This window comes from Onychostruthus taczanowskii, unplaced genomic scaffold (genome assembly GCF_017590055.1).
Source record: "Onychostruthus taczanowskii isolate IOZ18803 unplaced genomic scaffold, ASM1759005v1 scaffold97, whole genome shotgun sequence".
Taxonomy (NCBI): domain Eukaryota; kingdom Metazoa; phylum Chordata; class Aves; order Passeriformes; family Passeridae; genus Onychostruthus; species Onychostruthus taczanowskii.
Window position 1 is genome coordinate 1,990,233 of NW_024507768.1, and position 116,989 is coordinate 2,107,221.

The 116,989-nt window shown below is 56.0% G+C and overlaps 6 protein-coding genes and 1 long non-coding RNA gene across 7 annotated transcripts; 4 read left to right on the plus strand and 3 right to left on the minus strand.

The window, feature by feature from the left end:
- Positions 1-6,442: 6,442 nt before the first annotated feature.
- Positions 6,443-9,767, minus strand: LOC121347959 (green-sensitive opsin). Its single transcript, XM_041427021.1, has 5 exons — positions 9,334-9,767; positions 7,530-7,698; positions 7,091-7,256; positions 6,747-6,986; positions 6,443-6,596 (listed from the first exon to the last, which is right to left on the minus strand). Exons 1-5 carry the CDS (start codon positions 9,692-9,694, stop codon positions 6,465-6,467), a joined length of 1,068 nt encoding a protein of 355 aa, XP_041282955.1. The 5' UTR covers positions 9,695-9,767; the 3' UTR covers positions 6,443-6,464.
- A 14,985-nt stretch (positions 9,768-24,752) lies between these two features.
- LOC121348006 (promotilin-like) lies at positions 24,753-29,277 on the plus strand. Its single transcript, XM_041427123.1, has 4 exons — positions 24,753-25,877; positions 27,088-27,210; positions 28,288-28,390; positions 29,142-29,277. The coding sequence occupies exons 1-4, from the start codon at positions 25,761-25,763 to the stop codon at positions 29,147-29,149; spliced, it is 351 nt and encodes a 116-aa protein (XP_041283057.1). The 5' UTR covers positions 24,753-25,760; the 3' UTR covers positions 29,150-29,277.
- LOC121348007 lies at positions 25,751-28,298 on the minus strand. Its single transcript, XR_005954307.1, has 3 exons — positions 28,254-28,298; positions 26,075-26,247; positions 25,751-25,886 (listed from the first exon to the last, which is right to left on the minus strand). It is a non-coding gene; the product is annotated as an uncharacterized LOC121348007 (long non-coding RNA).
- A 4,668-nt stretch (positions 29,278-33,945) lies between the features above and the next one.
- LEMD2 (LEM domain nuclear envelope protein 2) lies at positions 33,946-45,996 on the plus strand. The gene is made up of 9 exons (XM_041427097.1): positions 33,946-35,393; positions 36,527-36,567; positions 37,676-37,751; positions 38,953-39,029; positions 39,676-39,755; positions 41,569-41,714; positions 42,677-42,778; positions 42,859-42,961; positions 44,064-45,996. The coding sequence occupies exons 1-9, from the start codon at positions 33,989-33,991 to the stop codon at positions 44,212-44,214; spliced, it is 2,181 nt and encodes a 726-aa protein (XP_041283031.1). The 5' UTR covers positions 33,946-33,988; the 3' UTR covers positions 44,215-45,996.
- Positions 45,997-47,458: 1,462 nt separating this feature from the next.
- Positions 47,459-60,301, plus strand: IP6K3 (inositol hexakisphosphate kinase 3). The gene is made up of 6 exons (XM_041427066.1): positions 47,459-47,958; positions 51,344-51,685; positions 55,341-55,521; positions 56,499-56,671; positions 57,299-57,474; positions 58,861-60,301. The coding sequence occupies exons 1-6, from the start codon at positions 47,862-47,864 to the stop codon at positions 59,311-59,313; spliced, it is 1,422 nt and encodes a 473-aa protein (XP_041283000.1). The 5' UTR covers positions 47,459-47,861; the 3' UTR covers positions 59,314-60,301.
- Positions 60,302-62,373: 2,072 nt separating this feature from the next.
- LOC121347940 (ubiquinol-cytochrome-c reductase complex assembly factor 2) lies at positions 62,374-66,480 on the plus strand. The gene is made up of 4 exons (XM_041426998.1): positions 62,374-62,549; positions 65,153-65,227; positions 65,535-65,604; positions 66,302-66,480. Exons 1-4 carry the CDS (start codon positions 62,412-62,414, stop codon positions 66,394-66,396), a joined length of 378 nt encoding a protein of 125 aa, XP_041282932.1. The 5' UTR covers positions 62,374-62,411; the 3' UTR covers positions 66,397-66,480.
- Positions 66,481-66,614: 134 nt separating this feature from the next.
- ITPR3 (inositol 1,4,5-trisphosphate receptor type 3) lies at positions 66,615-105,819 on the minus strand. The gene is made up of 58 exons (XM_041426999.1): positions 105,372-105,819; positions 99,815-99,885; positions 96,563-96,684; positions 93,568-93,654; positions 92,730-92,888; positions 92,519-92,617; positions 92,346-92,429; positions 91,160-91,306; positions 90,979-91,074; positions 89,949-89,999; positions 89,361-89,503; positions 89,166-89,265; positions 88,731-88,891; positions 87,936-88,077; positions 87,572-87,733; positions 87,305-87,477; positions 87,099-87,218; positions 86,532-86,714; positions 86,196-86,447; positions 85,781-85,925; positions 85,503-85,650; positions 85,013-85,209; positions 84,755-84,884; positions 84,445-84,502; positions 84,107-84,272; positions 83,801-83,965; positions 83,549-83,617; positions 83,069-83,194; positions 82,817-82,939; positions 82,454-82,654; positions 81,811-82,062; positions 81,599-81,724; positions 81,194-81,319; positions 80,974-81,094; positions 80,123-80,307; positions 79,867-80,015; positions 79,587-79,695; positions 79,369-79,459; positions 78,989-79,158; positions 78,368-78,542; positions 78,102-78,286; positions 77,602-77,802; positions 77,171-77,281; positions 76,738-76,833; positions 76,485-76,586; positions 76,166-76,252; positions 75,489-75,599; positions 74,869-75,061; positions 73,958-74,083; positions 73,347-73,519; positions 73,090-73,254; positions 72,410-72,602; positions 71,954-72,049; positions 71,477-71,601; positions 71,106-71,271; positions 70,084-70,244; positions 68,590-68,751; positions 66,615-68,310 (listed from the first exon to the last, which is right to left on the minus strand). Exons 1-58 carry the CDS (start codon positions 105,458-105,460, stop codon positions 68,242-68,244), a joined length of 7,995 nt encoding a protein of 2,664 aa, XP_041282933.1. The 5' UTR covers positions 105,461-105,819; the 3' UTR covers positions 66,615-68,241.
- Between the last annotated feature and the right edge of the window lie 11,170 nt (positions 105,820-116,989).

The window sequence follows — 116,989 nt, forward strand, 5'->3', positions numbered from 1 at the left end:
AAACATGTTTTTTTTGGATATTGATTCATCCCCACAGCCCTCCAGACTTCTTGGAAATGATGAGGGGTGACATTGCCTGTGTTGGTATCATCCCGTGGAAATCCTGTGTCCGTGCTGGAGCAAATTCCAGCATCTGGAGAGTGTCCCAGGATTGTGGCACCAGCAGGACACATGGTCATGGCATGGGACACCTCTGAACCTGACCTGTGGCCCTGCTGTCCCCAGACCCACTGGGGAGAGGTGTCCCAGAGCCTGCAGGACCCATCTGCTCCATCCCACATTCCCACTGGGATGTGAGGCTCGTCCCTCCCACCTGACGCTGCCTGGGCAGCCCCCAGCAGCCTGGCTGTTCCTTTGCCGTGGAGCAGCTTTATTGCATTGATTCCTCACTCGGTTCCTGTGACAGCCAGGACCTGTCACATCCCGGCTGCCGCAAGGAGCAGGCTCTGCTGCCCTCTACCTCCGCTGGATCCGCGGGGCTGCGGGGCTGGGGGGGGCTCGGGGTTCTGGGGAGCCCAAAACATCCCAAGCCAGGGCTGGAAGGTGCTGGGAGCTCGCAGCAGGAGCACTTGGAGTCTGTTCTCCAACTTCTGCTCCGTGCTCTCCCTCCAGCAGCAGCCCTGGACTCCTCGCTGGGAATGGCGCCCTGATCCCTGGGGAGGAGGGAAGGAGGTGGAAAATCGCCTTGGCACCACATTTCATCGAGGTTCTGCTGCCAAAACTTGGTGTCCCTGCAGCTCAGCCCCCGAGGGCAGCAGGCAGTGCTGGTGTGGGGCAGCATCGGCATCCTGTGAGACCAGCCTGTGCCCGAGCCCTGCGAGGCCAGGCCACCTCCCTGCTGGCACCTTCCTGCTTCCCTCCCCGCTCCCGGGACATCCTTCCCTTTGGAGGGGCGGGGCAGCCCTGCACATCTGCATGGCACAGCTGGCAGGGCACATCTGGACGGGATATTCCCCCAAAACCCCTGGCTGTGCTGATCCCATGGCAGCAGGGCTGGCATGTCCTGGTCCTTCCCTCCTGGAACATCCCAGTCCTTCCCTCCTGGAACATCCTGAGCCTTTCCTCCTGGAACATCCCTGTCCTTCCCTCCTGGGACATCCCAATCCTTCCCTCCTGGGACATCCCTGTCCTTCCCTCCTGGAACATCCCCGTCCTTCCCTCCTGGGACATCCTGAGCCTTTCCTCCTGGGACATCCCTGTTGTTCCTTCCTGCCTCATCCCTGTCCTTCCCTCCTGGGACATCCCTCTCCTTCCCTTGCTGGGACATCCCTGTCATTCCCTTCCCAGGCCATCCCCTCCCACTTTTTTGGGCTCAGTTCGTAGTTTTGTGTCCCTCCCCCTCCGAAACCCCCGCTCCCACTGATGTTCTCTAGCCCTTAAAGAATATTTAACCAGCTGGTAAATTATTTATCCCTCGGAGGTTCCGTGCGCTCGGGGCAGCTCGGGGCCCTCCTGGAGAATTAACGAGAGCCATAAATCAAAGCGACTTCGGAGGAATTTCCCATTCCCGGGCTGGGCCCCCAAATGCCACTCGCAGGGAGGGAGCCGGGCGCTGCCACTTGCTGCTGCTGCTTGTTTAGGAGCTTGTTAAATGCAGAAGTTAAATAGACTCCAGGAAGCAGATGAGACACAGCAATAGCCGGCTAAGGGGGAAATTGGGTGGCTGCCACCTCCTAATGCTCCTTTTGAAGGTGTTTTTTTGTTTTTTGTGGTTTTTTTTGTTTTTTTTTTTTTTTTTTTTTTTTTTCCCCGGCTTTGCAAAGCGCTGCATCAATCCGGCTCTGGGGGAGGAGGAGCCGAGGCTGCGGCGCTGTGCCCGGGGGATGGGGACAGTGGCACTGGCAGGGCTGCATCGGGCTGTGCTGGGGGTGGCAGAGGGGACACTGGTGCCCCAGGGGGTGTAAAAGGCCGGTGGCTTTTGCCTGTTGTCCTTCAGATGGGGTGGGCTGGGGATGGAGGGGGTCTCTGCATCCCACTGGGATGCTCGGGCTGCTCCTGCGCTGCTCAGGGGTCTCCTGGCCAAGGGACAGTGACACATCCTGTCCTGGGTGTCCTGAGAGCCCCAGGCATGGATTTGGATGAGAATGAGGCCCAGGGAGGAGGAATCCAGCACAGATCCCAGCTGTGACAGCTTTCCCTCCACCACCAAACCCTTCTGCTCCCCCTGCACCCTCTGGCTGAGATTTTAGCAGGGTTTTTATTCCCACCCTTCAGGAATGCCAGGCTCACCCCGAGGGGCACAGAGGTGTCTGGGACAAGCCCTGGGAATGGTGGGACCCCTCCTCCCCCTGGGACCAGGACAGGGTGTCCACAGAGGGGCCAGACAAACCCCAGCTCCCTTTTGGTAATAAATGAATTAATTTATCTCCCTGTGGGATGATGTGAAGCTGCAGCCAGACCCCCGAGGTGGGAGCTTCACCCCTCCCATGCTGCTGCCAGCCTGCCTGAGCCCTGCTGCTGATTCCCCACGGAAATGTGAATTTTGGTTTATCACGTCTGCCTGGCGGGCAGCAGGAGCTGCACAGTGAGCCGGAGGAAAGCACAAGGTAATAGAGGTATTTATTAAAGCAGGGAGGAAATTTATATGCTATTCCTGCTTTTTCAGCTCTCAGTCATCGCCGAGGGGAGAGGAGGAGTGGGCAGCCTGTGCAGGAAATCACCAGGAGTCTGTTTTCTGCCCATTTGTCAGTCTGATGAACAAGAAAAATACGGGCAGGCTGGGTGAAGGAGAAATGGAGAGTGTGGAGCACGCTGCTGCACGGCCAGGAGCAGCCCCAGGTGCTCGGGGAACCTCCCTGGATCCATCTGGAGCTGGGGGGATTGTGGCACCAAGGGCTTGGGGTCCCTGAGGCTCCCTGGGTGGGGAGGGGGAGATGGGAGAGGGGGTGTGGGGAGGAGGAAAGAGATCTGGAGGGGATGGGATGGAGGAAAAAAGGGATTCTGGTAAGGACAGGCTGGAGGAGAAAAGGGGCTCTGGAAGGGAAAGTCTGAGGAGAAAAAGGGTTCTGGAGAGGATGGGATGGAGGAAAAAAAGGGGTTCTGGAAAGGACAGGCTGGAAGAGAAAAGGGGGATGGGATGGGATGGGAGGGGATGGGATGGGATGGGATGGGATGGGATGGGATGGGATTGGATGGAGGAGAAAAGAGCTCTGGAAGGGAAAGTCTGGAGGATAAAAGGGGTTCTGGAGAGGATGGATCAGAAGAGAAAAGGGCTGTGGAAAGGACAGGCTGGAGGAGACAAGGGGTTCTAGTGGGGCTGGGCTGGAGCAGGGCCCTGGCCGTGGGGTGAGGTCGATCCCAGTGTCCAAAGCCATCACCCCAGTCCCTGCAGCCCCCTTGGCAGGGCCCTCCCAGCTGCTGGAGCACTGGAGCATTCAGCATCTCCCAGAGAGGAGCACTGGGGAGTGCAAACCCACCGAGAATTAAGTGCTAATAATTCCCTCCTTTCATTTGCAGTTATCCACCTACATGTGAGAGGCTGGGATTTTGCTGACACTTTCTGGCTGGGAATTGAATGCTGCCTGAATCATCCAGCCAGGGCCATTTGTTCATAAAAAGTAAGGAATTGCTGTTTGAATCCTTTTATTGCTGCTAACGTGACACAGGCAGCCGTGAAGGATTCGGGCTGGGGATGTGACACAAAGTGACACAAATTTGGGGACTCCTGAAGCCTCCTGGGTGGGAGGCAAGCACTGCCTGGGTCTCCCTGGGCTGCTGGGGCTGTGCAAGGTGCCCCTGGCACTGTCAGGGGCAATCCTGGCTTTTCCCAAGCTCTAGTTCCAGCAATTTTTCCCTTGAGGAGCAGCTTTTCCCCCTGGCAGCAGGTCTGGGCGCCCCAGAGAGGGATCTGGCCCCCCCAGCCCTGTGTGTGATGGCACAGAGGGAAGGAGGGAGTGTTTGAGGGCTTTAATCTTCTTGTTCCCAGAGCTGCTGGAGTGGCTGGACAAGGAGATGTTGTTCCTTTGGCAGAGACAAATGAGCAGAGCCAGACCCTCTGGCATGGAGCTGCTCCTTCTGCACTGATGGGATAAAAATGTCCTGGGAGAAATGCAGGCAGTGCCATTCCAGCCTGGAGAGATCAGCCCTGGGCAGGATGAGGGTTGTGGGGAACAGCACCGGGCCAGGAGCCTGATTTGTCCCTTTTTTTGGGGTTCTGTCTGTGCCCAGGGCTGTGGGGCAAAGACCTAGAACACCTCATTGAGATTTTCCCCTCATCCCTGTGGATGCTCCAAATCAGGACGTTATTAACTCCAAGCTGCTTTTCCCTGAGTGCTGCTTGCACAAACGAGAACTGATTTAAAATGAATTGAGCCAATTACTGCAGTTTTCCTAAAGCAGCTGACAGCAGTGCTGGGATGAGGAGGAACAGTCCCAGCTGCAGAAGGATGGGAGTCAGACACTGAAATGCCCTTTGGGCCCGAGATTCCAGCTGTCTGCATTCCCTGGATGAGTCTGGCTGCTCTCCTCAGTTTGCATCTGAATTTGGGTGGCAGCAGTGCCAGGCCAGCAGTGCTGGAGCAGCTGGTGGTGCCTGCCCTGAGTGGGTGATGCCAGGATGGTCTCTGCTGGTTGCAAATGCAGTGCCTGGGTAAATCCATGTATTTATGGAAAAGTGGAAGGAAAGGGGGAATTTTCAAGGGGAGCTGCTTTTCTGTTGGGCTGGGTGAGGTTTGGGTTTTTGGGTATGGCTGCTCCTCCCCTGCCCGCATGGTTTGAAGAAATCAGTTCTGAGTTGGGTAAGGGGCTTTGTAGGGAAGGAAAAAAAGCTCCTGGGATGGGCAGAGTGGTCTTGAATCATTCAGCACAGCAGGAGTGCTGTGGGAGCTGCTCCAGGGCAATCCTGGCCAGGAGCCCTGAATTTGGGTGGGTGCAGAGACAAGAGGGTGCCTGGAGAGCTGGGGCTCATCCTTCCCCTCCCAGGCCTGGTGTTTTGGGGCAAAAAGTGCCTCCAACCCCTGCCTTCCCATGGCAGGGATCAGTCTGAGACTTCCTGCTGGTTTTGATGGCTTTGGACCCAAAAAGGAGGAAAAACACTGGAGAGGGGAGGTGTGAGCTGAGCAGGGAGGGGAGGAGGGCAAGGTTCTGCCACTGGGATCCCTCTCCATCCGCTCCTGAATGAATTCACTGACACAGGGAACAATTTTTCCCTGATTCTGCCAATTCTGCCACAACGCTGTCTGGAAGGGCCACGCAGGAAGGGGAACCTGAACTCTGTGAGAAGCTCTCAGCTGAAGCTTTATTTAAGGCTACATGGGGAAATCTTAAATATTAAAGCACAAAAACCCCGGGCTGGGCAGCGAGGGCTGTGCCCTGTGTGTCTCTTTTTGCCTCTAAACACCTTTGGTGCTCCAGCTAATGGGGCTGTCACCTTGTGGGGATGGTGTCACCCACAGATCTCCCTTCCCATGGCTTTTGGGACAGCTGCAGGCTTGTGTCTCCAAGAGCAGCATCGTGTTCCCCCAGCTGGCCACCAGCATCTTGTCCCCACAGCCCAAGAGAAAGGACAAGGACTGAGACAGTGTCTTGTCCCCACAGCCCAAGAGAAAGGACAAGGACTGAGCATCTGTATTTTCTCTGTGCTGCTTCTGTTTATTTCTTATTTTTTTTTAATCCCTACTCCTTGACTGCAGACGTCCTTGTGCTGACATGAGATTATTTATTTATAAAATATGTACAGGAAAGCGCTCGGGTCCCGGCCCCACCCTCCAAGGGTGGCCGTGCCTGTCCAGCCAGAGCAGAGGTGGAAGGGGAATTTCTCTGCTTTGGAGTGGGGAAGAGGAGGAGAAAGGAAAGGGCTGAGAGGGATAGAGATTTCAAAGGACGTGAGCAAATATTTACAGGTTCCAAGACAAAAAAAATGTATCTACAGTGTTGTCTTGGGGATAGAGGGAGCCGGGCTGGAAGCAGAGCCCGCTCGTGGCTCCGTTTGTTCTATTGATTTATAGAGGCTGCAGGAATCGATTCCTGGTGGGAATCCCAGCGGGAGCGTGGCTCCGGAGAGCCCCAGGCTCAGGCCATGGTGAGGGGCAGGTGGGGCCACCCCAGCCACGGGGTCCTGCTCCTGGGGCTTTGCCAGAATATTTAGATTTTTGCAAATGAGGCCTGGATGCTCCTGGACGCTCCCAGGAGCCCAGGGAGCGGCATTCAGGCAGGAAAAGTTTGGGGTCCCCATCAACTGCAGCTGTTTGAACTCGATGGGGACAGGCAGGGACAGTCCCCCAGAGGTGACGTGCTCCTGGGAGCTGGGCCACAGCCCTGGGCTCCCCAGGCTCGGAGTGGCAGAGCTCAGAGTGCCACGTGTGGGTCCCCGTGGATGTGTGGGGTGGGGTCTGCACAGCTACGGCAGGAGGGGCACAGCTAAATTCCCCTGCAGGGGAGGGGGCCGGGGCACGAGGGAATGGCTGTGGGGCGTCTGTCTGGGTCCCCGAGCTCGGCAGGTCACCCCAGTTCAAACTGTCCATGCTCTATGCAGGTGATACTTGGCTGGAGGAGACGGAGGAGACCTCGGTCTTGCTCTGGGATACGGTGGAGGAGGTTTCTTCATCCCCAAAGGGGTTCTTGCCGCAGCAGATCGTGGTGATCATGCAGTTACGGAACTGGGGAGGGGACAGAAATGACAATGGTGGCACTGGGGGATAGTAGGGACGTGCTACAGGACCAGGAGTCCCCGGACTGAGATCCTTCTGGGAAGGAGCAACGTGCCCGTGGAGCCCCCAGCCGTGCTGCCCAGCCCCAGGGCGTCTCACCTGTTTGTTCATGAGCACGTAGATGATGGGGTTGTAGAGGGAGGAGCTCTTGGAGAAGAAGGCAGGCACTGCCATCAGCGTGGCCGTGAAGTCGGCGCCCTTGTTGGTGAAGATCCAGAACGCCACCACGGCGTAGGGCGTCCAGGCCAGCATGAAGCCCAGCACCATGAGGATCACCATCCGCGTCACCTCCTTCTCTGCCTTCTGGGTCGTGGCTGATTCCTGCTGCTGGGCAGCTGCCTGTGCACACAGGGGGGGTGAGGGGCTGCTCTCCCTGCCTAACCCACGTCCCCCATCCTGCCCAAGCCACCCCCCTGTCCCCATCAGTCCCCTCCGGCCGTTACCTCGCGGACTTTGCAAACGAGGCGCCCGTAGGAGAAGAAGATGATGACGACGGGGATGATGAAGTGGATGATGAACATGTAGAGCACGTAGGACTCGTTGTGGAAGTCGGGGTTGTGGGTGTAGTAGTCGGGCCCACAGGAGCACTGCATCCCCTCTGGGATGTACCTGGCAGGGAGAAAGGTCGGAATCTGCTCCGGGACCCACCTTGGGGGCAACAGGGATGGAATTCCCTGAGGATGGGGGACGCTGGAAGGGTGGTACACGTGGTTTGGGTGCACTCGAGCACGCAGTGTCCCCTTGTTGTGACACTCCCTCCCTCCCACAGGAATGGGACATTCATTTCCCTCCTCCGAGGCCAAGCACTTCCCTGCCGGGAGCCACCTGCTCTCCCTGCAGGAATGGAGGGATCCGGGAGCTGCTGGGGATCCCGGGGCTCACCTGGACCAGCCGAAGAGCGGCGGGGCGGCGCAGGAAACGGCCATGACCCAGGTGAAAGCGATGCCCATGATGGCGTGGCTGGCGGAGAAGCGGAAGTTGCCCATGGGCTTGCAGATGACAATGTAGCGCTCGATGGCCAGGACAACCAGGGACCACAGGGCGACCTGGCCTGCGGGGAGGAGAGGGAGAGCCCACGGAGTGGTCAGGGCCCCTCTGGGCTCCACCTTCCCTTGGTGCTTCCAGAGGAGAGCAGAGGGAGGTGGGGATCACCGTGGGATAAGCAGCATCCTGCTAGAAAACTGGGAATCCTCCACCCATAATGTGCAGAAGCTCTGGGAGCCGAGGGGATGCTGGGAGTGGAAGGGTTTAATAAATTAAGAATCAAGGGAGTGAATCCCACCAGGGCGTGGGGAAGCACAATTCCTGGCAATGCTGCCAGATGCCTCCAAACCTGTTGATTCCTTTAAATGTGCATTTCACGAGCCTTCTGCTGGCGCTGGATCAGGGGAGGTGCGGGGAGGGGGGACTGTGTGGGTGGGAAACGTGCACATGTATTTATGAGGGATAATTAAACTTCAGGGGATTTGGGAGCATTTAGTCGGTGCTGTAAGCCTGCTAATGCCCCCAGCTGTGATAAGCTGCTGATAACGACACCCTGTGCTGGGATTCGCTGGGGACCTGCTGCTCACACAGCCGCTGCTTCCCAGCCAACTTCCTTCCCTGGGAACAGGAGCCTCCTCCTCCTCCTCTGGGAGGTACAAACATTGGAAAGGCAAAATAATGCTGCCCAAGGCTCACTGAGCAGGGATGGAGCAGACTTTGGGATCTTCCCACCCCAAAACCAAGCCTTTCCTCGCTCCTTGGCTTGGATCAGGACATTCAGCTGTGCCTTTGCCAGAATATCCATATTTTTAAAATGTGTATTTCCAGAGCAGCATCTTTGTGGGAAGTGGCACTGTTTAGGAGAAGGAAAGCAAAGCCCCTGTGGTGGCTCTGGGTCTCTCCAACAAGGCCTGGTGGCTGTCAGATCCATCACGAGGTGTGGCGTGGGCAGGGCTGGCTGTGTGGGCTCTGGCTGCTGAGTGAATTCTCCCTGTTTTTCTGCAGGGCAAAGTGTTGGCAGCACTCGTGTGTGTCCCTGAGAAACGCCTCAAGGAAAATCCCAAGGGCAAAAATCTGGTGCATCTGAGACAGAGCTGAGCCATCCTTGAGGAACCTGGGAACCAACCTAGATCCTCCTCACCTTTCTTTTGTCCCTGGATAAGCTCTGAGCCCTCTCGTCTCTCCACACCTCTAGCTCTTCTGTGGAGTTCCCTCCCTGAGGGATTTCTCTTCTCCTTCTAAACCCTCCACTTCCCCAAAAAGGGAAGCCCTTGGGCAAAGGAATAATCATGGAATCGTGAAGGTTAGGAAAAGACCTCTAAGGTGATCAAGTCCAAGCCTGTTCTTGGTCCGAGCTGCTTGGCATTGATTCGGGAACACGCTGTGGTCATCCCTGGTGGGTCTCTGGTAACCACCTTGGCATCACAACCGCCAGTGACCATCAGGGCCAGGTGACCCCAGGTTGGATCCTACAAACAAGGATCCCTTCCCAGGCTTCCTTTCCCTCCCACCATGCCACGGAGGCTCCTTGCTACCAAGGTCAAACACGCAGAAATCTCTTTTCCTCCCCCATTTTAAGTGCAGCGCGAGCCCCACACAAAGGGGAACGAGGCTTCACATCCCAACAGTGCCATGAAGGGACGGAACCAGACTCCCAAAGCCCTGCAGAAGGAAGCCCCAAGCCCCCATTCCCATGCCTTACCTCCCAGCGTGGCAAAGAATCCCTCCACGGCGCAGCCGGTGGGGCCGAACACGAAGTAGCCGTTCCAGGCGGTGTAGAAGGTGACGGTGAAACCAAAGCAGGCCATGCACAGGTCAGCCACCGCCAGGTTGACCAGGATGTAGTTGAGGGGCTGCCGGAGCTTCTTGTGCTTGAAGGTGACCAGGAGGGTGAGGAAGTTGATGGGGAAGCCGGTGGAGATGAGGAAGAAGATGTAGCAGCACACGAGGCGGTATTTCCAGGGCTCGGCCAGGTAGTACTGCGGGTACTCGAAGGGGCTCCGCACCACCCCCGTCTTGTTGGACATAGGCACGTAAAAATTGATCCCCTCCGTCCCGTTCATCCTGCCCTCGCTACGGGAGCTGCTCTGCCGGAGGGGTTTTCTGCAACGAATTGCGTTCCGACCCTGATTAATAAAAAAAGGGAAGCCCCACCCCCTCCCAACGCGGAAAGTGCGCAGTGAGAGGGTTCCCCCCCAAACTAAAAAATTAATGAATTACAAGGAGCAGCAGAAGTTGAGGGGATGGAGGTGGTGCCCTGCCCTGCGCCGCGCCGGGGGCTGGCGGTGCCGCGCCCCTGGGTGGTTTTATACCCTCCGGCCTCCTCGAGGGAGGGGGGAGGCTGACGAGGGGCTCGGCTAACTTTGTATGACAAGGGCAACGGGATTGAGAGGGGTTGATGGTTTAAGCACCCTCTAAGCAGCCAGTTGGCCCCAAAACCTGCATTAAAGCGTATTAATTGCCATTAAGTGTTTAATGTTGTTTAAGGTGTTGGGGGCAGGAAGGGATGGGGTGGGGAGCGCTTGGGAAGAGGGGCAAAGGTGGGAGGAGCAGTGGGGAGTTTGGGAGTGGCCGACGCGAAAATGGGCTGTTCTGGGGTCCACAGTGTGTCACAGGTTTGGGGTGTCCCTGGGTGGCTGAAGGACTCTGTGAGACCACTTGGGGACTGGGGAGTGGCCAGCTCTGCCCCACTGACCTTGGGGAGGTCACTGGGGGAAGACTGGACTGAGCTTTGCGGGTCTGAGCTGTTGGCTGGGCTCTGTTTCAGGTGCCTGGCTCAGTGTGGGGACTGCTGGGGTCTGCATCCCAAATCCAGGCTCTGCTGACACAGCCAAGGGCCTGGAGCTGGGCAAAGGTAGGAGGGGAAGCCACTTCCCATCCCAAAGGTACTGCAGTTGGTAATTTTTTTGGTAAATGTAGCATTTTGGGGCAAGGCTCTTGGCTGCCTGACCCTGATCACACCCCTGGTTGTGCCACAGGGCAAAGGAGAGCAAAGGTGTCCTGAACTCCCTGCAGAGAGTGTGGAGAGACCAGCACAGCCTGGAAAAGGGAAAAGCTCCCTTCCATCCCTCTCCCTTTCTCTATGGGAGAGCCAGAGGGATGGAAGGGAGCTTTTCCCAGGCTCTCAGCACGGAGTGTGAGATCCCCATCCCAGCACACACGAGCCTGGGAAACCATTCCCAGCAGGGCCAGTGCCAATGCTCCATCTCATCCAAGTTCTGCTTCCCCATTTCTTCCTTCTGGGTCATGGGTGCTCCTTCTCCAGGGGACCTGCCTAAGGCGCCTTAGGGAAGCTCTGCCATTAATCCTGGGGATGTGGGGCGTTAAGGGAGCTGATCGGATAACGAGGTAAGCTGGGCCTCCTCCTCCTCAAGGCAGGCCCTATGGAAAAAGTCTCCGTTGTCCCGTGGGATGAATGAGGTCTCCTGCACGCCTGGAGCGTCTCCGAGCTGGAGGCTGGGAGCGGAAGGCTAAAGGGGTGTTGGCATGGATGGTGTCCTAATTCCTGATCCAGTGGGTGCAGAAGTAGGACGTGGTGCAGGGAAGTGGGTCAGGCCAGCCTCAGGTGCCCCGGGATGAGGGCTCCCCACGGGATGGATGTGCCTCTTGGAATCGTCACACCATGAAACCATCAGGAACCACATTCCTGGTCCAGGTCTTGCTTGAGGGGATGAGGGGAAAGTGGAGGAGTCCCATGGCCCTGCTTCTCACAGAGCTTTCCCTGGAGGAATTTCCTGCCTCTCCTGGCCATAGTCAGGCTCCAGATGTACAACAATTTGGCACATTGTTGCAGAATGAGATGAATATCAAAGGGGATCCCAGAAATTCTAATCCACAAAACCAGCTGTGCATCCATCTCAATTCCAGTGTGCACCTCCCAGCTCCCATGGGAGAAAGCAACTCCCTCCAGCTCCAGTATTTCACTGGTGGCCCACCTTCAAAAGAGAATGCAAATCTTCAGCTTCAAGATTTCACTTCAAAAAACATTTAGGCCTCGCTGCCAGTGCTAGCAGCATCCTAAAGTTTTGGTGATTCTCCAAGGCTTTGCATGTGGACACAGGTACCCCATGGGACAGTTAATTGTCACCTCCCATCCCTTCCTGACACCACTTTGGGGTGTCCTGCCCTCTTCTAAAGTCAAGAGTGGTGCAAAGGAAACTGTGGGGGGAAGAGGGACATGAGTCTCGGTGCTGGGGGAACACGCAGCTGCACTTTTTGGGAGATGGACCTTTCCTTCCCTCCAGCTCCAATATTTCACTGTGGTGGCCCATCTTCAAAAGATAAAGCAAGTCTTCAGCTCCAAGATTTCACTTCAAAAACATTTAGGCCTCGCTGACAGTGCTAGCAGCATCCCAAAGTTCTGGTGCTTCTCCAAGGCTTTGCATGTGGACACAGGTACCCCATGGGAAAGTCAACTGTCACATCCCATCCCTTCCTGACACCACTTTGGGGTGTCCTGCCCTCTTCTAAAGTCAAGAGTGGTGCAAAGGAAGCTGTGGGGGGAAGAGGGACATGAATCTCCATGCTGGGGGAACACGCAGCTGCACTTTTTGGGAGATGGACCTTTCCTGGCTCAGAAGACCTTCTCCACTCACCCTGGGAGCTGAATGTGGAGGAGATTTGGGTTTACGGGTGGTCCCCAGACCCCTTTCAAAGAGATAACTGGACTGAGAGGGTTTCAACCAACCTGGACCAGGTCCTTCCCCTTTTTCAGGAGCTGCCTGTGGAGCAGGTAAGCCTGAGGCACCTGTGCTTTGTAAGAGGGCTGTCCCCTCCCAGCTGTCCTCACGGACCTGTCCCCTGGGGTCACTGCCCCGAGGCCGGTGGATTTAGAGCTCCGGGCAGGTCAGCACAGCCGGAGCAATGGCCAAGGCCTTGAGTAAACCCAGAGCAGGGAAATGACACCGCTGAGGGTGGCTGGTCCCTCCAGGACGTGTCCTGAATGCAACCTCAGCTCCTGCTGCAGCCCTGTCACAGAGATGGCTTTAATTTGCTGTCTCTTAGCAGGGAAAGTTTATGAGCTGCTCTCTCTCCAGGAGAGCTCCCGGTTGTTTTCTGTGCTGACTTTACAACAACAGCAAATTCCAGGCCCTGCCTAATGCGGGAGGAGAGCTTTGCTGCTCTGTGTTTGTCCTCAAGAAAAGGCTTTTCTTGCCCCTTGCAGGTTTTCCTGCTTTGAGCTGGGATTGTCTTTCGCTCGTTGTTTGTCGGCGCGCGGCGTGACGGGGCCCTGAGCTGCTCTGGGCTTTCATGTCCTGTGTAAAGCAAGGGATGATAATTATAATCAAATAACCGGCTTGCACAGAGCCGACACGCCTGGTTCACAGGGATCAGTGACAGGCAGAGCTCACACAGGGGAGGGGGGCTCCTGGAGCCCTTTGCGGTGCTCATCCCCAGCCCTGCTGGGCACAGGAACCACAGGAGCCACTTGCCCAGGGGCACCCAGGGAACACCTGGCAGAGCAAGGTGGAGGGAAATGCAAGAGCACAACAAATCAGTCATGAAGGGAACATCTGTGCTGAGCTCCTGGTGCCGGGCTGACGCACAGCCCCGTGAACCCCGGCTGTGAGCGCAACTCCGACTGCACGGCTGAGCTCACTCCTGTGCTTCTGGCTGGTTTTATAAGCAGTGCTGCCCTGAATCTCCCTCCCGTGGGGGCTCATTCCTCCCCAGTGGGCAGGAAAAGAGGGAGGAATGTGCCTCTGGGTGCCCTGGGAAGACCCCATTTCCCGTATCACATAGCAGCCACCCAGGGCCGCAGCACTGAGCCGCTTAGGCCGGGCTTGTGAGCTCCTTCGCCAGGAAAGGGGTTAAGGCAAGATAAAGCCACACCGTTATAGAGACCATATGGAGGGGAAGAAAACCCTTTATCCTGTAATTGGATTCGCTCTGTGCTGGAGGTGAGGCTGAGTGGAGCTGACAGGCCGTGATGGGCGAGGCGCTGCCAGCCGCCCGTCCAAAGCAGGATGTGTGTGCACAAACTTGTAGATCAATCCATTAGAGTGGATCAAATAGATTTAAATGGGTGGCAGGGAGAAGGAGGACACTGATGTATTTACAATTGGGTTTGCTAGGCCGGCCCTCCCCCAGCAGGGATTACCTGGCCATGGCTGGTGGCTCTGTGGCCGTGCGCTGGGCACCCACCCAGGACAGGGGCTGGGGGTGCACGGGGAGGTGACTTTGCTTTTGTCCCAAAAAATAAGAGTGCACAGCAGGCTGTCTTTTGTCTTTCATGCACAAAATTTGGGCAGGAAGGACCCCAGCTCCCATTTTCCATGCAGGTTCTCCATCTCCATCCTGCTCAGGCTGTTCCCCCAAGCCATAAAGCAGCTGGGATGTGGGGAGAGGTCTCCCACACCAACCTCTTCTCCTGGTATTCGCACGCTCTGTCAGCTCCCAGCCTTTTCCTCCCGCTGCTGATCCAGGTGATGTCTCTCCAAGCGCTGCAGGATTTCCTTGGAGAGACAGGCACTCTTTGGGCCCTGTCATTTCCCTGCCAAGGAGCTGAGCAATCCCGGCTCAGCTGCGAGCCTGCTTCGCTCCGTGTGATGCTGTCAACACTTCTCCCTCGGTGACAACGCGGGGCTGTGGCAGAGTGGGCAGGTGTGCAAGACATTCCCCATGACCCTGCAGCGAGGAGGGGGGGGCAAAGATGGCAGATCCTGGCACAGCTGGCAGATCCTGGCAAAGCTGGCAGATCCCAGCAGCTCCAGCAGATCCCAGCACAGCTGGCAGATCCTGGCAAAGCTGGCAGATCTCAGCAAAGCTGGCAGATCCCATCAGCTCCGGCAGATCCTGGCACAGCTGGCAGATCTCATCAGCTCCGCAGATCCCGGCAAAGCCGGCAGATCCAGCAAAGCTGGCAGATCCCACCAGCTCTGGCAGATCTCATCAGCTCCGGCAGATCCCAGCAGCTCCCAGCAGATCCTGGCAGCTCTGGCAGATCCCAGCAGCTCCCAGCAGATCCCAGCAGCTCCCAGCAGATCCCAGCAGCTCTGGCAGCTCCTGGCAGCTCTGGCAGAGTTCCCGTGGCTGTGCCCATAGCAAGTAGTGCTCTGCCAGGGGTGACAGCAAAAACACCGCTCTGATCTCCCTGCCTGGCAAACTGGAACAAGTCAGGATTTTGGTCTGGTTTCTGGGCTCTCTGAGGGGTTGACAGGGGTTACCATGGGAGTTATCAGGGATCTGTGTCCAGCTCTCCTCCTTTGCCTGACATGGGGCAGGTGCTTGACTGCAAAGTCAGAGAGGCAAAGGAAAGGCTTTTCCCAAATTCCTGAGGGATGCACAGGCACAGCACCCCCCCCAGCCCTGCAGTGTCCAGTGTCCACTTGAGGCTGGTTGAGCAGCCAGGAAAGGGGGTTCAGGCACACAGAAATAATCCAGCTCTTTTCTTTTTAATTTGTAAATCTCATTTGAAGTGGAATCCTGTTACTCCCGAGGGCCTTGTTGTGACTGCTCATGGGCTTCCACAGTGATGCTGTGAACGTGCTGCTTCGTTTTGTCATAACTGGGTCAATTTTTTTTTTTTTTCTTTCTAATACAAGCCCTTAGTTTTCTCAGTGGAAGTCTGGAGTCTGCTGTGACACGGGCAGCTGGGTTATAATCTTATGGGAATCAGCATGGAGGAAATTTGGGGGTTGCCTGCTTGTTTCCTCTTTCCAGCAAGGCTGTTCCCTGCTGCCTGGTTGGGCTGGCTCCTCACTCCAACATCCCCAGGAACAGCAAAACTGGTGTCCCAGCTCCCAGAAGAACCACATCCTGGCAGTGTTTCTCCCTCAGCCAGGTGCAGAGCCCCATTCCTGCCTCCTGCCCCATTCCAAGGCTCCAACTCCTCTCGGTGGTGGCCGCATGTCCTGCACCATGATATTCATTCTTGCTGTCCCTGCTTTAAAGCCTTTTAGGGATTTGCTCCAGACCAAATGTGTCCATCCTCTCCCTGTGCCCTTCATCCTGTAATTGGATTAATTTCCTCCATCCAGCCCAGGCCTGGCTGCTCCCCATCCCTTTATGTAACAGCTCTGGCTCCGACTGCACCACTCTGGGCTTGACCCACAGCCACTGACAGCAGTGCAGGGTTTGCTGCATGTTGAATCCCATACTGGCCCTTTTTTGGGCAATCTGCTCCCTATTCCCTCTCCTGTGGGATGTGGGCTCTCTCCAGGCTCTGTGTGGCTCGTGCTGCAGCTCCATCCCAGCAGGATCCCTCCGAGCACATGCAGCTCCTGCTCCAGGGAGCCATAAACCCAACAGCCCCGTGCAGGGGAGCACAGACAGGGTTGTCTGGAGAAATGATGCATTTCCCCACCCCTTTCATTAATATTTATTCTCCTTAATTCCCAATCTTTACTGTTTAGCCCTCTAAAGCCTTTGTGGTTGAGAGGTTTTCGCTGAGGTTGCTATTCCACGCCTAAGCAAAATATCCACGGATTAAACGGGCATTTTATCAAAAGTGAGCCCTGTGCTGGGATCAGGCCTGGCTGCACAGGCCCCGAGGCTCTGCAGATCTTTCTGCTGCTGTCACAATTTTCCATTCTGTTTTTCCCATATCCCAGCTGGGATGGATGTGCTGCAGTTCTTCTCCCCAGTCTCTCCTGGGATTCCTCACCCAGGAGCTCATTGACCTGCCACATGAGTCTCTTTTTCACCCTGAAGCCATCCAACTCTGCCTCCTTGTTCCTCCCAGGATGAATTGGTGCCTTGAGAGCCAGAACCCTTCTCCTCTGTGGCAGATAAATGGCCACTGATTGCTGAGAGGTGCTGGGATGAACAGGGAGACTCCAGTGAGAGCACCAATAAATCCTGGGAATCTGGCATCATCCAGTCTTGGGAAATCTGCTGGCAGCTGGCACTGCTGAGCACAACCATGCTGGACCCCTTCTGTCCCCCCTCTTCTTTCTTTCCATCCTTTAATTCTCCACACAATTGTTTTCCCTGCTCTTCTTTCCCTCTCTTTTTGTCCCTCCTCTTCTTTCCCCGCAATTGTTTTTCCTGCCCTTCTTTCCCTCCTTTCTTCATTTTCCTCTTCTTCTTCCTTCTGCTTGTTTCCCCTGCTCTTCTTTCCCTCTCTTTTTGTCCCTCCTCTTCTTTCCCCGCAATTGTTTTTCCTGCCCTTCTTTCCCTCCTTTCTTCATTTTCCTCTTCTTCTTCCTTCTGCTTGTTTCCCCTGCTCTTCTTTCCCTCTCTTTTTGTCCCTCCTCTTCTTTCCCCGCAATTGTTTTTCCTGCCCTTCTTTCCCTCCTTTCTTCATTTTCCTCTTCTTCTTCCTTCTGCTTGTTTCCCCTGCTCTTCTTTCCCTCTCTTTTTGTCCCTCCTCTTCTTTCCCCGCAATTGTTTTTCCTGCCCTTCTTTCCCTCCTTTCTTCATTTTCCTCTTCTTCTTCCTTCTGCTTGTTTCCCCTGCTCTTCTTTCCCTCTCTTTTTGTCCCTCCTCTTCTTTCCCCGCAATTGTTTTTCCTGCCCTTCTTTCCCTCCTTTCTTCATTTTCCTCTTCTTCTTCCTTCTGCTTGTTTCCCCTGCTCTTCTTTCCCTCTCTTTTTGTCCCTCCTCTTCTTTCCCCGCAATTGTTTTTCCTGCCCTTCTTTCCCTCCTTTCTTCATTTTCCTCTTCTTCTTCCTTCTGCTTGTTTCCCCTGCTCTTCTTTCCCTCTCTTTTTGTCCCTCCTCTTCTTTCCCCGCAATTGTTTTTCCTGCCCTTCTTTCCCTCCTTTCTTCATTTTCCTCTTCTTCTTCCTTCTGCTTGTTTCCCCTGCTCTTCTTTCCCTCTCTTTTTGTCCCTCCTCTTCTTTCCCCGCAATTGTTTTTCCTGCCCTTCTTTCCCTCCTTTCTTCATTTTCCTCTTCTTCTTCCTTCTGCTTGTTTCCCCTGCTCTTCTTTCCCTCTCTTTTTGTCCCTCCTCTTCTTTCCCCGCAATTGTTTTTCCTGCCCTTCTTTCCCTCCTTTCTTCATTTTCCTCTTCTTCTTCCTTCTGCTTGTTTCCCCTGCTCTTCTTTCCCTCTCTTTTTGTCCCTCCTCTTCTTTCCCCGCAATTGTTTTTCCTGCCCTTCTTTCCCTCCTTTCTTCATTTTCCTCTTCTTCTTCCTTCTGCTTGTTTCCCCTGCTCTTCTTTCCCTCTCTTTTTGTCCCTCCTCTTCTTTCCCCGCAATTGTTTTTCCTGCCCTTCTTTCCCTCCTTTCTTCATTTTCCTCTTCTTCTTCCTTCTGCTTGTTTCCCCTGCTCTTCTTTCCCTCTCTTTTTGTCCCTCCTCTTCTTTCCCCGCAATTGTTTTTCCTGCCCTTCTTTCCCTCCTTTCTTCATTTTCCTCTTCTTCTTCCTTCTGCTTGTTTCCCCTGCTCTTCTTTCCCTCTCTTTTTGTCCCTCCTCTTCTTTCCCCGCAATTGTTTTTCCTGCCCTTCTTTCCCTCCTTTCTTCATTTTCCTCTTCTTCTTCCTTCTGCTTGTTTCCCCTGCTCTTCTTTCCCTCTCTTTTTGTCCCTCCTCTTCTTTCCCCGCAATTGTTTTTCCTGCCCTTCTTTCCCTCCTTTCTTCATTTTCCTCTTCTTCTTCCTTCTGCTAGCTCCCAGCAGATCCCAGCAGATCCTGGCAGCTCTGGCAGATCCCAGCAGCTCCCAGCAGATCCCAGCAGCTCCCAGCAGATCCTGGCAGCTCTGGCAGATCCCAGCAGCTCCCGGCAGATCCCAGCAGCTCTGGCAGCTCCCGGCAGAGCTCCCGTGGCTGTGCCCATAGCAAGTAGTGCTCTGCCAGGGGTGACAGCAAAAACACCGCTCTGATCTCCCTGCCTGGCAAACTGGAACAAGTCAGGATTTTGGTCTGGTTTCTGGGCTCTCTGAGGGGTTGACAGGGGTTACCATGGGAGTTATCAGGGATCTGTGTCCAGCTCTCCTCCTTTGCCTGACATGGGGCAGGTGCTTGACTGCAAAGTCAGAGAGGCAAAGGAAAGGCTTTTCCCAAATTCCTGAGGGATGCACAGGCACAGCACCCCCCCAGCCCTGCAGTGTCCAGTGTCCACTTGAGGCTGGTTGAGCAGCCAGGAAAGGGGGTTCAGGCACACAGAAATAATCCAGCTCTTTTCTTTTTAATTTGTAAATCTCATTTGAAGTGGAATCCTGTTACTCCCGAGGGCCTTGTTGTGACTGCTCATGGGCTTCCACAGTGATGCTGTGAACGTGCTGCTTCGTTTTGTCATAACTGGGTCAATTTTTTTTTTTTTTCTTTCTAATACAAGCCCTTAGTTTTCTCAGTGGAAGTCTGGAGTCTGCTGTGACACGGGCAGCTGGGTTATAATCTTATGGGAATCAGCATGGAGGAAATTTGGGGGTTGCCTGCTTGTTTCCTCTTTCCAGCAAGGCTGTTCCCTGCTGCCTGGTTGGGCTGGCTCCTCACTCCAACATCCCCAGGAACAGCAAAACTGGTGTCCCAGCTCCCAGAAGAACCACATCCTGGCAGTGTTTCTCCCTCAGCCAGGTGCAGAGCCCCATTCCTGCCTCCTGCCCCATTCCAAGGCTCCAACTCCTCTCGGTGGTGGCCGCATGTCCTGCACCATGATATTCATTCTTGCTGTCCCTGCTTTAAAGCCTTTTAGGGATTTGCTCCAGACCAAATGTGTCCATCCTCTCCCTGTGCCCTTCATCCTGTAATTGGATTAATTTCCTCCATCCAGCCCAGGCCTGGCTGCTCCCCATCCCTTTATGTAACAGCTCTGGCTCCGACTGCACCACTCTGGGCTTGACCCACAGCCACTGACAGCAGTGCAGGGTTTGCTGCATGTTGAATCCCATACTGGCCCTTTTTTGGGCAATCTGCTCCCTATTCCCTCTCCTGTGGGATGTGGGCTCTCTCCAGGCTCTGTGTGGCTCGTGCTGCAGCTCCATCCCAGCAGGATCCCTCCGAGCACATGCAGCTCCTGCTCCAGGGAGCCATAAACCCAACAGCCCCGTGCAGGGGAGCACAGACAGGGTTGTCTGGAGAAATGATGCATTTCCCCACCCCTTTCATTAATATTTATTCTCCTTAATTCCCAATCTTTACTGTTTAGCCCTCTAAAGCCTTTGTGGTTGAGAGGTTTTCGCTGAGGTTGCTATTCCACGCCTAAGCAAAATATCCACGGATTAAACGGGCATTTTATCAAAAGTGAGCCCTGTGCTGGGATCAGGCCTGGCTGCACAGGCCCCGAGGCTCTGCAGATCTTTCTGCTGCTGTCACAATTTTCCATTCTGTTTTTCCCATATCCCAGCTGGGATGGATGTGCTGCAGTTCTTCTCCCCAGTCTCTCCTGGGATTCCTCACCCAGGAGCTCATTGACCTGCCACATGAGCCTCTTTTTCACCCTGAAGCCATCCAACTCTGCCTCCTTGTTCCTCCCAGGATGAATTGGTGCCTTGAGAGCCAGAACCCTTCTCCTCTGTGGCAGATAAATGGCCACTGATTGCTGAGAGGTGCTGGGATGAACAGGGAGACTCCAGTGAGAGCACCAATAAATCCTGGGAATCTGGCATCATCCAGTCTTGGGAAATCTGCTGGCAGCTGGCACTGCTGAGCACAACCATGCTGGACCCCTTCTGTCCCCCCTCTTCTTTCTTTCCATCCTTTAATTCTCCACACAATTGTTTTCCCTGCTCTTCTTTCCCTCTCTTTTTGTCCCTCCTCTTCTTTCCCCGCAATTGTTTTTCCTGCCCTTCTTTCCCTCCTTTCTTCATTTTCCTCTTCTTCTTCCTTCTGCTTGTTTCCCCTGCTCTTCTTTCCCTCTCTTTTTTCCCTCCTTTTCTTCCCCCCGAGTTGTTTTTCCTGCCCTTCTTTGTGCTCCTCTTCTTTCTTTCCCTCCTTTTCTTCCCCTCCAGTTGTTTTCCCTTCCCTTCTTTCCCTCCTTTTCTTCCCCTCCAATTATTTTTCCTACCCTTCTTTCCTTCCTCTTCTTTCTTTCCCTCCTTTTCTTCCCCTCCAGTTATTTTTCCTGCCCTTCTTTCACTCCTCTTCTTTCTTTCCCTCCTTTTCTTCCCCTCCTCTTCTTTCTTTCCCTCCTTTCCTTCCCCTCAGGTGTTTTTCCTGCCCTTCTTTGTGCTCCTCTTCTTTCTTTCCCTCCTTTTCTTCCCCTCCAGTTGTTTTCCCTTCCCTTCTTTCCCTCCTTTTCTTCCCCTCCAATTATTTTTCCTACCCTTCTTTCCTTCCTCTTCTTTCTTTCCCTCCTTTTCTTCCCCTCCAATTATTTTTCCTGCCTTTATTTCCCCCCTCTTCTCTCTTTCCCTCCTATTCTCACCCTCCAGTTTTTTTTCCTGCCTTTCTTTCCCTCCTCTTCTTTCTTTCCCTCCTTTTCTTCCCCTCCAGTTATTTTTCCTGCCTTTCTTTCCCTCCTCTTCTTTCTTTCGCTCCTCTTCTCACCCTCCAATTATTTTTCCTGCCTTTCTTTCCCTCCTTTTCTCGCCCCCGTTGTTCTCCCTGCCCCTCTTTCCCTCGATGTGCCCAGGAGTGGCCGCTGTCCATGGTGAGCGCGGGCAGATCCCGGTGCTTGGATCTCTCTCCCTCCTCCCCTTTCCCACCTGCCTGCAGCGAGCCCGGCCTTACCCGAGCCCTCCACCTGCACCGGGCTGGATTTTCATCCCTGGGAGCAGGGCAGGGATTTCTTTGGCTGAAATCTGAGTGATTTCCCTGCCTCTGAGCTTGGCTGGGCTCTCCCATCACCCGCCTGGGGTCACGGCACCCCAAAAGGACAGTGGGGTGCCCAGGGATGTCACCCAGCCCCACGGGACAAACCAGTGTCACATCCCCTCCCTGAGTGTGAGGCTGAATTTTGTATCATTCCTAAAAATATTCCTGATCCCTCAAGTGAAAACCGGGTGGCTCGGATTTGAAAACCAAAATGGGAACAGCTGAGCTGCATCCCATCGTGTTTTCTCACCTCCTCTCCTTTCTCTCTTCACTTCTTCCAGATCGGGGAGAGGGTGGCAAAGGAGTGACCGAAAATGTAGAGAAACCAGGCAATGAAACATTTTTCTCCTGTTTATTTCTTTCCTTATTTGAGAGAAGAGGAAGTTTTTATAAGCTCAGACATTTATTTTATTAGAAAAAGGGATTTTAAAAAATGTTTTGTTTTTTTTTAATCCCAGTGAAAGAGGATTGTTATGGGATAGGATGTTTTGGTCAGTGCCTGCCCCCTCCAGCCCTTGTAGAGAAGCCAAATCCACCCAGGCTCTGTCCAGGAAACCATTTTCCTCCTCTTTTATTCTTTCATGGAAAACTGAGGAAACAGGCAGAATTTCCCCAGTTTTGGGGTGCACAGGTCACCTCAGAGCTGGCTTCCAGAGAGGCTTTGGTGTGCTGCTGGCACAGGCAGCTCGTTCTGCCCCTTGTTCCTTGGCACTGCCTCTGCTGCCAGGCCCAGTGGACTGCACTCCACTGCCAGTTTCCTGGGAAAACGACTCCCAGTTATGCCAAATGTTTCACTTTCAGAGCAAGCAGAACTGCACTCAAACCTGTCTTGCACATCGTGGCTCTGTTGAGCCTCCAACCTCTGCTGCCACTTGGCACCACAGCCCAAAGGGGAGTTTCGGGGGCTGCAGGTTGCAAACTGTGCCAGGGATGCAGCAGGATGGAATTTTGGAATTACAGCGCTGGCAGGGAGACCTCCAGCTGGGATTTTTTATTTTCATTTATCCTTGTTTTGCAGCCAGGATGTGCCAAAAGCTGCATTTATGGACTGGGCCAAGCCAGAGCCAGGAGGTGCCTGTTGCTCCCACCTGCCCTGGCACTTCCAGACCTGGAGTCAAATCCTTTCTTTTCAGCTCCACGATTCCTTCCTGTCGGAGCAGTCTTGCATAATTAAGAGGTGAAGCTGGCAGGCTGCATGCAGCTAATACAGATATGATTAATTTTCATCCCTCTGTTTGATTTGGAAGGTTGTCCTTCCCCAGGCAGAAGGCTCCATCCCAGATGGATGGAAAGCTGCCAGCCTGACACGTCTTGGAGGGACAGTGGGACAAGACACGGGGAAGTTTAGTGCTTTGGAAAAGTGACCTTTCTTGGTAACTAATTTGTCACTTCCCAGCACCATCTGCTGACTCGTCAGCTGCATCCATCATAACCATGCGAAGAAAAGGACTGGAAAAGTCAATTAAAATGGGAATTGAATGGGGCTTGTGCAAATTGTTTAGGGAAGGGAGGGATCACCCCACACTGTGTGGGTGACATCCTTTCCATCACCCCCAGCCACATTCCCAGGGAGGTTTCCAGGGAGCAAAGCTGTGCTGGAGTCCCTGGGAGCTTTCCACTGCCCAGGGGGTGATAAGCTGGGGAGGATGCCCAGGGATCCAGGAAGCACCTGAGTGCTGGACACGAGGTTTTTCAGGAGGGCTCTGTCCCAAATCGAGCGTTATTGACAGCTGTGACAGCAGCAGGTCCCTGGTGACACCTGCTGTGCCCGTGTCCTATTGACTGGCTGCGATGGGGCCAGGTGAAAACGGCATTCCCAGATGACAAATGCCATTCCCAGGTGACAAATGTTATTTCCAGGTGGCAAATGGCATTCCCAGGTGACAATGCCATTCCCGGGCTGGGCAATTGCTGTTCCATATCCCTCCCCGGGCAGGCAGGAATGCTCCCTGCTCTCCCAGCCCATGGAGCCCGTGGATGCAGGAGGATTTCATGGCTTCCCAACTCGTTTTTCCCTCCTGCTCCTTGCCTGGCTGCTCCCAGACTCCCTCAGGATGTGCCTGGCCTGATCCCAAATCCTCTGGCATCAGCTCCTGGCTGATGGTCCCGGGAGAGCACGGATGAGTTCTTGCACAATTTCCTCCCTCTCTCAGCACCTCGTTTGTCTGGAGAGGGATGACAGTGCAGGGTTTGTGTTCCCGAGGGGATCAGTGTGCCACGCTCAGTGAGGATGGGAGAAGGGGCCACTTGAAGACTCAAAGTGGCAATTTTGATATTATTGTGATTTGCAGTTACAGTAGAAATAGAATTGACACAGGTGACGTTGTAGTGCTGGGACATTCACATCCTAAAAAACTCGTTCTGCAGGCTCAATGTCTAGAAACAGAAGGCAGGAGAGAGGAATTTCTCTTAGATGGAGAAACTAAGGCAGCAACTGATCTGCCTCAGCTGTGGGACCACCAGGAACAGCTGAAGGACCTGGGGAGGGAGCAGAGGGGATCTGCCTGGAAACGAGGAACTCCGAAAACTCCAGTGCAGATAACATTCCCTGCCTGGGAAAGCCGTTTCCATGCAGGCCAGGAAGCTGGACAGGGTCACAGGTGAGTGGCTGCAGTGCCTGGATGGGTTTATAAAGGGAGCAGAACCAGCAGGAGCATCCAGGTGTGACAGGAGGGAGAAGAGCTCCGACCTCCAGTGTCCTGTGGCTGCACTCTCAGGTAGGTCTTGGCACCTCTTGGCCACAGCAGAGCCAGCTCAGAGGAGGAGGAGGGAACAAAATTGGTGCTGAAACAAGGGGGAAGGTGCTTTTCCCTCATCCCCATCTCAGGAGCACTGATTTCAGCAGCTCCTGCCTCCTGTGGCAGCTGGCAGACACTGGGCACTGCCACAGAGCTGTGGGGAGCCCTGGTGCCCTCTGAGCTGGGGGAGCTGCTCTGAGCAGGCAGAAAATGACCCTCAGACAGGTCCCAGTGCTAGGAATAGTTGGGTTTTCCTGTCCTGTCACTGTGCCCACTCCTCCTGCCCCCACGCTGGCACTTGACTGGGTTTTGGGGGGTGAGCAGAGCTGTCCCAGCCCTGTGTGCCCGCAGTGCTGATGCTGAACTCGGGATCCTTCTGCTTTTTTCTTTCCCCTTTGGAGCTGGGAAGCAAATCCACCAAGTGCTCTCTGCCTGGAGAGGTGCTGAGCTAGGGGCAGGAATACAGGTCCTGCTTGCCAAGCAAGGGAGGGCTTTCAGCAGGGCTGTTTCTGAGTGGAGAGGTCTGTGTGGGTGTTTTTCTGGGAGAAGAAGGAGAGAATCAATTCCCAAAGGGATTAGGCAAGAAGAGATGAAGGAAGTGACTGGGTAAATTTTCTTTGTATTCAGCAGTATTTTATTTATTTATATATTTACTGCAGTGATAGAACAAATGAAAAAGCACCAAAGATTGATGCTGCTGAGGTTGCATTGCAAGGGCAGAGCCTGAGAATTCCTGCCTGGATCTCTGCAGGAAACAGGGCTGGGACACCCTGGGATGTCCCAGGGCAGGAGGTGGCTCTGGTGGCCCAGTCTGGGTGGGCAGGGGGAGATGGCACCAGTGCAGTGCCCAGGGAAGGGAGAGGGGAGGATGTGACTGACAGGTGCTATGGAAAGGGAACATTTATTAACTTCCACTGGCCCTCGGTTCAATAGCAGCTAATATTTATGGGAAATCTAATTCAGGAGTCAAATCTAACTTAACAATGTCTTCTCAATAATGTCCAAACCAAGAGGTTGCTGAAACTCATTAAGGATCAGGCTCCAATCAGGTGGAGAAGTTAAGCTGTAGGACCAGACTTCATTAAGTCTGTCCAGAGAGAATATTTTAATATTTAAAGAGAACATTCAATGTTTACATAAGTCCTTTCCTGACGTGAAGTCACAGTTAGATCACTTCAGAGGTGGTTTTTAAAGCCCTTTATTCCAGGCTCAGACAGAGCTGGGCTGGAAAATGCTTTTCCCATTTCCCTTGGACTCAATGAGGCTTCTTAAGAGATCCACTCCACTCAGGAAGGTTTCCAGTGGTGAGGAAAATCAAAATAAAAATTAAAAAAAACAGCTGTTTGAAGGATTTTCTCTTTGCATGGCATCTCTGTCTGCCGTGCTGGCACTGGGATTGATGGGTTTGCTCTGGATGTGTTCAGGTCTTAAACCAACACAGCTGCAGGGCTGAGGCTCGAGGGCTCAGGGAGGCTTGAGCAGTCCTGAGGGGCTGGGCTTGAAATCCCTGGAGATGTTGCTCAAGAACAAATCTGTTTACACAAACAGCTTTGAGAAGAGAATTGTCAGTCAAGGCACTTCTCAGTCAAGGCACTTCTATTTTCAGCTCAGGAGCAACTGGAAGAGTTAATATCCCTTAGGTGGGCTGGGGCTGAGCTGGGGTGCAGCTGGTGCAGAGCCAAAGGCGTTTCTTGTCACACCTCCCTCTCCATTCCTGCCCTGGTGTCTCCTTTCCTGTGTTGTGCAGGCTCTCGGGATGGTTTCGAGGAAGGTGGTGGCCAGTCTGCTGCTGGTGTCCCTGCTGTCCGTGCTGGCTGAGCAGACCCAAGGCTTCATGCCCTTTTTCACCCAGAGTGACTTCCAGAAAATGCAGGTAACCCCTCTGGAATGAATAAACCAGGAAAGGTTTCTCCCGCCCTCATCCCCCAAACTGCAGTGCACGCCCATCAACAGGAGACACTCTGATATCCTTCTCCCAAAATCCACGGCTCTTGGGGGAGGCAGAGGGAATTTTTAAGTTGTGAGATAGAAAGGAAGAGCCTGGACCCCCCTACCAAAGGTCTGCCATACCTTTTGGGGTGTCACCTGCAGTCCCTGCGTGTCCTTTCCCTCTCCTGGTGCTGGAATTCTTCCAGAGCAGCTGCAGCCTCCCATCAGCTCAGTGATGGCTCTTTTGTTGTAACAAATAATTAACCATCCCCGGCTGGTTGTCACCTCTGGGACGTGCCGAGAGAACGTTTTTCCTTTTGAAGTGAAACAAATACCGTTGAAAGGTGTCAGGCAGGCTCAGAGACGGCAGCTTCTGAAACACAGCCCCAGTGAGCTTCCCCCGCACTGCCGAGCCCCTGGGTGCCGGGAGAAATCCCATTTCCAACACCTACCCCTGGATAACGATTGCTTTTTGTGGGGAGCACAGGCATTCTTCAAAGTCCTTGAGGAGGATGGGGACCCACATGGGTTGTGTTTGTACCCCACAGCCCTTTTACAGCAGGGATTGGGAGTTTCTGGATGAACAAAGGGGAGATCTGTCCCTGTTCCTCACATGCTGGACACTGAGCACGGTCTGTGCCACACTTGACGTGTCCTGCTGTGTCTGTCGTGTTCCAAAGCACATCTAGCTTTTTCCAGAGGGTTCTGAAGGCAACTAAATAAATGGGGATGGGCTGACATCACAAACCTGCAGAAAGTCTGGGCAAACGTGACCTCTGCAAATGCAGGGCTCGGTTCAATTTCCTTGCAGTGCTCCAGCACAGACCCAGGCCAGGCTCTGTGGGACAGCTGGGGAAGGTCCCAGTGCTGTCAGCTCCCGTGTCCTGCTGACAGGGTTCCCCCACCACACGTGGCTCCTGTTTACTGCAGACCTTCACACCCTGCCCCGTAACCTGACCTCGCCCCCAGCACTGCTGGATTTCAGTCCCCAAAGGCCACTCAGGGCAGAGCAGATGGGTCTTTCCCAGGAGGATTCCACCACCTCACTGGTTCTGTGCCCAGCACCGTGGATTGCTGGCTGTTGGGACAGCACAGAGGGGGTTTGCTGCTGATCCCAGCATCACCAACTGCCCCCTCTGCCCTCTGCTCCGAAGCTGCAGGAAAAGGAGAGGAACAAGGCAGGGCAGAAGAAATCCCTGAGCTTGCTGCAGCAGCTGGAGGAGGAAGGTTTCTCTGAGCAATCTGGTGTGGATGTCAATGCAGCCAAGACCCTCCAGGTATGTGGAGCCACTGGGACAAGGAGTCCAAGAGATGTCCTCTGCCAGCCTGATTGCTTACATCAGAGAGAAGTTTTAGCTCCACTCCAAGTTATCTTGGTTGTTCAGCAGCCAGGTCACCCCTGAGACCCAACAGCTTCTCCCTGAGGAAGATGGGAACAGCCTGAGGTCTCTGCCAGGCAGTGAAGCCCAGCAGGTGCAAGGCAGGAACTCCCAGTTCTGCTTCAGCTCCTGCTCCGTGTCACCTCTGACCCCACAGTTCTCTGCACTGGAGAGGTCTTATTTAAAAACCTGGGCTCCAAGTCTGTACACAGAGCAGAAAATGGGCAATTTTAGGGATTGAAGTGCCAGGCTAAGCCCTCAAAGGCAGACTTATCTGGCAAGCCAAGTCTGAAAATTGTGCTTTGCCACTTGAGCACAGGGAATGTTTTCCCTGTGTGGGCAGCCACTCCTGCAGGGAGCTCGGCCATTCCCTGCCAGCAAAAGGACGGTGCAGATCCCCCTAAACAGGGACAGACCCCATGGGACAGACAGCAGGGCCAACCAGGCTGGAATTTGGCCAAGGCACAGCTAAATGTGCAACTCCTCCCGCACTCGTGATGCACCAGCACTCCGTAACAGGATTTAAACAGCAAAATGCCCAGTTCAAAGTGTGAAATACCCAGCACATCCCCTCAGCTGGCCAGCACCAGAACAGAGCTCTTTGCTTCAGGCACGGCTGGCTCCAAGTCCTCAGCTGTTGCTAGGGCAGGAGCTCTGCAGGCTCAGGCTGGAAGGGTCGATGTGCCACACAGTGGAGGATTAGAAGGTTCAGAAATTATTTTCTTTGCATCCCTGCTGCCAGGAGGTGCCTTTATCTGGATTTCTGAGCCAGCCCACGGGTTATGCAACAGCGCTCTGAACAACTCAAGAGTGTGTTGCCTTCAAAATGTTGCTTTTCCCCATATGAGGCTCATCCTCTTCCCTCCAGATTCTAAACCCTTCACTAACTCAGTCCAAGTGGGGTCAAAGTACCCCAACCTCCCTCCCTCTGCTCCCCTCACCTTTTTGTTCTGACTTCTCTGGTTTCCTCCACAGCAAGCCCTTCCTGTCAGAGCTTGGCTCACCCCAAGGCAGCTGGAAAAATACCAAGATGTCCTGGAGAAACTGCTGGCAGAGCTGTTACAGGACACCCCAGATGGTACTGTCAGAGGGTTGATTTCTGCCTTGGGAATTCTGCCTTTCCTTCTTCTCACCAGCTCATCAGCACAGAGATATTTATATTCCCCAGAAGGGTTTTTGTGTCATGTTTGCTCACTTTGTGGAGCCCTCAGATCCCAACCGCTCCCGTGTGCATCTTTCTGGGAAGGTTATTCCCTCGTAAGGTGCTGCCCAGAGCTGATATTGACTGGAAGCAGCACAACCCTTCCCAGCAACTCTGTTTGCCACTTCCCTGCTCCTCCTCCCCCCCCAAAAAGTCCTCAGTCTCCAGGGAACAATTTCCAGCAGAGCTTATAACAGCAACTGTACCTGTGAGGGAGCTCAGCATGTGCAGCCAGCTTGGAACACCTCGCTGCCTGCACGGGGGCTTAACACTGACACTTAATTACACTGCAATTTGCTGCAAATCCTCCTTTTCCTTTGGGAAATGGTGTGTGGGAATTGCAGCAGCAAATATCCAGGGGCAGGTTGTTGTGCAGCTCTTCCTGCCTGCAGGTTGAGGGATGGTGGGATGGCGCTGTCCCTGTGCCTTGGCCTTTTCTGGGATGTTTAAGCCCAGGAAAGAGGGTCCCACTCTCCCTGTGGGATTGCTCTGCTCTGCCTGTGCTGATCCCAGTTTGCCTCTGAGCTTTCAGCTGGGGAGCTGAGGAGGAGGAAACAACATGTAAAGCTCTGGAAAGACTGAATGCCAGATTTAAGGACACTTGTGCTTTTCTCTCTTTTCTATTTAGCTGACTGATATCTGCAGGATCAGAAGAGAAAGTGCTGGAGCTGCTCAAGCTGAAAGACTCCACTTATGTAAACGAAATTTGTGAGAGAGATTAACAAAATCTGAGGTGAGATAATAAATGTGCAACGTAATTAAAAGGAGGATTTGTGTATTCTGTCCTGCAAGCCTCTCAAACAGATGGGGAGTGCTCAGTGTGGGAAAGAAGAGAGGAAAGGCTCCAGGTTTTGGAGAACACCCCTGTTTTCCTGAGCACTGCTCTGAGAGTCCTGTGAGGAGCTGAGGGAGCTGGGAAGAGGCTCAGCCTGGAGCAAAGGAGGCTCAGGGGGAATTTGTGGCTCTGCACAACTCCCTGCCAGGAGGGGACAGCTGGGGGGGATTTCTATCTTGTCCCAGGGAACAGGGACAGGAGGAGAGGGAACGGCCTCAGGCTGGGCTGGGGAGGCTCAGGTTGGACATCAGCAGGAATTTCCTCCTGGAAAGGGCTGGAAGGGGCTGCCCAGGGGGGTTTGGAGTGCCCATCCCTGGAGGTGGCACACAGTGCTCAGGGTGGGGATTTGGCACAGGTTGGACTTGATGATCCTGGAGGGATTTTCCAACCTCAAGGATTCTGAGATTCTGTGAAAGTGTGTGTCAGAGCCTGAGGCATCAATCTTCGAGGAGTATTAAGTCTTAGCCCTTCCTTTTAGCAATGAGGGAAACTGAGGCAAACCTTTACCAGATATCCTGCCCAAACTGGTGACAAAAGGGGGGGACCTGGGTGTCCCTAACTCAGTTCCCTGCTCCAGGAGGATGCTCTGGCACATTCCCACACTGCTGGGGAACGCTGGAGCCCTGTTGGGCAGCCTCTCCCTGGGCCCAAACCCCTCCTATCAGCCTGGTGCTGTAAATCCACCAGCACAGTGAGGAGCAGCTGTGCCAGGCACAGTGTGAGGGAACCGCACTCTGCCCTTTCTCCTGCCTCTCAAACACACTCCAAGGTGAAATCCTAATTCCACTTGAACATCCTGCTCTCCATTTCCATACCTTTGGCTTATCTGAGAGCTACTCCTCTCTGCTGGCAGCAGGAAATCCAACATATGTAAAGTACGGATGGATGAGATCAATGGCATGTACGTGAATATATCCATTTCCAATCCAATTTTATCCTCCCAACCTAACAGGAGTTCTGTTCTTGCTGAGCTCATTCCAAGAGCTCTGTTTGTGCTGGAACAACACCCCTCGGAGCACTCTGCCGTAAGCAGCCCTGGGGAGAGGAGAAAGCTCCCAATGGGTAATGGAAGAGGCAGCATGCAGTGGATTACAGCTCTAATGTTTGATCCAAAGGCACGCTCCTTGTCCAGGGACTGATCAGCTCCAGGAAGCTCCCAGTAATGCTGAGGCAGTGTGAGCTGTGGAAGCTCTGTAATGACTCTGAGTGGGAGGGAGATGGGAAATAACACATTCCATTAGGCTGGGAGTGAGAGCAGTCTGGGCTGCAGGAGCTCCATCTGCAGAGGGGTGATATCCATGGAAGAGCTGGCATGGCAATCACAGGAGGAGCTGTGCCACATTTACACCAGTGTGCAGCAAGGTCAGAGTCTTCTTTGCTTCAGAGGACACCTCTTGCCTTGTTACTTCACAGACACCCAAACCTTTATTCCAGGTTTGATTTTGCCACATGAAAACAAAGAATTCCCCCTCAAAGGGAAATCTGCCCCCAAACCCCCTCCATAAGCTCCACTGTGGGTCAGAGCTGTCCCTCCAGTGTGCCCTTTTCCCAGCTCCTTCACTCCCATCGTTTTTCAGGCCAACACCTCCCCTGTGCCATCCGGGAAGGAAAGTTTTCCAGTGATGGAAAGAAAGTGAACATGAGCCTCTTGGATTTGCTCCCTGGACCATTTCCCACTGGGGTGATGGTGGGGCTGACTCTGTGGAAAATTCCAGAGGGAGATCCATCAGAAGGACTCTGCTCTTACCCTTGGACCCAGACAAGCTGCATCAGCAAGGGCCAGCTTTGACCCCCGCCATGGATTTTCCAGTGGCTCGTCCCAGTTGTCCCAGTTATAAATGAGCTCAGGATGAAATGGCTGGTTGTGACAGAGACCACAGGAACTCCTGTCTGTCCTGCAGCACCAACTGTGGTTCCAAACAGGCAGCAAAGTACATCTTCAACTTTTGGGAGTAAATCCCTTCCACCCTCAGGGGCCTGAGCAGGAGAAACAGAAATGTTTCCACTGGAAAGAGATGGAGGGACCCCAACCAGCCCCCTCCAGGCTGTCAGGGCTCTGGTTTGGGGTAAGAAGGAAGTGTTCTCCAGGTTTCAGGACAGATCTCCATTTTCCCATGCAGACAGGCAGGAAGAATCCGCTGCTCCAGAAACCAAACAAGAATTTCATGGTGGGATGAGCAGCCCAACAGTTGGGGGAAAGAGGAGGGAAGGGAATGGAGTCACCTCTGACTTCCTCAGGACGGGCAGGCGGATGAGGGCTCCTGGGTCACACCTGTGCTGTGGCTGTGAGTGACAGGGTGACAAACGGGCACAGTCGGCTCCCAAGAAAGCCCTGACACTTCCCTGGGTGCCATGTGCAGGGCAGTCACCCAAAAGCCACAGATAAGGAGGAGGGGGGGACTCAGGGTTTCAGCAGCCCATCAGTCAGCGGTGGAAGGGTTCAGCTGCGGGTTTGGGGTGCAGCCATTCCCTGCTCCGGCACGGATCCGTTCCCAGGGCTCTGCTCACACCAGCCCTGTCCCCAGGCTGCCAGAACCGGAGCAGCCGGCGCGGCGTGTCTGCTCCTCTGGCATCAGAGCTCCTGCCAGCAGCTCTGAGGCGGCTTCTGGGCTTGCAGGGAAGGTGGAGGCTGTCCCTCCGTGCTCTCCCAGCTTCCCACAGCCAGCTCCGGCTGTTTCCAGCCAAGAAACGCTTTTTGCCGAGCCCATCTGCAGCCTCGGCACCGCTTGGTGCTCTCAGAGCTACGAGGATGATGGAGGGGCTGCAAAAATAGAAAATCCACTGTCAAATTCAGCATTGGCACTCTGGGCAGGGAATGGGAACAAAGATTGCCCATGGGAATATAGGGTCTGACACTTCTGTTCCTGCTGCCTTCCTTGTGGAGGCCACAGGCCTTCCAGGGAAGGCAGGGATTCTCCCACAGGGAGGAAGGCAAAGGGGTCGTGGATTTCTCTCCACAAAGAATAGGCACCTGATCCTGCTGAGCTTTGGTGCTGCCAACCTCCTTCTGAGGAGGAATCACAGCCTTTCCCCGTCCTCCACTTGTCCAACACCAATCCCATGTCTTCCCCTCCAAAGATTGTGCAATGGGGCTGCTGGGCCTGGGGTAATTCCCATGATGGGCAGAATCAAAAGTTGAAGGGATGGGTTTGGGCTTTTGTTGCTGTTTTCTCCAGAAAAAGGTGAGTTCATTTAATTCCCAGATTTGCACCAGCTCAGCCAGCGCGCAGCTGCATGCCCAGGCAGAGCTTCTGCAAAGTGAGAGCTGTGAGCTCGCAGGATCTGTGTGATAGGAGCAAATTGGAATTTTTTTATTTACATTAGACCCCTCTCCACATCATGAGCTGGCAGAGGAACACTGAGGAAGCTCAGCTTAGCGCATTCACACTTCCCAGCACAGCTGAGTTTGCTCTTTTAATGGGCTCCCTGGCCTCTGCTGAGGATGTATTTGCTGTTGCCAACCTGACAAACAAATCTCAGCATCTTGCTGCTGCTTTCTTGGATAAATTGGGAAGAGTGAGGTGAGGTGAGCTTTGGGGACCTGCTAAGGAAGAGGGTTCCTGAAAGAAGCATTAGTGACAGGCGAGGGTCAGGTTGGACATCAGGAGGAATTTCTCCATGGAAAGGGTTGCTAGCATTGCAAGGGGCTGCTCAAGGAGGTTTGGAGTCCCCATCCCTGGGGTGTCCAAGGAAGACTGGACATGGCACTCAGGTGGGGGATCGGTCACAGCTTGGACTCAATGGTGTTGCAGGGATTTCCCAGCCTCACTGACTCTGGGATTCTGTGATTTATGTCGGGAAGGCACAGCTCAGCTCTTTCAGCTTTGTGCTCCTCTGGAGCCTCCCTGTCCCCACAGGTGCCATTCCTGAGGGAACACGGCGTGTCCTACACCCCAGTGTCACACATCCATCACCAAACCGTGGCACGTGGCCAGCCCTCAGCACCTTCAGCACCACTGCCCCATTACCTTTAATTAAATTCCGACATGACGCCATCGTATTTCAGCCGCTTTCATTGCTTTCTTTAGCGGCGGCAGCAAGAAAAAGCAATTACTGTTCATCACAGCTGTGCCAAAATAAATTTACAAGTCAACGCTTGGGTTTGCTGTTTTAGGTGTGGGGTGTGGAGGGGCCCCCCTTCCCGGGAAATATTTCATGGATCTGGATCCTGGTCCTGCCTGAGGTTCTGGCAGAGCTCAGCAAGTGGGCAGCGATGATGGAGACGTGTGTGGGGGTGGCAGGTGGCTGGGAAAGGGACGTTTTTTGCGAGAATGGCCCTAAAAATGTCAGAACATCAGGGTGAGTGAGACGGGAGCTGCTCCAGGAGCAGATGGGGGACAACCCATCATCGACACCGGCTCGTCGCGCAGATGAGGCAGCTTTCGCCCTTTGCTTTCCCCATTTCTCCCGCTTTTCCCCGGCCCCGAGGGAGCAGCGCACAGCGGGAGCTGCTCCTCCCTCAGGACACGGAGCTCGCACCCCCCCGTGACCTTCCCAACATGGCGCCCGCCCCCGCGCCCTTTCCCCACACGCCCCGTGCCCTTCCCAACATGGCGGCGCCAGGGGCGCGCGGGGCCCCTCCCAAGATGGCGGCGTCGCTTCCCGCCCGCGGGGCGCTTCCGGCGGGGCCTGGCGCGGCCATGGCGGAGCTGACGGACGCGGAGCTCCGCAAGGAGCTGCTGGCGCTCGGCTATCGCCCGGGCCCCATCACCGCCACCACCCGCAAGGTCTACATCAAGAAGCTGGGCTGCCTGCGGGCCGAGGTGGCGGCGGCCCGGCGCAGCGGCCGCACCGCGCCGCCCAGCCCGGGCCGCTCCTCCGCAGGGCCGCCGCAGGCCTCGCCCTCGCGGCAGCGCTCCGGCTTCACCGGCGGGGCCGCCCGTGAGAGTGAGGAGGAGGACGAGGAGGAGGAAGAGGAGGAGGAAGTGGGGAGGCCGCCCGCGTCCCGCTGGGGGACGTCGGGGGAAAGCGGCGCGCAGGCCTGGGGGGACCCCCGGGGGTCCCCGCCGGGCCGGGCCGGAGGCATCAGGGTTGAGGGCGGCTCGTCCCGGGACAGCCTCGGGAGGCTGAGCCCTTCGGAGCAGTGGGGGACGACTGTGGAGAGAGGTGGCGGTGGGCTGGGGGCGTCCCTGGCCGGGCACGGGGGGTTGAGTTCCCCCTCGCAGTGGGACACGTCCATAGAGAGGAGCGGGGGCCTTGGGGCGGACAGGGCCGGGGCGCTGAGCTCTGCATCCCACTGGGAGACATCCAGAGATGTGGCAGAGCACGGCCGGGGGCTCAGCCAGGGGCTGGGGGCCACCCTGGATGGGTTTCGGGGCTCCTCACTGCAGTGGGGCGCCTCAGAGAGGAGTGGGGGGCTCAGCAGTGGCCTGAGACCCACCCTGGACAGGTTCCGGGGGTCGAACTCCACATCCCAGTGGAGCCCCTCGGCAGAGAGGAGCGGGGGGCTCGGCAGCCAGGCAGGCTCGGGCTTGGATGGGGTTGGGGGGCTGAGCTCCACACCCTACTGGGGCTCCTCGGCAGGCTCCAAACCCCTTCCCAGCGAGGAGAAATCCAGGAGCCATTGGGGGACATCGGGAGGGGGAGTTGGGGCGCAGAGCTCCCGGGCTGCCTGGGACACGGCGGGGGACAGGAGGGGGCTCTCCTCCAACAGCTGGTGGAGACGGGAGAGCGAGGTGACCCCCAGCACCCAGTGGGGCTCCTCGGCGGCCCCCGGGAGGTTCAGCAGCCTGTTCAGGAGAGGGAAGGAGGACCTGGCTTCCAGCGTTGGGAAGGAGGCGGAGAGGGATGCGGGCAGCAGGGCTGGGGGGCTGATCCGGCGCTTCCCGTGGCGGGCAGCCAGCGATGGGGGGCACGGAGTGACCCCACGCTCCGCCCTGCTGCGCTCAGCGCCGAGGCAGCAGCCGGAGGGAAAGGGGAAAGGCTTGGAGTATTACCTGTCCCAGTTCCTGTGCCTCGCCAGCTTGGTGCTGCTGCTGATTTTTCTGGGCATCCTGGTGGTGAAGATGGCTGGGTCAGGCTGGCTGGACGGCAGAGAGGAGAGCTGTACGTGCACTGCTTTAATTCTCATTTAAACTTCCTTCCTCACCTGTCTTCCTGCTTTCCCTTTATTGCTTCCATCCCCATCACGTTTATCATTCTCATTGCCATAACCTGACATCTCTATTTCTGTCCCTTTTCCCATCCCTCCTTTTCTATGGGGAGCCTTGTTAGTCATGGGAAGCAAATCAAAAGTTTGCTTTTTCCAAACGAGTCTGGCCTTCAGTCCCTGAGAGCCTTGGGGTTTATGTGGAGTGCCATTCCTGCTGGGCCAAGGATGGATTTTATGGTGTGAGACGAGCTCTGTGTAGTACTTTGGGGTGTTTTTTTGATGTTCCCTCTGCCAGCACAGCCCTTCCCAGCCTTTATTCTGTCCAAGGAGGAAGTGCAGCAGATCAATTCAGCACTTCAGGTGTGGCAGAGTGTGTCACACTCTCTTCCATGAGAATTGAAAAGGGCTTTCCCCAGCAGCTGGTTTTTAAGGCAGAGTTCCCCAGCTGGAACAGCTGGAAATGGGGATTTTTTCAGGCTTTGAGCTGAACAAAGAAGGATTTGGGGGCTGTTTTGGGAAGGTCCTGGGCATGGGCACACTGTGCCCTTGGTGTGGGCTGGGAAAGCTGCTGCATTCCCAAAGCCAGGCTAAAACTGCCCATTGTCACTGGATTGTCCTGTTCCAGCTGTGACAGGAGCTCTGGAGGCAGGAATGCTGCCCGGGTTTGAGTTGTGCCAGGAGCCCCAGGAGCTGTCCAAGCCCTGCAGAGCCCAGAGCTGCAATCACCCCTCCAGAGGCTTCATTTCCCTCCCTGGCTGTGCTGGGATATTTCAGGTGACCCTGTGGGCAGCAAGAGGCAGCACTGGAGTGCAAAGATCAGCGTGAAGCTTCTCCTCAAACAGGAGCTGTTAAAACATCCAGTCCCCAGCTGAACACATCAATCAGCTCCATCATTGCTGTGGTTTTCCTCAGGGCTGTTCCCGAATCACCTCCTGGAGGGGCTCTTTGCATCTCCAGGTGTTGCCAGGGGTTAGATGAACAATAGCAGAACCAGGCTTTAAGTTGAGCCTGCTTTTAAAAAGATAATTATTTTCTTGATCAAAGCTCTTGTTTGCAGCCAGCTAACTCACCCTCTTCTCTCTCCTAGTTAATCTCTTGCCTGTGGATTGTGACAAAAGAACGGATGATGTAAGCATTTATTTATTTATCCTCAATCTTGTGAGCTCGCACAGAACAGTGATTATTCCAGGTAGTCTATTCCACCCATAACACTCTATCACTGTAAAATGATTAGTTCTATCGTTTTACAGAAAAAATTGGGACTTGATGAGTTGAAATTAATGGGCCAGATGAAGTTAGGAGTGTGTATGAGACTCTGAAAGATAAAAATTTAAATTCCCAATTATGTGAATCAATTCCTTTTTTAACAGTTGTACCAGCAGAAATATTGGTTTGCAATAAAACTGTTTTCAGCTTTAACAGTGTAAGATTTAATCCAGCTAATTCCCTGAGCTCCACCATGGAGTGCCTGCACAGCCCTGCTCCCTCTGTCAGGATGGATTTTTGGAAAAGCTGGGGCTGCCCCATCCATGGAAGTGCCCAAGGCCAGGTTGGATTGTGGATAAAAGGCACCCTGGGATAGTGGCAGTGTCCCTGCCCATGAGATTGGATAATCCTTTCCAACCCAATCCATTCCATAGTTCCATGTGCTGGTTTGGATGGGATATTGGGAATAAATCCTTCCCTGGGAGGGTGTGGAGGGGCTGGGATGTAATTCCCAGAGCAGCTGTGCTGTCCCATCCCTGGAGGTGCCCAAGGCCAGGTTGGACAGAGTTTGGAGCAACCTGGGATAGGGGAAGGTGTCAGGGGTGGAACTGGATGAACTTTAAAGGTCCCTTCCAACCCAGACATTCCATGATTAGGAGGGAGAAGGTTCCATGTTGGATTCTGAGTTCTGGTGTGCTGGGAAGTTCTGGAGGTGATGGATCCATCTGTGGTGGGTCCAGGGCTGGGCTGTGGGTTGGTGGCACTTCGTGGAACCCCAGAATCCCAGGTTTGGGATGGTTTGGGCTGGAAGGGATCTTAAAGCTCCCCCAGTTCCTCTGGGCAGGGACTGGCAGAAGATGCTCAGGGTCACTTGTGCCTGGGATGTTCCCCTGCTCAGGAGATGTGGAGCTGGTGGTGCAGGACTGAGCCAGGCTCCAGTGCTGTGGTTCTGTCTGGTGTCTGGAGCTGCACTCCCACTGTCCCCATGCCACTGCTGATGTGTGTCCCTGTCCCTTTCTGTGCCCTGCAGTTCTGCCAGGCCAAGCACAAGGACGTGATCATGGCCATGCTGCACGAGCTCTACAATTACCTGTCCGTGCAGGCAGGTGAGTGCCAGCACATCCCCACCCTGCTGAGCCTGCAGGAGCTGCCTCTCCCAGCTCCTGCTCGCTTCTGTCCCACTCTGGAGGGGTTTGTGGAACAGGCAGTTCTCTTTGAGGACTTCTGAGGCAGGCAGGGAATAGGAAAACAGGGGAAGTTGGGTTTATTTTTATTCTGAGTGGTGCTTGGCTAATGCACTCCTGTCACCCTGCCTGGGTGAGTGGGCCTTGTTTGTACTTGAAGTGTTGGGAGTTTCAGGTAGGATTGGTTGGGTTTGTTATTCTTTTCTACCAACAGCTTGAAATTGTCTTCAGGATAGAGGCAGGAGTGTAAACTGATGTGTTCTTACACATGAAGTGCCCTAAGAAATTGTCATTTGTGCTGAAATGTGACGACAGATGTGTGAGTGCCTCTCCTTTTCCTCATCACAGAGTGGGACAGGCTCTCTGAGATGAGGAGCTGACCCAGCACAGTCCCTACTCCAGGAGTAAATGCAGCCCATCACTGGTATTTTGGGATGGAGTAGGCTGCTAGAAATCCACTGTATGAGCAGGGACTTGTTCAGTAAGATTCACTGCAGTGGTAATCAGTGAAAGGGTTTCAGTTCCATTTTCTGCATTTCAGACGTCAAGGCTGAAACCTTTGGATACTGAAGCTGCACAGAATTCCTAAATCTTTTCAAATCTGACTTCGGATTTCCACCAGATTTACTTAGCACATTTGTTTAGTCAACTTGGTGAGGCAAGATTTAGAGGATTTAGTGCCTTGCCAGCATTCCTCTGCCTGGGTTGGAGGCAGAGCTGCCATTTCAGCTCCTTGGAGGCTTTTTGAACACTGATCATTAGCTCCACACCTGATACCTGGTGGCAGCTGTGGTTCTGTGCTCTGCAAGGGGCAGGAGCAATACTTTCCCCCTCATTGTGTGTTCAGCAGCTCTGAAGTGTCAGCTTTGATTGCCCTTATCCAGCAGCAGCTCTGAAGTGAGAGGTTTGATTGCCCTTATCCAACCTCTGTGCAGTGGCTGAGCATTTTATTAATAGTCATCTGATCTGCCTGCAATATAAATCTCACCCTGGAATCATTTTGCTCAGGGCTGGGGCTGATTGGAAAGGAGAGCATTTCTTGGTGTACATTCAGAGCCTGGTTCCAAGCTGTTCAAAGGCTTTTTTTACAAACATAATTTTTCTGTTTGACTTTTCTTACCAGGTAATTTTGAATGTGGAAACCCTGAGAACCTAAAAAGCAAATGCATTTGGGTTAGTGAGGTGAAGGATCACGTGCTGGTGAGTGGGCTCTGAGCAATTTTGTTACAACCCAGTGCTTAAGTCTCTTATAAAGCAATAAATAATAGACACTAAAACAATTCACCATCCATTTTGCTTCCTCATCCTGCTTTGATTCTCTCCCATATCTCTCACTTCCCCCTAGGCCAGTCCAGTTCTCAGCAGTTCTTTTGAAAATCATTTTCTCCTCCATCTCTGATTTCACCCCCTGTAAATCTTAATGGTTTGTTGTTTCACTGGAGCCATCAGTCTTGTGCAACCAGAAATTTCCCTGGATTGAGGGCTGGGCAGAAGAAGGATTTTTCTCTACTGCAGAGTGTCAGGAGACAGACTGCTCTGATCCAGCATTCCATTTCTTTCCTGGTAACCTGTCAGTAAGATTATGTTGTATTTAGTGGTTAGCCCTAACAGTCTGGGATGGTGTTATTTCACAGAGTGCTTCATGCATCATCTCCCCAGCCAGAAGACTTTAGGCCAGGCAGACCTTCAGGCTTAGTTCTCCTCCCTCCAGTTTGCAGAATCCTGATAAGAATTAACCTGGGGACAGCCCCTATGGAATGAGTTCTCCCACTGCTGTAATGAAATCATGTTGGTCAGCACTTTAAATGAATGGAGGGTTAATCTTCTTATGGCTTCCTTTGCACAGAATGTAACTGGCAGTTCCTCACAGAAGTTTGAAGCTGCCCTGCACTGGATACTGAACAGCAACAAGGATTTGGGAATTTGGTGAGCAGAAACCCCCTGTGTCAAAGTTAGGGATCTGCTGCTACTGAACAACAACAGGGATTTGGGAACTGGGTGGGCAGGAGCCCACTGTGTCAAAGCTGGGCATCTGGGTGTTGGCTGGGGTGGAATTTGAGAGGGTCAGTGGTGCCCTTCAGCTCCCAGAGCTCGTTGGGCTGCAGCAGGTGGGCTGGGATGGGCTGGGATGGGCTGTGACTGAGCCTGCTGGGCAAACTTCCAAAGGAAAAGGACAGCCCTGCAGCAGGGTGGGAACTGGGCTCCCTCCAGGAGTGTCATTCCCAGCCCAGGCTGTGGGACACTGTGTCCAGGGATGTGTTGCAGGTGAGATGGAGATGGGAGGTCAGGGCTGCTTGTGGCCATCAGTGGTTGTGTTGTGCCTCCTGTGGAGTGGTCCTGGTGTCCTGCCCATGGTCCTGTGCCTACAGCTCTTCCTTAACTTGCCCACGAGGTCACTTTTCCCAGAGTCAGCAGCCATCATCACCTTCCTCTGGGAAGCGTGGGCTGCCTCCAGCCTGCTCTCACTCTAAAGCCTTAACAGTTGTTTGCATTTTCACGTTGCTAAATGTGTCTCTGATTAAGTGAATTGCAGCAGTTGTGGTGCTGGGGTTGGTGGGCAAGCTTGTTGGAATTCCCACTGCTCCATTTGCTCTTAAACATTCCTGCAGCTGCTGCTGTGATCCACGGATCAGACGGCGTCTGCTGCTTTGATTCCTGGGCTGTGCAAATTCCCAGGATGGGGCACGGCTTCCTCAGGGGCAGGGCTGGATTTGTAGGTGGGCTGGGATGCAGAGTTTTCAAATTTTGTGTTTTTATACTCCAGCACATTTCCAGTCAGAAGCTGTGGGATACAATATCCTCCCACTTTTTATTTTGTTAATTAGCTGCTCTGCTGGCTGGTCCCCAAACAGCTCTGCTTCCCCGGAGCTGGTGTGGCAGCATCCCCAAATCCCTGCCCCTGGCATTTTTAGCTACATGAGATTATTTTTTAGTTGCTAGTCTGAGAGGCAGGACTGAAAATGAGCTTTGCACTGGGTGATTCTGCTCCATGTTTTAAATATTTCCATGGAATTTGAGTTGTAAATAAGACAAGGGGTGGGAAACAAACGTGTGTTGCAGCTCCTGCAGAACCCAGAACAGGCTGAGCTCTCTGCAGTTCGTGAGCTGAGCACCTGTAAATTGAGCAAACCTCTTTTTCTGATGGGCTGTTCATAATTAGGAGCTTAAAAAATGCAGTCCCCTTTGTTCCAGTTCCCCTGGATCTGCTGGCTGTCCCTTGGACCCCTCGGTGCCTGTGTGCTCTGGGAATGGCTCAGTGTGGAGTGAGCCTGGCCTTGGGAGCAGCAGTGCTGCAGGGAGGGGAGCTGAGGGCTCTGCAGGGCTCTGTGCTGCTGCTCTGCCACCCTTGGAGCTGCTCCTGCTCCCAGCCTGGGTCCCCCAGCTCCCACTGCTGGGGCTGAGCAGTGACTCTGACTCAGGGAACGTTTCCATCTCCGTGCTGGGAGGTGGGAATCCAATTCCGAGTCCAATCTTGTGCACGCTGAGAGGGGCTGTCAGAGAGGCAGTGCAGGGATACTCAGCGTGCCAGTGGGAGCTGCAGCCCCACTGCCTTCCTGGAGCCACATCCATCCCTGCCTAAGCAGTCATTCCCAAATGTTCTGGCAGGAGGCTCTGCCTGGCTGTGGGGGCATTTCCTGCGAGCAGCTGCATCCGCAGTCTGGTTGTTCTCCCGGCCTTGATTAAAGACTGCAGTTGCAGCCTGCTCTCTTCAGTAAGATTTTCTTCCTCTTCCCATCAGGTTGAAAGGCAGGGACCTGTCTGAGCCTGTTTCCAGCGTGGAGGAAGTGTTCTGCCTGGAATCTGCCCACCCCCAGATGGGGCTGGGCTGCCGCTTCCGCCGGGCCGTGGTCACGGCCATCATGAACCTGTTCCTGTTCTTCTGGAGTAAGTGGCTCTTGAGGCTCAGCTGCAGGGATGAAGCCCTGTGATCACACATTGCTCAGCCATAGGAAACACCTAACAGAGGTGAAATAAATCTGCTGATGAGTTAATGTCTAATTAACCTTTGTTCTGGCAGCACAGGAGACCCACAGCCCTCCTCTTGTGCTGTGAGTGCTTAAAAGTTGCTTTAAATCAGGCAGCTGATGAGCTCTCTGGGTATTCCTCAAGTGCCCGTTATTATGGGCTGCAGAGTAAGTGTGTTAACTTACCTTAAGGAGTCAGTTTTTCTTTTTTTCTTGCTCTGAGCTCCCAAGTCCTCCAGCCTCTTTAATAATGACTTGTAGCATTTCAGGGTTGGAGGTTTTATTGGAATAGTCTGTCACGCCTCAGCTGAGACAGGGGTTTTACCCAGCGAGGTGATAACGAGAGCTGTGTGACTGCAGGAGTTTCTAATCCAACCTGACAGGGTGGGGGTGACAAGGGACAGTTCTGTTTATTGCAGACACTGAAGTCCTGCTGGGGGCATTGTAAGTGCTAAACCTTCCATACACATCTCCTGCATTTTGAGCTGCCACTGGAGCCCCAGGCTTTATTTCCCTATCCAGCAGCTCTCCGTGGAGCATTGAAACCTGACAGTCTTCCAGAGTGATCCATGTAGGGGAGGCCTCTGGCAATGCCTCCTCTGGGATTTGCAGACCTGGGGCCATGTGGTTGTGCTGAGGTTTCTTTCCTGAGGGCAGCTCCATGCTGAGGCTTTCCCACCACCTCATTCCACATCCCCAGGAGCTCCTGTGCTGCAGCGGGGGCAGCACCGAGGGGTTTTTGGGGTGCAGCTGCTGTGGGGAACAAAAGGAATCACTGGGATTCAGTTCCAAGCAGCCTGGGTCACAGTGTGAGACCTAAAACTGCATTCAGCAGGCACACAGCTGCCAGTTCCTGAACCCCCTTTGTTTTTAATCTCCTAGGTCTGATAACCCTTTGGGGCATCCTGCTCTACCTCCGGTATCGCTGGCGGAAGATGGAGGAGGAGGAACAGGCCATGTATGAGATGGTGAAGAAGATCATAGGTAGGAGCTGTGGGAGCACAGGGAGCCCTGCTGTGCTCCTGCAGGGTTGAGCCTCACTGCTGTGCCCTTCTGCCCTCCAGCTGTTGTCCAGGACCACTACAAGGAATGGGAGCGGAATTTGGAGCGTTACCCCTACGTCGGCATCTTCCACGTCCGGGACAGCCTGATCCCTCCTCAGAGCAGGTGAGCTGCTCTGGGCACTCAGGAGGGCTGGAAGCAGCAGGGTGGGATTCAGCACAGCTCCAAAATCAATCCCTGGAGCTGCTCTGCAGGATGAGGTTGGAGCCTTTGGGTTGGGAAAGGCTTGGGCACAGCTCAGGCTGTGGCTGCACCTGGTACAGATCAGTGTGCCAGCCTCAGGGCTGGTACTCGGTGCAGTGCCACAGGTGTGTTGTCCTTCTTCTGTCCAGCAGTACCTTTGTTTGGTTTGCTTGGATCTGGAGCTTCAGGTGTCCTCTGCTTCATCTGCTGGGTGTCTGATGCTCTCTGCTTTCCCAGCCACCTTACCTGGCTCTCCAGACCAGAACGGTTCCCATGAGCTGAGCAGGAGATTTGGGCTCTTCTGCAATGATTGTGTGCCTGGAAAGGAGCCAGTTTGAGTTGTGCAACTGGGAAGGGAACTGGAGTGAGATGATTTGGTTTGGGGCATTCTCAGATTGGGTTTGGGGCTTTCTCAGGTTGGGTTGGGGGGATTCTCAGGTTGGGTTTGGGGCTTTCTCAGACAGATGTTGTGGTTGAGGTCATTGCTTTGTGGGTGGTGGGGCTGCAGGGCTGGATCCTCTTGCTTTGCTCCATTTCTGCAGGGTTATTTCTTGTGTTGTGGTTAAATGGAGCTGCTTTGTCCTCCTGTGAAGTGTTAAACATCCTCTCTCTGTACCAGAAACAGGGTTCCTTTTCCTACAAGGGATGACTGCAGCTGTTTGAGCCATCCCTGGGTGTGAGATGCTCTGGACAGCTGGATCCAAAGCTGGGGTGAACATCAGGGTGTCCCCCTGGCTGAGATCTCTGTGTGCAGGAGCAGGGAGGGCGATTTGCTCATCGAGCCTTTGCAGCACAAATTGATGGCAGAAATTCAGGGCACTGACAGAGCCTCTCATCTTCCCCCCAGGCAGGATTTGTGTGGCCGTGCCCTGGTCTGAAATCTCTAAACCAGGGTTTGTTTGATGCCCTTTTCTGCCTGCACAGGGAACAGCAGGCAGCCAAATCCACAGGCACAACTTGCTGTAGGCACGGAAGCACAACCAGGCTTGAGGTTTCTCATTTATTTTCTTGCTGTTCCTTGCAGAAAAAAGATGAAGCGGGTGTGGGAGAGAGCCGTGGATTTCCTGGCCTCCAACGAGTCCCGGATCCAGACAGAATCCCACAGGGTGGCAGGGGAGGACATGCTGGTGTGGAGATGGACTCAGCCCTCGTACCTGTCGGACTCGGAGCACTGAGGGCAGCAGGAGGAGCAGCAGGGTGGGACATGGACCCTGTGCAGGCCTCAGGGCCTTCTCTGGTGGTGGGAGGAGCAGGGCCTGGCCCAGGGTTGGGGGTTGCACGGCTCTGTTTGCTCTCACTGCTGAAACTCTCCAAACACACACGTTCAGGGCAATACTGGCTTGGAAAGAAGATGGGCTTGAGCTGGTGGGAAGCTGGGATTGCACCAAAGTGAGCCTTCCACAGAGAGCTGGCTCCCGTGGCAAGCAAACAACAACCTACAAAGAATAACTGCACACCCCTCTCGAGGCCTGGGGGGGCTCTGCCAGAGCCTGGGGGTGCAAAATTTGACCTCAATTCTGCAAAGGCCAACTGGTGGCAGAGTCCATCAGGGAATGTACTGAAAGATAACATTTCCCATGGAAACATTAGGGTGGCAGTTGCAGGCGTGTCTTTGTTTGCATTTGTTTTTATCAGTGCAAAGACAGTGAGGAAGCACTTGCTGCTTCCCAGCAAAGAAAATGTTTTGTGTTGGCTTCATCCATCCAAAACTGGGAGAGGGGGAATTGGGTGAAGGTGGGCCTGGAGAGAGGGGAGAGCCTGACGTGCCTTGGTGGTTTGGGCTGGGCTGGGGGTGGTGGAGGAGAGTTTGTGATCCTGTTACACTTTTAAGTCTGCAGTCTGCGTGCTTTTTTATTTTTTGGGGGCGTGGGGGGGGAATTTGGGTGGAAAATAAAGGCTATAGGAAGCTTCTAAAGGCTCTTTGCTGTGGCTGCAGCCCAGGCCTGCTCCGTGGCTGTTACAGAGCAGCTTTGGGAGGGCTCAGTGCTCGTGTTTGAGCTGGGCAGCTGCAGTGTCTGTGTTTGTGTCAGAGCAGGGACGTGCCAGCTCTGGGACTGTCGCTGTTCCTGCAGCCCCTCCAGGTCCCAGGAGCAGCCTGGCTCTGTCCCAGCCCTGCTGCATCGTATCTCGTGTCTGTAATCACTTGGTTACTTCAGCTTCTCTTTCTGTCCAGTGAAGGAGTGTTTGTTTCCCAGGAAATGGCACCAGTGTGTGGCAGTTCAGGCTCAGCAGAGGAGCTGCTGCTCTGCTCTTCCCAGGGCTCTGCAGCAGCTCCTGAGGCTGCAGGACCCAAATCCTTTGCTGGCCTCGGGCAGGAGGAGCTGCAGAGTGAAGCCAGCAGTGATTTGAGCCCTGTAGCCCCTGGGTGTTGCTCTCCTTGGGGACATCCTGGGGCTGGATGCTCGGATTGCTCCTGTCCGGGGGGCACAGCCCTGGGCAGTGATGCCACTCCAGGTGTGTTCCTTGTGCCTGCTCACCTGGCAGAGTCTGCAGCTCTCCCCACGTGGGTGGATCAAAGCTCTCCAGGAGCAAAACCAGGAGATCTTTCCCATTAAATGGGAATATCCTGCATGGAGGGGGCTCTTACCCCAGATTTTGGGGTGTGGGTGTTTGGGCAGGAGACTCAACAGCTCTTCTAGGCAAGGGACCAGCCCCTTGCACTGCAATAAATTGGGAATAAAGGCAACCTTGATTTTTCTCACACGTATCAAGATCACCACTGCTGCCAGAGAAATCCTCTCAAACACCTGTGCCTCTGTTCTTAAACCTTTTTAAACTCTTGGTGGGGTTTGGGTGAGCTTTTTTAACCGTCCAGAAGCGCAGAGTCAGGCATTGCTGTCATCCTTTTGTATTAAACCCGGTTTTGTAGAACAAACTTCAATGGCTTGGTGCTGTTTCTATGTTCCATTTAGCTCTGTAAAAAAAATCAATATCAAAAATAAATTTATTACCAATAATGTACTACTTTTTATTTGTGCTGAGACATCACAGACTGTGCTTCTGCTTGGATCAGGTCGAGTTCCAGCTCCTCCCAAGCTCTGGGGTGTGGCAGGAGTGGTTCCCCACCACTGTGTGACTTCTGTGGGAAGGGGTGACTCACGTTTGGATGAATTCATCTCCTCTGTGGCCCTGGGTGACAAAGGGGATTTCCAGTGGCTCAGGAAGGGGGTGGCTCCGTGGCCAGCAGGAGCTGCCTCCTCTCTGCCTGCAGTTGTTTTATGAGATTTGGGAACAAAGGGAGGGAATCGGTGCAAGGCTGATTCTCCTCGGGCCCCACGTTCCTGGTGGGATGCTTTCACCCAGGTGAGGTTGCTAAGTTACAGCTGGAATCTGCTCAGGTTAGGAAATGGTGCTGCTTGGAGCCATTCCATGTGCCAGGGGCTGTCTGATGGTGGCTGTGACTGTCACCCACACCGTGTCCCCTGTTCCATCTCTCTCCAGGCTGGAGCAGCCCCATTCCATGCCATACTGGACTGGGAATTCTGGCAGTTTTCCTGGGAAAAGCAGGTTCTGCCCCCCTGCCCTGCTCCCCTCCCAGCCCCCACTGCCAAGCAGAGCTGCTGAGGGCCCTTTCCCAATTTCCTGCAAAACAAATTTCTGTAATGAACCACATTTCTATAAATAACTCATCCACTGGAGCTGCTGCATCCCCTCCCTGTCAGGGAGGCAAACGTGGCCCAACAAGGGCTCTGAAATGAACCCAGCTCTTCATCTTTTCCTTTCCTGCTTCCATTTAAAGCCCTTCCCATGGGATGTTTTTCCTGCTGCTGACACGACAGCTGATTCTGCACCTTATTGATGGGCATGGAGTCAGGGCATGGGGCCAGTTCTCCTGGAAAGATCCACAAAGCCAGGCCTTGGGAATCTGGGTCTTTCTTTCATCCCAGCCTCTGCCCTCACCATCAGTTCGATCCCTCTGCTTGGCCTGAGCCTGGTTTCTCCCCTCCAGTTAGTGGGAATTTCCACATCCACAGATCCTGATCCCAGCTGTGAGGTTTTCTTCCCCAGCATTTCCCCCATGGCATCGCTGGGGGCCCCAGGCCTGGGCATGGCTGTGCTGAAGTCCCCACGTTCCTGCTGGGGCCTGGGGGTGAGAGTGGGCACCGTCCCCTCCTTGTCTGGGTGCTGCCCAGGCTGGCTGTTCCTTGTGATTCCCTAAAAACCACGTGGATCCCATTTCTTTGGGGTGCAGGGGCTGGCAGGAGCCCTTGGCACTCGCTGTACAGTTCAGTAAGGCCTGGGGGGACACGCTGTCCTTGAGGATGGCTGCAGGGGACAGTGTGGCCCTGGCAGGAAGCTCCCTGGGACTTTTCCATTCCCATCACGGCTCCCAGCTCTGACGCGTCTCTTTTCCCCTTGGCAGGGCTGGAGCTCTGGATCCACTCATCTCCTTGCCCAGCTTTGGGCAAGCCCCAGCCTTCCCCCGCTTTGCCCACACCCTTCCTTTGCCACGAAGGGGATTTGGTGTCCCCCCAGCCCCTGTCACCTCCCCGCGCCTCTCCTCCCGCATCTCCCTGGGCTCTTCTTCCCGGTGGTTTATGAGCTCCATCCCTCTCCCAGTGTCAGCCCTCTGTGCGGGGAGGTGACAAACCCGAGCTGAGGGGGGAGTTCCTTGGAAAACAGATGGACAAATCCCCGGTTGTTTTCCTGGAGAGCCGATTTCCCAAGCCAGCCGGAGCGCGCGGCCGGCTCCTCTCGTTCCGTTCCGAGCCCTCGCACGCGGTTGTTTCCCTGTCCCACCCAGGCTGTCCCTCCCTAGCACAGCCCCCTGGAATGTCAGCTGGACATTCCGGGCTCCTGCCAGCGCCGACGCAGTCGGGCCATGCCCAAAAGTTCCCTCATTCCTCCCTCTGGAGCTGCAGCGAGAAGCAGCGAGAAGCCCGGCCCAGGCAGCCCCCGGCGGATACCTGCACGCCCAGGTGAGCTCCGGGCTGGATCCCAGGCCAGGAGGGATGGGGCAGGATGGGCACGGCTTTGGATGTGGCTGGGATGTTGTCAGGAAGGCAGGGAATGGGAGCAGCAGGGACAGGCAGCACTTGGAGCTGGTGGGAATCTCTGCAGGGACCCTGCAGCTGGTGGCTCTCGGTTCTCCATCGTGCTTGTGGAAGTGTTGGGCTGGGAGAGGGGAAAGGAGGTGCTGTGGAAGGCAGAAAGTGGGCAGGGGGGTGAGGGAACCTGTGCCCTTTTCTGCAGAGTGTGGTGGCACTGTGTCTGTGCTGGCACCGGATCCTGCGGTGGCACCGTGTCCATGGTGGCACTGGGTCCTCGGGTGGCATTGTGTCCTCTGGTGGCATTGTGTCTGTGGTGGCACCGTGTCCCTGGTGGCATTGTGTCTGTGGTGGCACTGGCTCCCTGGTGGCACTGTGTTTGTGGTGGCACCGTGTCCCTGGTGGCAGTGGGTCCTCTGGTGGCATTGTGTCTGTGGTGGCACTGGCTCCCTGGTGGCATTGTGCCTGTGGTGGCACTGTGTTTGTGGTGGCACCAGGTTCCAGCTCTGGGGCTCCACACAGGGCTGGTGGGGCTCCAGGTGAGCTCCAGCACCGGGAGCTGTGCACACACAGACCTCAGCCACGAGCTTTTCTTGCCTTTTAATGAAGCAAAGAATCTGCAGTGCAGTGCTTGGACCCCAGCTCTGGAGCTCTGGGACGCTCCAGGAGCAGGGAGGTGGCCACGGGAGGTGACACTGAGAGCACAGGCCTGTGCACAGAGCTCTTGTGTTCAGAGGGATTTTGTATTTTAATTTTCCTGGGTGTTTCTGCCACGAGGACCCAGCTTGGCCTGGCTGTGCATTCCCCCAGGGCCACACGAGTCCTGTTTGGGATGGGATGGGATGGGATGGGATGGGGTAGGTGCCACTCAAAGTTTAGAGAATTGAACCTGCCCAGTTCCTTTTGGCTCGGTTTGGAGTTGAGATAAACAACCTGTTTCACTGAGACTCCTTTGCCATTTGGCCCTGCCTGGGAGCAGGGTGGGAGGTGACAGTGCCAGTGGAGCAGTGCTGTCCCCAGCACTGGGGCAGAACTCATCCAGCTCCAGCCCTGCCAGGAGCAGGGACACCTTCCATGGTTTCTCCAAAGCCCCATTCCTTTCCTGGAGAATGGAACATTTCTCTTCTATGCAGAGGAATGTTCTCCATATCCTCCTTCCCTGATATTTTCTGGCTCACTTCCACCTGCAGCACCTGAGCTGCTTTTGCTTTAGCTGGGGGGAAAAAAAAAAAAACCACTGACAGATTCTGGTTTTTCTTGGAGGGTCTTGATTTATCTGTAATTCCGTGTATTTTTAGTGACGTAAATATCTCCTGGCATTTGAGATACCTTGAGCCACTGGAAGTGATTTATTTCCAGTGTCTTGTTTCAGGGGAGCTCAGCGTTCACAGGAACATTTATCTGCTCCGAATGGATGAGCTGCTTCCCAGCAGAAACTCCCAGAAAAGAACCTCCTTCTCCTACTGCAAATCCTGCTCCGAGTTTTGCTTGGGAGAAAACATTCGGGAGCTTCATCAAATTGTGGATGTTTTTTCCCCAGTGCTGAGGTTGCCAGAGCTGTCAGGGGGTTGTGGCAGCTGAGTCTGAGCTTGGACTGTCTCAGAAGCAGGAAAGGATTTAAGTCGTGTTGTTCCCTGCTCCAAAGAGGTGTTATGACAAATCCGCTTGCTTTTGGCTTTTCTCCTTCTTTTTAAGGATGAGAGGAAGGGAGGGCGCAAAGCCACACAAAACAAACCACAACAAACCTGCGGCTCCCGAGGCAGAAAATCCTCTTTAAAAATTGCCACAACTTAACAAAATGCTTTTATTAACGGCCAGGAAAGCTCCGAGGAGCCGCTTTCTTCCCGGCTGGAAGGAGCTCGGCTCGGGGGCCTGGCTTTGTTCCTCTGGGAAAGATAATTGTAGAGCAGGAATTCCTCTCCAAGGAGGAATAATGGGAGGGGAAAAACCCCACCCTGGGGGAGATAAAGGAGCGTTCGGAGGTGGGAGTGGCTCTTCCCTGCCTTCATCCCACTCCATCCCACTGCTCCAGGCGGGGAAGAGAGCAGGCACCTGCGCCAGGTGCTTTTCCCTTGGGGGTTAAACCCAGAGGGGAGATTTGAGCATCCTGAGTTGGAAGGGACCCAGAAGGATCCAGCTCCTGAGCTCTGGATCCTTCCTGCAGGATGGGGAATGATCCTGGCTGCAGGGAAAGCCCTTGCCCACCGTGGAAGCTCCAGGTGCCTCCAGGAGGTGCCACCACCCCTCTGCTGTCCCCTGGCTCCCGGACAGGGAGGGGTGGCAGCGCTGCCCGGGTCACATCTGTCCCGTGGGGCTGGCAGGGGTAGAGCTGCTCACCTGGCAGCGCATCCTGGAGGATTTCCTGGCAGAACTGGATCTTGCAAAGGCATCCTTGTCCCGGCACTGGGGTTCTGCTGGCAAAAATGGGGTGCAAAGCTCCCCCCCACCCCAGGTTGTGCTGAAGGTGGAGCAATCAGGAGAAAGGGCCTGTGCTGCCATGGACCCGTCCTCAAATGATGGTTTGAATAATTTTTTTCCCCGTTTCTGTGAGTCTGGGATGTGGAGTGTCCATCTCTGGTCCTTTTTGTCGTCCTTGGTGCCTGTGGGATTCAATTCCTGATGTCCACGAGGGTTTCCTGGGAGGAATGGAGAAGGAGCAGGTGTTGCTGGGTGCTGCTGCTGGGGATGCACCACAGATGTGCTCCGTGATTTTCCACATTGCTGCTTTAGAGCTGAGACTTGTTGCTGTCAGAATCCAGAGGAATTTCTGGAATCAGGCACAGATCCTTGCTGGGGGCAGGGTGGAAAGCTGGGTGTGAGCCCTGGGGGTGCTGCTGTGACACATCCACACCCCCCTGGGTGTGTGCCAGCCTGGGAAGGAAATGCTGCTGCTGCTGCTCAGGTGTTCAAGGACAGGGAATGTCCCACACTGAGGTTTCTTTGGAAGGTGCAGGAATTGCTCACCCCTCCTGCAGTTTTGTAGGGCAGGGGATTTGCAGGAGCTTTGCAGCAATGCTGCTGTGCAGGGAATGTCCAAGGGAAGGCCTGGGACCACCCTGTGCCTGTGGGACAAACTGGGTGTGTTCCACAGCACCAATGCAATCCCTGATCCTCCTGCCTTGATGAGGTCACTGCTTTAATTCACAGCTCGTCTGATCGCTGTCTCTTGTCCCCAGGAGATCAAAACTGGGGCTTTCCTGGGCTCTCTGTGTCAGGCTGGGGCTCCCTGCCAGCCCCTGGCCACTGACAGATCTCATCCCACCCAGCTGCTGGGTGACCCTTCTCCTCTAATTCCTTGCTTCTCTCTGTTTTGCAGATTCCATTAGTGAAAGGAGGAAAACCCAGCGTGGGGGAAACACCAGAGAGGGCGAAAACTATCCCAGCCCTGCCTGTGGCAGCCTGCGTTTCCCAGCCCCGTGTGCTGCTGCTGCTGAAGGGTCTGCAGCCCCCTGGGCTGTGCCTGGCACCATGGTGGGTCAGAGCCCTGCCGAGCCCAGGGCTGCTGTGCTCCTGCAGCCCTTCGTGCACCAGGTGGGCGGCCACACCAGCATGCTGACCTACGACGAGCACACCGTCTGCAAGCCCCTGGTGTCGCAGGAGCTGAGCTTCTACGAGTCCCTGCCCCTGGCCATGAGGCAGTTCACGCCTCAGTACAAAGGTAAGGGGAGTGCAGAGCTCTCAGCTCCCTAAAAAGCATCCCCAGGTGCTGCAGGTGAGGCCTTTCCAGGCACAGAGGGTTTTCCTGCTTATCCCTCTGCTTGCTGCCCCTGAATATCTCAGCCCCTGGAAAGCAGCACTGGGAGAGCATTTTTTTAAGACATCCTCCCTCCCTTCTCTTTCTTATTCCTTCAGTACTTTCTGCTTTTACTGCCAGACTTGTGCTGCTCATAAAGCTCCTGACCCTGGCTTTTGGGGGAGGCGAGAAGCTCGGTTGTCACGTAAAAACTTAAAATATCTCTTGGTCCTTCGGCATTACAGCAAAGAGCTCAGTCAGCCACGGCTCCAATGTGATTCCAGCCCAATCTCTCCTTTTCCCAGAAAGTCAGGGGCCTCTGCAGATTTATGGGACAATATTAAAAAGATGCTTAAGGGAGAAAAGTTTCCTCTGAGCGGTTTCCTCTGGCAGGAGCTGGGGTTTGGTGCTGCAGCACTGGGCCCTCGCTGATAAAGCTGTTAAACAGTCCCAGTTTAACCAGTCCAGGGGTGCCCTGGTTATTCAAACCTTTGTGTCTTTTCTTCTGCTATTTCAAATCCCAGAGAATTTTATGATGAGGGGTAATTAAAAAGCAATTCTCCAGTCTGGCACTGGGCTCAGAGGTTTATTCGTCTCCTGGCTGTCCCAGCCCTGCTGCCAGGCAATTAAAGACATGGAACGCTTTCCTGTGAGGATGATGAGGGGGATGATCCTGGTGGCTCCATCCCCCATCCACACGTATCCATGTACCTCATCTCTATTTCTGGGCTGTGGGAACCATTATGTAATGGTCACATTCTGTGCAACGGTGACATTCTGTATAACGATGACATTCTCCACAATGGGGATCAAATATCATCCAAGCCTCACCCTGAGCCTGTAGCTTTTCCTGCTCACCTCACCCATATCAGGCACTTTGGTGACCTTGGGACCAACTTTTATCCCCTTTGAAGGCCCTGCCTTGTCCCAGTTGAGCTCGCAGGGGGATTCTGGTCTTGTTTTCCAGCCCAGTTCTGCTCAGGTTCCCAGCGCCCTCGGCCGTAGACGAATGCGCTTGTAAACACAAAAATAAACCCACGAGGGCAGAGTTACAGAATGAAACATCCTGAGAGCTGCTGGGATGCCACCAGCATGGTGACAGCACCCAGAAATACCCTCTGGCTCCTGGCTGGTGCCGGCAGGAGGGACACTGGGGTGTCAGTGACACCAAAGGCCAGCACAGACAGGCACCCAAAGGCTTTGCAGGGATGTTTGCCCCCCGCAGCAGAGGAGGAGCTCTGGGGGTTGTCTGCCACACACAGGTCATGGCAGGACACCTGCAAACCCCCGTGGAATCCCCCCCGGAGACAAAAAGCACTTTCTAGGCTGAGCTGTTGGTTTTTTGAGGACTAAATTTCCAGCTGGGAGGAGGGAGAGGATCGCATTCCCTTCCAATTTAACGCTTGGTTCTCGCCTTTGAAAATCTCCCCATTAATTTTCATATTAATGGCTGATATTTAACAACTCTTACTTTCACGCTATGTATGAGTTTTTTGGGGCCAGCCCGTCAGCACTATGCAAATGAGCACAGCCCTGCTGACTGCAGGCAGGAACTGGGACAGTTTTTAAGGTTATGGTGTTTGCAATCGAAGGCTCTGGTCGCCTCCCCGTGACTTTTTAAAATGAAAAAGCCTTTGATTTAGGCAAAAGACACGCTGGCTTTTTTTTTTTTTTTTTTCCTCATGCCTACATCCCCTGAAAATGTGAAGCAGTCATCCAGGCTCAGAGGAGATTTGTTTGCTCTCAGAAATATGGATTTTTTAAGAATAGGACTCAGGGAAAAGGTAATGCTGGAGCCTGAGAAAGGTGGAACTCCCTGAGCTCACCACTGAGGGCTGGGAGGGCTAAAAATATTCCTTTTTCCCCTAATGAAGGTTTGCAGCCCCTCAGCTCCCTTGGCAGAGCAGCCTGGGTAGATTTTCCCCCCATTTCTGTGTCATGTCAGCCTGTTAACCCAGCCTGTTCACAATAATGCTGATTGTACAGCAGAAGGAACCAGGAATGGCTGTGGTGAGGGAAGAGCATCCAAACCCAAGGTTTTGGGGTGCAGGACCCGGGGTGGGATGGGCACCCCAGTCCAGTGGGGTGGCTGCAGGGACAGTTCAGGGGGGAAACCCCTGAGGCAGCAGAGCCCAGCAGGCACAGGAGGCAGAGCCTCTGCTCGGTGTTTGCTCACTGGGATCACACTTGGAATGGAGAGAAGGGGCTTTGAACCTTTATTTGCTTTGGCACCTTTGCATGGGAGAGCAGAACTGTTTGTTAAGCTGCTGAGATCATCTCCCCACATGCCCAGCAGACCCAGTGAGCATGCCCTGGGCACAGCTGGATCCAGCCCAGCTCTCCCTGTCCCCAGCTGGGCTCTTTCCAGTGCTGCTTTTGCTGGTCCCACTGCCCAGTCCCTGGTCCCTGTCCTCTCTGGGGGCTGGCAGCTCCCTGACCCCCAAATCACAGCATGAACCAGGCTGGAAAAGACCTTTGAGATCACCAAGTCCAACCTATGACCCAACCTAACACCTCCTCAACTAAACCACGGCACTAAGAGCCTTTTTTAAACACATCCAGCCACAGTGACTCCACCCTGGGCAGAAGATTGCAGTGCCCAATCACTCTTTCAATGAATAACTATATATTTTTTTAAATGTTTAACCTAAACTTCCCGTGGTGCAGCTTAAGGCTGTGCTCTAAGAAGGCCCCCGGAGCGTGGGGATGCTCAGGGAGCCGTGCGGGAGCGGGCTGGCGTTATCAGCCTTTCCCAGAAAGGTCAGAGCCGGCGGCGCTGCGATCCATGGCCATTCCTGCGCTGTCACTTGAGACGGGCAGACGGCCGGCCCCGTGCCAGGGATGGGCTAAATCCGTGCTGGACTGGCTGGCATTTGAGCCCTGTGATTCCTGTCAGAGTCAGGGAAAATTGCAATGTTCAAATGCAGAATGGTGTTTTAAGCACTCAGGGTGGGAAAAAAAAACCTCCGGTCACAGTCCTGGTCCCTGCGGGGCACCAACACAGGACGTGTGACACTCCAGCCCCCCATGGGATAGCTGGGTGCTGGTTCTTGGCGCTGGGGGAAGGACACGGCCATGACAATGTGTGGGCAGCACTGCCAGCCCATGGCCACGTCCCTGCCCTGCTCCTGGGGCTCTCCAGCTAAAAGAAGCAGTTGGCACGCTGGGTGTCCTTGGAAAATGCCTTGTCCTCAACCCTCCCTTTGCTTCCTGCCAAGGAAAGATGTTTCCAGCCTTGTGCTGTCTTTAAAAAGCACTGAAATCTGTTGTGATAAATAAGCTGGGAGCTCCTGATCCGAAGCGGGGGGCTTTTCTGGGTCACCTGGGGCACAGCAGGGCTCCGAGGGGTGGGGGACAAAGGAATGTGGGGTCAGAGGAGGCAGGTTCCAAACTGAGCCTTGAGAGGGGGAACACTTGAAAATCCTGAGAGTATTTTCCAGGGTCTCAGCCTAATGATGCTTTATTGGGCTTGAAATCAGAGTGGGATCAGTGAAAGGCCACCAAAACACGAGGTGGTGGCCAGGCCTCCGTGATACCCCATGAGCTCATCTCTGTCTCCTTTATTTTCCTCTCTGTCCAGGCATTGTGTCTGTGCACCTCAAGAAGGACAGCCTGGGCAACCTGACCCTGATTGCCAGCCCTGGCCTGGGCCAGCCGGACAGCTGCGGCCGCCTGGACAGCGCCGGAGGCGACCCCGCGGTCACCTTGTGGCACAAGTGCAAGTGGAGCCACACCCAGGTCACCAAGACCTTCAAAGACAGGTGAGGGTCTGTCACTCCCTGCAGTCCTCCTGGCTGGCATCTGAAACTTGGGTGGGATGGCTTGGGATGGGTTTGGGATGGGTTTGGTGGTCCAGCTGTGGGTTTAAGGCAAAAGGACCCAGCCAAGGTGAAGAACAGCAGAGCCAAGCCCTGTGTGTGTGTGATTCTGCTCTTCCCTGGTGTGGGGACAGAGCGAGGTGGATCTGGGATGTTGTTGTTCAAATATCTGCCCCAAATTCTGCTCTAAACCCCATTCCTTGGAGCACAGCAGCCTCCAGGAGAGGAGAGGCCATAGGAGAACAGTCACTCAGCACGGAATGTCCCTTTGCTGGCAGCAGAGGGGCTTCAGTCCATCCCATCCCATCCCACCCCATCCCAGGGGAGAGCTCTCCCAGGAAGGCACCCAGTCCTCCCAGCACCTCTGCCTTCATCCCAAACTGGTTCAGAGCAGCCCTGGGCCACCCAGGACTGGAGGTGGAATATCCCTGCTGCCTTTGGAGTGGTGGGAGTGGTGGAGTTGGGATGAACAAGACTAAGGAATGGCCCCCCAAGAAGAACAGATCTTCTCATCACTCTTTCCCTCCCTCCCTCCATCCCCTCCTTGGAGCCAGCCCTTCCAAATTGGGAATCATTCCCATTGTTGGACCATTTGCCTGTGCTGTGCCCATTAGGTGGATAAATAGAGATCCCTGGCAGCTGAGGCTGTGAATGGCTTTTCAAGGGAGCCAGCACACTTTAAATTATAATGAAAAAAAAAAAGTATTGGCAGGGAGCAATAGCTGGCTTTCTGAAAATTACTGTTATGGAGTAACAAAGGATCTCTGCAGGTTGGATATGATCAATATGGTTCCTTTGAGAGTCCCTGAAAATCCACCTTATCAAGTTTGAGGCTCTACAGGAAAAGAAAAAAATAGGGAAGAGAATATTCTCCTCTAGAGCTTATAAACCTGACATGTCCCTTTGTGTGCTTTGTCTAGCTGCCCTGGGAAGATGCTTTTGAGGACAGACCTTCAGTACCACACAGATTCCCTTTTGGAGGATGCAAATGGGAAGCAGCCAGAAAGGAAGAGCTACAACCCCTGGGGACTGCACTGTCACCGGCAGCACCTGAACCGCATGTCCTCCAAGCACAACGAGAACAAACTTCATCGTATCCTTTCTCCTCTCTCCCCTCCAGCACAGTCCTGGCTACAGATAACAGCTGGGAACCAGTGTAGGGTTTATTGCAGAGGAATGCATCCTCTGCTCTGCACAGACTCTGGGAAAATAAGGAATATTCTCTGTTATCTTCTAAAAAAAAAAAAAAGAAAAAAGAGAAAGAAAAAAAACCCATTTCCCATAAAGAGTTCTCAGCAGAAGTCAAAGATCCCCTTGGCATACATTTAAAAACACAACTATACAGGAATTAGCAGCTGCCTCGCCTTTTATTTTCCTATTACACTTCATTACCCACCAGTCATGTGAGTAATAGAGTTTAACAACTTCCCCCACCCACCGGAGCGAGCTCAGCACCTAGGGAAGGTGTCAGAGTGACAGCCCAGGGCTACGGTGTCACTGGAGAATGGAGCTGTTGGGGCTTTAATTGGTAGGGCTGTAGTACAGTAAATTAACTGAAATTGGCAGCGAGAGGCCCATAGCAATGACACGTCAGAGAAATTGGCTGAGAAAGTCTCATTACAGTTGTGAGCTGTTATGGAGAGTGTCAGCAGTTGCTTTGATTTAAGGCCTCTTTCAATTAGAATTTAAAAGTGTTGGGTTTCCCTTTACTCACGCTCAGAGTTTCTCCTGCTGGAAAACGTGGTGTCCAAGTACAGCTATCCCTGCATCCTGGACCTGAAGATGGGCACTAGGCAGCACGGGGATGACGCCTCAGAGGAGAAGAAAGCCCGGCACATCAAGAAGTGCGAGCAGAGCACCTCGGCGTCGCTGGGCGTGCGCATCTGTGGGATGCAGGTAACGCCTCCATCCCCTCGGGGGTGTTGGTTCCCCCCTTGGTTCCTCGCTTGGAACCAAGCTGGGATCTCCAGGGGTTCTTGGCTGGTGTGAATTGAAGTTTTGTTCTCTTTTCCTCCCCTCAAACATGGGCTGTGAAAAGTGGGAATCCTTGAAATCAGAGGGTTTTGGGAGAGCTGCAAAAGGCAAGCCTCAGAAACAGCAGAACTGAGCAGTAGCCTTAAGATTTGTCAGCAGAAAAGGAAAATGTAAGAAATAGGAATATAAAGCAGAAAATATAAGAAATAGGAATTAAGGACAAATAGAACAATGGTCTGTGTATTAATGCTTGGATAGAACAACTCCCTAAGAAACAGAAAAGTATATCTAGCAGGATATTAGGAAGAACCCCTCTGATTTTAAGGATTCCCACAGCCACTCAGCTCTGTGTCCTCTCAGAGAGGGTGTCAAATATGGCACATTTAGGGTGAGCCTTTCTCTGTGCCACGGGCACCAGTGTGAGCAGCTGGAACCCTTCACCCCATCTGAGAAGCTGCTTTTACACACAGATTCCTGCTCAGCTCATGGCTGCTTCATGAAAAAACCCCAAAAGCACCACATTGCCCCACTGGTGCTTTCACTGAGCTGTGAGAGTCAAGGGTTCATTTTGAACTAAATTTCTGCTGCTGGAAATCCCCATCCTTCCTCCTGGAAAGCCAAACCACACGTTTCTCTTACTCACTGTTCTCAAGCAGGTTTCAAAACACTGCCTGAAGGATAATGAGAATAGAATATAAAGCAAAATATATAAAGTCAAAACACATGTCCTTTTCTCATCTCTGGCATCTTTGTATGGGCAGAGTTGAACTTCAGTGGTCATATTGATCCTTGGAGTGGCTACCTAGAACAGAGGCTATAGAGAGTTAAGAGAATAAAGTGGGTATTTATTAAAATTAATAGATACACCTTGGGCAGTCAAAAGCCTCCCAGAGGCTACACTCAAGGTGGAAGATGGTCACAAGTTTTTCAGACAGATATAAGCTTGGTCTATTTGCATATTAGGGGTTAATTCTCCAATTAGAGCTTCAGGTAATGAAGTCATATACCCCCAGTTCACTCCTCCCCAACTCCCTTTTGTTTATACTTTGCTTTGTTTATACTTTGTTTATACTTTGCTGAGGGCCTGAGGCTGTAGGGTGTCCTTGGGTTCCAGGCCCAGAGGAATTGTTTTGTCTGACCAAAGTGTGTCAGTGTCAAGTGTTAACTACCAAAAGTTTAGAGTTAGGCACTAAACGCAGCACAGGATTTGAAAAATATAAAGCCTAAAATCTTTATCTCCAAAGCATCATTTGTGAATCCCTCACCACTCAGGATGATCTTATGGATTATTCCTCTGTTCCCTTCCAGGTTTACCAGGCAGACACGGGCCATTTCCTGTGCAAAGACAAATACTACGGGAGGAAGCTCTCCCCGGAGGGATTCCGGCAGACCCTGCGGCAGTTCCTGTGCAACGGGAACCAGCTGAGGAGCGACCTGCTGGAGCCCATCATCCTGCGGCTCAAGGCCCTGCTGGCGGTGATCAGGAAGCAAAGCTCCTACAGGTTCTACTCCAGCTCCCTGCTCATCATTTACGACGGGCAGGAGCACAAGGAGAGCGCGGATCAACACCTCTCCTTCCCAAAAACTCACGGCACGAACCCCTCCAGGGTGGATGTGAGGATGATAGACTTTGCCCACACCACCTTCAAAGGCTCCAAGAGCAACCCCAACCCCACCTCGTACGATGGGCCGGACCACGGCTACATTTTTGGCTTGGAGAACCTAATCAAAATCCTTCAGAGCCTGCTGGAAGGCAAGTGAGAATTTCTGTGAAACGGCCTGGATTTCCTAGTGACTGATAGCCCTGAAAATCCCACCTGGGGTCGGCTGTGTGGGACCCTCCGGCCGCTGGATGTGGCACGGAACGAGCACGGATCAGTCGGGAAGTGCTGGAAATTTTCCGTGTGCCGTCACTGAACTGAAGCGTGGAAAGCAGAGAGCTGGAAGAATCTGCTCTCTCTGCCATCCATCAGAAGATTTATTTTCCTTTCTGGTTTTACTGCTGTCCTTGATTTATTTGTGAGCCAAAGAAAGCATTACTTGGGAAGAGTCTTAATGATAAACCAGGAGATGCTCGCCCCGCAGCCGAGCGGGAGGAGGGGGTTTGAGGCAGGAATGAACAGATGGAGCTTCCATTTGGAGCTTCCCTTCCTGCTCCTGCTCAGGTGGGAGGGAAAAACACCCTCCAACATTCCCAGTGCCCCTGGTCGGGATTCTCTGTGCACGTGTTCAGACCAAGAGCTGCACCTCACCCAGCTTTAACATCCCTGTGGGGTTATAGCAGGGAATTTTCCATGGATTTTCTAGGAAAGATTCTCCACTGGGGCTGGAAGTGTGGGAATGTGATGACTCTGTCAGGTATCAGCCACAAAAAACATTCACATCAAGGGATTTTTGCTTAAAAAAAAAACAAAACAAAAAAAAACAAGGAAAAAAAAACAAGAAAAAAACAGTCTGAGATTGAGTCAGGGACTGGACGTCAAAGGTCACCCAGAAATTCTTTGATACAAATGCTCTGTGTGTGTGTGTGTGTGCGTGTGTGTGTGCGTGTGTTTGAAGGAGACAGTAACAAAAGACTCTTAAAATAATGTTTACAGCTTTTGTGGACAGATTTTATTATTATGATGGAACAAACACAATTCCTTCCTGCATGGTGTGGGAAATCTGAAGGAGAAGTCCTTGCTCAAGGAATAGAGCTACAAAACTCCACTACTGGGGAGAGGGGATATAAATAAAATTGTGGAAGTAACTCCCACCGTTGTCCATCTCTTTTTCCCCTCCTGCAGCATCCTTGAGGTACATTTATCCTTTGTTTAAGCCCATCATTTTTTTTTTTTTTAGAGAGCTGTTATTGCCACGGGTTTAAACACCAGATCCCAAGGGAAACACTTCACTTGGATTTACAGCAGAAAGCTGGGGGAGCTGCTGCAATTTATAGCTGGAAAATTTAAGACATCTGGCCCAGTTGTGTGTTTTGCTTGGCCCGGAGTCCACCTGGGAAGACTCTTGTTCACAGTGCTGGGTTATTGCATGACCACAAACTGTAAAAAAAAAAAAGCCACAAACACTCAACTTCAGTAGAGGTTGAGCCCCCTCCTGCAGCATCCTTGAGGTACATTTATCCTTTGTTTAAGCCCATCTTTTTTTTTTTAAAGAGAGCTGTTATTGCCACGGGTTTAAACACCAGATCCCAAGGGAAACACTTCACTTGGATTTACAGCAGAAAGCTGGGGGAGCTGCTGCAATTTATAGCTGGAAAATTTAAGACATCTGGCCCAGTTGTGTGTTTTGCTTGGCCCGGAGTCCACCTGGGAAGACTCTTGTTCACAGTGCTGGGTTATTGCATGACCACAAACTGTAAAAAAAAAAAAGCCACAAACACTCAACTTCAGTAGAGGTTGAGCCACAGATTGTCCTGGCTCACAGCAGAAGTCTGTGATAAGATTTTGTGGTTTTGTGGATGAGTTTGTACAGAGCCACCTGAGCATTCTCAGGGTGCAGAGCAGGACACGGGATGGATGAGAAGAGGCTGGGTGCGACACCACAGCCAGAGCGCCTCACTCTTCACTGCCGCACAGAAAACAACTTCTTGGCTGAATAATTAGAAAAACCTCCACGTGCTCTCTCATTTCACCCCTCATACACCTGCACAGTGCGGCTGCCCCATCCCTGGCAGTGTCCTAGGACAGGTTGGATGGGGTTTGGAGCAACCTGGGATAGTGGGAGGCGTCCCTGCCGTGGCAGGGGATGGGATGAGATGGGATTTCAACTCAAACCATTGTAAATCCTGTGAGGAGTGGCTGAGGGAGCTGGGAAGGGTCTGGAAAACCAGGAGAGGCTGAGGGAGAAGGGAAGGGTCTGGGGCCCCAGGAGGGCCTGACGGAGCTGGGAAGGGTCTGGAGCCCTAGGAGGGCTGAGGGAGAAGGGAAGGGTCTGGAGCCCTAGGAGGGCTGAGGGAGAAGGGAAGGGTCTGGAAAACCAGGAGAGGCTGAGGGAGCTGGGAAGGGTCTGGAAAACCAGGAGAGGCTGAGGGAGAAGGGAAAGGTCTGGGGCCCCAGGAGGGGCTGACAGAGCTGGGAAGGGTCTGGAGCCCTAGGAGGGCTGAGGGAGAAGGGAAAGGTCTGGAAAACCAGGAGAGGCTGAGGGAGCTGGGAAGGGTCTGGAAAACCAGGAGAGGCTGAGGGAGCTGGGAAGGGTCTGGAAAACCAGGAGAGGCTGAGGGAGCTGGGAAGGGTCTGGAAAACCAGGAGAGGCTGAGGGAGCTGGGAAGGGTCTGGAAAACCAGGAGAGGCTGAGGGAGCTGGGAAGGGTCTGGAAAACCAGGAGAGGCTGAGGGAGCTGGGAAGGGTCTGGAAAACCAGGAGAGGCTGAGGGAGCTGGGAAGGGTCTGGAAAACCAGGAGAGGCTGAGGGAGCTGGGAAGGGTCTGGAGCCCCAGGAGGGGCTGAGGGAGCTGGGAAAGGGGCTGAGCCTGGAGAAAAGGGGGGTCAGGGGGGACCTTCTGGCTCTGCACAAGTCCCTGACAGAAGAGGGCAGCCGTGGCGGGGTCGTGTTCTGCTCCCAAGGGACATGACAAGGGAAAACGCCCTCAAGCTGAGCCAGGGGAGGTTCCGGTTGGAATTCCCTCACGGAAAGGGCGGTCAGGCTGTGGAAGGGGCTGCGCAGGGCGGTGTTGGAGTGCCCGTGGCTGGAGGCGCGGAGCTCAGCGCTCCGGGCACGCCACAAGGCAGGCACCGGGCACACTTCGGGCCCCGACGCCCGGGACAGGATTTTCCCCCCTCAGGCATTCCCGCCCCGCCGAGCCCGCACGTGACCCGGCGCCATGGCCGCCACGTGACCCGGCGCACGTGACCCGGCGCCATGGCCGCCAGCCGGTACCGGCGCTTCCTGCGGCTCTGCGAGGAATGGCCGGTGGAGGAGACCAAGCAGCAGCGGGACCTGGGCTCGTTCCTGCGGCAGAGGGTGGCACAGGCCTTCCGTGAGGGCGAGAACACGCCGGTGAGGGGCGGGAGGGCGGCACCCCCGCGGCGCCGGGCTGGGAGGGCGCGGGGAGCGGCCCGGCCGTGGCTCTGAGGGGGCTCTGAGGGGCCGGGGCGCTGCGCGGGGTTCGGGGCTCACACGCGGCTCTGCCCCGGGGCTCGCTGGGCTGCATGCCGGCAGGAGGCTGTGCTTGGGGAATATTAGGAGTTCCTGAGCTGGTAGGGAACGGGGAATGCAGGGGTGATGGAGTCCTGCTGCTCCCGGGCCGGGCTCGGCAGCCTTTGGAACACACATCCCGGGAAGGCTTTGGAATACCGGCCACGGGCTTGTGCCTCCACGGGGCAAACTGTGCCCGGGACACCTGGGCTGTACCTGGGACAAATGATTGGTAGCCAGGACACTGAGTTTGTACCCGGGACCACCTGGTTTGTACCCTTGGTATTGGGTTTGTGACCAGGATAAATGGTTTGTGCCCAGGACAGAGGGTTTTGTACCCAGGATAGATGGTTTGTGCCCAGGACAGAGGGTTTTGTACACAGGATAGATGGTTTGTGCCCAGGACAGAGGGTTTTGTACCCAGGATAGATGGTTTGTGCCCAGAACACTGGGATTGTACCCACGATAAATGGTTTGTGCCCAGGACACTGGGATTGTACCCACGATAAATGGTTTGTGCCCAGGACACTGGGTTTTGTACCCAGGATAGATGGTTTGTGCCCAGGACACTGGGTTTTTTACACAGGATAAATGGTTTGTGCCCAGGACACTGGGTTTTGTACCCAGGATAGATGGTTTGTGCCCAGGACACTGGGTTTTGTACCCACGATAAATGGTTTGTGCCCAGAACACTGGGATTGTACCCACGATAAATGGTTTGTGCCCAGGACACTGGGATTGTACCCACGATAAATGGTTTGTGCCCAGGACACTGGGATTGTACCCAGGATAAATGGTTTGTGCCCAGGACACTGTGTTTTGTACCCAGGATAAATGGTTTATGCCCTGGCCACCTGGTTGGTGCCCAGGACAGTTTTCACCCAGGACACCTGCTTGGATGCCCTGGACAAAGGTTTATACTCAGCACCCCTGGTTTGTACCCAGAACATCTGTTTTATCCCCAGGATAACTGGTTTATACCCAGTTCTTGCACCCTTTACACCATGTTCTTTGCAGAACCCCATTCCTGTGGTTATGGCAGTGGGGTGCAGGGCTTTGGGACTTTGTCAGCCGTGCTGGAATCCAGTTAATTCCTGTGCTGTCCCTACCTCGAGGGTGGCATGGTGGGATGCTGCAGCACTGCCTGACACTGATGGAATGCAGCGGTTGTACAATTGAATTCCTCCTCCAGCTGTAATTCTGTTGGAGTTTAGGCTTTGCTGCTGAAATAAATTAGGGAATCTGCTGCCTGACTTGGCTGCAGACCTTCCCAGCAGCGGAGGTGTTGCTGCAGAATGCAAATGTGCCCTTTCTTAGCATAAAAACATTGTTCCAGAGATGCGTTTTCGACCTCAAGGGGCCATTAGAGGCTCCTAATCCAGTACTGGTGACCAGAATAGTCTGCAGCAGGCATTTTGGGAAGGGTTTTATTGCTTTTCCATATGCTCAGGACAGCTTAATGTGTTGCACCAGTTGGCTCCAAGATCCCAAAGCTGCCACTGATCCTGGAAATCTGAATTGATGCCTGCAGCAGTGGTGGCAATTTGTGTGTGGAGAGGCTGGATGTGCTGGCAGGAGGAGCTTCTAAGAGGGGAATTAGAGCCACAGGGCTTCTTCAGACACCTAATGGAAGGAGATTTGCTGGATTTCCAGGGGAGGGATGCTGTTTGTGCCACTCTTTTAATGGCTGGATGTGCTGGGGCATTGGCAGGGGGTGTTTGGGCTGCAGGGCACACGTGGGGATCACCTGCAGGGGGATGTGGCTGTCCCTGTGTCCTCTCTCCTGCAGAGACCCTTTCCTTACTCTTCCTATTTCATCCTGACACCTTTCTCTTGGTGTTATTTTTACTCTTGACCTGTTTTAACCATTCATGGACCAGCATTGGGTTCTGGGGTGAGCTGGGCTCATTGTACCACAATAAAAAAACAACAGGGAAAACACTGCAGACTGGGAAAGCAGCTGAGCAGGGGCTGTGCCAGGCAGAGACACCGAGCTGAGCCGGATCTTCCAGCTGAAATAGAAATCCAGTTACCCTTCAAGCTGTTCCTTGTCATTTGTGCTGATTTCCCTAATCAATTACAGGTTATTTTTAGCCCCCTGCAGGGAGTCCTGGCACCTTGTCCTGGGTGATTCCCTACAATGAGACAGGTGACAGAAGTGGCCTCACAGCAGGAAAGGCCACAGGTTTCACAGCCCCAGCCAATGACCTTGTCTGGGGCTGTGCATTCACTGTCAGATCTTTTTGGTGCAGAGTTTCAGATCCATTCTGGAAATCCCAGGTGTTGTTATTCCTGCTGGCCGAGCTGGTGGGAGATGGAGGGGAAAAAACCTGGAGCTGGACAATATCCAGCAGTGCACTGGGAATTCTGAGCTGCTCCTTCATGGCTGTTGTCCCTTGGAACGAGGAGGGGTTTTGTTGTGGAGGTGTAAAACCAGACCTGTGTGACACTTGTGTCCCCTGCAGATCTCTGACCCCGAGGCCTGTGACCAAATGTACGAGAGCTTGGTCAGGATCCACACCAACTTCTACAAAAACAAGGTGAGAGCTGAGGCACTGGCCACTGCCCCTCTCTTTGGGGGGAGCCACCAGCTGCTGCAGGATTCCTGGGAATGGCAGCATGCCTGGGAATGCCTGAGGGACAGCTGAGGGGGTGGATGCAGCCGTGCCTGTGGTCAGCCAGGGCAGCTGCTGGGTGAACAGGGCAGGCCTGGTTCTTGGTGTGGATGAACAGAATCCCAGCTGAAAAGGCACTCACATCGTGCCAGCTGGTGACACTTGCACCTTTTTCATGCACTACAAGTGACTTCTTTGTGTCTCTCCCTCCTTTTCCTGCTCTCCTGGGAAGTACCCACGCCTGAAAGACACCACCTTCACCGGGGTGACCGTGGAGGATTGCAGGACCATCCTGGCCACAGGTACTGCTGCTGGGCTTGGTCTGAGAGGGCAGGGGAAAGGGACAGTCTGGTTTTTGGGGTGCTACCTTGCATCCCTCCTCAGCCCCTGGGACTGGATGGAGCCAAGGGGCTGCCTGCAATTCTGTGGACGTGTTGGATGAGGAGTAAGTTCAAGAACAATTCAGTTGAGGAGTAGCTCAGTATTCTGGGGTGAAGAATCATTGGATTTTGCACTGTCAGGAACAACAGAGGGTTTGCAAAGGCTCTGTGGGGTCAGACAGCAGGATCTGTGTGGAAGGAACACTTCTGCTACGTCAGCCCAACACTGAGCTCAGCTTCTCTTTCACCATCTTCCAATTCCCCTCGTATTCCTTCTGTGTCAGACCTTGGAAGGAGCAGGTGCCCCACGCAGAAATGCTCTCACCACATCCCTTATGAAGGGCAGAGCTGGGAGCCAGGGCAGTTTTGTTCTGCTCCAGTTCCTAACTTTGATTGCAGTGCGTGGAAACTGAGTATCAGTTGTTGGTGATAAGAGACTGCCTGCATTGATTGGAAGGGAAACCAACCTCGCCTCAGGCCTGGAATGAAAATTCATTAAGGGGAAGAGTCAGGAAAGGAAATTAGATGGAAGGCAGAGCTGTTTTAAGAGGGTTTCATTCCTCTGCTTGCCTGCTTATCTTCCTCTAGCCCCATCTCTGTCTCCCTTCTCCTTTTGCAGACATTCTGAAACAGATGGAAGACAGGAAAAAAGGGACGTGGAAAAGACTGCGGGAAAAGTTCTCTGCCAAGAAACCCGAGGAGGACTTGAAGTGAGGGCCCAGCTCTCAGCTTCTCCACTGTACATATCCCTGAAGCTCTGTGTGTTGCCATGATGAATAAAACCACTTATTCCTCTTAGCAACAGCATTTTTGTTCAGCCCTACCCTTTACATTCTTCATATTTAGTGCCTCCTTTTTTCTGCTGAAAATCTGGGGCAGAGCTTAACACATCCATGCTGGTGCAATGTAGGGAAGGGAACTTTGTGGTGTCAAACCTGGCCCTTTGTATCTCAAAAAATGGAACAAGCAGGAGCTGCCCAGAGGGAGGAGGTGCAGCTTTAAACGTTCTTGTGAAGAGAACGGAGAGGATGTGAAAACCTCTCTGTGCTTGTGTTTGTGTGTTAGCCCAGGGACCAGGGCAGTGCAGGGAGGGAGAACTTTAATCACAGCAGTTATTTTCCTTCGGAGAAGACAGAGAGGACGGAGGGTGACTTTGCCATGGTGACAGTGGAGCACTGCACGAGTTTAATTGAGATTTTAATCAGCTGCTGCTGCTGGAGGTGCCAGCTCTGTGCAGATTCCCCCCAGCCTGAGGAGAGGGATGTGTGGGTTAGTGCAGAGCTGAGGGTGAAGGCAGGATTAAATGACATGCTGCTAGATGGAGCCATAAACACGTTTCAAGTGTTCTGCAACTTCACTGTTACGGGCTTTTTTATTCCTTTTTAGAGCTTTACTGCTTTCATCAGTGTCTGTTCTTGGGCTTGGAGCTGGGGCTGGCTTGGGAAGGATGAGTGTCTGGAGCAGAGCTGTGCCAGGGCTCCACAGCACCAACAGCTGCTCCTTTTTATGGGTTTCAGCAGTGATTTCCTGGCAGGCAGTGAAAGAATTTGAAACTGCAGCAGGCTCTGGTCCAGAGCTCCAGGAACCAGGGCTGGTGCTGGTGGTGGCTCTTCATGGCAGCGTTTGGCAGGGGATGTGCAACACCTGGAGCTGGGAGCAGTGGGCTGGGGAGCACCTTGGGTGCCAGCCCTGCTTTGGGTTCTGTCCCAAAGCCCCATCACACACCAGAGGGCACAGGGAGGGGACTTTACCACGTTGAAGTTTTTATTATAACATGATTCTGTATTTAATTTAGTTAAGGCAATTTACACTTCAGTTCTTAGGTAACAATGATAACAACTAAAAAAAAAAACCAAAACAAAACAAAAAAAAAAGGTAAAACATGACACCAGAGATGAAACTAAAACACAGGACACCCCTTCACAGTGAACTCCTGTAAACCTGCAGGCTCCTACTACTGCTGCCCAAAGATCCTTGGTCCACAGAAGGCAAAAGACTTTTAGCTCCCACTAGGACAAGCTCAGCTCCTCATCTGGCAAGTTAATTAAATTAAATCCACCTCCTTGAGTTCAGCTGCTCTTTGCTGCACCACAGGATGGAGAGAATTCTGTAAATGGAGAGGGGTCAGCGTGGAGCAGGCACAGCAGATAACGAGGGCTGCTTGGCAAATACCCACAGGGACAAGTGGCACTCGGAATAAGTTAAATAGTGTGGCCCTACAGCTACTTACCCCACAGCCGAGGGGCTGGAGCACATGGAGATAAAGATACAACCCTCCACAGTTGCAAAATAAAAGAGTTATTGCAATGAGGAATGAAAGTCCTGTATGGTTTATCTTCCTACGAGGGTGTTAGAAAAACACCTGGGCCAGGTGTGGGGTGGACTCCGGCCGGTCCCTGCTCCTGGGATTGCTTACAAGCTCTAAGGGAGATGCTGCCTGGGAAGCCCTTTCCACGTGGTCCATTGTCCCCAGACAGTGACAATCCACGCCTGGAGCCCAGGGAGGAGCAGCCTCCTCAGCTGACACAGGTGCAGTCCCTCGGTGGCTGGAGCTGTGTCTCAGTGGTTCATGGTGTTCTGGACATCCACAAACCCCATCCTCTGCCTGCGCTTCCGCTGCTCCGTCATCTGCGATTCAACAAGGACACGCTGAGGCAATTCCAGGCCCTCCTGCTCTTGGATGTGCTTCCCAAGTGTCTGACTGTGCTGCTTTGAGCCTCTGCCAGCAAACTCTGAGCTGGTGAGGCACTTCCCAAACCCACATGTCCCAAGTGTCCCCAGTTCCCCCAAAAAAGAGCTGCAGGAGCCCTGTGCTTGTCTTTGTGCTGCCTCGGGCAGGTCCTTTCTCCCATTCCCTGCTCTCAGTGGCTATTTTGGGAAGGACAGGGGATTTCCCATTTCCCATACCTGTTCCTTCAGCTCGTTCAGCTGGGAGGTGAGGTGGGACACGAGCTTCATGGTGGTGTTGAGTTTGTCCTGCAGATTGCGGATCTCGTTCTGCTCCCCTTCCCCTTCATTGCTGACCAGAGACATGGCTCGCATCCGGGGGAACCAGTCCAGGTTCTTGTTCTGGGAACGTGACCACAGACAAGGGCAGTTGGGATGAGGGGTCACAGAGGAGGAGGGAAGACAGGGTTTAACAGGCAGCCTCCCTGTGCTTTGGGATTAAAGAAACTCTCTTTGCAAAAATCTGCAATTTTTCCGTGCATGGTGCCTTTCTAGGTTGGTTCATGGGCTCAAGTGCAGAAGTTTTTCTTTCCTTGCTTTCCTTTCCCTCCCTTGCCTAGAAACCCCACTGAAGCCCCACTCCCTGCTTGGTTCAACCCTTCAACCCACGGGACAAACCCTCAAACAGACCATGTGGAAAAAACCAGCAAAGAACCAACTCAGGCACTGCACCATTAGCCAGTATTTTCCAAAAGGACTTCCCAGAGCTGTTTTTCCTTGGCCAGCCCCTTGTTCCCGGGGCAGGCAGGTTGGGATAGCCAAGGAGCTGCCCTGAGGGCACCTGTACCTTGATCATCTGTGCCACGTAGCTCTCGGGGCCGGTGTAGTCAGTCTTGTTCTTCACCCTCACCAGCACGATGAAGTACAGGTAGTTCCACATGTTGTGCTCATATTTGATGTGCTCCTCAAAGGACACGGTCTTGTTGTCAAACTTGTCCCTTTCCAGCCCTGGGAAAGGCAGGGAAGGGTGGAGGAGGACAGGGAAGAGATGGAGAAGGGAGGAGGTGAATGAGGAGCAAACACATGGAAGGAAATTCAGCCCAGTGCATCCCCCGCCAAAGATGACATTTAAGTGCTTTTAATAATTAATTTAATAAGCTGGCATTTAGCTAGCACATAAACATTCAAACCAGGGGGCAACAACCCAGCTGGGGGTTCAGGAGACTTCTGTTTAAAATGCTGACCAGAGACATGGCTCGCATCCGGGGGAACCAGTCCAGGTTCTTGTTCTGGGAACGTGACCACAGACAAGGGCAGTTGGGATGAGGGGTCACAGAGGAGGAGGGAAGACAGGGTTTAACAGGCAGCCTCCCTGTGCTTTGGGATTAAAGAAACTCTCTTTGCAAAAATCTGCAATTTTTCCGTGCATGGGGCCTTTCTAGGTTGGTTCATGGGCTCAAGTGCAGAAGTTTTTCTTTCCTTGCTTTCCTTTCCCTCCCTTGCCTAGAAACCCCACTGAAACCCCACTCCCTGCTTGGTTCAACCCTTCAACCCACGGGACAAACCCTCAAACAGACCATGTGGAAAAAACCAGCAAAGAACCAACTCAGGCACTGCACCATTAGCCAGTATTTTCCAAAAGGACTTCCCAGAGCTGTTTTTCCTTGGCCAGCCCCTTGTTCCCGGGGCAGGCAGGTTGGGATAGCCAAGGAGCTGCCCTGAGGGCACCTGTACCTTGATCATCTGTGCCACGTAGCTCTCGGGGCCGGTGTAGTCAGTCTTGTTCTTCACCCTCACCAGCACGATGAAGTACAGGTAGTTCCACATGTTGTGCTCATATTTGATGTGCTCCTCAAAGGACACGGTCTTGTTGTCAAACTTGTCCCTTTCCAGCCCTGGGAAAGGCAGGGAAGGGTGGAGGAGGACAGGGAAGAGATGGAGAAGGGAGGAGGTGAATGAGGAGCAAACACATGGAAGGAAATTCAGCCCAGTGCATCCCCTTCCAAAGATGACATTTAAGTGCTTTTAATAATTAGTTGGCATTTAGCACATAAACATCCAAACCAGGGGGCAACAACCCAGCTGGGGGTTCAGGAGACTTCTGTTTAAAATCACAGAATCAGAGAATCATGGAATGGTTTGGGCTGGAAGGGATCTTCCACCCTCTTCCTCTACCCCAGGTTGCTCCAAGCCCTGTCCAACCTGGCCTTCAACACTTCCAGGGATGAGGCAGCCACAGCTTCTCTGGGCACCCTGTGCCAGGGCCCCACCACCCTCACAGGGAACAATTTCTTCCCATGTCCTGTTGGCTCTGCCTCTGCCCAGTAAAATAAACCCAGAAGATCTTTAGAGGAAAAAAGCAGAGAGATTTGCTGTTTTTTTGTTTTTTTTTTTTTTTTTTTTTTTTTTTTTTTTTTTTAATGCCTATTGCTGACTGAAAGGATTCCAGAGCATTTTCTCTATTATATTTCTCCAGTGATATGCTGCTTTTTTCCCCCACTGGCCAAGGGAAGGTCTCAGCAGTGAGATGCACAGCGACAAGAATCCCACAATGTGTTTTAGTTTAACACCTCATTAGCAGGGTGAGGAAGAACTCCGAGAATTTCCCTCCAGCTGTGTCCTTGTTTGAACCCCTCCCAGTGCAGTGACCCCTCAATGAACAGATTCAAGTTTTGCAGTGATAAATAAAAACCAGAATCCAGCTGAAATTCTTTTCCTTCCCCCAACGTGGCAATTCCTGCATTCCCAGTGCTCACCACAAATAAAACAGGTGGTCTTCAGGATCTCTTCCTTCTTCTGTTTCTCGCTCCTCAGATCAGCAAAGGTGTCAATAATGACCCCAAAGATGAGGTTGAGGACAATGATAATGACAATGAAGAAGAAGAGGAGGTCGTAGACAACCCGAGCAGGGAACAGGGACTCCTGTAATGGATGAGAGGGAGAATTGGATGTCTTGCACAGCTCTGCTCCAGCCAGCCCTGTGACACAGCTGTGGCTGAGGCACCAGGGGAGGAGGAGAACGTGAGAGATGGAGCTGGATATGTTGCAGCTCCCAGGGAGAGGGGCCAGCAGTGATTGCAGCAGGGTTTGGCAGAAGAAGGAAGTCCCAGGTGCTGTCCCCACTCACATCCTTGGAGGGTTTCCTCAGGATGTCCCCCACGCCGCCGCCGTTGCGCAGGCCGTGGTTGAGGACGGTGACGATGCACATGAGCAGCGTGTCACAGGCACGTTCCCACTGCTCTGGGTCAGCTTCTGGGGAGGAGAGCAGGGCAAGGACTCAGAGCACAGGCAGAACACCAGACCCTGGCAGTGGCATGGTTCCAGCTGCAGTGGCAGTGACACAGCAGCAGCTGCCTGTTGTGATGTCCCAGCCAGCAGCTCCTCCAGCAGCCAAATGCTGCTGCAGCTCCCACCTCCTTGCTGATTAAATCAATCCACCCCAACATTTTTTATGCCAGGGTCAGTGCAAAATTCACAGGCCTCTTGCCCAATACGTCCCAGGAAGCAGATTGAGTTTCTACCTTGGAAAAGCTGGGATTTTCCTCAGCTGGCTGGCAAATCCACACTGCCACACACAGCTGGCATTTCCACAGGGCTCTCTTACCTTCCAAGGCAGTGGGTGCAGCAGAGCAGCTGATTTTGTCACTGCTGCACGACTCCACAAAGGTCTCCACATTCTTTTGCATCCCCAAGGGATCATCTGCAAGGAAGAGACCCCAGCACTGTGAGAGCAGCACCTCTCCCCAGCAAACCACTGCCATGGGCTCCCAGGAAGATGCCAACCTTCCTGGGTAAAACTTGCCTCATATCCTCCTACTTTTTCTGGGCCCTGAAGCTTTTTCTCAGAGTTGAGACCTTGCAGAGCTGATCCTTCATTAGTAGCTCTGTGCCCCCTTCTCTGCCACCACTAGCCCCAAACCCTGCTCTGTGCAGCGTGAGCACAGAGCTGTCCTCTCTGTGACCCCAAAACCAGTGCTCCCAGTGCAAAAACCCACACAGCACACCCTGAGATGTGTGTGGAGTGTCCCACAGTGTCCCACGACCCCGAGCACTGCCCAACCTTTGGCTTTGCTGTCCGGCAGCCGGTCCACCTCGAGGATGAAGTCATCCTTCAGGAACAGGAAGCCCACGATGGAGAAGAGGTAGACGAGGATGAGGGCCAGCAGGGCTGTCAGCAGGATGGAGCGCCCGTTCCGCGTCACGCTTTTGATGACATTAAACAAGGTCTCCTCACGGTAGATCAAGTCAAACAGCTGAAAGGACCCAGGAGCAAAGAAATGCTGCGGGGTGCTTCTCCTGATAATGCCTGGCCTATCTATATCCCCTTTTATCCTGAGATCTTGGATCGCTCAGCAGACCTTGACTAACTTTTCTCACAAAGCCTTTAAGTTTCCCAGCTTACTGAAGGGAAGCAGGGAAGAATGGAGTGACTTATACACAGCAGGAGAGCCAAGAATAGGCCACATGTACCCTGGCTCTGCCCTCACCAGCTCACGTTGCCTCCCAGCTGACCCAGATAAAGCACACAGCAGATTAGAAGAAGAGATACAGCCCAGGACCAAGAAAGAGACAGCAATAGATACTGTCAGGAGGCAGAAAGCTCAGCCCATGCAAAGATTAGAGCACAGGGAATTGTTCTCTCCGCTATCAATCAGCCCCTGGGAGGTGTCACAGGACTCCTAAAGCTCCTAAAGCAGCAGCCAGGCTGCCTGTGCCCCCAGGCACCTGAATTTATCATACCAGGATGCTGTAGAAGAGCTCGTGCACGAAGAGCCCCAGGACACTGGTCACGATGTAGCCCACATGGTACAGGAATTCCACATCCATGATCATGGCCTTGTAGCCACGGATGAAGGTGCCTCGGTTGCCCACGAAGCTCACCACGAACACGATCTTGTTGGTCAGCTGGGGACAGCCAGAAACGGGAGGGAGTGGGGTTTGCTGTGCTCTGGGAACACGGGACAGCTCGCTGATCCCCCGGCAGGTGGAGAACTCACATTGAGAGCCCCCAGGATGTTGAGGGTGAGCCCGATGCCCAGGTAGTAGATGGAGCGCAGGATCAGGGCCACCAGCAGCGGCCTCACCCCGTAGCGCTTGGTGAACAGGGCCATGATGGAGAAACAGATCAGGATCCAGAAGAGCAGGGAGATCAGTGGGGAATCCAGCACTCCTGGCAAGAGGAACACATGGATGCTAAAGGCAGGGGCACTGCTGCTGCCAGGCTGTCCAGCCACACTAATGAGCTCTTCATCAGAAATGGTGATGCTGCACTGCAGGGTTTGTGTTGGTTCAGATGGCTTTTGCTGATACATTGCCTAACGTCTTTTATCCAAGAGCTCAGAACCACTGTAGGTGATGGAAGCTTTGCCTGACAACAGGAGTGTATCCCATCACTGCTTCCCACATTGTACAAACAGGGGAAGGGCAGCCCAGGAGAAGAGAGGTTTCCCTGAGAAGGAAAGGGTGGGAGGGCTGGAAACTGAAATCCTGATTAATCCTTTCTCCAGCAGAAAGACCCTGGGGTTGTAGGAGCTCAAGGATCTGCCTTTATCCAGCCCAAGGACCTGCTCCTTCCACCCCAAGGAGCAGCAGGTGCCTGGGCACTTACCCATGGAAGTGGCTTCCACATAGGGGTAGAAGAAAGCAATGATGATGTTGATGAAGACAGCCAGGTTGAAGGAAATGCTTCCCCAGAGCGTCATTCTGCGGGAGAACCAGTACATCAGCGGCATGCCTGGGGGGAGAGGAGGCAACACACAAACCTCAGCCAGCCTCGTGCCAACCAGGTCCTCCTGGAGCCCCTGTGCCCTCCTGGAGCCCCTGGGTCCTCCTGGAGCCCCTGTGTCATCCCAGAGCCTCTGTGCCATCCCAGACCCCTGTGGGCTCTGCAGCTGCTGCCCCCAGACCAACCCAGCCTCCGACCTCCAAACCATTGTGTTTTGAAAGCATTCTTGCTCATCTGTTAGGAGTGCACCTTCTAAGTGGCTCTGCTCACATTCCTTGGTCTCCCAGCCCTCTGGAAACCTGCTCTGAGACCCTGGAATCAGGATGGCTCTGTCCTCCCTCACAGATCCTATGCTACTCCTCAGCTGCATCCCAGTATCCGTAGTGTGACCCTCTACTCAGTTCCCAGGATTTACAGCCAGGATTTCCACTCTGGAAGCCACTGAGCAGATCTGCAGGGTGCAGAGAAACAGGTTTTATTTCCCATCTGCAGCTACAAGACCTTGGCTTAGGGGAAGGCAACTGAAAGGGCTTTCCAGAGGAAACACCTCAGCTGGAATCCCAGGGAATGTGAGCAAGGTGCCCCTCAGGCTGTGGAGAAACTGCCCTGAGAGCACAGAGGAGCCCCATGGCTGGGATTTTAACCCTCGCTCCCTGCTCTCTGCCAGGTGTGTGGTGCTCTGCAGAGCTCGGGCAGCTCAGCCATGCCATTCCCAGGTGTGCAGCCCTTTCCCTGTGGGAATGTCCCCAGATTCCCAGCAGGGCAGCCCAGGGGAGGCTCTGCCTTGCTCTTACTGCGCAGCTTCTTCTGCCACTCCATCTCGTTGTGCAGGAAGGAGGACTGGTCGAAGAAGTCGCTGACTTTGCTGCCCTGCTCGTCCTGCTCCGTGGTGGTGAAGAGCCTGTACTTGGTCTCCTTGGTGAGGAACTCACAGATCCCAGGCACAGGGAAGATGATCTGCTCCATGCTCCGGTCCAGCCGCACGATCTGCAGGATGCAGAGCCCTCAGATCCTGCCCTGCTGTGGTTTTTTAACTCCTTCCCACATCCAGCTGTGCCTTCCCCTCCTCCTTCCTGCTCCACAGGGTCCAAATATTGTCAGCCCCTCATTTAAAAGCTTCCAAAGTGCTCTGAGCACAGGCAGCCCTGGCTGGGGTAAGTGGGAGGGTGGGAATGGGAGATCCATGGCAAGGATGAGGCTGCTGGATCAGCTGCATCCCACTGCTGCTGGGAGAGAAGGGCAGGGTCCAGGGGGCTGCTCATCCCTCAGTTCCTGGAGCTAATGCTCCTGCAAGCATGGGGGTGGGAAGAGGGGGCAGCTCCTGGTGCAAAATAATCAGACATGAGGCATCTGGAGCCGGGTGGGATTCATGGGCCAGGGGCAGGCTGGAAAGCCAACAGCCAGGAGGTCTTGCCTCGATTTGGGACGTGTGCTTCTCGTAGTAAGCCAGTGGATCCTCCTCTTCCTCCTGCACTGGAGCTGTGGACTTCAGCATCTGCGACAGCTGCTTGTTGTTAAGGCTGAGCTGGATGGGGAGAGGGAAAGGGAGAGGATGAGGATCCAGCCAGAAGCTGGATCCGACTGTTCCCACAACGTGCCTCAACATCTCCCACAGCTGATGAGGTTTTCAGGGAAAAGCAAATGAATTAAGGCTTCCGTGAGAGGTGCGAGTGCTCCCCGCGGTGACAGACAATCGATTCCCTGCAATAATTACATCCAAGTGCTGCTAATCCACAAATTACAAACCAGTGCTCACAAAACCCCCGGGGAAATCACATTCCTGCTGAATCTTGTCGGGATCTGAGGTACCTGGGCAAGGAACAGCAGTAAAGGACTCGGCCCTTCCCTTCCGAAGAGAAGGGGGGAAGTGGGAAAGGGCAGGACCCCCCCAGGGCCACCAGCCTGTGTCACCCCACAGCAGGGCACACACACTTTTGGGCTTCTACCTCTGGCTAAAAGGGCATTTAGTATCTCTCCCTTTTTAACCCCCTGGGGAACATCAAAATCCATCAAATCCTGAACAACAAAGCCCAGGTGAGCTCTGCAAGATTTTGGATCGGGGCGGCTTGTGGGGGCTGTGCCTCTCCATACCATGGATGAGATTCCCTCCTCCTCCTCCTCCTGGATTCGCTTCACCGGCTTCAGGAGCTGCTGCAGAGACTTGTTGTGTCGGGAGAGCTGGGAGGGGGACAGGGGTGGTGACAGTGAGCACAGGATGGCAGGCAGCCACCAGCACACACGGGAGGGGGACATGGGGCACGGGGCGTGCAGGATGGCCAGCAAGCCATGGCCAAAAGCACATTTGGCTCCCCAGGGAGGCCAATCTGCCCGGAGGAAAATGTGCATAATTATGGAGGGAAAAGTACAACCTGTGAGAACAGCCTGGCAGGATGCTTTTACAGCTCCCTACCTGCAGTGCCAGGATATAAATGTTGTGTCCAACTTCCCGGGGGGAAACCTCGGCGTTCTCACACTCCTCCTCCTGCAGGTAGGCCTTCTTAATCACATCCACCTGCAAGGGGGCACAGGGACACTGAGCTCCTCCTCTGCTTCCTTCTCCAGCCAGGATTTGGGCAGGGGAGGCAGAAACTGCAGCACAACCCAGGGCAGAGGATGTCCAGCTGTGGGCTGGGGGCTCAGTGGGACATTCCCAGTTCCCTCACCAGTTCCTGGGGGCGGAGGCTGATGAGGATCCGCTCGGCGTTTTCGCTGTCATGCCTGCTCTCCATCAGGGCCAGGAGGAGCTTGGAGGCATTGTCCTGGTGAGGAGAAGCCCTTGGTGAGGGGAGCTGTGCCCTGCCACTGCCCAGGGCTTGGGGGTGGGCAGAATTATCCTGTGCCCCCACCAACTCCGTTGTGCCAGGGGCATCTGAGCGTGGTGGAGATGCCCCAGCCCTGCCCCACCGAGCCCATCTGCTCCCACCCCCCAGGCTCTGACACAGGCAGGGTCCCCTCTACAGTGACAATGTCACCCCAGAGCACACCCCGTGACCCTGCCAGTGAATCTTTGCAGTGACACACGCAGTGACGCACGCAGTGACACACGCAGTGACACACGGACACGTCCCCACCACCCCAGGCCAGCCCTCTGTGCACCTTCAGCTGCAGGACCAGGTCCATCCGGTACTTGCAGAGGGGGCTGATGTCGTTTAGGATCAGGGCTGTGATGATGTCGATCCCGTTGGACTCGTGGGTCACGATGCAGCTCTGGGGGAGTCGGGCAGTGTGTTATCCCACAGATCCTGCCAGTCCTCCCAGCTCCTGGACTGAAACACTGCCCTGCCTGCAGCCCTGGGCCCCCAAACCTCTCCTCTCCCTGCAAAGGGCCCTTTTCACAGCACTGAATTATTTATCCCCCATCTGCATCGCCCCATTTTGCAGCCAAGCAGCAGCTGGTGACCTGTGCAGGAGCCCTGTGACCTCTGCTGCCCACGTTCTCCTGAACCCAAAACCTCTCCCTTCTTCCCCCACATCGCCCCCAAAAGCTCCCCTGGTCTGTGATGAGGTTTGGGGAATGACCCCCGGACCTGGTTCTCGTGGCAGGGCCCCTGGCAGTACTCGGTCAGGGTCTCCAGGGTCTGGGTGATCAGAGCCACGTTGTACTCGTTGATGTAGAGGCCCAGCAGCCCCAGCCCGCCCGTGGTGCTGCCACACATGATGTCCAGGAACTGCAGCGTCTCACACACCAGGTTGTAGTTGGTTTTGTTGTTCTGGCACCGCAGGAAGTTCTGTGGAGCAGAGCCCAGCCATGGGGTCCCGATCCCTCTCTCTCCACACCCCTCCAGCTGCAGTCTGAGGGACATTTGGGCTGGGACTGCCCCTGTAACCTCAAACCTCTGTCCCACACCCACTCCTGCCATGAACTCCTGCCACAACCCCAAGCTGGATGTTGCACTGCACACGTGGAAACTGAGGCACAGAGCTGCAGGATGCCACAGCATTTTGGGGCCAAACTGGGGCAGATCCCAACCTTCCCCCAGCCCAAACCCAGAGCTGACCCTCACAACCCCAGAGCCCCAGCACCAACCTGCAGGTCGCGGTTGTGGTTCTCGCAGAGCAGCTGCAGGAAGCGCAGGATGGGCTCCATGATCAGCACCGTCACCCCCATCTCGTTGTTCTGGCCCTGCTCCCCGGGGTCGTGGCCCTTCCGGAACCCCACGGCCATCGGGTACCGCGTGGGGGTGCCGGGCATCAGGAAGGTGTCTCCTCGTCCTGGAGGGAATTGTCCCCTCCTCAGCTCAGGCTGTCACCAAGCTGGCCTTCCTGAGGGGACGAGGGGACACTGCCCCGTACCTTTGGTGCCAGGGTCTGGCTCGTCCTTGTCCTCGCGGGGCTTGTTCCCGATGTCACTCATGTTCACCGACACCGTGGACTTGGTCTCCTGCTGCGCCTTCTTCATCCGGTCGTGCAGGACCTTGAAGAACTTCTCGGACTTCTTGTCGCTCGTCATGAGGTTGTAAAAGGATTTCTGGTGAAAGGACACACGTTCAGGTCCCCACTACGGGGTCCAAAGTGTCCCTGCCTGTCCCTTGGGCAGCAGCCTCAGCACTCCAGGTGTCACCCAGGATAACCTGTTTTTTTGCTGGAGCCCCACTGGGTTTTGCACACACCATTTTTCAGCTTCCCTGTGACAAAGGGTTTGGGATAATCCTGGAGGTCCCCCACCAGCGCTGCAGCCCTGAGCCATTTTAGGAATTCCCAGTAGAGGGCATCAGCAGAACTCCAGAAACAACCTGGAATCACCTGCTCTTCCCACAGGCTCCAGCCTTTCCTCCAGCCATGGAGCTGGGAAACTCGAATCATCAGATTTCAGCACAAACAAGAAGTGTTTTGGCCAAATCCACTGCCTTGGGCCGAGCACTGGACCCTCACACTGCCCACATCAACCCCTGGCTGCCCAACCCCCCTCAGCACCTGGATCTCGGTGTTGCCTCCATCCAGCAGGCGGATGGCCAGCAGGATGCTCTCCTGGAAGATCTTCTCGTTCTTGGTGTTCATGATGAGGTCAGCCACCAGCTTGGTGGCCCCTTCACGGTCCAGCCGGCACTGGACAGCGGCGATGGCCGACCAGTCCTGGTCCTGGCCTGCGTGAGAGGACAGGAGGGACGTGATGCTGTGGCAGCACAGAGCCAGCACAGCTCCACCACTGCCAGGGCATCTTGGTGCCATCCCTTCACCTCCCCAAACCCTCTGCTCCCATGGAGTTGGGGACACGGCAACCAGCCACAGACCTGATCCCATCGCTGTTTGGGAGCTGGGAATTTGAGGGGAAGGGGCAGGAGAGGGGCACTCACCTCCCCCAGCAGCATCCCCCATCTCCCCCTTGGAGCTGGACCTTTTGTTCTGCAGGTAATTGTTCATGAGCATTTTCCGCAGCAGGTTGCCCTGCCAAGGCAAACAAATGTCACCAGTGTCCCCATGCCACAGCTGGGGCAAGGGCAGAACCAGCTGAGCACCTCTGGTGCACAGGGTGGGCTCTGCCAGCTGGATGGACACAGATCATGGTGCTCACCCTCTCTCCATACTTGTTCCTCTTCACCAGCATCTGCTGCAGCGTCCTCAGCACCTTGATGCAGAGCTTCTCCTCTGTCTCCATGAGGTCCTTGGTGTGCTGCACCAGCCTGGCACGGCAAAGCCATTGTCACACAGCTGGGAGGGACCTGGAGATCCCAGGGGGAACCACCCCCACCGCCCCTCCAGGCACACAGGGATGTACAGCCCACCCAGGATGAGGGTCCCAAACCCTTCCCAGCACCCCCAGGACCCCCAGGGCAGCCCCAAACCAGCCTCACTTGGACAGGAACCCCCCGCTCTCGCATCGCTGGAACGCCTCCGTGCCCTCCATGAAGAGCAGCTCCGGCCGGTGCAGGACATCCACCAGCACGGACAGCTCAGCCTCCACCAGCGGCTTCAGGCGATCCTCCAGGGCGTTGATGATGTCCTGCAAGCCACAGCACCCCCCTTCAGAGCCAGGGGACACACGGGAGAGTGACCCTGCCATGCCAGCGCCCTCCTGCCACCTGAGCCCCGCCACGCCCTGCCCTGCACCTGCAGCTTCTCGATGATGTTCTTGTAGTCCCACTGGTTGGGGGTGGTGGACACGCGGGGGAAGGTGCGTGTGGCTGCCTTGTAGCTCGAGGTGTTCCTCTGCACCGTGCTGGTGGAGCTGCTGTTGAGCAAGGAGCTCACATGGGCGTCCAGGTCCATGGGCAGAGCGATGGAGCGGCTCTTGGCTGCGGGACACGGGGATGGGGTTGGCACAGCCACCACCCAGCTGGGTCCCACCACCCTGTCTGGGCACCCCTCCACCAGTGTTCACCTCATTTGGCAGCAGAGATTTGGGGTAAGTACACCAGTAAACCCCTCCAGGGCAGCATGGGCTGGAGTGTTCCCACACATCCCAACACCCACAGCCCCATGCGGGATGGAAACTGGCCCCAGCCCCAGTTTTTGGTTGGGAAAGCCCAGCGTGGGGAGGCTGCAAGCACCCTGCCTGGAATTCCAAAGGGAAATCCCCACCCAGAGCCTAGCCACCAGCAATCCTTTCCACGGTGACTCAGTGCTAACAGCCCTCAGCCTGAGTCAGGCAGCTGCACGCCGAGGGCAAAGTCCTGGCCAGGGAAAACCACTGTCAGTGTTGGCTTTGTGTCCAGGCAGGGACACTCCAGGGAGCTCCCAGCCAAGCCCAGGCTCTGGTTATCCCCATGTTACCTTGAGTGTGCTGAAGCTCAAAAAAAAGCACATCCTGGAGCTGAATGTCCCCATCCCCAGCTGGGAGCCCCTCACCGTGGTGTCCTGCCACCCCCACAGGAGGGACAGAGTGTCCTGCTCGCTGCTGTGCAGAGACAGCCCAGGGTGGCCCTGTCCCCTGTCCCCTGGGCACGGCAGTGGCTCCTTACCGACCATGGCCAGCGTGCGGATGCAGGACTCCACCGAGCTCTTGTGCTGCTGCTGCAGCCACGGACACTCCAGCAGCCTCATGGTGGACTGGAGAAGCTGCACCACGATGGTCTGGTGGGTCTGGAGGAGACAGGAGTGTCAGCACACGCATCCAAACCGTGTTTTGGGGGCCTGGCTGAGCCGCTGTCCTCCCCCTGCCACCCTGCCCAGCTTTGTCACCTGCAGTGAGGTGCTGTTCTCCGAGAAGGGCGAGCTGAAGAACGCGTTGATGGTGTCCAGCACCACCGTCAGCACGTACTTCTCCAGCGTGGCATCCGGCAGGCGCTTCTCTCTCTTCTTGCACATCTGTCAGGACAGGGAGGATGCTGAAGGCACCAGGGCCAGCTCGTGTCTGCCCAGAGGCTGCTGGGACCACACTGAGCTGAGGGATGTGGCCGGTGACACAGCTCCTGTGGTAGGGCAGAGAGCCCTGACCACTCCCCAGCCCCACATGTGGCAGCTATATGGGGCTCCACATGTGTATCCATGCCCTGCAGGAGGCTTCAAGGGAGCCTTGGTGACACCACCCTGTCCCCATCCAAGGCACCACTGTTGTGTCCATCCCACCCAACCCTCCCCACGCACCTGGGCCATGTCCAGGGTGAAGTTCTCAAAGAGGGTCCAGATGTGGTTGCTGGTGTAGATCTCCTTCATCTCCACCTCCGTGTCCACATAGCAGTGGTTGACAAAGTTCACATAGGCCATCTTCACCTGTCAGGGAGGGGGAAATGGGCATGGACACCGTCAGGGGACAACCAGTGCAGAGCCCCAGTGTCCTCCTGGCTGCCACCCCGTACCTCTGTGATGCAGTCCTCGTGTGTCACCACCCGCACCACGTCCTCCAGGGGCAGCAGGGACGTGCACTTGATTTCGGTGTAGACGTTCTTGCCCTCGGCACAGGCAGCCAGCAGGTCCACCAGGGAGATGTGGTACATCAGGGGGCTGTTCTCCTCCACGCCATCCCTGGCTGCTGTCATCATCTCCAGCAGGGTGGCCAGCGAAGCCTTGTCGTTGTAGAAAACCACCACATCATCCCCAGCGTTGGTGAGCTGCAGGGAAGGGTCAGTGCTCAGTGCTCAGTGGTCACCACTCTGAAAAAGGAAGGTCAGAAGCCTCCAAGGCCAATGGTGTCCCCTGTGCAGTGGGGATGAGCAGCAGTGGCTGAGGAGGGAGACAGGGATTTGTATCTACAGAGAAAACCAAGCATTTGCAGTGCAATCAAAAATTATGGGACTCCCAAACTGACTCTTGGACCTTGCATTGAGCCCCTGGAGATGGTTGATGGCCACTCACGATGGCCACCAGCACTGGGCCTGGCTGGTTCCAGGGAGGATCCAGCATGGCTGGAAGGCTCTTCTCAAGGAAGAAGTCAATGGTGCAGGTTCCAAGAGCCTTGTCCTGTTTCCCCCCCAACTCCTGCCCCGCAGGAGAGGTCCTCACCTCAGTCATGATCATGTCCTGGCACTTCTTGACGTACTTGCCCTCGGCCTTGATGATGGTGTGCAGGAAGTCGAGGTACTGGACGTGGCGGCCGTGGGTGGCCACGCAGTGGATGAAGTGCTGCGGCACCGTCTCGTTGATCTCCGAGCACAGCTGGTAGTTGTTGAGGAAGATGTGCTGCATGGTCTCTGCCTCCAGCAGCTGGGGACAAGGGGCAGAGTGAGGTTAGGGGGCTGCAGGAACTGTCCCCAACTCCTGCCCTGCCTGGTGTCTCCTCCTGGCTTTTCCATCTCATGCTCTGAGCCCCAGGAGTGGTGCTGAATTCCCTCCCTGTGCTGCTGCCCCTCTGTGTCCTCTCCTTACCCCCGGGGTCAGGAACAGGTTGAGGTGTTTGTGCAGCAGGGCCTGGTTCTCCTGGTTGCCAGCACAAAACTTCTGCAGGAACTGGTGGGTGAACTTGAGGATCTCCATCATCTTGGCATCCCCCTGAGGAGGGGACAGAGGAGAAACACGAGGAGCTGAGAGGGACGGGAGTGGCAGGAGTCCACTCAGGGGGGTCCCCGTGTGCCCCCTTTGCCCTGAGCACTCAGGACCAGCTGGTTTCTGTCCACCCACCTTCTCATAGGGGATCTGCAGCAGGTCCAGCATCACCTTGTGGGCGTCCATGTTCTTCAGCAGGCGCTGCTGCTTCTTGCGCACCTGCTCCCCCACCCCGCACATCTTGTTGAGCCGCTCCAGGATCTGGGGACAGAGGGACCACGGTGGGCAGGGGCTGAGCCTGGAGCCACTCAGGATGGCCACCAGCACTGGGGCTGGTTTGCATTCCAGGTGGTCCCTCTGGAATCCTGGTGTTCCCTGCTTTGCTCACAAATCTCAGCCTCCCTTAGGGATCCTCCATGCACAGCCCTCACAGCTGTCACCCACCCAGTCCCCTCTGGTCCCCCCAGTGCAAGGATGTGACAGCTTCTCCTTGTGCTGAGCTGGCAGGAGCAAGGCTTGGACTTGTTTCTACTGAAGCATAGCAGAACTTGGAAATCCCGCCAGGATTTTGCCCCTTTCTTTCCTGCCAATGCACCAGGGTTTGATGTCACTCACCCCCTTCACTATCTGGTAGTTCTCACTGCTCTTCTCTCCTGGAGCAATGACCTCCTCGTCGGCACCATGCTGCAGGGGACACGACAGCACTGGGGTCACACTGTGCCCCGCCAGCCACACCCCACAGGACCCTCTGGAGCCTCCCCCTTGAGCCCATAGAGAGGCATCAGGTGCTGGATTAAAGGTGAGCTTCCCCCCTGCCTCCCACTCCTTCCCCACCCTGGATACCAGTGTCGTGCTCAGGTCTCTCACCTCCTTCTTCTCCTTCTTGTTCCCCTCCCCTGTGCTGTCCCCTTTGGTGCTGCCCTTCTTGTCCACCCAGAGCTCCGATTTCTCCACCATCGTGCGGAGTTTGTCCAGCTCTGACTTGATCACCTTGTAGTTCTCCACATCCTGGGCTGAGATCAGGAGCTGGACCTGCAGAGACATTCCCAGGGGTTTCCAGTTTGGGGCACAAATCCCACTCCCAGATCTCCCCCCCCAAGGAAAGGGCCAGGATCCACGCCACGTCCCCCACCCACAGCCAGGTGTGGGATCTCCAGGTCCCCTCAGTGTCACCTGTTTGAAGGTGTGCAGGACCTCCTGCCTCTGGCTGAAGTGTTTGAAGAGGAGCTGCAGGGAGCCAGAGATGAGTGGGGGGTAGTCGTGCATGGTCAGGTGGATCAGCACTCTCAGGAACATCCTCCCTCCCTCGTCATCCACTTCCAACATGCTGCTCGATTTCCTGGAGTGGGATGGAAGCGCTGGGCATTAACATGGAGCTCAGGGGCTGATGGGGACAGCTTTAGAGCCTTTAGAACCTCATCCTGCTCATCACCTGCAGCTCCCAGCTTGGACAGGATGGACAGAAGGGGAAGGGCCCTATGGCCAGGGGAACTGTGAGGGGAGGGACTCACCCCACACCAAACATGGCCTCGGCGTGCTCCCCGATCCGGTCCAGGTTCATGGCTGCAGCTGCAGGGAGAGGAAGGGAGTGACAAGGGTGGACAATGCCAGCCCTGTGTCTTGGCAGGAACCCACAGGAACCAACCCAGCTCCCTGATCCTGTTCCCACCAAAACACAGACTCCATCCCTCCCCGCCCCCTGCCAGCAGCAGCTGCTGGAGAAGTCACTTCTGCTGGAGATGTCACCTCTGCCACCTGTGTCCTCCCAGCCCCTGGGGTTTGCTGAGCTGGGGGTGAACAGGAGCAAAGTGGGAGAGTTACTTGTGGAGTCAAAGGCTGGAGCTGTCCCATCAGCTGCGCTGTCCTGCATGGGGTAAACCTCCACAAACTCCTTCTTGAAGACGGAGAGCAGGTAGGAGATCCTGTAGTCCAGCCGCACGTTCAGGATGAACTGGAAGCAGCAGAGAAGGAGAAACCAGAAGTGACTGAGTGCCCTCTTCACGCCAACTGTGCCCCTGCCTGAGAAAATCACATTACACGCCCCCATCCCACAGGTCCCACCACTCCTTTGGCTCCAACCTGCAAGATCTCCAGGATCTTCAGCTTGGTCTCCATCACCACAATGTTCTCGTTCTCAATGCTCCTCCCTCTGTCCACTTGCTCCGGGACAGAGCCAGCGCTGAGGCTGGGGGAGCTGAAGATGGACTGTTTCCTGCTCAGCACCATGGTGGACATCATCTGCCCCACGCCCTGGATCGACCTCCGCACGTTCTTCCCTGCAGAGGCAGCCACAGTTAGTGAGGGTGGAGAGGGAGGTGGCAGAGGACCAAGGAAATACCCATTTGGTCTGGAAAATGCTCTAGACTTAATCAGAGAATGAGCAGAAGGCACCAAATATTTCTTTTGGCACAGCCAAACTCTCACCACCCCATGTCCTACTGCACACACGACCACACCAGCAAGCCAGTGTCCGGTTTTCTTGTCACCAAAACTAGAAAGCACTGGGCAGACCATGGAAAACACTGGGCAGACCATGGAAAACACCTCCCGGCCATGAACAGGGACTCACCTGTCACTTCGTCATTGTAGACAGCCTGCATCATCAGCTGAGGGTTCTGGACGCAGTCGATGATGCCCAGCAGGGTCCGTGTCAGGCGCAGCAGCTCGCTGAAGCTGTAGAAGCCGAAGTAGATGAGGTTGTGGGCAAGGCTGACGACCTGGGGAAGGACAAGGCAGCTCTAGACCTCGCCCTGCTCAGGGCTGAGCAGGAGAATCCACGGTGGGGGACAGGGACATTGCAGGGGTCAGCGGCAGCCAGACTGTGTCACGCCCTGCAAGGTGCCGCACCTCGAAGGTGAGCTTGTTCTTCTCCTCGTTGGCGAAGGGCACGGCCTCGCTCACCACGTTGTTGAGATAGTCCTCCACGAACTCCATGGTGCTGGCAAACTTGTTCTTCTTGTCATCACGGGAGACGTTGAGGTTGGAGTCGTAACTGCAAGGGGACACATGGGGGTGAGCTGGGGACAGCGGGTGTCCTCACACCCAGGAGCGCTGGTGACAGTGGGTGTCCTCACACCCAGGAGCGCTGTCCAGGTGGTGCCTGAGCCACCACGACCAGCAGTGATGCTGTGACAGATGGAGCCCACTTCCTTCTGAGGGCTCAAACCCACCCAGCTCACTCCACAAACTCCCTTCCACAGCATCTGCCACCCCCTGTCCTGCCCTGTCCCTCAGAGCCATCCCAAGCCCTGGCGTGTCTCACTCTTTGATGGTGATGGCTGTGGGGATCTCCGTCCAGAGCCGTGCAAACTTCACGGGCATCACCAGCTCCTGGGGGTCCCTGTCCACGTGCACGTGCAGCATGAGGTGGCAGAAGGAGGCGCGCAGGTCGAAGGGCAGCATCTCATCTGCCATGCACAGGAAGATCAGGTCCACCCCCAGCTGCTGGGAGATCTCCTTGATGGCCAGGTACTGGCGGTCCAGGCACATGCGGGCAAAGAGCTTCAGCTGGTACCTGCCCAGGGGTGAGGGGGAGAGGGAGTGAGGCCGTGCATCCCTCACAGCCTCACCTGGAGAGGAGGTGCCACAGGAGCATCACCTGTAGTAGCTGAGGACGTTTTCATCATGGGCATTGCCAGCCCGGGCCTCCTGTGCCAGCTGCCGGATGCTTTTCTCGTGGTGGTCGTTGTTCTTGTCCGTCCAGGTGAGCCAGACCTCCTCCTCCGAGTACTCGATGCTCAGGTACTCGTGGGTCTGGGACATCTCCTTCACTGGCCTCAGCCTGGGACAGGAAAGGGGAAATCGGGAGATGCTCCCATGGATGGAGGGGCTGCACCTCAAGAGGTGAAGGAGCTTCAGTGGGACCAGGCCCATCCTGTGGTGGGTTTCTTGTAGGGTGGGGAGAAGGTGTAAGGGTTTTATTTAACTTCTCATTATCCTGCTCCGATTTAGTTAAGAATAAACTTAATTCATACCCCTAACTAGAGCCTGTTTTGCCTGTGATTTTATTTGATGAGAAATTTCTCCTGATTCTTATCCCAACCACTGAACCCTTCAGTAATTTTTCTCTCCTCTGTCCAGCTGCAGAGTGAGAGGCTTTGGTGGGTGCCTGACAACCAGCCCACGACACACCCCTGACGTGAAACCCTCTCCCTCAACCACTCACTCAGTTTTGATGAGGATGTCGCTGTTCTTCGAGTCCAGCACGCACTTGCAGATCAGCTCCTGCGTGACGGGGATGGCGATGTGGTTGGACACGCAGAGATCCGAGAGATAATCCAAAAACCTGCCGGGGGAGAGGCGGCTCTGCCATGAGAGGGGGGCTCCCCGCGGCTCCCGTTCCCCTCTCACCCCGCGGAGCCCCCCACGCACCGTGGCTCGCGGTTCTTGCGCACCAGGCTGACGAAGGTCTCCACCTCGGTCTTGGTGATGTGCTTCTCCAGCAGCTTGCGGTTGTTGTGCAGCAGGGCCGTGATGGTGTCCTCGGCCAGGATGTCGTAGCCGATCTGGGACTGCATCATTCCGAACTGCTTGGCGATGTGCTCCTGCAGCGGGCGCAGAGGGGCTGTGAGCCATGTCCCCCTGCCCCCCCGAGGCTCCACGGGGAGGGGGAGTCACCCCCCAGTCGCCCCCCAGCACCTGGTTCTTGCGGTAATCCTCCTGGGAATGCCGGAGCACGCGGTAGCACAGGCGGAACATGTATTGGTAGGGAGCGTTCTTCTGGTCCGACAGCTCTTCCAGCCTCACCAGGGGCCCTTCCCCGCCCTTGTCCTTGAAAGGGGCCTTCAGGATCCCAAAGATCTGCCCAAAAGCAGAGATCAGGCTGCGTCCTGCTCCACACCAGCCCCCTGTGCGTGGCTGGGCACCATGGCATGAGCTGGAGGCCAGACCCTCCCCCGTGGTGTCTTCCATCCCTCTGGCCCCCAGAGTGGCCCTGAGCAGGACAGGACATCTCCATAGATGTCCCAGCCTTGCTGGGATGCAGGGCCCCAGGGCCCCCCACCTGCTTCAGGATGTTCTGCTCCCGCATCAGCTTCTGCCGCTCCCGGTTGGGCTTGGTCACCACGATGTCCAGCACGTTCTGGCCATTGTTGGGGACATCACTGACAAAAAACACCAAGTCCTCCAGCAGCTGGATCACAAACCTGCAAAGGGACACGGGGTGAGTGGGCTGGGGGCTGCTCACCTGCCCAGACTCAGGTCCCTGCAGTGATGCTGGTGGGTTTCAGGGACCAAAGAGCCTGAGAAACCTGCCAGGGGAGCAGCTGGCTGATCCTGCACTCCCTGAAGAGGTCAGTGGCTGGATCTGCAGCCCATATGGTTCCTATACATGCCAGGGTGAATGTCAGGGGGGCTTTGCTTGTGGCTTACACCAGGGATTCTGCATTTAACGCCTCTGCCCCTGTGGTCACCCCCGAGGGCCAGGCTGGCAGGGCGGAAGCCGCTCGCTCTGTCCCACAGGGATCTGTGTTTGCTCAGGAAGCACCAAGAACCCACCCACCTAAAAATAATACAGTGACTAAGGCGGCTGCCCCTATTGTGGGGCCATCTCCCAGCCCCTCAGATATTTTTCTAGGATATTTTTCTGGGATATTTTTCTAGGATATTTTTCTAGGAGGGGCCAGAGCGGGGCTGTGCCGTTATCTGGTTTCCTCGCCAGGCTTCTGGGACAAGCAGGATTGGGGCTGTGGGCAGGGAAGCAAGGGCAGTGCTGGCACCAGCACCAGGCAGGGGCCCTGTCCTGCTGGAGAGCCCTTGGAGGAGCCCAGCACAGCCCCATCTCCCAGGGACCTTTTACCTCCGGTCGTTCTGGCTGAGGAAACCCTCGTTCATCTTCTCCACCACGTTGGCCAGCATGGAGCTGGCGTCATTGGCAAAGTCCAGGTCCCGGATCTCGGACACGGGCACGGAGACGATGGCAAAAGCTTCTTTGTCCTCTTTGGTGGGGCACGTGCCCAGCTGGGAAGCAACAGAGAAGCAGCATCACACAGACAGGGCCATGCCGGGCGTGTCCCCACCATCTGCCACCACCCCTGCTGACATCAGTGTCCCAGTTTGTCCCCATCAGAGGGGCTGGGGTGGGCTCTGGCTGACTGGGGTGGGCTCTAGGCTGGTGCCCACCCACCCCTTTGGATCATCCCGGGTGTTTTATCCCTGGGAGGGAAGGAGCAGCCTAAGAGCTCTCAGGGAACAGGGAACAAGGCCAGGGAGGGAGGAGGGAGCAGGGCCGTACCATGAGGCGGATGGGCCTCTCCTCATCGATGTCGATGGGCACGTTGGTGCTCTGGATCCAGGTGTTGGTGCAGAGGTGGCGCAGCCTCACATAGGAGTTCCTGCCAACAGCACAATGTCCTGCTGAGTGACCACACCAGCGCTGCCCTTCCCTCAGCACTCAGCCTCCTCCCTCACCCCGAGCCCGCTGCCGTACCGTGGGACGAAGGAATCCGTCTTCTGCAGCGTGGTGGGGTCCAGCTCGAAGAGGGAGGCGATGTCGTTGCCGTGGGGCACGGCCACCAGCCTGTACTTGATCTTCTCCCCCGTGTTCCTGCGGCTGGCACGGCTGCTGCCCCCCTGCACGGTGGGGAGGGGGTCTCTGAGCCCGGCTCGGGGGTCCCCTGCCCCCCACGGCATCGGGGGAATGCAGCAGAAGCTTTGCTGGGGCTGAGCCTCGCACGAGCGGAGCACAAGCGGCGTGGATGCACCTGAGCTACGAGGCCCCACCTGATCCAAACCTCACCAACAGCACAGAAAAACCCCCCTGAACATCCGGCTCCCCCATCTCCCAAGCGTTTCCCTGTGGCCTGGGGAGCCAACATGCACTGGGACCCCTCTGAGAGGTTTTGGCAGGGCCCTCTCACACTGCTCTAAGTGCAGGGCAGGGGTTGCTGGGCTGGCACAGTGGGACAAACTCGGCTGTGGTCCCCTCAGAGGGCTCTGTTTTGGGGCATTTCCCTGCTTTCAGGCCCTGGCTGAGAGCTGGCGTGATTGGGGCAGCGGCAGCAGCGGTTCTGCTCACCGTGGGCGCTGCTTTGGGCTCAGCCACGTCTCCTTTATAACTTGGGTTTTCCTGAAAAGTTAAAGAGGGAGATGAAAAGCAGCTGTCAGTCCTCCTGCTCGGTCCCTCCAAACCCCTGGGGACGGTGTGTGATCCCTATTCCTGCCTTCCCTGAACTCATCAGAGGGAAAATCTGCCCAGGTGGGGCTGGAGGATGTGGCCTGCGCCCAGTGCACGGTGTCCCAGCCCTGGGAGGAGGATGGGGGAGCCCAGAGGAGCAGACCACGGCTCTGTGTGGCAGCAAGAACTCCCTGGAGGCTCCAGGCTGAGCTCCCAGTGAGCAGCACCAGCCCAGGATGGGCTCAGTCTGAGATCTTTTGTCTTCAAGTGTTAACAGAGTGTCTTTGGGTTTGAGGAACCCATTTCAGAGCCCCAGTGTTTGCTGGTTTCCATCCTGCAGTGATGGAGGGGTCCTGGGAGTTTGGGAGCATCCCCAGGATGTCCCTGCTGCCCTGGCAGCAGAGCACAGCCCTCGGTGCTGGCAGTGCCAGACACACCCCAGTATCCAAGTGCAGCCATCATGCCTCTATCAGGAGGCCTTGAGCCGGCCTTAAAAGGGAGCAGAAAAACCTGGCAGATGGTGCCTCCAGACCCAGATTCTGCCCCCACCCTCTGCCAGGCAAGAACAGCCATGTCCCACTTCCAACGCACCGGGCTGTGCCAGTCGGTCCCTTGGCATGGGGTGAGCACAGAAATGCCCCAGCCACCTCCCTGGGCCAGAAAAGGAACCAAACCCAGCCACCTGAGCAAGTAAACCCCTCCACTGGGGGATTTCAGGGAGAAAACTTTGGTTCTAAACCAGGTAAATGATGCTGATGGTCAGGTGCCAACACCTCCTGCCAGCAAGGAGGAGTCACTGGGGCTCCCAGAGCAAACCAGAGAGGACCAGAGGAAACGCTGGGCATCACTCCCTGCCCGAGGTGGGCACTGCCTTTGCAAGGGGTGCCACAGTCCCAGGGCACGTTCCTGCACCCCTCTGCCACCCCCTTACCTCCGCTGCCAGGTAGTTGCCCGTGGCGAGGTGCTTGAAGCGGTACAAGCCATTCCAGTGCCCGGCTCCCCCTCGGCACGGGTCGTGGTGAACCACCTGGGAGAGGCAGGGGAGAGCTCAGCCACAGCGCAGCAGGGACTGGGACAGCTCCAAAGACCCCCTGCGTACCCTCCCTGCTCACCTCCACCTCCCACAGGGCGTTGGAGCTGGTGGCCGAGGTGGCCGACTGGCGCAGGGTGGTGCGGAGGAAGACGTGCAGCTTGCCCTTGTACTCATCACAGGTGAGGAACTTCTCCTGCTCGGCGTGGAACAGCCTCACCACATCCCCCTGCACCAGGACACGGGGGTGAGGGTCTGGGTCAAAGAATCCTGGAGTCTTTCAGGTTGGAAAATACCTCCAAGATCATTAAATCCAATCTTTCACCACCATGCCCACCAAACTGTATCTTGAAGTGTTGGTTTACTCATTTTGGAAGGCTCCCAGGGAAGGTGACTGTCCTGGGGAGCCTGTTCCCATCTTTCACCACTCAGTGAGTGGAGAAATTTCTCCATGACTCTCCTGCAATGCATCTCCTCTTGTGACCCCTCATGCTGCAAAGGGGACAGGATTCCTCCTGGACACAGCTCCCACCTGCATGGCAGGATGGTGGGACCCTGGGGACCACAGGGCACCGTCACCTCTTCCCTGGAGCTCTGCTGAAACCTCCCCCAGGCAGCTCAAATGCTCCTCTGAGCCCAGGGGATGGGGCACAGGCAACCTGCATTGCCATCACTCCCTTTATCCATGCAGTGACCCTCTGCTTCTACCCCCAGGGGATAAATGGATATGAATCCATCACTTTCCAGCCCTGGAGCAGGCAGAGGTTCCACTCCTGGACATGTTTAAGGCATTAACACCCCGGGAAGGAGGATGTGGGAAGCTGGGATAAGCACAGTGCCTGGGGATGAAGGGCTGTAAGATCCTAACAATCCACATCCATCCAGCTGCTTCCTGGAGGACCTCAGCCCCGAACAATGGCTCAGCAGGGAAAGTTCCTTTCCCAGGCAACAGCCACCCTGCTGCACGGCTGAGCAGCTGGAATTGTCCCCACACAAGCAGTCACTGCTGGCACTGCGTGGGGTTGTCCCCAAAAGTCAATTTAACACCCTGAGGTCGGTAATTTGTGCCCTTGGCTCTCTGCTGCCAGCAGATCCTAAAATATCTCACTCCGCCTCACTGTGCGGTTCTCCAGGTGATGAATTCAAGCAGGAATTACAGCCCTCAAGGCAGGAGCTCTTTTGTGCCCTTGTCACAGAGCCAGGTGGCTGCTCACACGTCCTGGCCCCCAGAGCCTGTCGGGTCCATGCAGCCAAACCTCCTTCCTTACCCCCTTCAGCACTTCCTCCATGTGGTCGCAGAACTGCATGAACAGGTTGATTTTCCAGCTGGTGTTACAATTGACCGAGTTCACCTACAGAGCAAGAGAGCGCGGTCACGACCTCAGGACAAAGGGAAAAAAAAAGGAAAAATAAGGAAAAAAACCCCCAGCCCCTCCTGTACCTCCTTGCAGCCAGCATTGTCAGCCAGCTCGTAGTTGCTGGCGTGCAGTGGCTGCCCGGCGTTCACGGGGTTCAGGATGACTTTGTCTCCCACGACTACCTGGGGAGCAAAATGGGAAAAGGGCAGCGAGGATGAGACCTCGGGGTGGAGACGAGCCCAGGTGTGGAGCTCTCTGCACACCCCTTCAGGGACTGCTGGGACCCCCGCTCACGTTGTCCCCGTTGCTCCTGAGCTTCCAGAAGGGCTGGATGAAGAGCCAGGAGCCCTCGTTGCCGGTGGCATCCAGGGTCACCCGCATGGCGTTTTTCTCCAGCAGCGCCGGCAGCCGCTTGTTCACCGTCAGGTACTTGTTGCTCTTCATGTGCAGCAGCTGGGGGAGACAAGGGTGGGAGAGATGATCTGTGCTGGATCCGTGCTGGATGTGTGCTGGATCCACGCTGGACCCATGCTGGATCTGAGCTGGATCCATGCTGGATCCCTGTTGGATTCATGTTGGATCTGTGCTGGATCTGTGTTGAATCAATGTTGGACCTGTGCTGGACCTGTGCTGGATCTGTGCTGGATCCACTCTGGACCCATGCTGGATGTGTGCTGAACCCATGCTGGAGCCATGCTGGATCCATGCTGGACCAGTGTTGTATCCATGCTGGATCCATGTTGGACCCATGCTGGATGTGTGCTGAACCCATGCTGGAGCCATGCTGGACCCGTGCTGGATCCGTGCTGGATTCATGCTGGATCCCTGTTGGACCCATGCTGGATCCGTGTTGGACCAGTGTTGGACCCGTGCTGGACCCATGCTGGATGTGTGCTGCGTCTGTGCTGGACCCATGCTGGACTAGCATTGGATACATGTTGGACCCGTGCTGGACCCATGCTGGATGTGGGCTGCCTCCATACCTGGATGACGCTCCCGTACTTCACCACGTCCCCGTGCACCTTCTTGTTCTCCGTCTCGTTCTGCTTTCATGTTGGACTAGCACTGGACCCATGTTGGACCCATGTTGGACCCGTCTTGGACCCGTGTTGGACCCGTGCTGCCTCCATACCTGGATGACGCTCCCGTACTTCACCACGTCCCCGTGCACCTTCTTGTTCTCCGTCTCGTTCTGCTTCTGCTCCATCTGGGCCGCATGCTGCTCCAAAGGGAGAAGAGCGGAGGCTGGAGCAGCAGCCTCCTCCCTCCCCAGGAGCAAATCCCAGCAGGGTCACTCACAGCCTTGGCTTTGGGAAGGGTGGGACGGGCTGGGATCAGGGTCAGCACCCCTCTGTCCCCCAGGGCCACAGCAGGGAACATCCAAGAGCTCAGCCCAGGGCCAAGGTGTGGCCTTGAGCAGCTCTAGGAAGTCCATGAGGGCTCTAAATTGACGACTTTAAAAACTAGGACAGGGACAAAATGGCACCAAAATTCCCCTGGGACAGCAGGCTTTGGGGTAACACCGAACAAGGGTGCTGGGCTCTGGCTGGGGATGGGGGGTCAAACACCCAAATTAGGGGACGTGGGCACTGGGGGCTGTTGGCAGCACCAAAGCCAAGCAGCCAAAGGCGGCGTGCCAGGGTTCCGTGCCCAGAGATGGAGCAGGCCTGGACCTGCTGCTGCAGGAGGTGTCCCCAGGAGGGAAGGCTCAGCAGCCCCTCTCCAAAACCACAGAGATTTTCCACTCGCTGGCTCTGGCAGTCGGAGCAGTGACGGGATGTGTCAACATCCCGAGGAGCGAGGCAGGAACTTGCTCCCACAGCCAATCTGGGAATGGCGAGGGAGCGCCGACAGCTCCGGCGCCAGGCTGGGCACGGCCCGGGCAGCTCCAGCCCAGGCATCCCCCAAAACTGAGATGGGAAGATGGGAAACAGCGAGGGATGGAGCTGGGAGAGCCTCTGCCCTTTCCCATCTTTCTCCCACCCCTTTCACCTGAGGGCAGAGGAATTGGGAAATATCTGGAATCACAGCTTGGCACTGGGAGGGAGGATGGGGCCGCAGGTCCTGAGTGCTCAAGGAGCTGAGGGCTCTGAATGTGCCTGGTACCTGTCCCCACAGACCTGTGAGGGCACTGAATGAGGGTGAGGGCTCTGAATGTGCCTGGTACCTGTCCCCACAGAGCTCTGGGTGCCACCCAGGGTGACCCCTCCATGCCCACAGAGCTCTGGGTGCCACCTGGGGTCACCCTCACCGCAGTGGTGGCTGCTGCCATCAGGAGAACAAACCCGCCCCAAGAAATCCTGCACTGATGCTGCTCTGGGAGTTTAACAACAACCCCAGGGAGCAACACGGCTCTGATGGGAGATCCAGCACCTCAAATATCCTAAATCTCCCTCCAGCTCCGAGCCAGCAGCCAGGGGGGCTGGTAGTGCCAGCTGGCTGCCCCAAGCACTCGAGTTCCCGGGGCTGATGTTCCCACACTGTCCCCAAGCCCAGGGATGGGGTGTCAGGGATGCCCACAGGGGATCGGGGAGGACTGGGGACATCAGCAGAAGGGCTGGAAAGGCCCCCAACCTGTCTGAGCTGATTTGGGCCAAGAAAACAGAGTTTAAACCCACTGAAGCACAGCAGTGAGGGGCACGGGCACTGCAGGCAGGGCTCCCCCAGCCCAGACCCGGCTGCTCCCACCTCAGGAAATCATCTCCGTGGGCTGGGGCATGTTCTCAGCCTGTTCCTCAGCCTCCCTGATGAGGGGCAGGCTGCAGCCCGGTGCCTGCAGAGCTCGGCTGGGCTGGGCTGAGCTCCGGCCACGAAGGGAAACACCAGGAGCAGCAGAAAGGAGCCAGGAAATGGCAGAATCTCTTTAAGACAAGCCCTAACCAAGGTGCAATCAATCAGGCTCAGAAATGAGCCTCTGGGGCCGCTCGTGGCCAGGACAGCGGTGACGTTACAAGGGGAGCAGGAAAACGGGGGCTCTGCGTGCCACTGACCACGCAGGGCTGGGCACAGAGCAGGCACCGACCCTGCCCTGGCACCTCCAGGGCAGGACAGCCCGTCCTGGCACTGCTCAGCCCCCCCTGCCCGAGGCAGAGCTGGGGATGGCGGGGCTGGGGCTGGGCTGGAGGCCCGATGAGATGATTTAGTGAAATCTCTCCCCAGCCTCGGTTTTATGAATCATCGGCGGGGCCTCGCCAGCTGCCTGAGGCCGTTGTGCAATGTTTGATGTGGGCCCTGGCCAAAGCTGGGGGAAGCCAACGGGAGCCTTTCCCTTCCCCAGCCCTCTGGAGCACGTCCTGGAAGCAGGGCTCCCTCCTGCATGAGTGTCCCGGGGTACTGAGGGGTGTCCAGGGGTACTGAGGGGTGTCCTGAGGTGCCAAAGGGTGTCCTGGGGTGCTGAAGGGTGTCTTGAGGTGCCAAAGGGTGTCCTGGGGTGCTCTGGGATGTCCTGAGGTGCTGAGGGGTGTCCTGGAGTGCCCTGGGGTGTCCTGAGGTACTGAAAGGTGCTCCAGGGTGCCCTGGGTGTCCTGAAATGCTGAAGTGTGCTCTGGGGTGTTGAGGACCTGGAGTGCTCTGGAAAGTCCTGAGATGCTTAGGGGTGTCCTGGAGTGCTCTGGGGTGTCCTGGGGTCCTGAAGGGTGCCCTGGAGTGCTGAAGGGTGCCCTGGGGTACTGAGGGGTGTCCTGGAGTGCTCTGGGATGCCCTGAGATGCTTAGGGGTGCCCTGAGGTGCTGAAGGGTGCTCCAAGATGCCCTGGGTGTCCTGAAATGTGCTGGGTGTCCTGAAGTGTGCTCTGGGGTGTTGAGGACTGTCCTGGGGTTCCGAAGGGTGCCCTGAGGTGCTGAGGGGTGCCCTGGGGTGCTGAGGGATGTCCTGGAGTGCCCTGGGGTGTCCTGGGGTGCCCTGGGGTGCCCCAGAGTGCAGGGCTGTGCTCACAGAGCTCCTCTGCCACATCACCTCTGCACAAGAAGCATCGGGAGGGTGACACAGCAATGGCTGGGCAGGGGACAAGGGGGAGAGCACAGCTGGAAATCCCTTCTCATCCCAAACCAGCGTCACCAGAGGCCTGGATGCCATCGCCCAGCCAGCTCGTGGGCACTGCCAGCTCTGGGCTCCTCGCTGCTGCTCACCTGGAGCTTCTGCAGCAGCACCACGTCGGCGATCTTGTCCTTGTCCTGCTTGGTTTGCTTGGCCTTCCAGTACTGCTTCTGGGCAGAGTAGCGGTTCATGGGACACACTTTGAAGAGGCAATCTGGGAACAGAGCAGAGCCTGGTGAGGCTGCAGCAGGGTCCCCAGCAGGGCCAATGTCACCGAGGGGCAGGGACACTCCTGGAATGGACGATGGTCCCCCCGTGAGCGAGGGAGCACGGGGGGGACTGGTGGAGGTCACGTCAGCGTGTGCTGGCCGCTGGGTCGGCTTTAAATCAGGATAAATAATGAGTCCAGGAATTACTGCACTTCTTGGACTCGTGATTAGAAGTGTTCCCATCGGAAATGGCTGTGCTGGTCGGGAAGGAAAGCTTCAGGGGGGAGAAGGAGCTCTGATGGAGCCCAGCTGCACCAAAGGAGGAGAGGATCCCGGCAGGAGGGATCCGGGAGGGAGGCTGGGACACCAGCAGCCACCTCCACGTCCCTTGTCACCCACGGGACACCCTGAGCCTGCGGAAGCTGTGGAAGGAGCCTGTGGTGGCCGTGCCACCGGGGCACACATGCCCATCCCTCCGTGACCTGGATCAGCAGCCCTGGAGGCTGCGAGCACCCGCTCCCGAAACCTCGGCGTCAGCAGCTCTATTTCAAGACCCTGAAGGATGCACAAGATGCATCCCAGCTCCTTCCCTGCACTGCAGATTGCCCCCATTCGCCTGTTTTCCCCCAGGATGGTGGGCGGGAAGTGCCGACATCCAGGGCCAGGCTTCGGGAGCTGAAGCAGGAGAGCAGATGTCTGGAGACAACGAGGCCCTCACATCTCCCAACCCCCTTCCCGGGCTGGAAGCTGCGCAGGGCGAGGGCAGGAAGGGCTCTGCAGCCTGAATCGCCCTAATTATGCCTGAAATAGCAGCCCAGAAAGTTCAGACATAAAAAATAAAATTAAAAAAAAAAAAACCACAAAAAAAAACAAAAACAAAAGTCCCTTCCCTGGCTGGCGGCGGGCCCGAGCGTGTATTTATTTACCTGGGAGTGCCGCTGGGGCAGCACCGAGCGCGGTTCTCACCGGCCGGGGCCGCTGGGGCAGGGCCAGCTTGCACATCTCGTTTCCCAGCCCCGTTTGCCAGCGGCACATCCCGTGCCAGGCAGCCCGAGCAGCCCTCGGGGCCGGGGCAGCCTCCCCCCAGCACCTGCAGGGGCTCCGTGGACGGGTCATTAATGGGAGCTGCTGGGAAAGGTGCTGGTGGGAAGGAGAAGCCAAGGGGAGGTTAAAAAAAAAAAAAATAAACCAGCTCAGCGACTCTGAAATGGCTGCAAATGCAAGGCCTGGTTCAGAGCGTGGCTCAGTGCTGAGCCCGGCTTTGTAAGGAGGGAAACTGAGGCACGGCGGGGGTTGTGGGCAGAAAATCTGCAGCACAGCTTGTGCTGGGAGCTGGAGGCTTTGGTTCCGCCAGATTTCTGACAATGGATTGGGGTGGAAAGGAGGGGAGGTGAAGGAAGCTCCTGCACCAGCAGTGCCCAGAGTGAGCAGCTTGGGGGGTGATGTGGGGCTGACCTGCCAGGACTCAGAGTCAGGGGGGCAAAACCTCCTAACCAGAGAGACCTGGGGGGCAAAACTTCCCATCCAGAGAGACCTAGAGGACAAAACCTTCTATCCAGAGAGACTTGCAGGACAAAACCTCCCACCCAGAGTGGCTTTGGGGGCAAAACTTCCACCCAGAGAGGCTTTGGAGGGTAAAATCTCCAGGTGACTCCTTGCAGGGCAAAACCTCCCACCCGGAGTGGCTTTGGGGGCAAAACTTCCACCCAGAGAGGCTTTGGAGGGTAAAATCTCCAGGTGACTCCTTTGGGAAGTAGGGACAGCAGTGGCACAGCCGAGGGTCCCGCTGTCCCCTTGCCTGGGAAGGTGACAGCTTTTCCTGCCGTGCCTGAGCTGGGCTGGGAAGAGCCTCGGCAGGGGGAGAAACCACAAGGAAGAAAAAAGCAAATAACTGAGAGGTGTGGAGCGTTTGTCAGAGGCAGAGCCGGGCAGGAACAGCTCCCAGGTGGGTTCTGGCATTTCCAAAGAACCTTTCGGAGCTGACCTCGGCGGGAGGGTCCCGTTTTCCCAGCGGGAAGCCCCGGCACGACCCGTGTGCGGTTCAGGATAGGGCAGGGTCCGGCCACAGGATGTGGGGACGGCGACAGAGCACGAAAATCCCCTGCAGCCTCCGGGCCAGGGAGCAGCCCCAGCCCGTTGTTTCCACCTCGCTGCAGGCGATGGCTATCGAGCAGGGAGAGCTCTACCTTTCCGGCCATTAAAACAAACAGCTGGATATCCTGATAGGGAGTGCAGAGAGCAGGGCTGAGCCCAAAAAAAAAAAAAAAAATTTTGTGCCTGGAAAAGAGATTGGATCCACGTGCACGGCCAGGCAGAGGGATGGGGTGGATGATGAGCATCCAGACCTGGGTGGAATGTGGGGATGGAGCTGCTGCGGGATGCTGGTTGGGTTGTTAATTAGATTCATGAATAAATTGATGGTAATAACTCCTGTGGAGAGGCAGGTCACTGCTTGGGGGGATCCTGAGAGAGTGGAAGGATTGATGTCTTGAGACATTTTGGGGTGTGGGGGAAAGGAGGGTGTCAGTGGGGGTGGGTGCTGTTAAAGCCACCCTGAGAAAAAGGTGGAGGCACAAGGCAGAGTGGGGAACTGATATTTTAAAAGTCTTATCTAAAAGAAGAAATAAAATGACAACAGGGGGATGAAAGGAGAAGCTGCCCTAAACCAACACCTCAGTCACAGGTTTGGGGACATTTCCCAGCTCTCTACTCCCTGGCTGTGTGATCCAGGCACTCAAATCCTGCCGGGATAGGGCCCTTCCATGAGTGTGGAGCACCCTGAGAACTTGGGGCAGCAACTCCCAGGTGGGTGCAGCACAGGGCAGAGCTGTGCCCTGATCCCATCCCATGGATCCCATCCCATCCCATGGATCCCATCCCATGGATCCCATCCCATCCCATGGATCCCATCCCATCCCATCCCATCCCATCCCATCCCATCCCATCCCATCCCATCCCATCCCATGGATCCCATCCCATCCCATGCCATCCCATCCCATCCCATCCCATCCCATCCCATCCCATGGATCCCATCCCATCCCATCCCATCCCATCCCATCCCATCCCGTCCCTGCTGTGGATGCTCAGGGCTGGCCCCGATGCTGCTCAAGGGTGATGGAGCTGCCCCAGCCTCACCTCGGAATTTTTTGGGGGGGTTGTCCAGGTCTCCAGCTGCTGGCTCCACCACGCACCGATCGTCCACCAGCCTGAGGGGGACAAAAAGAGGGAGCAGGGTCAGGAACAGCGGGGTGGCAGCGGGGCTGAGTGGGCAGAGTGGTTGTGCCACCATCACCTGGCCCAGAGTGACAAATCCAAAGCTGCACCTCCTGTTTCCCCCGTTTCCCACCCATAAATATTCCTCAGCAGCCGAACTCTCCCTTCCCTCAGTTCCCACTGCTTCCCTGGGTGTTTTCCATGCCCTGCCTCGGGCACACGGGGCTGGTACAGCAGTGAAGGACCACAGGAGGTTCACGGCAGTCACTGCAGGCCCTTTGCAGGGTGACCTGTGCCAGAGGGGACTCTGCCCTGCCCAGCTCTCCCCCCTGCACACAGAGTTCTGTTGTTGCACCCTTAATCCAGCAGAAATGGGAGGAGTTCAGCTCCATTCACCAGTTCTCCTTCCCTGGCTGGGAACTCTTCCCACGGGGACACGGAGGGTGCAGGTGCTGTGCATGGAGGTGGCAGGGCCCCCCCAAACCCGGTTATTAATTATTATCTGATCAGAGCTGCAGGCTCTGCCCATCAGATCAAGGCTCCGTGTCTCCTCCCTGCCCACCTCTGTTTTCCCAGCGTTGAGCAAAAAATCCCTCAGGCTTGCCCTTGGGGTGCTGGGGGCTGATTTTGGGGTGCGTGGGACGCCGCCTTTCAGAATTAGGGAGAACAGCAAAGCAGAGCCCGGCAGGGGGATCAGAGGGGCGAGCATCGCCCGAGGGGCTCCCTGTGCTGGGAGGGCACCGGAGGGAACTGGGAGCTCCAGCAGGACAGGCTGCACCCGCTCGCCCGCTTTCCCCAGCCCCGGGAAGCCGCAGCAGCGGGAGGAACTCTGCTCCTGCCCGGCAGAGCCAGAGGGAAGCGTGTCCCCTTCTTGCAGTGCTCCCCTGAAGGGACAATCCATGGTGGGACAGCTCTGTCGCCGGGACAGGAGGGCAGGGACAGCAGCGAGGGGCGGCGAAGGCAAAGCGGAGCCCGCGCTGTCCCCGCCGCCCCCGAGGGAGTCTCGGTGTCCCCAAAAACACCCGAAAATCGCAGAGGATGGACAGGCTGCTCTGCAAAGGGAAAAACCCGAGCAGATCCATCCCACCCGCAGCTCCAGCCTCCTTCCCTCAGCCCAGCCGCTCTCGGGAGGAGGAGGAGGAGAGAATTCCTTTCGCTCGGCAGGGAGGAATTTGGCCTCGGTGCTGATGGATGGGGACCCCGGAGCTGCCGTGTCCTTGGTGAGGAGGCGTGGGCTGGCACCGGGCTCTGACACCCTGTGCTCCTCACGGCTCCCCGGGGCCGGGGAGAACAGCCTCGCATTTCACACCAAGAGAGAAAAGCGATTTGCCTGGTGGCAGCAGGAGCTTCAAAATCATTAGCAAAGACCTGGAAGGTTGGAAAAACCCCAAAACCCCAAACCCACGAGTTGTGGCCAGGCAGGGCTGCCTGGGCTTTGCAAACCAGGGGGTTTGGAGCCATCCAAACACCTTTTCCTTGGGTCGTGACAGCAGGGAAGCAGCCAGGGTCGTTCCCAGATTGTTGCAGAGCCTTGGGAGGGCAGAGAAAAAGGGAAAGAGGAAAAACCAGAGCAGCTGCAGCAGCACAGGGGACATGCAAAGCCCCAGCCCAGCCCTGGTGTCACTCGGGGGCAGTTTTGGTTTCTGTTCTGTTATTTTGAGGGGGGTCAGGGCAGAACAAACCCTTGGGATGTGCCTGGGAGCAAAAACCACCGAGGGCTGAGGACGCCAAGCCACGGGTGGGGCTCAGGGAGCGAAGCCCTGACCCTCAGCACATCCCAGCTCCCTTCAGAGCCCATGGAGGCAGAAAGGCTCCATTCATCTGGGCACTTTAAACCCTCAAACCTTCCACTCTTACTGCTGGAGGTCTCTGAGGAAGTGCCTGACCTGCCGGGTTTATTTTCAGCGCTGAAGAAAACAGCACGGGAGCCTCTCCCTTCACTCGGCCCTGCTGCCCCTGCTCCACCGGGCAGGATTAGAGACAGTGACCTGCCAGCCTGGAAGTCTTAATTAGTTAACGATCTCAAGGCACTTTCAGCATCTTTAATCCCAGGATTACACGCTGGGCAGGAACGCGGAGCGTTCTTTTTATTAAACTGATACTCTGGGCGAACATTCCTCAGTTAAAAATTTGCTGAAAATAAAATAATAAAAAAAAAGGATTCTGACAGAGTGGACATGAGTCACCTGGGAGGCTGCTGGGGCCGGGACACGCTCCCGCTAATAACCGGCATTCCCGCGGTGGGATGGGCCAGGGAAGCTCCCCAAGGAGCCCCGGGGATGTGCGAGGGCACCTTTTAATGGGAAAACGGTGTCCAAGCACCGGGAGGAGGATCCCGAGCGAGGCAGGAGGCGGGATGCGCCCATGGAATGTCATTTTGCCATTCCGAATTCCCCCTCCAGGAGCAGGAGGGGAGGGATCCAGCGCTGGTGAGCCCCTCAAGGCTCGGGCGAGCTTCTGGCCGGCTCTTAGCCCCGGGGCTTCCAGCGGGGCTTCCTGGTGCTTCCAAAAGCCGAGCACAAAGTGATTCCCTGGCCCGGGGCCAGCGCGTCTGGCCTCGTGCGAGGCAGAGCCTTCCCCGAGGTCAGGGGAGAAGGAGCTCGTCCAAAATCCGGGGCAGTCGGACCCTGCCGACCCCTCCCCGGGGTCAGCCCCCAGCTGGAGCCCGCTGGGCTGGGTGAAACCCTCCCCAGATGTGGCACAGGGGATGCCAAGGGGGGCTCGGGCATGCCAGGGTCCAGGGAGCTCTGGGAGAAGGGAAACCCCAACAGAGCCAGGAGAACCCCAACAGAAAGCCCAGCAAACCCTGAGGTGAGGAAAAGGAGGAGGAGGAGGAGGAAGAGGAGGGTGATGAGAGCTCGTTGTTGGCCGTGGAGCCGGGTCAGCCCCTCTGTCACCGCAGGGTGGGCACTGCCGCAGGGAGGAGAGAGTAAAGAGAGCGGGGCAGCCACAAAAATGCAGCTTTTTGGTGCTGTCCCGGTGCCAGGAGGGCTCGGACTCCTCCTCCTCTTCCTCCTCCTCCCCCCAGGCAGGGACGGGATCATCCTGACCCGGTGGAGCTGGAGTTACCCTTTAACCAACTGCATCTCCCCGAGCTGCTCCACCCCGAAATCCACCTGCAACCACAGGTACAGGTGTTATTTCACCTGAAACAGCCACCCGGCACCCAGCTGGGTTTGTCACCCATGCGTCCCCTCTGCCAGTGCCTGTTCTGAGCCCCTGGAGGGTTCTAGGAGCCTGGCAGGGATGGGGCAGCACAAAATCCTCCTGGACAAATCCCCAAAACTTCTTCTGGCCACTCCAATCTGCCCATCCCGTGCCCCAGCCCCACGAGGGTCACTGTGAGCAGCCCTGAGCCCGGTTCTGCCTTCCCAGGGCACTGCTTTGGGCTGACCCGAGTGTTTGGGCTGCTTTGGGTATCTTGGCATTCCCCCCGAGCCCAGCCTGAGCTCCACACCCGGCCCGGGATGTTTTTCCTGCTCATGAGCAAACACCCACTGCAGAGAGGGGGTGAAAGGGAGGGTTTGTGCCCGACAGAGAGATTCAGGGATTAGAGAAGCTTCAGGTGGGGGCTGCAGGGCTCCCCTCACCTCCACCCCAAACCCCGGAGACCCCCGGGGCTGCTCCACGGGGATGTCACAGCAACCACCCTTAATGTGACACTGGTGATCAGCACCTGGGGACACTCCGTGTCACCCCATAAAGAGATGACCCCGCTGCAGACCCCAGGCGATGCCACAGCCCAGAGGCAGCCCCTCCACAAGGAAGGATGTCAGGAAGGCTTCCGCAGGGCGGCCGCGTGGGCCGGCAGAGCTGTTTGCCTTGCAAATGAGCTAAGGAAGGTCCCTGTGGCAGGAGGAGCACTCCCGGTGAGTCACCTGGTCCCTTATCGCAGGAGTGATTTAAGGTGCGGTTGGGTCTCCCGTGTCGCAGGGCACCAGGGAAAACAATTTTAGGAGGGAGGTGGGGAAAGAACGTGCAGGAAGCAGAAGCCTGGGAAAGTGGGGCTGCCCAGCAGAGGATGTGCTGGGCCGGGGAGAAGAGGCTCCCCAAGCAAGCCCTGCTCTTCTGCTGCTTCTGAGGAAGTCTGGAAAAACACCTGGCAAAAAAGGGGATGTGAGGGCAAGAGCTGCAAAGGGATCAGAGCTCTGAACAATGCACACATTTCTAACTGAGTCACTGGGACGTGTTTGGGGACAAAACCAGCGCTGGTCCCTGCAGAGCCTCCTGCAGAGCCCATTTCCAGCGCTCAGCATCCCCTGCCCGGGGACAGCCCCGAGGACTCCTCTCCAAAAGCACCCGTGGGGATGCAGGAAGGGCAGGCACAGACAGGCTGCACCTGCAGGACCTGCTGCCCGGCACTGTGGCTGCACACAGGGGGATTCTGAGCACTTCTGCACCCCATTTCTGGGCAGCCAGGTGCAGGGAGCCTCGGTGGGCAGCAGCCCAGTGCCACGCGTGCCCAGGGGTGGGTGAGGAACGCGTGTGGGCGCAGGTATGTGCGGCTCTGCTTCGGCACAGGCATGTGGGAGCAAGTGCATTCAGCGCAGATTATAGAGCCGGGCAGCTCCTGCCCCAGGAATCCCATCCAAGTCAGCATTCCTGCCTGAGCTCAGCCTCTCCTACACGCAGCAGCGTGGGGCAGGAGCTGGCACGGCCCCACGTCCCCCCTGCCCGGGGCTGCGGGCACGCTTTGGGGTCCTGAGTGTGTGGAAAAGGAAAAACCCATCCGTGCCCCAGGGCGGCCCTGTGGGAGCCCTCCCTGTCACCCACCCTGTCCCTGTGCCACCGGGCAAACATTCCTGCCGGGAGCAGAGGGGCATCGCTGGCCTGGCTGTGCCCAGGGGTGGCTCCAGCCGGACACGGGAGTGACACGGGACAGGTCCCCAGCTTGGGCAGAGATCCCCCGGCCCGTGCTGCCACGTCCAGGGAGTTGCCTCAGCCCGGAGCTGGCACTGCCCTGTCCCCCAGCCCCTGGCAGCACTTGGTGGCCACGGGCAGCCCGGCTTGGTGACCCTGCAGCGATTCCCGCTGTGTGCGACACCGAGGGGGACAGCGGGAGCCGCCACTGCATGTCCAGGGCCGGGGGACAGGGCAGTGCCACCTCTCCCAGAATGACCCCGTGCCCAGGAGGGGTCCCGGCTGCCCGAGCTGTCACCTCACATGTCCCCGTCCTCATCCCACTGACCCCTGCACTGCTCGAACCCATTTCATCCTCCCCAGCCCCTGAATGGGGGGAAGCAGCTTCTGGCCAGGGGAAAGCGGGGCTGAGGGTCCCTGCAGGGCCACATCCTGCCCCTGACAGCAGCTGGAGCCGGGGGCGAGCCGGGGGATGAGCCAGGGGACAGCACAGCCTCCTCTCCCCGTCCCCGCTGAGCGCCCGGAGCTTCCCGGCTCCTTTTCCCACAGCTCTCCCGTCCCGTCCCGTCCCGTCCATCCCGGAATCACCGTGGGGCGGCCCCGGGAGCCCCTCGCTCACCCCAAGGTGCTGATGAAGCCATTGACGGAGCCCTCGGCGTACAGGGAGACGATGTCCCCGATGTGCAGGAAACTCGACATCTCATTCATGGTTACCCTGCCCCGGCGCGGCGCCGCTTCCTCCTGCAGTCACCTTCCCGGGCCGAAATCCAGCATGGGCCAGCGGAGCCGGGGGGTCCCCGCTCCGGGGGGCGTGCGGAGGGGTCTCTGCTCCGCTGGGGGACGATCCCAGCCCGGCTCCTGCCGCCAGCAGCACCGGGAGCGGGACGGGAGCGGAGCCCCACGCACAAGTTTTACATGTGCCGGGCAGGAAGGGAGCCGGGCAGGGAGGGAGGAGGAAGACGAGGAGGAGGAGGAGGGGGCGGGGGATGAAGCTCAGCGAAGGGTCCGCATGGGCTCTGTCCGTCTGTCCGTGCCCCGTCCCGCACAGCTGCGCTACCTGCGGCCAATGCGGCGGGATCAGGAAGTCCCGCCGGCAGCAGCGTGCGGGGAGGGGACCCGGGGCCGCCCGGGACGGGGGGGGCCACCGGAGGCCCCACCCCCGCACCCGCCTCCCGTCGGGGGGGGGCTCGGGCTGCGCTCCCCGGTGCCCGCGGGCAGCCCCGGCTCCGCTGCCCTGACTCTGCTCCGCGACCCCCGGCCCCCCGCACGAAGCCCCCCCGGGCCGCTCAGAGCCTGCACGGAGCCCCCAGCCCGGGGGTCTCAGCCCGGCTTGGAACGGCCCCCGGGGCGCTCGGGGGTCGCGGGGAGCCCCCCGCGCTCCGTGCGCTGCCTCCGGCGATGGCGAGCGGGCACTGCCGCCGCTCCTTCCCCCGACCGTGCCGCCCCTCCTCGGGTGGAGCCGCAGGTCCCTGTCCCCGTCCCCGTCCCTATCCCCGTCCCTGTCCCCATCCCCGTCCCTCTCCCTCCATCCGGCGCGTTCCCGGGTCCCGCGGCAGGGAGAGCCCCCGGCGAGGCTCTCGGTGGCTCTCGGTGGATTTTCCTGCCCCAGGCGAGCGCTTGTCCCTTGCTGAAGCCCAGGTGGCTCCTGCCAGCTCGCCGCTCCCAGCAGGGCCAGCTCGCACCTGCTCTGCCTCTCACCAGCGCTGTCCCCTCCTGTCCCCGCAGCGCTGCCAGACCCTGCCCGTCCCCAGCGTCCCCCGCCGCGGTGACATCCCTGCCCTGAGAGTGGCACAGGGCTCCCCCAGCAGCCAAAAGGCCACATCCAACCCCTCCATCATGGCCAGGAGCTGTGGGCAGGAAGGAGAGACCCCCCCCACGCCCTCCTCCAGAGCCCACCCTGTCCCTGCAGCTCTTTAAGGAGCCTTCCCAACACGTCCAGGCTGGGCCAGCTGCTCTGGGCTCCCAAATGAACACTGGTGGGAAAGGAGCACGTCCTCAGAGCATCTTCTGGACAGCACAAGCGACCCAGTTCTTCACTTTAATTAAAACTTGCCTGCTGTAAAAACAATATCAGGAGAGGAGGAAAAAAAAAAAAAGCAGCATGATGCTTTTCTCATTTATTTCCCTCCTGTCCTCTTTTCTCGCAAACAAACACAGGTTTCGGGAATATAAACCTTGCCCTAAATAGTGATTTTTTTTTTTTCTTTCCACTAGGAAACGGACAGGTCCCCTGGCAGAACAAAGGGAAAAAAAATTAGTGCAATTCCTCTGGGGGGGAGATGTGAATTCAGGTCCATCAGGATTAGCTGCGTTTTCAGCACAGGACAAATTTAGAAGCCTTTATCTCAGGGCAACAGAGGGAGGAAAGAGAAGATCATGAGAAAAAAAAACCCAACAAAACCTCACTGCTTTTAGAAGCAAATGAAGGTTTCACAACAGGAGCTCAAGGAAAGCCCCAAGGAACCAAAGTCCCAAACTTCACACCCGGATCAGCTGCTCTGAGCACAGGCACGAGCGGTGCCTCAGCTGAGGGGCACTGTGGCTGTGCCACGCCAGTGCCACAGCCTCACCGGGCATGGCTGGGCAAGGAAAACCCTCTGGGAAAGCAAAAAACCCCCGTGGCACTACACAAACAGGCACCTGGCCTGGTTCCTGCCATGCAGGAGGACAGGGAACAGCAGGATGGAGCCTCTGGAAGCCTCCATCCCACCCATCCTGTCCACTCTGAACCCTGGGAATGGTGACACAACATGGCACCACCGGGGTGCTGCCAGTGCCCAGCCAGGCACCGAATGTCCCAGCTGAGCTGAGGAACCCAAAATATTGCAGGGGTGTCACCCTGCCCTCTCTGAACCCTGGGAATGGTGACAACAACATCCCAAATCCTCCCTGGCTGAACCCTGGGAATGGTGACACAACATCCCAAATCCTCCCTGGATGAGCTGGGATGGATGAAACTCTCCCCATCCTCCAGCTCTGGGACATGACAGCTCTGTCCTTGTGGGGGGCACAAACAGGGACCCCCAGGACCCTGGGATTGGTGACAGCTCTCTCCTTGTGGGGGGCACAAACAGAGCATCCTGGGATTGGTGACAGCTCTGTCCTTGGGGGGGCACAAACAGAGACCCCCACCTTTGGAATGGTGACAGCTCTATCCTTGTGAGGGTCACAAAGAGGGACCCCCAGCACCCTGGGGTTGGTGACAGCTCTGTCCTTGGGGGGGCACAAAGAGGGACCCTGGGGTTGGTGACAGCTCTGTCCTTGGGGGGGCACAAACAGAGACCCCCACCTTTGGAATGGTGACAGCTCTATCCTTGTGAGGGTCACAAAGAGGGACCCCCAGCACCCTGGGGTTGGTGACAGCTCTGTCCTTGTGGGGGGCACAAAGAGGGACACCCAGCACCCTGGGGTTGGTGACAGCTCTGTCCTTGTGGGGGGCACAAACGGGGACCCCCACGAGGTCACCAGGGTTTGTCCCCACACGAGCAGCAGCACGGACAGGTGGCTTCAAGGAAAAGAGAGATGAATTTTCCCTGGGGCTCAGTGGATTTCAGGTGCCCTCAGCTGTCCCCCTGCCCAGCCTGGGTGTCCCCACTCTGCACAGGGTCCCTCGATGCTCCCAGCCTGCAGGGACACTCCGTGCATGGGCTCAGAGCCCGTGGGGAGCTGCCAACAGCCCGCAGTGCTCAGGTGAGAGGGATGCTCCTGGTGGCCACCTCGCCATGCCAGCACTGGCCCAGGCCCTGGGGAGGCAGAGGAGTTAAAAATAAGAACATTTCCTTCCTTCACCCCTACTTTAAGGCATGTGATAAATAAAAACTGGGAGTTTCTGCCTCCCGGAGAGGAAGCGGCTGCGAGGAGGCCGCCAGTGAGTCAGGCCAGCAGAAATCATCCCTATGCCTGAGCACAGCCTCCATCCCATCCCTGGCAGGGCCGGGAGCCACATTCCTTTCTCATGCTGAAATTGCTCCTCTGAAGGAGCTGCAGGGTCCCCTCCCTGCCCCAGGCCCCCGCCCTGCCCGCGGGATGCTCCCTTGGCAAAGCTCCCCTTACCTGCCCACCCTTCCCATGCTGAGTCTGGCAGGGAGTGTTCCCTGCAGTGGGATGGGGTTGGATTCCCAGAACAGATCACCCGGGCTTGGATTCTCACCCCCAAAGCTCCGCAGGATCCTGCTTGAAGCTCAACTTTGTCCACATGCCCTGGGAGCCCGCTGGAGGGGATGGAGCAGCTGGGGAGGGCAGGTGGGTGCTGGTGGCCAAACAGCTTCCCAGCACCCTGCCAGGGCCCCCTCTGGCTTCTGGTCCCCGCAGGAATCCCAAATCAAGGCCGGCAATTCAAGGGTGAAACCACTTGGAAGAAGAAGAAGGAGAAAAATCACTGTGGCTGCCTTTGTTTGAGGAGGAGGGAGGGAGACACTCGGTCCCTTGTGCCAGGCAGAGCAGGCAGCGAGAGGGCTCTGCTGAGGGTCAGGCAGAGGAGGGGGGTTCTTGGGCCAGGAGGGGAATTTGTCCCCTCGTCTGGTGGCTCTGGGGGCAGCAGCAGGGTCAGGGAGCACAAAGCCTGTGTGGAGCCTTTCAGCTGCTGCCCCGTCCTCCCACCCAGAGAGAAGCAGCGTCGGGGCTGGGATGGATGAAACCAGGACTGACCCCAGGCCAGAAAAAAGGGTTGTTTCAATCCCATTTCTCCTTCTGAGTGACGATTTCAGACCAGAGCAGCTACCACTGAACAAAATCTCTCCTTTTGGCGCAGAACATCCACCCACAGCGACGAGGGTGAGACCCCAAATCTGCTCTGATCTTCAAACCCAAACCTCCCCCTGCAGCGGCCGCTTGAAAGGCACCCCAAGGTCTGCGGGGGAAGGGCTGAGCCCCCTCGGGTGATTTCATTAACGGAGGAGGAGACGGGAGCAGCTCCCTCCTGCCTGTCCCACCTGTGCCCGGCGGCGGCTGTGCCAGCGCTCCCGCGGGAGCAGCCGCGCTCCCCTGAAATAGCTCTCAGACTGGATGACTTTGGCCCACATCCTCAAAGGTGGTGAGGCTCCGGGTTACCTCGGAGCACCCCAACCCCCCCACCCACACACACACCCACAGGGGGGGCAGGAGGAGGCTGGGAAGGAGGAGATGCTCGGGGCGACCTCGTGGGTGTGGGAGAGGGAGAAGCAGAGGAATTGCCAGAGGAAAATAGGGTCAGTTCCTCAAACCCCACTCTTCTCCTTGCCCACCTTGCTGTCCACGCATCCAAACCCATCCTGCTCCAAGCAGGAGCTGAGAAAAAGGGAAGAACCCCCCCACATACACACACACACTCCTTTCCTCCCACCCTCCCTCCTGGGAAGGGTTAAACGGCGCTGGCGTGGAAGACACTTTGTACTTGGGTTTAAAAATACAGCCAAAGCCCCGGTGGCCCAGCGCCATGCAAGGCACAGGTATATTTCCACACTCGAGCCAATAACCTTCCCCGAGGGAAATTTAGGCTTTTTATGATTAAAAGGGGAAAAAATAATAGTGGGGAATTAAATATAGTACAGAGTGCGAGAACAATTAGCAGTTGCTGTTGGCGACACCGGGCCAAGTTTGGGACAAGCGCCGCGGTTGTGTGGGAGCAGCGGGGTTGGGGACAGCCAGCGGGTGACACCTCGGCAGGGAGGGACACTTGGGCCATGGCAGGTGGCCCTCGGGACCCCCCGCTCGCCCCAGACCCCTGGGAGGAGCCTTGGGGCCCGGCCACACCTCACGGGCAGGGTTTTTTCCTCCCCTGGCTTTATCGAAAGCAAATGGAAGTGTTTGCACAGGCTTGTAACTCCCCTAATAAGCAAACACGGGTTAATTGGGGGGTGGAGCAGGGGCTGGGGCTGCCAGCTGTACCCTCAGGCCGGGCCAGGATGGCTGAGGAAAGAGCCCTGCTCCTCATTTCCCATCCCTCAGCTGCCCGAGAGGTTTTGCAGTGCCCAGCCCTCCTGGCTCACCCCTGCCCTGCACCTCAGGTGTCACTGGCGTGCAGCCACCTTCAAAACCCTCCTCAGCTGTGCCCCAAATCTGCTGCTTTTTTTGCTCAATACAGCGGTGCCCGTGCGGGAGCAGCACTGCCAGCCTCACTGGCTCAACCCCACTCAGTTTATACCCCAGGAAAATCCTCCTTGGTTCACCCAAGGCCTTCTCCTGCACATCAGGGCAGGAGCCTGGCCAGACTGGTCCCACCAGCCTGGAAGAGCAGAAGGTGTCAATGGCAGGAGGTGGAATGGGACGAGCTTTGAGCTCCTTCCCACCCCAAACCATCAGGGATTCTGTGACAAACAGGCAGACTTCCCAAGCAGCTCCAGCGGCCCCGAGCAGCGCCGGGATCGGATCCCACAGCGTGCCCGGCCCCTGAACAACCCCAAAGGGCTCCACCACGGCCAGGCACGGCCTCTCCTCCCAGCAGCTCCTTGCAGAGGGGTTGCCAGGCCACGCTGCGTTTCCTCTGCTCCCAAGTGGGCCACGCCGGGCCTCTCATGTGGCCTGTGGTCAGCACACAGCCGTGAATGAAGGCACATCTTATCAGAGCCTGGCAGGAAACGTGCTCTGGGCACGCAGCCCACGGTGCCCTGCCAGCCCCAGGGCACGCTCAGCTCCGTCCCAGCCCGAGCTGGCCTTTGGGGATGCTGTGCCAGGCGGATTTGAAGCAGGGGGTACAAGAGTGAAGCTCGTCTTGGGGGTGGTCTGCTCTGAAAGGGCTCACGGGAATGTCACAGAGAGAAGGGACAGAGCCGGCCCTGTGCTGGCTGTTTCTCCCAGTAAAATCCCACATAAAATGGCTGAGCTGTGGTTTCTCCCCTCCTCCCCGGAGTTTTGAGGCAAGTTAGTGCCAATCAGCCTAATTACAGCCTTCTCTGAGCAAACCACAGCCTTGCCTTCCTTCCTGCTGAGTGCCAGGCTGGGAAGCCCTTGGCCCGTGGCCTGTGCCTCCTGTTAGCCAGGCCACCACCCCTGTCACACTGGGCATGTCCCCGAGGGGTGGGGGACGGGCAGAGGCTGCTCCCCTTGGTGCACACACCCTGCCTGGGCTCCTCCAGGTGACAAGGTCAGGAATGGGGGTGCCAGCTTGGAGCTGGATGGCACCAGAGATGCTCAAGGCAAAGCTGGAAGGGACCCCGTGCCCATCCCAGCATGGCCAGGAGTGCCCTGGGCACCCTGCACGTCCTGCTGGGAGAGGAACATGGATGTGGTTGGGTTGGGAGGATCTTAAATCCCATCCCATTCCAGCCCTGCCGTGGCAGGGACACCTTCCACCATCCCAGGTCACTCCAAGCCCTGCCCAGCCTGGCCTTGGGCACTGCCAGGGATCCAGGGGCAGGCACAGCTGCTCTGGGCACCCTGTGCCAGGGCCTGCCCACCCTCAGAGGCAGGAATTCCTTCCATATTATCCCTTCTGTGCACATATTCCATCACCTCAACCTGGGGACTGGGTGTGGGGGTAACAAAGCCTCTTCAGACACGTTTCCACCCTCAGGGGGGTGGCTGTCCCTCCTAGGTGAGGGAAATCCTGACTCCCAAACCCAGGTGAGAGGGAGTTCTCATTTCCAAACCTAGGGAATCCTCACTCCCAAACCCAGGTGAGGGAAACCCTCACTCCCAAACCCAGGTGAGGGGAAATTCTCATTTCCAAACCCAGGGAATCCTCACTCCCAAACCCAGGTGATAGAAATCCTCACTCCCAAGCCCAGGTGAGGAAAATCCTGACTCCCAAGCACCAACCATCGTGCTGGAGGGTGAGGACAGGCTGGGTGCAAACCCCACCATGATGGATAAACCCTCCCAGCGTGTCCAAACCCCGCTGGGGAGGAAAAACCCAAGGAGCCCCGGGAGGATGGACAATACCCAGCCTGGCATCTGAATTCAAGGCACGGGCACCGTGCAGCTCTCAGCGCGGGGATGCGGGGTGCGATGGGGGGAGCCCAGGAGGGGCTGCCCCGCTCCTGCCCCGCTCCAGCCCTGCTCCTGCCCCGCTCCCGGGGAAGCAGCGCTGGAGCAGCCGGACATCACCTCCTCGGGATGAGTCACGCTGTGCCAGGGCGGTTCTCCTGCGGCTCCCAGCAGAGCTGAACAAAGCCGAGATCCCTGTTTGCCGGAGAGGGAAGAGTTAGTCATGTTGGGCTGAGTCACTGGCAGCCGGGACAAGGGACCGAGGGACAGCGCGGGGTGGGAGCGACTCTTCATGGGCTCCGCATGTAAATCAATCCGGAGCTTGTGGCCGTGCCATAGACCGGGACAGGCACGGGTGGAGGGGGAAGAGGCAGAGCTGGGCAGGATTTACAGCTGGGAAGGAAAAAAGGGAACCACACAAGCGCTTTGTTTTGCGGGGTTTTAAGAATTATAGGTGACATTACAGTGTGTTTCTCACGCTGCCAGCAGACCCCAAAGCTGTTTGCTGTGCCAAGCAGGGCTGGATGTGTGGATGAAGCAGCTGGGGATGGCTCATCCCTGGAAATATTCCAGGACAGGTTGGACAGACCTTAAAGATCCCCCACTTCCATCCCCTGCCATGGAACAAGCCCTGTCCATCCTCTCCTGGAACATTTCCAGGGATTAAATAGGTGCATCTGGAGTCTGCAAAGGGGTTCAAATCATTCCCAAAAGTAAAGCAGGAATGATATCTGCCTGGGAAAAGCAGCCCCAGCTCTCACTGCAGCCACGGCAGAGCCCATGACAGGAGAATTTCCTACCCACAGCTCCTGGGCCGCCTGTGCCAGAGCTTGAATCATTTCTGTCTTCGAGGCAGAAAGTCAGAGGATTTCCTTGAAAATAGAGCCTTTGTTTGGGCAAATATTTCTCCCATCTGCTCCGGGGCTGTGAGTGCCCTTTGTTGGTTTGATGATGGTCCCTTCCTCAGCCAGGCAGTGCCAGCGGCACAGAGGGGACCCTGTGGCCCCAGGGCAGTGCCAGCGGCACAGAGGGGACCCTGTGGCCCCAGGGCAGTGCCAGCGGCACAGAGGGGACCCTGTGGCCTGTCTGAGCTGCCAGGGCAGGGAGGAGCTGCTGCCTGTGTCAGAGCCCAGGTTTGGTGTGTCAGAAATACCAGGCTACATCCTTAGCGGTTTGGAATTTGGGGCACAGATCGTGGAGCTGTTCCGTGCTTCTAGAGCACCTGAAAAAATAAAATGGGATCTGAAGCTGGAGGCGACCGCCTGGAGCCTCCTGGCCCCATCATCCTACAAATGGGTCATAATAAAAAATAAATTAGTGTGAGTCCACAGAAGGCAGCAGAGCTCTATCACTTTCGCAGGCTGAGGATCCCCGTGAATATTTAATTTAAAATATTCTCCTCTGCTGGCTCGGATCACTGGAATATCCGAGTGGCTCACATTTGTAATGCAACTTTACAGCAGCTTCATGAGCCCCGTGAATCTCAGCCTGGACGTGATTCCAGGCCTTTCTTTCCCTCCGTGTTGGTGCAGCGTCCTGCACGGAGGAGGCCACGAGTGAGGCTTTGTGGAGGTGCAGCAGGAGCAGGACAAGCCCGTGTGGATCAGGGCAAGGCTGCAGCGAGGAGCAGGGTGATGGAAATGGGATCAAGCCATCCCACCAGCCCATCCACCTCGCAGCTGGGAGAGCCCTCCGGCGCTGGCTCCCGGTTTTCCATCGGCGCAGGGGAAGCCGGCGCGGGATCGAGCCATCCCACCAGCCCATCCTCCGGCGCTGGCTCCCGGTTTTCCATCGGCGCAGGGGAAGCCGGCGAGGCTGGCAGAGGCTTTTCCACACGCACGGTCCGTGAGCAGCTCCCCCTGCTCTCACACCACGGCGCTGTTTGTAAACAACCGCCTTAAAATACCGCCAGCAGGATGTGGCAGCGTCACCGCAGCTGCGCCAGGGTGACAAGTGACCTCCGAGGGCACAGCAGCTCCCCGGCACAGCCCGGCCAGGCATCTCTGCTTCCCACGGGGACAGCGAGCACGGTGACACTGTGCAAAGGCCTGGTTGTCCCCTGCCAGGCTCCTCTCAGCAGGTGACACCGGCTGGTCCCTGGGAGGTGGCCAGAACCCGGCCAGGAGCTGCCCTGCAGTGACTCAGCGGGGTCAAACCCTTCCTGCCGACACCTCCGTGGTGTTTGACACTTGGCCTGGCGGAGGCTGAGCGCTAATAATAACCCCCCACGTTTTCTGCAGCTTCGGGAAATCTCGGGCGGTTTTGCACAGCCTGGAGTCTATTTGGAGCTCAAGGCTTCTAAGGATGTGTCAAGGACGGAGAGTTTTGGTACCCGGGGAGGCATCATGGGAAGGGGTTGTTGCCGGGACAGCTCTGCTAAACCACACCGGCAGGAAAACAACGATGGCTGTGTGAATTTGGCACTGTCAGGGTCCAGATTAAACACCCTGGGGGTGACCAGGGTGCGCAGCTCTCTCACAGCCCCAGTTTCAGGCTGGCCAGGGTGTGCATTTCTCTCACAGTCCCAGTTTCAGGCTGGCCAGGGTGTGCATTTCTCTCACAGCCCCTCTTTCAGGCTGGCCAGGTTGTGCATTTCTCTCACAGCCCCTCTTTCAGGCTGGCCAGGGCAGTTTGGGTGCTACATCCCCGTTCTGTGACGTTCCCCAGGGATGGGCAGGAGCACGAGGCGGCTGGGAAGGCATCCAGCAGCTCACGGCGTCACCAAACTCTGTCCCCACACCTGGAGCAGGTGCCCAACCCCCGGGCAGGTGCGGGGAGGGACCAGGCGAGGCCAGGGACGGCTCCAAAGCAGCCCTGGGGCGCCCAGGGGGAAGCCCGGGAGCGCTGGAGCGTGGAGCGCAGCCTTTGTCCCGGCTGGGTGTGCCCTTCCTGGCATACAATTCCCAGATTAGCCCCAGCCCCGCTGCCAGCAGCTCCTCCGGCCCGTGACCGGGCTGGGAATGCTCCGAGGGCTGGGAATGTTCTGGGATCGGAGGGCTGGGCATGCTCTGAGGGCTGGGAATGTTCTGGGAACTGGGATTGCTCTGGGATTTGGGAATGTTCTGAGGGCCAGGAATGCTCTGAGGGCTGGGAATATTCTGGGATCTGGGAATGCTCTGAGGGCTGGGAATGCCCTGGGGTCTGGGAATGCTCTGGGGTCTGGGAATGCTCTGAGGGCTGGGAATGCTCTGGGATCTGGGAATGTTCTGGGATCTAGGAATGCTCTGGGATCTGGGAATGCTCTGGGATCTGGGAATGCTCACGGATCTGGGAATGCTCTGGGGTCACCACTTCCAGCACCTGGCGCTGCCTGGCCAGGGCAGGGCATGGCTGGGGATGGATGTGGGGACGGGACACCTTCCACTATTCCAGGTTGCTCCAAACCCCATCCAACCCGGCCTTGGACACTTCCAGGGATGAGGCAGCCACAGCTTCTCCAGCCTACAGGGACAGGAGCCAACCCCTCTCACAAACCTCTGTAAGGATTTAACCCCATGGGATGGGGATCACCCCCAGCCAAAATGATCCCACTGATCCTTTTGCAGTGTGGGAGGGACAGAGGCCTCTTCTTACCATGAAATTAGTGAAAAAAGCCCTTAAAAGCCACAGGGAATAAATAACAAAAAAGCTGGAGGGAGGAAGGGTTGGGAAATATAAAAAAAAGCCCTTAAAAGACACAGGGAATAAATAACAAAAAAGCTGGAGGGAGGAAGGGTTGGGAAATGAGGAAAAATAATTCAACACAGAACTGTTTAATAAGGAAAAGGGAATAATCAAGAGGCAGAAGTGAGAATGTCTTAGTCACACTAAACACCTCATCTAAAAAAAAATGAAATTATCCTGTGGCAGTCGAGGTGGGAAGAGACTCAAGGGTCCTTCCCCAGGAAGGGGAAAGGGGAAAGCAAAGAGGAAAACGTGGTATTTTCATTAAGCCGAGGGAAAAGAAGAGGCAGGAGCTGGAGCTGAGGAGCGCCAGCCCCGCGGTGGGGAGCGAGGCTGCAGCACCGATCCCGGCTCCGGAGGGGCTGGCACGTCGGGAGCCGCTGCCAGGGGCTGGATCAGGGGAGGGACAGAGGGAAGAAGAGAAGGACACACCTCAGGGCTGGCACCGTGCCCCCAGCCCTGCGCCCCGGCGCTGCCCCGTGCCCCAAACCCGCAGCGAGCACGGGGCAGCCCGGGTGTTATAAATGAGAAGCTTGACCAGGCCAATATTCAAGCAGCAATCCATTTATTAATTAATATGATTAAGTGTGAGCAATACGGCGCTGGGCACAGAGGAACAGGTATTTATTTGGCTTACAGGTATTTATTTATAGGGGTGCTCATGAGCTTTCT

Bases quoted from the DNA above. Each gene is read 5' to 3' on its own strand.
- IP6K3 (XM_041427066.1), top strand. From the start codon at position 47,862: ATGCCCAAAAGTTCCCTCATTCCTCCCTCTGGAGCTGCAGCGAGAAGC. The intron at 55,522-56,498 runs GTGAGGGTCTGT...TGCTTTGTCTAG, and splicing joins ACCAAGACCTTCAAAGACAG to CTGCCCTGGGAAGATGCTTT. The intron at 57,475-58,860 runs GTAACGCCTCCA...GTTCCCTTCCAG, and splicing joins TGCGCATCTGTGGGATGCAG to GTTTACCAGGCAGACACGGG.
- LOC121347940 (XM_041426998.1), top strand. From the start codon at position 62,412: ATGGCCGCCAGCCGGTACCGGCGCTTCCTGCGGCTCTGCGAGGAATGG. The intron at 62,550-65,152 runs GTGAGGGGCGGG...TGTCCCCTGCAG, and splicing joins GTGAGGGCGAGAACACGCCG to ATCTCTGACCCCGAGGCCTG. The intron at 65,605-66,301 runs GTACTGCTGCTG...CTCCTTTTGCAG, and splicing joins CAGGACCATCCTGGCCACAG to ACATTCTGAAACAGATGGAA.
- LOC121348006 (XM_041427123.1), top strand. From the start codon at position 25,761: ATGGTTTCGAGGAAGGTGGTGGCCAGTCTGCTGCTGGTGTCCCTGCTG. The intron at 25,878-27,087 runs GTAACCCCTCTG...TCTGCTCCGAAG, and splicing joins GTGACTTCCAGAAAATGCAG to CTGCAGGAAAAGGAGAGGAA. The intron at 27,211-28,287 runs GTATGTGGAGCC...TTTCCTCCACAG, and splicing joins ATGCAGCCAAGACCCTCCAG to CAAGCCCTTCCTGTCAGAGC.
- LOC121347959 (XM_041427021.1), bottom strand. From the start codon at position 9,694: ATGAACGGGACGGAGGGGATCAATTTTTACGTGCCTATGTCCAACAAG. The intron at 7,699-9,333 runs GTAAGGCATGGG...TCCTCCCCGCAG, and splicing joins ATTCTTTGCCACGCTGGGAG to GCCAGGTCGCCCTGTGGTCC. The intron at 7,257-7,529 runs GTGAGCCCCGGG...TCTCCCTGCCAG, and splicing joins CCGCTCTTCGGCTGGTCCAG to GTACATCCCAGAGGGGATGC.
- ITPR3 (XM_041426999.1), bottom strand. From the start codon at position 105,460: ATGAATGAGATGTCGAGTTTCCTGCACATCGGGGACATCGTCTCCCTG. The intron at 92,618-92,729 runs GTGAGCGGGGGT...TTTGCTCCCCAG, and splicing joins TCAGGAGCAACGGGGACAAC to GTAGTCGTGGGAGACAAAGT. The intron at 77,282-77,601 runs GTCCGGGGGTCA...CGACTCCCCCAG, and splicing joins GGCCCTGCCACGAGAACCAG to AGCTGCATCGTGACCCACGA.
- LEMD2 (XM_041427097.1), top strand. From the start codon at position 33,989: ATGGCGGAGCTGACGGACGCGGAGCTCCGCAAGGAGCTGCTGGCGCTC. The intron at 41,715-42,676 runs GTAAGTGGCTCT...TTAATCTCCTAG, and splicing joins CCTGTTCCTGTTCTTCTGGA to GTCTGATAACCCTTTGGGGC. The intron at 42,962-44,063 runs GTGAGCTGCTCT...TGTTCCTTGCAG, and splicing joins CTGATCCCTCCTCAGAGCAG to AAAAAAGATGAAGCGGGTGT.